The 126,628-nt window shown below is 45.4% G+C and overlaps 3 protein-coding genes across 11 annotated transcripts in view; 2 read left to right on the top strand and 1 right to left on the bottom strand.

Annotated features, from left to right (window-relative positions):
- The first annotated feature begins 64,280 nt into the window (after nucleotides 1–64,280).
- On the top strand, nucleotides 64,281–113,433 carry PLS3 (plastin 3). 9 transcript variants are annotated; one of them, XM_056491831.1, is made up of 16 exons: nucleotides 64,281–64,364; nucleotides 93,110–93,196; nucleotides 99,714–99,877; nucleotides 102,213–102,342; nucleotides 102,783–102,915; nucleotides 104,234–104,315; nucleotides 104,976–105,141; nucleotides 106,242–106,384; nucleotides 107,675–107,770; nucleotides 108,277–108,472; nucleotides 109,093–109,171; nucleotides 109,309–109,423; nucleotides 109,543–109,676; nucleotides 110,533–110,656; nucleotides 111,190–111,314; nucleotides 112,129–113,433. In XM_056491831.1, the coding sequence occupies exons 1-16, from the start codon at nucleotides 64,283–64,285 to the stop codon at nucleotides 112,259–112,261; spliced, it is 1,989 nt and encodes a 662-aa protein (XP_056347806.1). In that variant the 5' UTR covers nucleotides 64,281–64,282; the 3' UTR covers nucleotides 112,262–113,433. The 9 variants fall into 9 exon arrangements, with proteins under 9 accessions (XP_056347806.1, XP_056347814.1, XP_056347808.1 ...); XM_056491839.1 differs by lacking the exon at nucleotides 64,281–64,364 and adding an exon at nucleotides 66,401–66,450; XM_056491833.1 differs by lacking the exon at nucleotides 64,281–64,364 and adding an exon at nucleotides 67,016–67,090.
- Nucleotides 113,434–116,251: 2,818 nt separating this feature from the next.
- LOC130253302 (nyctalopin-like) lies at nucleotides 116,252–117,523 on the bottom strand. Its single transcript, XM_056491791.1, has one exon. It carries the CDS (start codon nucleotides 117,521–117,523, stop codon nucleotides 116,252–116,254), a length of 1,272 nt encoding a protein of 423 aa, XP_056347766.1.
- A 7,927-nt stretch (nucleotides 117,524–125,450) lies between these two features.
- The window catches only part of AGTR2 (angiotensin II receptor type 2), a 3,590-nt gene continuing 2,412 nt past the window's right edge, over nucleotides 125,451–126,628 (top strand). The window contains exon 1 of the mRNA XM_056491348.1: nucleotides 125,451–125,729. The gene's annotated coding sequence lies outside the window, so the exon portion shown is untranslated. The remainder of the gene's footprint in view (nucleotides 125,730–126,628) is intronic.

Raw genomic sequence — 126,628 nt, 5'->3', positions numbered from 1 at the left:
CCCAACACATACCTCTGTCCCTCACCATCACCTGCTTTCCTGGTGAGGTGGGCTTCCCCCAGCATTCTACCAGGGCCTGGAGAGGGGAAAATAACAGTGTTTTAAAGTGACTTTTTTCCCATTCATGCATGAGTCACACATTAGTGTGTGTGATTCATGTTCCTATACATGTAAGATTTTTGCCAGTTACTAAAGAAAGCTCAAACTGATATCTTTTATGGCACTGGTCTTCCCAGCAGCCCTCCAAGCAAGCACATAGAAATCACATGGACCCATCACAAATATCCTCATGGGCATGTGAGGGCTTCCCTCAAATCCATAGGTTTCTAAGTCTAACAGCAAGAAAAAGTAAGGTAGGCTGGAGGTGTTGGATTGCTGGCCATCCCAGAGCTATCCTGCTGAGAGGGTGGGTCCCTTCAGAAAGGATGTGACAGCAGGCAGTCTCCCTCCCTTAGGACTCAGAGGAATGTTGCACTGTGGCAAGGAGCACAAAACACCTCTGTTTAAGGTTAGGTTGTGTTAAAACAGGCTAAAGACAAGGATTTCAAAGTTAGGCAGTCTTTCCATCCCTAACTCACTGTGGTTTGAACCAAAAAACAAACAGTAATGTTTGTTAAGGACAGGCTTGTGGATCATGGTGGAATATTTTTTTTTCCAACTTGCCAGTTTTTAGCCTTTACTGTTACTAAAATATTTACTTTTTTATGCAACTTAAAAAAAAAATAGCATGACTTTAAAAGGCTTCTCTGTGATAGTTATACATCTAATAACTTATGAGCCTACCTGGAGTTAATTTTAATGCGTGGAATGTTTAAGGTAAGTATTTTCTGAAAGTTGATACTGTATACTTAAATTCAAAAATGTTTTCCACTAAAAAGCCCTGGGAAGAAAAGGGGATTTCTACTGACAAAAAGCTTTCTTAATTATGTACAGTGGTTCAGCAAATAAATGAATGGATATTTACTCATGGTACTTCTGAATCCTGCCTGATTCATTCTGCTCAAATACACTTGAACCACTTTTCCTTCTACCTTTTAATAATCTTTAGAACATGAGCCCTGAAAAAATCCTGACAAATGAAATAGGATGATTTTTATTTCATTCTTCTGCTGCATTGCAGACCTGCTGTTCCTCTTCTAGTTCTGAGGCTTTGCTTTTTCTACCCATACATTACCTTGATTTTTCACTCCAGATTGCTGCTAACTGTTTATCTCAGCCTTGTCTTGATGTTATACATATTTTCTCCCTGTTTACTTTGTAATACTACAAATTTACTTTATAATACCCAGAGAATACTGATTGCCAATCCATTCTTCCTATTTTAGGGCTGTATACTGAGACTTTTAGCTTTTTATGCATTTCTGACTTGCATGAAGCTTGATACAACATAAGAGGGACTGTAGCAGATTTATTTAAGAGAGTTCTACTTCTGCTCTTGCAGGACAACCATGAAGCATGTGATAAGGTATTTTCCCCAACAGTTATATCTGTGGCTGTCTCCTGCACATGGCAGGTTGACCAAAGGAACTGCATTGAGAAAAACACAAAGAAAAACATCCTGTGAAAAGGCAGGTCAGAAAGCCCAGGAATGACATGGTGAGCAAAGCCAGGGAGGAAAATCTGTCAGGGAATCTTAAGTAATCAGCTGGTCATGCAATGGCTGAATCATTGAGCCAGGCTGTCAAATGAGGTAGACTGGCACCATAACATCTAAGAAAAGGGCTGTAATATTGTATTCCCCTCTGTAATTAGCAAATTCTAGTTTGTGCATTAAGAAAGACAGGTGGTCAGCTGCTGATATTGCTCTATGAAAGACCTTCCCTGCTCTCTCCCAGCCTGACCTTTAAATACCTGGTGCTGCTGTTTTTCAAGACTTAAAATGTGTCTATAATTCACTTAGGACAGCTCCCTGGGCTTCACAGTAGCAATGTGACCCAAGTCAGACCTTCAACTGTTTCATGTGTTTTAACTACTATTTTTGTGTTGCTGGTGTGAAAATATAATTATTTTTACATCAGAAGACTGCAGGGAGCTATCAAAGCCACAGAGCTTTTGGAGAGTGCCTGCACCATGTTAGTTACTTTAGACCTACCACTAAAAGTAGTAGAAATGTCTCTTAAACTTTCAAACATAAATGGAAAAAATGAAATTAAATTGGATGCTAAGCAGAAAAACACTACATTTTACAGACTCCAAGGACTGCTCATAGTGATGTGCTGGGGAGGGGAGGGAACAGGTGTCTGAAAATATGATGCCCATTTTCTATGTATCAGGATGGATCTGGGTGTTCCAAACCCTCAGTGCCTTTGCAAAGTTCAGCTGGCTGGTCTTGCACTGACCTGGGCTTGTGGTGACAATCCCATGTGATATATTTAGAGGCAACCACAATTCTCCTGCCTGGCACCTTTCTCTCAATACAAGCAGTACAGCTAAAGGGTTATCCCATAAAAGTGGATTACAGCATCCCAAAACAGTAACTTCTAATGACTTTCATGATTTTAAGTCTGAAACACCTTGCCAAAGATGATGTGGAAGTTAAAAGCTGAATGGAATTGGGGAGAAAAAAGAACCACATATTTATTTTATTAATGAGAACATCAGGGATGTCAAAGGAAGAATTAAAATGTTTTTGTAAGGACATAATTTCTCAATTCTTTGATATAAATCAGTCTCTGATTCATGGGCATTAGGGAAATGACTTTGTTTTCAAGACAACTTATTTAGGACCTTCAGAATTTCCAGCACTGCCACTAGAAGCTGCTAATACTAATATGGGAGACAAATGTATTCCTTGTCAATCCCTTATTACAACTTTGACATCGCTGTATCCAATAAATAATTTAAAATTATAGAGCCTTGCAGCTGGACTAGAAACAGTACCGTAGAACATTCTCTTCTGCTCACACCCAGAATACGTCTTGTCTCCCCTCATTCTCTAGTATTGTATTCTCAGTATCCCACCTCCCTTTTAGCCTCTGCAGCTCTGGGCTCCCCCAGAGGAGGCAGCTCAGTTGTTCTGTAGGACACCAGGTGCATGGAGCTCCTCCAGCACAAATGCATTATTTAGATAATTCGGCTGCCAAAGTCTGCCAATGCCAACTAAGTGTTAAAAAATCGACATTTTCCTGTAATATAACAAAACCATGCATTTTCTCCAGTAGACAACGATGGCACATGCTTGGCACAAAGATGATGCCCCACATCCTCCCTCAGAAGCAAAGCGAGCAAAATGATATTTCTTAGCAGGGCAAAATGATACATCCTCTTGAAACCTTCCTCTTAGAAATGCCTGAACTATTTTTTAATTGACACTTCCTGTACTTTTAAGGAAAATAATCAGGCTGAAGTAAATACCTAGGATGGAAGAGGTGGGTGAAGGGTGCTGGTTCACCATCTCCTTCAATGTAAAGACTAAAGATCATTAAATCAAACAAGCAGATGCCAAGTTCAAAACAAACAAAAGAAGACACTTCTTCACACAGGGTATAGTTAAGCTGGTGAGCTTTTTGCTGTAGGCTAAAAGTGACTGGACAGTTTCATGGAAGGAAAAAACCCCTAACACTGGGAAATATTGTTTATAAAACTAGCACCTCTGGTTAAGGAATTAGGTGAGCTGCAAATCCCCCTGTTCACTCCACTCTCATCCACTTCCCAAGCCCGTTGCACTGGCTTCAGTCAGAGATGAGCTACTGTGGTGGATGGGCTTTGTCCTTGCATGATTGACCTGTTGTATACAGGGTTAAAATTTGGCCAAAGTACTCAGCTGAGATGGTAGGCAGAGCTACTGGTTAACAGGACCAGCAGACATGGTGCCCAAGGTACTAGATGAGTCTGCAGGACAGGAATTTTGCATTGACATAATCTTTAATTTTCTATTATGGGGAAAAAAAAATCAGTGAGTTGTCTTTATGAGGGTACTAAGCTGATAGTGCATATGTATTGTACCAGTCTGGTGAATGGTGAGTCACTATGTTCCTAAGGATTATGATAAATTGACTGGCCTGTTCACAAGTTCAAGGGCAACTTTTCTACCTTCAACTCAAAAGATCCTCATGCTAGTGAACTTTTTATTTCAATACAATACTTGACTTAAAGAAGGTGATCTTCTGTAAGATAGTTCTGTGCTTCCAAGATTGCAAGATAAGTGAGATGGAGCTCCTGTTTTGTTTCTGACCTCTTTATTGCAAATATACTCTATTTACATTTCCATCTCTAAAATAAACCACACATCTCTAAATACACACAGATGGAGATATGCATATGTGTACTTATAGGTAATTGTATCCAATTCAGTAGTGTAATATCATAGAACATTGTTCTCAAATTATTGTTCTCATATATTCTTCCCCCTGTTTGCAAATATATTTTGTAATTTTAAATAACTCTTCCCTGCTCGAATTTCTCCCCCAAAGCAGGAAACCAGAATTTCAGCAAAGCTTGCGCTCTTGGAATACCAAAAATAGTTTGCTCACAACAGTGGAAAGGGTGAAGGAAGTGAGAGGCCCTGCCAGTGGGCAAACAAAACACCAGCCCCAACAGCACAGTGTCTTTACATAGCTAGTCCTTTTTTTCCCTAATTTTTTTTTAGTAAAATGCATACAGTATTTATAGAATTAAAAACATTTCTATATAAGGGAACAGCAAGAAGCTGGTTCTGGTGGAATTCCTACACTAGCAAAGCAGCCCTTCCAAAGAGGCTGATGGCCCTGGGCAGAGCTCTGGGCAGGATATTTGTGAGGACACTTGATCTGCCAGCACCAAGAAAAGAGTAGTGAGAAAGACAGAGCAGATGGGTTAAAGAAGAGAGAGGAAAGAGAAAAAAAAAAAAAAAAAAAAAAGAGGTTATTTTAAAAATATACCAACTGAAAAAAAAGGAAGGGAAGAATAAAGGAGAAGGAAAAAAAATCAGAATTAAGTAATTATCCTGATAATTCTCACATGGAATTGCTGTACTAAAGGAAAGAATTTCCTTGCCTTTCCTACCACATCTTCAATATTTTTTGCTGCCTGATCTCTGCTGCTCTCAATAAGATGGTCTTCTTCACTTCAACCTCCAGCTAAGCTGGTCCACATGTACAGGAAGGCAGTGATGATCTGATGGAGGCAACTGGGAAGGAAAAAAGAGGAGGATGAAGTGCTAGGGAGCACTAGGTGTGAGAAGGAGACTGCTTCCAGCACCAAAACAGAGACAGACAGGCAGACACACACACACACGTGTGCACAAACATGTGAATGCAGACACACATCTTCAGTCCCTGTCCCCAGAGCTTCAGCCATCCTTCCTGAGAGGCCAGGGCCATCAGCTTGCTTTGTGCTGCTCTGCCACTTGCCTCTCAGCCTTGTTGCCCTCCTCACTGGCTGCAGCCACAGTGCCTGCCTGTTGGGCCCTGACAGCACACTTGGCTCCTGGGAAGAAGCATTCATACACCATGGCAGCTCGAGAGAAAAGTTGAAAAGGAATCAAAGCCATCTCTATTGAAATAAACATCTGCTCTGCATCCAGTATCGTGGCAACAGGGCTCACAAAATGCACGGGCAGCCCTCCAAGGGCTCCTGGCACATCACAGCTATCAGTACCTGCTGAAAACGGGCGGATGGAGCGGTCACGGCACAGTGGGGAGCACAGACAGGGACACTCAGAAGAGAAAACTTTGGTCAAAGCTAGAAATAACTTCATGGTTCCCTTGGAGGAATACAGCTCAGAAATGCCCCTGCAGTGATGCTGGCAGCTAGGAGGAAACAGTGGCACCACAGTCCCTTCCATGTGGCTGAGATGTGTGCTCATCACCCCAGCACACAGTTTCTTCCCAGCTGCCCCAGTGCAGGCAGAGGAAGAGAGCAGTGGGATGTGGCTGTGGAAAAACATTTGTCCCTGGAAACCATTCAGGGAGATGTGTGTTTGATGGTTCTCAGTTTATATTAGGTTCACTGAGGAGTGGTCAGAATAGGCAGAGACCCAATGCCTTTGACTCTACCTACGAGTTCTGCCTGGACAAGCTGGGGCACTAAATGCAATCCTCTCTTTTTCACTTTCCATTCCCATATCCCTGCAGAGGCACTGTGACACAATATTGAGATGAGTCCAAACAAGGCAGTGATAGTCACAGCCAGTTCATCCAACTGCTGCATTTCTCATGTATATCCTTTGCTTTTAGTGTCTTAGCAGGGGAAAGACCACAGCTTGGGTCATGGAGACTCACCTAAGCATCCAGTTGGAACTTAGTAATGATGGCAATAGGTCTTTTTAATGAGTGAATTGTGTGTGGTTGAGCCAGGAATCAATGTGAAGAGACAGTCTGATAATACCACTTTACTGAGCTTCTTAGAGCAGAAATGCAGGAACCTGATACTTTCCTGGGAGAGGGAACAGAGGTATCTTTGTCTCCAGTCCAATTTGCCTAAATTCCCCCCAGAGCACTAAGTGACAAACATGGCCTTCACTGAGAGCTTCAAAAGGAAATTGCTGTTTGCATAAAAGACATACTCAGTTGAGTTAGTTGTTAAAAGGGAGCTTGAACAAGAGGAGAGAATGGAACAAATCTCTTGGAAAAATGTCCAAAAGCCACCGGATTGTGGGAAATGAGACTCAACATCTGTGTCCCAGTTGGGCTGTCACTCACAAACAGCAAACACACAGCTTTGTGTGAACTGCTAGATGTCACAGATGGTGGCTCTTGGGTGAAAAAAATCAGGAGATGCTCAAGACTTCAGCAAGGACAGTAAGGAGAAGGGGGACAATCTGAGGCTGAGATGACGAGTTGAGAGCTTTGTCAGTTTTACAGCAAGACAGGGTAAAAGGATGGCAGAGAGGAAAAGAAAACACAGGGCTAGCAGAAAATCCTGCTAGGTTTTCATCTCTGTTTGAATATGTAAATAGGATGATCTGAAAATTTTCCTGGCTTCACAATTCTTGTTTCCAGGAAATGAACCCTCAAGCACTGCTGCAAACCAACCCAGCTGCCATCACAGCAGTGACTAGCCAGGGGGCAAAAGGGGTGATGATAAAGTGGCAGTTCTTAGTCCCAAACCTGCAATCAGACTGGCACAGGCAGGGCCTGGTAGGTAAAATAAAACTGGGCACGGGCCAGGGTTTCTCTGGTGAATGGATGAGATCAAGGCATCAGCATGGTAAGTGTGTGGATCTAAGTGTAGTGTGTTCAATGACAGAGGCTGCAGCAAGGAAGGGAAATTTCCACAACAGAGTCACTTTTCTGCCAGGTAAGAACAACCAAAGAGCAGATGACTCATGAGTACACATCTCCCCTGGCTGCTTTTGGAACTCTCCTCTATCTGGTCCGACTGCTACATACACATATCCCTTGTGCTGATGAGGAAGTCAGATGTAAACATATGGATCAAGGCCAGCAAGGCTACTGGTGAGACTGTAAATGCCATGATGGTGACAGAGTGACCTGTGTGCTAGAAGGCTGCATCTATAAAACAGGCAATGGCTGGTTAATCCTTCAGGTGTGCTAGTGCTTGGCCACCTTTGCATCCAGGAAAGTGGGTGTGTTTTTCATGGAAACATAAATAATCGTGAGACCTAGTTAAATACCACCCTCTACTACCAGACGTTGAACAGCAGACTCAGCCCAGGAAACTGTCACGACAAAGGTTAAAATAGGGGGAGGATATGAGTGAGAAAGGGATGAAGGGAAGAGGAAGCTTCAGACCCTATTACCTTTCACTGCTAACGAGCTGCTGAATGCTTGGGCCATTGGTTCCCCCTTGCTCAATGTGTGAATGAGGAACGATAGCAAAATAACCTACCAGAAAGCAGGGATCCATGGCCAGGAAATGTGTCAAGAGTGCACTCCAGAGCCTGATCTTCCTGCTGTGTTTGACGAGCCTGCCACAGGGCAAAACGTTTACTAGACTGACTGAGATACTGATGGGAGGCAGGGGATAAATGGGAAACAAAGAAGTCAGTGCAGCAGGGGAGAGATGACCTTTCGTAAGAGGGAAGTGAGGAAAGCTTGTTTGCGAGCTGCTGTCAGGAAGTCCTGTGACTAACCTTATTTCACACGCCGATTTATGGAGCAAAGTTGTATTTGTAGGAGGCAGGACAAAATGCATAACCAAACTGTGAAAAGGTGGGCTCACCCTTCCTTTGGAAGGTTACAGAGCTATGAAAGCTCTCCCGCTGTTAGAGCATCCCACCCACCAGAGAAAGGCTTTGCCTTTGCAGCAGACTGTTGCCTGGGGGCCCGGGAGCAGATTTTGTAACCTTAGGGAGGAAAACACCACAGCAAAGCTGTGTATTTTTGCAAAAAGAGCTGCTCTTTTTGCAATTCAGACAGAGCAATTTTGACATATAGTTTTGTACTATCCTCCTCGATTGCTCCTGTGCAGCACAACAGAGCATCTTTTCTCTTTCCATTTCCTCTGTCCTGCACCTGTCCTCTCCTCTTTGCACTCAAAGAAAAGCATTATTTTGGGTTTCTACAGCTTCAGTGACAAGTTATGGATCATATGTGGAAAGCAGAGAATGCATGTGAGTGTTCTCCCAAAGAATTTTCTACTTTCAATTCGTACTGTGATGTGGACAGAAGACCAGAAGTGATCTGGAAGTTTGTGCAAGTCAAACAGGATGGACATGAAGCATAGTGTCACTATAAAATAAATGTCTGTGCTCATGGCAGGGAAAGTTAAGGAGGATGCTGACAGATTTTCAAAAACATCAGGAGGAGAAGGAAGGCTCAAGGACAACAGCGCCAATGCAGAAAGCTTGTAACAAAATAATGCTTGACTTGGTTAAACATCAACTCACAGATAAGAGGAGTAAGCCTCCTGAAAGGGCTGGCACAAGCCAAAAGGATGAACTGTTTGGTTAGGCCATATAGGCACGTGTAGCAGAAGCAAACAAACCAGTGAAGTGACTTTTCACAAACAGGATAAGTAAGAGGAAAATGTTACAGTGCCAGGAGGTACTAGCCTGGGCAGGAGGGTCCTGTGAGCGGAAGGAGGTGCAAGTGGTGTCTCAGCTCTGTCACTGCTGTGTGCCTATGCTGCCTGCCCCTCTGACAAGGGGGTGCTGCCTGGCAGGGTGAGCCAGCATCCTCAAATACCCCCCTGCCCCACATCCAGCCACCAAGGAGAGAAAACCCTGCAAAATGCTCTTCCTCCCCTGCCAGCTCCTGAGGCAAGATGGGTAACCAATCTGCAGGTGTAAGGTCAAAAGGGCAAGTAACACACCCAGACTAGCCCAGCGTGGTGCCAGTCTGCAGAGGTTTGTGCTCCAGCTGATTCCCAGAGCTGCTCAGAGGCAGCAGCAAGCCCTGAAAAACAGGCCCAGCCACCAGATCTTGGCCTTATGCCCCTATGGATTAGGTAGGTCCCACCTGACCAGTTTATATCCTACATGCTTTCTCTGGCATGTCTTCCAGTGATGCAGTTTGATGATTTATGATTGCTTGGAGGGATGCATTGCTGGCTGCTGGCTGGCTTGTCCCAACCCAGTGAGCAGATTTTGAACTTCTTGCTATTGGCAAGTCGTACTGCCACAGGGATGGACACCCATCATGGCTGTGCTTGGAGCTGTAGTGCTTTTCTTCCACTTCTCCCTGGTGTGATGGGCAAAGGCAGTGGGAACCTGCTTTACTCTGCTGTATGGCTGTAGAGGGAGCAGGGACACAGCCAGCAGCAGGGGATGGCCCCTGGCAGAGATGCACACCATGACATTGTAATGCAGGAACTGTGGGTTTGCAGAGCACTGGGCTCCCTCATGCCAAGTCCCAGTGGCCTCTGTACCCATATCCCTCCCACCCCTTCTGCTCCTGGCACAGGACCTCGTCACATCCAGGTTACATGGAGCTCCTGCAGCCTTGTTTGTATGGTTGCCTTCACCTCCTGGCTAATTATAGCTGAGGCAGATTGGAGCCTCTCCTGGTGCCTCCCCATCTGGCACAGCATGTTTTGGTGAGCAGGTAAGGCCCTGGCAGGGCATCCTGCTTCCCACCCACCTCCCTGTTCCCACCATGGCTCTGCACAGCCCTGACCATTCTGTGGAGTCACATTGCAGCAGGGTCTGTGCAGAGCCTCACCTGCAGCTGCAGTGCTTCCCCTGGATTTCCCCAGCACTCTGCACAGGGGTTTCTGCAGGTGGTTTCTGTAGGTGCTTTGCTGTGCTTTGTGTGTAAGTGGATCCAATTTAACCCATACACTTCTGCTTTTAGGCCTAGCAACTTGCCTCCTTCCACCTGGCCATGCTGCTACTCCTGCAGCATGCAAGTACCTGAACTTTGGAGCAATTTATTCCAGCCTATCATTGCTGTGATTCTACATCAAAATGAAGCACCAGTGCTCTCATACACATATGCAAATATTCATGTGCATGGCCTGCAGACCCTTCTTTACATTTCCGTGATAAACTCCCTGATGTATCCTACAGCACAGCCTTTTGGTTTTGTCCCAGTTACTCTCCTGGCCTGGAATTTTTCCCCAGGAGGGACCTGAAGAGCAGGCCACAGCACACAAAGACCCCATGTGGTTTCTCTGTGGTCCAGCATAGGTGACCTTTTGTCCTGGACTGGTTTTTGAGAGCTGCCTCCATAGGTGTCTGGTGCAGACCTGGATGCACATCTCCCTGCCAGGGACAGAGGTGATGCTCAGCTGGCCCTTGGCTCAGTGCAAGCCCCTGGCACATGCCAGTGGGGAGGGCTACAGCTTCCTTCCCTGCACAGATCCCTGAAGCTCCCTGGGTGTTTTAGAGTGGGGGCCCTTGTGAGGAGCTCTATTTAACCTGCTCCTATTTTCTCACCCCAGTAAGATGGCAGGGATGAGGAGGTGGGTTGTCCCAGTTGCTGCCAAGGCAAGAGCTCAGCACCTCCCACCTGCCTCCAAGTTTATACTGTGTCTCCAACGTGGTAAGGGAAAATACAGTCTGGCAGCATGCCCATCCAACAATCTGCAGGGTGGAGGAGGATGAGGATCAGAGTCAAACTTACTGGGTCAGGTAAGGTGAAGATGGGAGCCTCACCCTCTGGGTCAGCCCCCATCCAGGAAGCCTCTGCCATGGACACCTGCTCTTCTCACTACAAAAGCCACTCTGAGGAGTGGTGCCATGTCCCTGCTAAGGTCTCATTCCCTGGAAATCCACTTTACATTGTCCCTCCACATTGCCCAAAAGCCTCCACTTTCCTCCACTTTGGAGGATAAAGGAGAAGAGGGAAGGCAAGCAACAACTGATGTCTCTTCCCAGCAGTAACTCTCGCCCCAGTTAGTGGGGAGGAGCAGCAAAACTGTGACCAGATCACTGAGAGGCAGTGAGCACCTGGTGAAGCAAGGCCTCTCCCTGGTTATTTGGTAGATTGGTATCACATAACACCTGCCAGCACCGCCTTTGAAGCCAATCTGTTTGTATGAAACAAAAATGAGATAAAATAACCAAGTCAACCAAGGTGTTTGAGCACAAAAAGGAAGCTCCAGTCAATTAGCTTCCCTCTGATGCCTGAAGTGGATGGGGTTTGGGGGTGGAGGAGTGATAAAACAGTAGATTAGCTGACTTTCATACATTTGCCAGTCTGGCCGGTTCCACAGGATTTCTGGCTGCTGACATCACAGTGCTCCTCCAGGGACCGGCCAACCTATGGTAGTTTTCAGGAAATGCCAAAGAGCTGGTCATTAGTGGTTTACTAATAGAATGTCACCCTTCCCCATCATCTCAGGCTTTCCAGCAGGGCCTGGGCACTCCACTCTGCCCTCTGCCCCAAGGGACTTTTCATGTACTTTACTACTTCAGGCTATCCTGGCAGACCAACCCCAAGCCCTTCCCTATTTATTTGTCCCATTGCACATTTATTTGTTCCTCTTGATCTGGCAAGAGCATAAGGCATGTTTGTATCGTGTTGACAGATGTTCCTCCAGGCACCAGCCCTGGATGTGCACAATCCCATGGCAAGGCAGTGGTACAGAGGTTACCTGCTGACCATAGACATGTGTAGCAGCAGAGATGGCTTCAACTGTGCCACCTGCTGCATGACCACAGCACCCATCTTCCCTACAGCAGAGTGTGGCACATTGTCAAATGTCCTAGAGTGGCTGGTCACAGGTCACAGGCTGCTTGGTCCTCCTTCCTAGAAAACACAGAGTCAGTTAAAGCAAAAACATCAGATTTTGTGTAAGTATCAGAGACTAGCTGTTCCCAGAGAGTAGGGGTCAAAGGTGACTGCAAGTGCACCCTCTGCAAAAGGGAACATGAGATTTGCTGCTGGCACTGGGTAACTATTGGGCAATACAGCCATGAACAGCTCTCACCCTTGAATTTGCTTTAAAAAAGAAATAAAATTCAATTTCAGGATATGGATGTGTATGCAGCTCCTGGTAGGTTCACAACAGCCCCAGCTGCTCCCTTCCCACCCTCGGGCTACATTTTACACCTTGATAAAAGCCCCTTCTGGTCACTCTGGGTGCTTCTCAGTGTTTGGGTCAAGGATTGTGCATCCACTGTGGAGAAGTAGGAAGAGCAGGAGGACTCTCACACAACAGCAGGAGGTTGGTGGGAGGCTGCAGTTCAGAGACATTCTCAGATGGAAGGTCCCTGTGCTCTGAGGAGTTCTTGAAGCTGTTAATCCCCCACGGGCAGACATCCCCCAGGTTATTCAAACGGCAGAGGGATGTGTACTCCAGCTAAGCCAGGCCAGAGCATTCGCCTGAGTGACCCTGGAACATGCCTGCACTCCCTGGAGCACACCTGCATCCCCCGAGCAGCCTTACACACCCATGTGCACACCTGCATCCCCCCGAGCAGCCTTGCACACCCATAAGCACACCTGCATCCCCCCAAGCAGCCTTGCACACCTGCACACCTGCATCCCCCCGAGCCTTGCACACCCATGTGCACACCTGCATCCCCTGAGCAGCCTTGCACACCTGCACACCTGCATCCCCCCGAGCCTTGCACACCCGTGAGCATACCTGCATCCCCCGAGCAGCCTTGCACACCTGCATCCCCCGAGCAGCCTTACACAGCTGCACACTCAGCCCTGGCTGCGCGGCTGTCGGTGGGGCCGCAGGGTGCCCGGCTCTGAATGGGGTGGGGGGCTAAGTGTGCACTTGGGGGGCCAGCACACGTGCAGGGGTGGCCAGGCGGGCACGGGAGGGTCCTGGATGAGCGCAGGGGATGCACAGCGCAGCCTGTGCTGGAGGGGATGGGCTGGGAAGGGATGAACGCCCCGGACAGAAGCTGCTTGCGGGAGCCTCCTGCCACCCAGCGTCGGCTCCAGCCAGCGCTGCTCGCCGGGGCTCCCCCGCCCGGGGCCAGCGGCGGCTCTGCAGCCAAACAGCTTTCGAAAAATCAGTGTAACAAAAGCAAAACCCAAATCAACATTCCCACCCCTCAGAAGAACGCCAGAAAATCAAACAAGCCCCCAAGACACGCTCTTCTTCCAAAACCTCTCAAAAACCGAATAAAAACCCGCGGCCACAGAAGCATCCCGAAGGCGTGCAGGACACAAGGTCCCCGCGGATGACACCGGCTCTGTCCCCCCACGCTGGCCGTGCGGTCCTGCTCTCGGGGCGGATGACAGCGTCACCCCCAGGCCCAGTGTCACCCCCAGGCCCAGTGTCACCCCCAGGCCTGGACGGTCGCACTCAGGTCATTGGTCACCTTCGCATTCAAATGTGACATTTCCCCTTGTGCAAAGCTGGTTTGATGGAGCTGCAGAGGACGGGGCGAGCGCTTCCCTCCGCTCCGGAGTAACTTCTGGACCTCCCGGCCACTTTCGGCGGACTTGGTGAAGTCCCAGCAGGATCCCACCCGGTACCTTCCCCTTCCCGGGGTCCGGGCAGGCTCCCGATCGCCCCGGGCCGGGCTTCCCGTCTGGAGCGGGCACGGAGCGGCGGAGCTCGGCTGGGGAACGAGGGGGCGACGGCAGCGGCCGGGCCGGGCGGGGCCAGTGCCGGTACCGGGAGAGCCGGGCCGGGCGGGGCCACCGCCGGTACCGGGAGAGCCGGGCCGGGCGGGGCCACCTCCGGTACCGGGAGAGCCGGGCCGGGCGGAGTCACCGCCGGTACGGGGAGAGCCGGGCCGGGCGGGGCCAGCGCCGGTACCGGGAGAGCCGGGCCGGGCGGGGCCAGCGCCGGTACCGGGAGAACCGGGCGGGGACGGGAGCGCGGGGCCGCCCCGAGCCGGGGGAAGCGGCTCCTCCGGGAGGAAGGGGACAGGGACGGCCGGCTGAGGGCGAGGGGGACCGGGAACGGGACCGGGAACGGGAGAGGGATCCCGGGAGGGGAGGAAAGCGAGCAGAAGAGGTAACGGGGGGTGGAGTCACTGCTGCTGCCCCGCAGCGCCGGGACCGTTTGTCCCTTTGTCCCTCTGTCCCTGTGTGTGAGGTTATGAAGGAGGAGGCTTGACAGTAATTTAAAGATTTTAGTAAAGTATGTAAAGTAAGGTGCTAAACACGGGGCACCAAATTGTGAGGTTATGAAGTTATGAACCTCAGGTGCTCTAGGCACCAACGTCTTCGGGTTATCTTAAATGAGGAATGTAGCTAATAGTTGCTAAAAGGTTATTTATTACAAAGCACATCAGTCTCAAAAGCAAAAAGAAAAGCAATGGCAGGGAAAGCAGAACAAGCAATGGCAAAAAGCACCAACTCCTGATACATACTCTTATATAGGATCTTCCCAACAAGCTAAGACACAAACTCGGACCACCACTCCTTAACCTACTAAAATCCTAGTTTCTTAACACACTAAGTTATGTATAAACTACACATACAACCTATCTTGTTCTATCTATATAAAAATATAAGCAATATTCTTATATAGCTCTGTTATGTCTAAACAGAGTCTACAACCAGGGTCCTGAGGCCTCTACTGAAAACATTAGCATATTTTTCAACCTTCTCTAAAACTCGCAATTTTACTTTAGTATCTAAACCTTTTACTTACTAAAAACATTAAGGCTCATATTAAAACTTATTGACTTACTTACATATCCTAAAACTTAAACTTACACCTCTGCCTTATGTGAAAGTGGCTTATCATACTTCAATCCATCCACAGGCTTTGATTCAATCCCTGCACTCTAATTCCTCCCTGAAAGATTCAAAAGCCCCCAACACACTAACTCAAATATCTTTGTCCCTGAGAGAGAAGATGTGCGCTAATACCTTTACAAACAGTTCGATGGGTGAAGGTAAGCGTGCTAACATCTTTGAAATGGGTCTTAATGTCTCTATTGACTTTGGGCAGCAGGTCCTCCCTTTATTCCAATAAAGCTGCAGCACTCCTCTGTCTCCTTTTCGGACACAAACCTTTGGCGTGTGGGGGTTAGTTTTGCTGACATCCCTTTTTCTATCGGTGCGTTTTTTGTTTGCCCCGCTCCGCTCCCGGCTCGGGGGTCACAGGGTGAGGAGGCACCGACGGGCTCCCCAGGGAAGCGCTGGAAGCTCCATCCCTGGGATGGATCAAGGGCAGGCTGGATGTGGCTTTGGGCACTCTGGTCTAGTGGAAGCGGTTTACCAAAATATTGGGCTAATACCGATACTCAGCTGTGACAGACAAAAGACTCTCCAACAATTTAAAGTTAGAAAGTGTGTGTTTATTCAGAGCTGGGCAGCAGCGTGAGATAATCCTCTAATACACACTGCAAAATCACAGGTGATCACAGAGTCTATTTATTGACAAAGGATTCAAACAAATAAATATTCATAATAACAGCCCCTCCCATCCCCCGCTTCCTATGGTAATTAGCTTGAATAGCTATTAAGCATGAGTGATTGACTTCTTAAATTAAGTCTGGGGTCGTTTTTGTGGGGAGGGGTCTTAAAAGGAGGAAGTAAGGCGAGACTTCCTCTCCCTGAATTCTCGACCTTTTCTATCAATGACAATACAAATGCTTTCTGGGGATAGTCCAGTTTTTCAAAGAATGGGTTTCTGGTTGCATTGTCTGTGTTTCTTTGGGTCTACTCACTAGTTTCGTCTTTTCCCATTGTAAGCACAGCTGAACAAACATAAGATGACAGACAATCAATTATTTAAGTTTCAGATAAGTACCTCAAACCCGGTTTTCTTTCTAACTTTTAATTATTTTTCAGCAAGATCTAGCTATCCATTTGCTTTTTAATAAATCCTAGTAAATAACTAACTTTGAACTAAAATCCTGATTTTTCTAAGATGAGTGTTTCAGGTGTCCTTGCCCATGGCAGGGGGACTGCAAGAAGGTGATCTTTAATGTTCCTTCCAACTCATACCATTCTGAGATTCAGTGATTTTGCACATGGGCCTCTTTTGCTGGAAGGACAATCCATTTGCAAGAACACAGTGAACCCGAAGTCCACACAGTACTGTACAAAAGAATTAACCTCTTTACTCTTCCATACCTTCTTACTCATCCTGGCTAATTTGGTTCTTCTTAATGTCAACCACAAACAATCCATATAATATTACAGGGCTGTTCCTCTTTCATTCCTCTGTTTTGAGCAAATAATGGCTCAGGTGTCTCTCACTGATATATTGCTGACTGAGGACCAGTCTCCCATACTGCTTAGAGAAGGAATTTCCCTTAGATACCCAACTTAACATGGAAAAAAAATCTATTTAAGGACCTTCAAGAGGATCAAGACATAAAAATAGATTCTACTTGTCAAACCCACAGTAATGGTATTAAAATGTAGGTTTATGATCCCTTCCTCAGTATTTCTTAATTAAGGCTGTAGACTAATTTTGACAGATAAATATGCAGCACCCAACAAGTACAGATCACATGGTAACAGATACAAGCATCCATCCATCCAATATTCCAACAATTGTGTCTCATTTTATTCAGATAACTGAGACCTGGATGTGGACATACAACCAGCTTCTGATTTTTGTTCCATCACTACCCTTTCTCTGAGTTGAGAGCAGTAGTGTCTTTGAGGCTTTTGTGAGTGTTCCTCAACCCATTTCAAGGCCACCACCTCACTCCTATTCCCTTTGCTCTGCTATGGAAGATTCCTTGCTAGTTTATTTATTTTTTTATTTTATTTTTATTTTTTTTTCCTGCAGCTCCTGAAGATCTCCAGGCACTGCTCATGGATTTCTGGGCAGTGCTGTGTCTGTGCTGTGATGGCTCTTGGGGACACCAGTGAGGAAATTGGAAAGCTGAGTGATCTAGTGCTAAATTGTGAATCATTGAACTAAGTACATTTATAAACAGTTTATTTTCAGTATAGTAAAAAAATTAATTGTTAAATATAGAACCACAAAAATTTGAATTCAGTTACATGTTTTTTCTGCTTTGTGTTTGAGCTGAAATTATAAGTTTAATGTATTGTAGAGTTTCAAAAATGGGGGATAAACACAAATCACTATGTACAGTTATCACTGTCCTGGCACTTGGAGCAGGGATTTTTTTTTAAATTTTTTTTTTCAACACTCCTGATTTCTGTGGACAGTGCAAAGCATCATTATCCCATTTCCACAGTGGTTGTGTATGCCCTGGGAATTCCTTTCACATTATCTAATTTCTGAGCTGTAAATCAACATTCTTTTATAATTTACAAATACTGTGAGATATTCTGAATGCTTGTGAGTCTTTTTCAATGTCTTTTACTATTTAGTGAGAAACTCTCTATGCTCACTTCAGTGTCATGGCATTTCAAGGTGGGATCACTGCTATTGCTTACAGGAAGTGAATGCTTTTGAGGATTGCAGTTTAGTAATTTTGGTTTCTTTTTCTGTGCCTGATGACACAGATTAAGGACATTCTAGAGAGGGTTTCCTTCCAGTGCTTGTGATGTGTCTGTTTAGAATATAAGTAATATATTAAAAAAGAAAGTTGGCATCTAAGCCATGTGCTGGAAAGATCCTTTCAGGAAGGGAATCCCATCTTAACTTTGGTCACACAGACAGAGAAGAACCTGCAGTAGATACATTAACCTTTGAAGTCAATTTTATCAGATTGGATAAAAAAAAAGGTTAGGAATGGTCGTTATCCATGTGATTGTTGAATCAGTCTGTACTGCATAAATAAATGTTATGTTAGTGACAGGAATTGCTGTGGTCTGTGTTTGTTTGGTGCAGCTTTGTCACCCTCTAGTGCTCATATCCAAAAAGTTGGTGAGCCTGCTGTTATCCTCAGTAAATCTTTAGCTGTATGGACTGGTTCAGGGCTTCTTAAAGAAGAATAACTTTTGTAAAAGAAGCTGATTGCTGGGTAGTGATTTGAAATTGCAGAAATGCAAGAAATTTTTAACTGAATATGGGATCTAAACTTGATTCTTAGGCTACACTTCTAATCCCTGAACCAGTATTTCATCAACATTTAACTTCTTGAATTGAGTTTCTGATACTTGATTTGCTAAGTACTGCAGAAACAATGAGATTTGCTGTGGTACCTCTTCTTTTTGTGAAACACCCAGGAAAGCTGGTTCTCTTCTCTATATAATATACTATAAATCTTGTATGATTTATAGTAGTTTTGATAACAGCTTTCCTTTGTTTAATTTAATTTAAGATGTTCAATTCCTTATTAGTTGCAGTGAACTTCAGGCTCTTCCCAAGCAAACAGAAAAATTGCAGTCATTTAGAGAATTAAGCATAAGAAGAAAAGATCTTCATATGCTGCCAGATGGTAAGATACTAATCTTCATTTATTTGATGTAAGAAATGAAGAAAGCTGTTAAAAAGAATGGATTCTTTGCTGTTGCTGTTGCTTCCCATCAGTCAGGACGTGGTTTCCAGCTGGTTGAGTTTAGCATTGGGAAGCAGGAGCTGCAGTGATTCTCCAAAACAGCTCTCAGAGAGGGGTCAGTGCTGAGACATTTTTTCTGCAACCTGCTGGTGGTGACAAACCTTCAGTTTTACCAGCCCTTTGCCTGCTTGGATCTTTGCTTCCATAGGTAGCTGGGAGAAGTGAGTGACTTGAACAGTGCATATATTGCTAAGAAAGTATTTTCAGGACAGGGCAGTTTCAATGGCAGTTAAGTAAATTAAAATCTGGGCAGGTGGTAAAAATAAACTAGCAGTTTATACAACATGAGCAGGACAAAGCAAAGTGACCCCATAGAGATCACTGTGCCAGCAGGAAAACCCCAAATGAGCAAATTTCTTGAGAACATGCAGAGCTTTTTGAATACACCAGATGAAATGCTGTAAAAGGAATAATTTGTTTCCAAGAGCTAATTCTTTAAGATTTTTGTTTTTTCAATATTTCACACCAGATGGATGCTCAAAGAGAAGGAAACCACCAAGGAGGAGAAGGCAATTGATGAACAAAGGCATGCTGCAAACACAAGGTGCTCCAATCACACCTGGGCCCATCTCTCTGTCTGGGCAGGTGACAAGTGAAGCCCAACCCAGGAGCAATTCTGTGGTTAATCTCCAGCCCAGCCAGAGTAACACATAAGTAAATGAGTTGATTTGTTAGGATGGGAGCCCTACAAAACTGATTGCAAAACCCTGTGTGTCACCAAGTTCAGGTTGTTTCACCAGCAAAGTGTTTCAGGCAAACTCGTTTTTCTGAAATAAACAATAATAAATAAAAAATAAATAAAACAACAGCTTGTATTTGTTCTGAAGTCTGCTCATTAAACATAAAATTAGAAATTCATGGAAGAAAGTCTTAGAAAAAACTGGGCCAGAGGGGGCCTCAGGAGGTGACTGTTCAGAGCGGAGAAAGATGTGATAGCAAGGGCTTGGAGAACAATGGGCCCCAACAAGACAGGGACCAAGGCTGCCTTTGCCACAGCTCCTCAGGTGCTGCACCTGCTCCTGCAGGCTCTCACTGGGACACACTCCCTCTGCACAGCACTTGTATATAGTTCTTGCATTTACAAAAATAAATGCTATTTCACCTTTCAAAAGTTTTCCACAAAGTGACAGAGGAAAACTTCAATAAAAATACAAAAGTCACATTTTCCTGTGCCTCCTAAAATAAAATGACATCAGTAATATCTGAATTATTTATTATGAGCATGATGTTGCTTTCTTTCCAGGTGTTTTCCTAACTTACCCAAGGCTATTTTTCTCACCCTGCAGAAGTTCCTGGCTGTAGCCACTCCCAGATGGCACACGCCAAGACTGAAACCCCAGGAGCTGCACAGGGAAGTGCTAACACCCAAAAAAGCCCAGAGTCACCAAAGATGTTGCCTTCTCCTTGGGGCATGGGTGCAGGCAGCCCCTTCCCTTCCCTTCCCCTTCCCCTTCCCCTTCCCCTTCCCCTTCCCCTTCCCCTTCCCCTTCCCCTTCCCCTTCCCCTTCCCCTTCCCCTTTCCCTTTCCCTTTCCCTTCCCTTCCCTTCATTCCCTCACTTGGAACAAAGCCCTAAAAATTACTTTAATGGTGAACACATACATCCCTTCCCATCTCTCAAGTCTCAAACATAATTCAAAAAGTCATTTTCAAAGGAAAATATTTCAAACTTTTTTTTTAATGTGTTATTGAGTGGAGAAAAGACCTAAACATTAGAACTTGAAAAAGGGAAAGCCATGAATGAAAAAGAAAAGGCATTTTGCAGTGAAGAACATGAACAATCTGCCATGTGTCACAGTGCTGGGATCAGTGACTCTGGTATGGGGTATCCACTTGCTACTGGAAAGTGTCTCTGAACCACAGCCCTCTGACAAGTCACCAACAATCTCTTTTTTGGAACCTTAGAAAAAGCTCTGGGTGAAGGACAAATAGTGGTGAATTTCATCATGCCTCCTCTAAATGGTAACAGTAAGGTGAGATGACATGGATTTTGTTTTTAAGGAAGTAGTTAAAAATCTTTCAGGAACACATTTTGTAAAGATATTCTTTTGTAAATCCCCACAGGAGCAGATTCAGTAAAACTATGCCAAGTCTGAAGCTTATAAAAGCAACAGGAAAAATACTATTCCATATGTGTGTGTGTCTGTACTCACCTGTGCATACAAATCCTGTGCACAGGCATATAAAAGATGGTGTCTGTAAAATTTTTATGTAGACAGTTCTTTGAGGTGATCAGAGATCATAAAATTCAGCAGATTTCTATATGACATTTGGGAGCAGCTGCATCTTCCTTATTCCTCCACCTCTTGAGCTGATACCTGGTGATCTACAGGGCTCACTCCACCACATGTGGCAGCTGCTCCTCTCTTGCAAACAGGAATAGTATTCCTCAATTTTCTGCCATTTTACTGTTGTTGTCCAAACCCTCATTAAAACAGTTATGTCCTACAAAAATAAACTCCTATTTTAGCATTCTTCAAAACTTGATTTATGATTACAGTGTTGCAAACTGATTACAAGGTTAACTGAATATAACCTAAGAAAATGTATATAAATAATGATGCAAGAATCCCATTAATTTATTCCAGAAAAGGATTTTTTATTTCATAATATTAAATGATTTATCTTTCCAAGGTCTCGCTAACATTCTTGTTCTGTGTAAGATTGACAAACACATTATTTGATTTGAAATAATATAGAAGAGAAAAGCCTTCCACCAATCTGATTCTCTATAAAGGCAGGAACAGTCATCAGGAAACTTGTCAATCTGAGCTCACATTGTTGTGAATGAGCTGTGAGATGGGAAAAGCTTTTTGATACAGGCACACAAGTGACTCAAACATCCATAAACCAACCCCACAGCAACCTGGAACAACTCCTATTCCAGCAAGCAAAGACTGGACCATACATTTTATTTATTTATTTATTTGTTGGTTTATTTATTTTTGGCTTGACATATCCTTACTGCCTATACTGAAGAGGGCACCAGGGCATGCCTGCAGGGAGCAGCTCCCAAACCACACACTGGGGTTCTTCACTCCTTACAGCTGGAAGTGCTGGATGGGAGAATGCACAAACACACAATGCACTTCCCAGCTCTGTGGGGCCAGCAGTTATTTGCTTTGCAAACCTTGTCCCTTCACTGCAGAAGTGCAGTTGTGCAGATGTTCCTCTCTTGACAAACACTGAACTTGGCAAACTGTTTTTGGCCAGATGTGTTCTTACTGTGTTTAACAACCCTTTGTTCTTTAGTCCTGATTCAGTCCCCTGAAGTTGCTTTTCCCTGTCTTTCTCCCTTCAGCCACCACCCTGGTCCTGCCCCTCTCTCTTGCCTGCTTGCCAGACCAGTCTCTGGGAGGTGACAAGCCTTGCATCACAGCTCTCCTCTGCAGCAAGAGGCTGAGCTCTGCTCCCTGTCCTGGGTTTTCCATCAGGGCAGTGGGAGGGACTGAGGCAAAAGGCAGCTCTGGCTAGAAAATGGTGCCCCTGTCAGCCTGTCCCTGTCAGACAGGCTCTGCTCAGCAGTGCCCTCAGGCAGGGCTCAGCAGCACAAATCACTGATGGCACAGCAGCAGCCTGAAGGGGAACCCTGTGTCACCCACCAGCTGGGGACCCAGGCTGCTTCCTGACTCTCTGTGCCTCCAAAATGCAGTATTGCCAGTGGATATTCTTTCCTTTAAGCCCCTGGACATCCATAGACACTGTGCTGTGATCTCCCTTGCTCACCTCTGTTCTAGAAGAGCCTCTGTGTCTCTCCTTGTGCACTGCCTGGAAGCTGATCCAGCCCTCTCATCACCTTTGCAGCTCTGCTGGTTCTGCCTGGGACAGCAGGGCTGGAGCAGACATGGTATTTGAGACAGATTTATAGGGAGGCTCTGCTTTGTTTTCTGTTCCTCTCCTAACAATTCCTAACATTCCAGCTGCTTTTTAACCCAGAATAGCCACTTGGAGTAGGAAATGGAAAGGCACTGTGCTATTGGTTTCATGCAACAAGTTTCCAGGGAACATTTTCTGCAGAAGCCAGTCTTGCAGCCCACATATTGGACTCCTAGGAAGGCTGGCTGCAAGAGGATGTGCCCAAGGGTCTGCTTCCCCAGCTAACATGACATTTGGTATTTTCTTAGCTTTTAATGGCATGTCTGGTTTGATGCTAAGAGCCACCTTTAATGAGCTTCACAGATGGGATAGAAGGCCAGTGTTCCCTCCAAATTTCTCTGTTTGTCGATTCTGGATGACTTTAGTGTCATATAACCAGTAGAAGAAGTGCATCAGGTTACTCCCCAGAATTTTGGGGCACTTGAGTTGCCAGATTAGCACAGGGCAGGGTCCCAAAGTGGTGCCCTTGGAGGAGCAGCAGGAGGGGCCTCAAGAAAAGCAGGTGTGGTTTGGAGCAGACCCATCAGTGAACTCCATCCTGGAACCAGAGCAGCAGCCAAGGAATCCCTCCCAGGGGCTGGAATTCTGTCCCACATTGAAGGGGGGTCCTGGTGCTGATGTTTGTCAGGTTGGCTGCAGAGCAGAGTCAGCAGGGCAGGAACTCGTGGCCCAGATTTGAAGGTGCAGAGGGAGGTGTCAGTGGGGCCTGCTGCTGGAGCAGCTGCAGGAATTGTTAGTTTTTAGGGTCCTTGGAGGCATTCAGACAGCCACAAACCACAGGCACGTATTAAACAGAAACCTGAGACCCAAACAGCATCTCAGGCACTGTAGTTTGTTCCCTCTGGAGCTGGGATAGGCTGGGATACAAGGAGAGCCTTTTCCAGGTAGCAGCCCAGCAGAATAGAGCCACAAGAGGCTGAGAAGAGACCAGAAAACCCCCAAGATGAAATGTGAGAGGTGGCCTAAACTGGGCTTCAGACAGCAAAGCAGCTGGAGAGGGGAAACAGGCTGGGGTAGGTCCAATGGTACTTTATCAAGTATCTCATTTCCAGGCATCTCATACAATTTCTGAACAAACCAGGGGCCTGCCTCAGCACAGTGCTGGGTGAGAAGGGGATGTAGGAAAGGGCTTCAAGCCCAAAGGATTTACCACCATTTCCATAGGAGCAGAGCAACAAACAGCACTTCCCCAGACAGCAGCAGGCAATCCCAGTCCCTCCAGCCCAGGTGTTGCCATGGGCAGGATGCCCCATTTCCAGGGCCAGCCCTGCCCCAAAACTGCATTATCTTTGTCAGAAACCAGTGCCCTGCAGTAGATACAGAATCTTTGTACCCTGGAAAAGGGATATTCTCTTCCAGAGCTCAGCTAATGGGCCTTGATCTTCCATGTGCCAGACAGCTCTTTGTTTCCCCATTGCAAGTTTTGTTTGCTGATGTGTTATTCCCACTGCTCATCTGGATCAACTCTGGACACTTTTGTAGGCAACATAACAGAAGGTGCTAACACATGGAGGCAAGAGGAACAGGAAAACCAGATTTGGAGAATCTTCAAGACCTGAAGTTTAGGATTTAGTGTTAAGCCATGTTCTAAAGCAGTTCCTTCCTAGTTGTGTCAGGTCTACTGCCAGCTCTTCTGATTACACTGGAAGTCCCAAGATGTTTAATGGTACAGTTAAAACCCCAGTTCCTGGAGGCAGGTCAAGAGGTGAAAAATCTCAACTTTCCTGCATTAAAAAGTCAATTTGCAATGCTGTGGCTATGCCATGAAACTGTGACCTCAGAGTAACTTAAAAGCTTGGGTATCAGATGCCAAAAAATCCAAGAATCTCAGCACCACTGCCAGCATTAGGAGACTTTTGTCCCTACACCCCCTGTTCCTGCAGCACTTTGTTGCACTGCAGAAACATCCTCAGCTTGCTGCAGAGACACATAGTCTGAGCAACAAGAGATTTGATCTTTCCATAGGTCATGACTGCAGAAGACACCAGGCTGAAATTTTTAACCCTTCCATTGCTGGGCTCCAGGAGGAAGGTGTCAGGGCATGGGCTCTCCACCTCATGCCATCAAGTGATCAAATGGCTCTGCCACTCTCCAGCCACCCATCCCTGGAGGCTGAGGATGTCTCTCACCCTCACCATGGATTGAGGAGGATTGGAGATGGAATGTGGTGACTGGCAGAAATCTCAAGGGAACCCACAACAGATTCCAAAGCAAAGCAAGGTGCTGAGGAGAGAGGGAGGGAAGGAGAGAGGCTGCTTTATGTTGTGAGTTATTTGCAGTTGGTAATGTCTGCCTCAGCTGCTCCAGGGAGAGAACTTCTGTCCTTCTTGCCAGGAGTGTTCATAACCCTGGTGGAGCCTGCTGTGTTACTGGCAGAGGCAGGAGCTGCACACATTTTATCCTCCCATTGACTGTCATTGGAGAGACAAGGGGCTGCCAGAGGGGTTTGGCAGGCACAGGCACAGGACCTGGGGCAGAGAGCTTCTCCCCTACTTCTGCTGGGAGCATCCAGCATCCTCTGCTCTCACCCTTTTTAGCTTCAGTTTTCCACCCAGGAGAGTTTGTGGCCATCTCTGCCTGGCTCTGAGGCAGCTTTATCCTCTGCTGAAATGGTTTTCCCCTCCCCTGAGTCCTCCAGGAGTGTCTGCTGGCAGGAGTCTATTCTCAGCCTGCATTTTGCTGAGCATTTGCAGTGGCCTCTTTCATGACAGTTCTCCAAGCCCTATTAAAAGCCCTTTTTCAAACCCACAAGTGGAAAATTTCCAGTCCCTTGACATCCCATTCTCAAAAGCCATATAGCTGCTTAAGTTGCCTTGCCCATGAGACATGAGACAGGCTATTGCTGTAGATGGACAGCCCTAATTTGGATTTTCCAGACCTTCATGCATCTCCCTACTCCCTTCAGGATCACACCATGGAGCACAGCTCTGGTGGGAGCACAACCAATCAAGGCAGCAATATTTAATACCAGCCCCTTTTTCACTCCCTAAGTCAGCCTTGCTAAGGGGGAACCTGCAGGAGCTCATGGATTTCACAAGTCCTCTGGGCCTGCAGAGCATGCATCCCAAATACAGATTTCCCCCCTTCCCTAGACCTGGCACAATAATTCTTCTGTGCATTTGCTTAAAGGATTTCACTGTCGACCAATCCAAGGTTTCTTTGCTGACCACAGTTAATTTTGGTATGCAGAAAATGCCTGGATAAGGACAGGGATGTAAGCTGCATTTTCAGTGTCTGTGAGCTGCCTGCTGCAGAGCAACAACAGACTAAACAGCTCTCACCAGCTGAGGCTCAGTTTCCATCATTACAGTTTCTGTAATATGAAAAATAACTTGTGAAAAACCTCACCTGAGGCAGGATTGAGCTGAAACATCTTTAGAGGTCTGGTCTATGAGTCTTGTGGGTTTTTGAGCCTGCAAAATGGACTGAAGCAAAGGAAGAAAATATGGTCTGACATGTGACCAGCCTTGGCTGTAGGATATGTGGCATTGCTCAGGGTTTTCTCCCTGCAGGAAAGATTGAGGCCAAGTATCTTTATTTGCATATTAGTGGTGATGGAAGTTGCTTGTGTGCAATGAAAAGAGAGCACAGTCCAAACAGCTAGAGACTGATTTACTGGTTTTTTGCATAAGCCCATAAATTGTCCAGAACTTGCTCTTTTTTTTCTGAGGAACTGCTGTCATTTGCAAAAAATGTGACTAATTCCTCCTCAACACCAGAAAGATGCAAGAGAGGCAGATTCTTCAGGGATCTCAGTTCTTAGAGAAGAAAACAGCCTTTTAAGACTTCACCAACTCTTCACCACAGGGAAAAAAACATCCATTTGTTTCTTTTGCTGATAGTGATGAGAAGGGGAAGGATCATTGGGAATGTGCCCTGCTTGGATCTTGGGATCTTGGCATCAAACAGCTGACAAGGGCTAGGAAAGGTGGAGAGGCTTCAAGAGGAAGGGAAAAAGAGACAAAACCCTGTTGGAGCTGCAGAGAATTGTGGTTTTTTTTTTTGTTTTTTTTTTTTTTTTTTTTTTCTTAAGGCACAAAGCTTGCCTCTGTTTTGTGTCTGTGCTCCCTAATCACCTCCTCCCAGGGTAGGAAACCCTGGCAGCAGAGAGGAAGCTGGTGAGACAGAGGCACTTGGCACCCCTCCATGGCCATGCAGTGCAGGAGGATGAATCTGAGTGTCAGCAAGCACCAAAGACCCCCTTGTTCCCAGGGTCTCCTCAGGCAGGGGATCCCCAGCCCTGCCCAGGCATTTGGATGACCCTGCAGCTTGTGCTGCAAGCCCTGCTAAGCAACCCCAGTGGGGGAAAAAAGGAGTAATTTGGGTTTTGGTTCTACAGCAATCCAGAAACACATTGACAGACCCAGGCACAGCTCCACCTGGGCTGATTCTGGAGATGCCCTGGATTTGACAATGGATCTAACACTGCATTTAGAAGCACTTTGATCCCTCCTGTTAAATGTGCCTGGTCACGGATCTATGATGCAAGGGAACATTACAGCAATTCTGAAGGGAAAAGAGACTTCTGTGTACTGCATGCAAGATGTTCTGGTATTTAGATCAGCCTTCATTAAAACAGACACTTATTGCAGAAGGTTGGAAACAGGATGATAACAGGATGCAGCCACAAACAGAATGAAAGTGTAGCAATTTCCACCTAGCACCTAGCTTTAATGCAAGGTTCTATATTCTATTTAGAGCCCCCAATCACATATTCCTATGTATGGTTGTCTTTGCTTGAAAATAGGCTAGGTATTTAGAAAAGTGCATTTTTATATTAATTGAAATTACAAGCTGGTTCCTTCCCTGCTGAGCTGCTCCCTTGCTAGGGCCAGCCAGGAAAAAATACTCAAAATGTCATGAATTGAGATCTGACTGGTTTGCTGGTGGGATAGGGCAGGATTTCACCAGGGAGCTGCACAAAGCCCAGGAACAGCCAAGGCAATTTCTCCTCTTTCTGAGCTGTCCTGCTACAACCTGTGTTAGCAGTGGTGTCAGCACAGGTCTGTGCACACAGACACAGCTGCTGCCACAATTCACCTCCTCTGAGCTCCCCTCCTGCTCCTTTGCTCTTGATCCATCCTTGTGAGTGCTGTGAGCACCCTCACCTCCTTCCTGGGCAGGGCAGTCCCTGCTGCAGCACGGTGCTTGCAGTGTCCTGACAAGGAGAATCAGCTCACAGCACAAAGGACAATGGCTTCTGCCCACCTGGGCTTGTCAGAACCATGCTCCACCAGTGTGACTGCTGCCACAGAGGGTTTACTGTGCTGGAGCCCAACTCCATCCTGGATCCCTGGGCAGAAAACCCTTCCATAAGTCTCCAGGTCAGCACTCTCTCCACCTCACCAGGTGTCTTTGGTGTATTTTTTTTTGCCAGGTTGCTGATTTATAGCTGGATAATTTCCTGCTCATCTGGGCTGCTGAGGATTTTGGCTGCCTCAGGGCCAGGGGCAGATCCTCTGTTATCTCAGCTGTGGGTGTCCTGCTCTGCTCAGCCACACACACTGGCAATTTCCAACCACGGAAATCTGGAGGGAGGTAGAGCCAAGAAAGAGCCTGGAGCTGCTAAAAACCAGTTCAGAGTTATTCACAATTCCTGGAGAGGTTTCCATCAGAGACAGGTGATGGAAGGGCTGTGGGAGGTTATTTCATCCTGGATTACACCAGGATTTGATAGCTCAAATAATCTGCCAACAAAACACTGCTTCTCCTTGAATGCCCTCATTTGGTGCTCTGGGTAGCAGCCATCACCTATGAATAAAATCCTTACAGAAGATAGCTTGAACCAGAAATGGGAAATTCTGAATTTCATTTCATTTTGATCACAAACATTTTCAGCTGTTCAGGTGAACTTTCCCCTTGCTCTTGAGGGGAACCAGAAATGTTTTAATGAAAATGATGTGTTTTGTCAAGAAGCTCTCACTGCTGGGAATAAAGGAAGTAAACATTTCTGTAGGGGTTATTTATTGCAAAGAAGTGTTCTGGCAAGATAGAGGATTTACTCTTTTTTCAGATTGCTTTGCATACATTAAATCAAGTCCCAGAATCATTCAACAATTTATGGGTTCCTTTCCACATCCTATCAGCCTCTGCAGGTGCCAGTGTAACAGGTCTCTCTTCCCAGAGCTGCTTTTGTCTGCATCCATCTGTCCTCTCCTTCCCAATAGCTGCTGGGAACTGTAAGCTGTAACTCTGGAACACAGTGAAAGAAAATCTTTAAAAGGTTTTCAAAGAGTAGTCAACAAATTATAGGAGTTAATGTGACCTGTTTGTTGGAGTCAGATGGGCTGAGAGATGCCCTGCTCAGAGGTGCTGCATCACTTTACAGCAGCAATGAATTTCATCCTGCCCAAACTTGGGTGAACATCATGAGAAGCCCAAAAGTGTCTCAAAAATGACTTGTGTTTCTGCCCACAGCCATGTAAGTGTTGCCTTTTCCCCAGTGCAGCCCCAAACACTCACTGATGAGTTCCTTGCACTGCCACACTGCAGGGGGGCCAAGTTTCATCTTCTTTTTGCCAGGTTGGGATTAATTGAGTGAGACAGTATTTCTTGTTGGACTCAGATGTCTATTAGTTCTTATCTATATTCCAGTCTCACAAATGGTGAGTTCTATAGCACTTCAAGCTAACAAACTAAAAATGGAGCTCTATCTCTCTCTCTACAAGGCCTTTTAAGGGTAAACAGTCCAATTAAGAAATACCATCTAAATTATTTTTACTTTTAACCCAATAACCAACCACCCATGGCCCACAATGAGGACTTTGCTATCCAATTATACAATAGCACCCAAACCTATGAGAAAAAGGTGAAGAGGAAGGATTAGCCTCCACCCTAAAACCTCTATCTTGCTTTATATGTATTACTATATTCTAAAACCTTAGACTCTAAGTTTTCTACCATCTGATATTACACATTTCTATTCAAATTACACACCCATAATCCTAATTCTGTCATTCAATTTTGGAAGCTTTCTCCATGGCCTCAGGTCAAAAGCAATGTTCTCCTGGGGGTCAGTGCCTGCCAGCACAGAAAGTCTAAAATTCCCAGTGACCAGGGTTCCAGCACAAGGGAAGGATGTGGGGGTACCACTTAAGGTGGAAAGTGAGTGGCACATCACATTTACAGCACCACAGCCCTGTCCCTGTGCCTGCTGCTCCCCAGGGTCACTTGGTACCTGATGCTGATGGAAAAGGAGCACATTCAGCTCCTGTGTCTCAGGACAGGTGAAGTGACACCTGAGGGGAGCCCATCCTTCATCCTGCCAGCAGCAGCTCTGCCAAGGACTATGCAATTGCACAGATGAGCAGCTCAAAGGGCACCTGCAGAACATATTTTGGGCCAGAGACTTTAATTTCAGACTGGGTTTTTACTCTGCATTCATTTGAGCCCTGCAAAAGCTGTGATGACTCTCTGGTTTTCTACTAGCACTTGTATTTTTTTTAAGACATTAAAATAGATCTGACCATAAGCCCAGATGTACAGACAACAAAAAATTTGCATGTGTCAGGGTTTCAGGAATAGATCTAATTTTCATGTCATTTTAAACCATATCTAAACAAAGATGTTTCTGAATATCAACTGGTCAGTGAAAGCTCTTTGGTTCAGTCCTGCTGAGTCAGATTAATCATCTTTACTAAGCTATAGAAATGGCTGATAAGTTTTTTCTCCCCCTCCCCCCTCCTTTTTTTTTTTTTTTTTTTTAAACTCAGCATTCCCAGAAATTGCTGGTTGCTTTTTAAAACAAGTGACAAAGTAAAACCCACACAATACAAGAGCACCAAAATACAGTTCCACGTGTTATTTTGCTCAATTTGCTTAAATCACATTAGCACTGTCCATGAATTCTACTCCCTGCCACAAAAGGTTACAACACCTCAGCTTTTTTTGTTTTTTCTGCAAGATGGGCTCCACCTCGAAACTGATTGTGCCCAGTGCTGCTCTTTGCTGGACTTTATGCTGCCTTAGCACAGAATGGTTTAACAAGTATGTGTTAAATGTTATCATAAGAGCTGAATTGTAAAGTGGTGAAATCATCTGAAAGCCCAACCGGCCTTAGAGGCACAGCACAGCCCATGGTCATTAGAGCAAGCTCAGTCACAAATATCCTCTTGATATTTGCCAAGAAAATCTGTTATTTTCCAGCAAACACAAAAAGCTGAAAGCAAAGGGTATTTTTCATCATTAGCTCCTGTCCTTTCTGTTGCATGTTCTCTGCTCCAACCAGGCAGTGCAGACTGAAAACTGCACAGAAGAATTAAAGCAAATCGCTTGGGAATATTTTTCAGGTTTTTAAAATAGAAATACCCATTAAGAGCAGAGACCTTCCAGCTTCTGCAGAGGTTCAGGATAAATAAACAGGCAGCAGGAGGAGTGCACTGGGTGCTGCAGTGCTTGGGTGACCTGCTTCTCCCCAGACTTCCCCTACCACTCTTTTCCCAGAGCCAGCTTTGCTGCTCAGTTTCATCTTGTCAGAAGTGCAATTCGCTGTGCAGGCAGGGCAAATAAAGGCCCTTGTGTGCAGCCAAATAATTTATAATGTCTTCTCAAATAGTTTTCTATCTTCAGCTGCCACTGTGTGCTATATTGGCAAATGCAATGCATTCATTCATGTTATCCTGATGAACATGTCAGCAGATTTGGGAAAGCATATTTGTTTCTTCTCTGCCAAAGCCAGCCCATGCATGCCTGTGTTTTCCTTTTGACACAGAAGTGTGGTTTGCTGGGATTTACCAGCAACTGAGCAGGATTTCGGTCCCCATTCAAACTCTGTCTATTTTTGGATCTAGAATTTAATGGTAACATTTGGTCAGCTTTGAATGCCTCATTTTAGCTGAGAAATTTCTTATGTTGTCAATAGGAATCTTCATTTCTTATGAATACCCCCCAAACCAATAGGCTTTACATTATACAGGTTGTATAATTTACTATGTATCAGAGTCTTAAGTTTTACAAGTGTAAAACTGTATCTCTGTATCAGGCTGCACAAACTGACTTCACATCTGTAACTATATCTTATATCTGTATCTATCTATATATAAATATATAAAGATACAGATGTATCTACATATAGATAGATATAGATGATATAGATGATATAGATATAGATGATATAGATATAGATGATATAGATATAGATATAGATATAGATATAGATATAGATATAGATATAGATATAGATATAGATATAGATATAGATGATATAGATATAGATATAGATATAGATACAGATATAGATATATCTGTAACTATATCTACTACTGCTAATTCAGGATAAAACCTGCAGCTCTCTGTATTGCACTGAGAGCTCTTCTCCTGCCCTCCCTGAGCCTGAATTGTCACCAGTGCAGTGAGAGCAAGAAAAGGTGTCTGCAGATGTGTCCTGGGGATGATCACCCAACAGCCCTGCTCCTCCTGCCCTGCACCAGCCCAAATCAGATCAGAATCTCACACTCCCAATATAACACCCAGACAGACATCTGCTGCTTTGTTCTGTAATATGATGCACCCAAGGGATCAATTAGGCGTTGTTTGGACACTAATTGCTTGGCAGCCCTGTTTGCCTTCAGATACCTTGTTACAGCAGTTGCTTGAGTTTATTTGTTTCATCTAATCCAGGGGAGGCAGATGGGTACCAGCCAGGTCTGCTCCCTGTAGCATCTGGGGCAGAAAATAATGCACAAACTGCAGGTCTCTGGGTACAAAACATTTCTCCTGGCTTGCCAAAGGCGTTTGGGATCCATGGAGCTCCAGCTTTTGGCATGGGAAATGCCAGACAGGGCTGGGTCCCTTGCCACAGGAAGGGAGTGTTGTTCAGGTGGAGATGAGAGACACCCTCAGAGCCCAAGGGGTGCAGCCAGCAGACAGACCTGAAAGAACCTAACGTGGCATGAACAATAAGGAAACCCTGCATGAGTGGAGATGCACAGTATTAACTACATCATTAGTGTGGAAACTTTGTTTAAAGCCAGCAAGTCTTCCTCTAAACAGGAAGAGTGGAAAGGCTGAAATGCCAAATTCCTGTAGGAGGGAATCTGTAACCTCCTAACTCTGTAGTTATCTCTGCCTGACCTGTACCATGCAAACTCTTGTTTTCCCAGAACATGGATCATCGTGTTTGAGGTTCCAGGGGCCAGAGCAATTTGGGCTTTCTGCTCTGCCTTGTGATCAACACAGAGTGGAGCAGGCTCAGGGTAGTGCTCCAGACAGTGTGTTCTTGCTGAACTCCCTGTCTCAAACAGGGTTATTAGGGATGGCTTTCCATTAAACCCAGGAGCCCAAAGACTTGGGGTCAAACAGGGGCTTCTGGGCAAGACCACATAAAGACCACAGCTTAAATTCTGGACCAGCAGCTCCTCTAGGGAAGCAGCTCTATCTATGTACAGCATCTCAAAGATTTTGGCTGTGCTGTGTGTGTCTCTATTAAATGTATGTGTTTAGATCCACTTATCCTTTTTCTGCTGCTGCAAACTACAAAATAAATTTTAGCTGACATGCTGCAGAAGCCAAACAGGAAAGGGTAAATTTCCTGAGGCAATTACTTCTAATCAGAGATTTATGCCAGCATCCTTGAGAATTATCTGAGATAATATTTTGAGGGACCGTAATGATCGGAACCGAGTTGCTCAGAATATTTTCCTCAGGGAAATCAAAGTGCCTCATAGCAACAGATGTACCACCACTAATGCCTCAAGCTTACTGACCCCCTGCTCCACCAAGACCTGCATCCAGCAACATCCACCTGGTAGAGAAAGGTACACTGGGTCAGCCCTTGGAAGCCAATTGCTGGAACTGAATGGCTTTAAGGAATTCAGGATAATAAATAAAAAAATCACAGAGGCTGTATGTTATGCTGGATCAGAGACAGTTGAAGCTGGTTTATAATATATACTATCAATTTCCAAATAATAATTCTTTTTTTTTGTCACTACTTTGGCTAAACAGTGAATAATTGGACAAAGTCCAAATACTGATCTAGAACATTACTTGCTTCTATTCAACAAACCAAAAAAGGTGTTTTGTTGGGAGACCATGACTGAATTATCCTGTTAACTTTTCTTGCAAAATCTTTTTGGCTGGCATTTGTTTTCAAAAAGGAAACTAAAGTAATTATTCTAAACAATAGATTTGCTAAACCTCATCTTAGTATAGGAGTTTGAGATTCAAATTTTGTTGCTGAACTTTCTGGCCAAGCCAGGCTTACTATTCTTGAACAAAACTATCACTTCCAGGTTTTTGTTGTGCTTTTTTTCCACTTGTGAATATGAAATTCTTCCACTTATCTGCACAGGAAAATACAAGCTTTTCCTTAGCTGGTAAAAATTTATTTTCTGTGTTTAATAGTATTTTCCAATTCTGCCATCAGGAAAGACAGAATCATAAAATGGTTTATGTTGGAGGAGACCTTAAAGCACCCCTAGTTGCAGTGCCCCTTCCATGGGTGGGAACAATTTCCACTGTCCCAGGCTGCTCCAGGTTCCATCCAGCCCAGCCTTGGACCCTTCCAGGGATGGGGCAGCCACAGCTGCTCTGGTGAGCAGATAGACCTGGCTGCAAGGGCAGAGCTCAGCTGGCACCCAGGCTCCCAGAGTAGTTTAATTAGTTAAGATTAAACAAACACAGCTCTGCTATGGGACTAGGTTTAGATGTTTCCAAGGCCAAGCCAGGCCCCCAGCACATATTCCTTGTTATTTTTTGTTTTTGTACATACGAGATTTCTTAGAGAATAGTCTCATCAAAGAGTTGTTAATGAAACTTCTGAGCCATAACATCCCAAAACTGCAGGAAATGCTGGAATGGTAAACAATAACTATTTTCATAAAAACAGGCTGTGTGTTTTGCTCTCCCTCTGTCATTGACTACACTCCTCACCTACAAGGTCTCTTAACAGCCTCTGTGATATTTTTTGTTTGACAAGCACAGCCAGAGATCTGCAAGAAAAGGCAAAAGCTGAGGATCAAGTGCCTGGGCTGTCCCAGCCCCAAAGCAGGGCTGGGTGCCTGTGCTTGCCAGGATGCCACCAGATCCTACAGGAGCATAACATGCAACATCAACAGCCTGGAAAGGAGCAGGGAATTGAGGGAGGAGCTAGGAAAGGAAAGTCAATACTAGCCTGTTCTGCTTTACAGTGAGGTGTCTGGGGATGCAAATGGGGAGCAGGTTTTATAACTGAGAGCCAGAGGTACTGCCTCAGTACACCCTGCCCTTTGCAGCTCCTCCTCCTTTGTGCCATCGCTGCCTGCAGGAAGGGATTGAGTGGGGAGCTCAGCTAAGGAGCTGCTGCTGAGCTCTGGAGTTCTGCCCCCTGTGAGGCTGGGGAGGCTGAGGAACTGCTGGTGAAAAGGGCTGACTGAAGGACTCTGTCCTGCACCTCTCATGGAGAGCATGGTGGGTGGGTCAGAAATGCTCCTGCAGGTCTCTGTGCTGCCTTGGCTCTGATGCAAAGCACCTCTCCTGGCTTGCAAATGGCATCTGGGAGAGGTGCAGCTCTATATAGAAGATGAAAGAACTGCTTTCAAAGAGGAAATGTGCAAATTAGAGCTGTAACTGGATTAGGCTGTGAGTACAACTTGTGTTTGGGTTATTTATGTCCCATGTGCTTGGTTCTGATCATACTCATTACAGCAAGCACAGCCCAGGATTGTTTAAACCTGGAGCCAGGGCAGCTGAACAGCAGCATCTGCCCTGTGGGGTCTTGTGGCTGCTGAGAGCAGGCTGGAGGGAGCTGGCAGTGTCTGTGGCTTTAGGCTTGCTTCTGAATCACACATGCTATTTCAGGAAGATCACAGAACAGAAAGACACAAAGAAGTCACACTTTGGGTTTTTTCCTGCTATTTTTAATGCTTCCTTGCCTGATGTGTTGTCCTGCCTCTTCATGTCTCTACCTTGCTCTGAGTGGAAGATCCACAGAGACTCCCAGAGCTTTTTCCTGGCACTGTTGCACAGAAAACAGATGGATATTGCTCTGACCTGCAGGTGCATGACAAGCCAGGCCCAGGCACAGACTGATACCTGTTCCTTCTTCCTCCAGAGCAGCTGCTGGGTGCATCTCAGCTGACAAGGATGGTGGAAGAGCAGCTGATCTTGTTTGGAGCCTGTCCCAAGAGCTGCTCTAAGCAGCAAGGGAAAATAACCAGTGGATTTGACCCACCCTCACTGAGGTGGACTCCTGTTAGGGGAGCTGAGTGTTTATGGGCATATGACCTTTATTTATCCAGATAAAAAATACTTGGACACATCTGGAAGCTTCTTAGATAGTGCAGATCTGTGGAGTAACTGTGTGCAGCTCAGCAAATGCAAGCTCCAGCTCATGGTGGTGCTTTGCTTGGCTGCTGATGTTGAACACACACAGCTTGCTACTGAGCCCTTTCATGGCCACATTGCCACAATCAGCACTTTGGTTTCTGTTTGTTCAGGAGCTGTGGGGAGGTCACTGAGCACTGCTGTGTGCTCACCACCTCCCAGGGTAAACTCCTTGCCCACTGCTTTAAATGAAGTGAGATTTGGATTGGGGAGATCATTTCCTTCTGTGGGGAAGCAATTTGCACAGTAAACAAAGAGGAGAGAGAATAGGTTTAGACTTAAGTGAAGACATGGAAACTATAGATTACTATTCTGCTGTCTTGCTGCTTGAAATAAGAGACTTTGGGGTTTTTTTAACATAGCAGATTCAAATGTAGGCTGTATTTGGATATTTACTGAAGTTCTGGGAGTACTGAACACCCAGAATATCCCAATGGTGTAAGACAGAATATTTCTGGGGTGAGGAGAGGACCAAGGTGCTCAGTCTTTTTTTAGAGAATTCTAACTTTTGGCTTGCTAATTTTTATAGCTAGAGTCTGGAAGCAGCTTCCTTTTCTGAGCTGACCTTGGAAAATGTGTTAGGAGTGTTTTCTGTTTCCATATCAGGAAATGTTATTTGCATCTTAGACTGCTTTGTTTTTTTTCCTCTTTAAAAAGAGCAGAAAAGAGCCTTTTCATGTGGCAACAAACTGCAAACTAAGAACTTTATTTCCTATTTTAAAACTAAACCACCATTTTTATATCTGAACTCTCTTTTTCACAGTGGAGACACTGTGTCCAATTGGTTCTGTGTTAACTGTTGTAATTTGGTTAATTTAAGTCTGTGTAATGCATGACACTAATATGCTCTTTGTGCCCTGGCCAGTGCACATACCAAGACTGAAAATGTTAAAATACTGGTGTATTTTTTCAGGACTGGTCCCTCGGTGCTCTGGGGGTATCTCAGGGATCAGTGGAAACAAGCCAATGCCTTTGGGCTGGCACCTGGAGTTTGGAGCCTGACCTGCCACATCAGCCATGGCAAGGAGAAGGAAAAGCTGTGGCTGTGGAGGAGGAGCAGTGGCAGGAGGGTTGCTGAGCCAGAAGCTCAAGCTGGTGGCTCCAGGGATGGCCATGGCTGTGACACACAGCTGAAAACACCTTGAGCCATATCCAGAGCCCCTTCAGCCACAGGAGCCCAGGGGATGCTGGCTGAGCTGAGCTGACAGTGTTCTGTGGATATCCCTGTGTGGGGGTGAAGAATAAACCACCAAGAGCTCCCTGTGCCTCACCCCAGCCCTGATGCTCCATGAGCTTCTGTGGGTGCTGGGCTAAAGTGGGACCATAGACCCTGGCTACCTTCTCCTGGTCCCACAGATGCCACTGTGAGGTCTGAACTGGCTCCAAGGCCAACCTGACAGCAGTCTTGTGTTTCTGGAGCACCATCATCCCATGTGCTTCAGAAAACCCAGTTTTAACAATCTGGATTCAGTAAAGGAGAATTGTATTAGCAAGATCTGAGACAGTCACCAGTTCCTGATGTGCTCTGTCTTTGCCAAGGCAGAGCAGATCCTGAAAATAATGTCACCACAAACTAATATGTTTTAATAGAGATTTTTTCAGATAATGTGGAGTGGTGAAGCAGCTCAGGGCTGTATGGCAAAAGCACAGGGCAACATTGAAAGAGGTGCTGCATCATTTTGCAAAAGAACATAAACTTTTTTCTCCTGCTTTTATAATTTCATCCCAAAATGGCTGTGTCACTATCATACAGGTTTTGGTCACCAGGCTCTAGGAACTCTGAATATGAAGAAAAAATTCAGCTGACAACCATCTTGGAAAGATGCTGGAATAATTTCTCTCTGTCTAGTAGACTAACCTACCAACCTCCCTGTGATGACCTGGCTCCTAAGAAGTCTTCTAGAGAAGAAAATCTGTCATCAGTGCTGCAGAATTCAGACAAGCACAGATCTTCCTTGCTCTTTGAGGCATATGAAGAAAAGTCTCTTTAATGTTAATAGTAATAAATTATTCAAGACTTACTGCTATTTAAAGCCAAATAGATGGCATCACTCACATCTGGGAATTCTACACATGGCTATATTCCAAGAAAAAATAAAAGATATGGGATGACACCTGTTGGAGGATAGACATGTGGGCTTGACATTCTCATTGAGCATCTCCTGCACTCAGCCTGCCACTGCTGATTGTACTGCAGCATATTTTGTAGAAGGCCAACAGCACTCTTTCTGTTGCTATTAATGGGATGGAAAAATTTACCTTGTTTCTATCTGAATGATTGCTTAGCTTCATTACTAGCTATTTTCACCTTAATTTCAATGTTACCATTTTAGGTCAATTTTAAAAAATGCTTGTTGCTGAAAATGCATCCTCACATAGGCAGACTGTGATGGAGCCACCCTCCTTTCTCCTCCTGGATAAACAGTCTGCCAGCTCCATGCTGTCATGCTGAAGGTATGTTTCTAGATTGCAAACAATTTTTGTGGCTCTCCCTTGAACTTCTTCCAAGCATTGAGCATCCTGGAATAAATTTACATCAGAATGGAAGGTGCTGAGTTTTGTTTGCCTGTTTTTCCCCCTTCCACTCCCTCAGCCAGCAAAGCCAATTTCTGCTTCACATGCACAAGTACCAGTCCTGCATGGACCTCAGGTCCAAGTTACCATGAATTATTTGTGTGAGAAAAGCTGCTGTCTGTTGTATGCCTAGCAGGGAACCATTTTGTTTTCTAAGGAGTTTCCATTGAAAAAGGGGAAGAGCATTTTAAAGCAGGACCTGAGGCTGACAGTGAGGTTTCAAGCTGTGCCAGCAGAAGGTCTGAGTTTGCATCAGTCTAGACAGTGGCCACCACATCTTGAGGGTGGCTGGGAAGTACCAGAGCCCTCAAACCAGAGCAGTCAGCAATGTGACTGGGTTTTGGTTGGTTTTTTTTCTTTTATTTTTGGTCCAATTACCCAAGAAAAAAATTTTGGAACAATGAAAATTACCAAGTCTAACAAATCACCTGCCTTGAGCACCATTTGCATTGCTGCCTAGGACAGGCAGATGTAAACTACAGACAGTTCTGGGTGTTTCCAACAGCTCATATTTTTGAGGGAAAGTGAAACTAGACAAGAGGCTGATAAGTTTTCAGAAAAAGGGCCCCACTTAGAAAATAATAATAATAATAATAATAATAATAATAATAATAACGTAGCTACTTGACAACATATTTTAAAGCTTTCCATCTTATTAGTCAGAAGATGGACTGGCATCTGCAGGATTAGTTAATATTGATCTTCCATTACTTTTAAATCTCATTTATTTTTAAACAAAAACCATGGAAATTACTTGCTTTGATAGTATGGTACCTTTCCTGTAGCCTTTTCACAGTAATCTCAATTTTTGATGATACTTCACTTTGGTTTTAGGAAGAATTCCAGTATGATAAGATTTCTTCCTTTGCACTGTTGAGCTTACAGAGATGAAACTTTGGGAATTCAGAAGTTTAAATTCAACCCTTGTCAGACTTGTTCATGAAGTAAATGAGGAGATTTTTCTTCAGAGAAAGTCTTTGTAGGGGCAGGAAACTGTGAGTGTGCAGTGATGGGCAGAGCTGTGAGTGACTGTAAATTCAAAGCTCACATTCATCTTGCTGTATAACAATGATTCCCCACCCCCTGCACTGTGAATTTGAGTTAATTTTTAAATGCAACCTGGATTTGTAAAAAAACCTTACTATCTGGCTGAATTTACAGCAGCAGAGCAGAATTTGGAAGGTTGCAAAATCTGATATGTAGGCAATGGAACTCTTTACCTCCTTCTTTCTCTGCCTTAAACCTTTTCTAAGTGAGGAGAAAAGTGTACAAAGACTTCTGCAAGGTAAAAAGTGTGATTCCAAAAATCTGGTAAGAATAGGAAGAACTGGAACACATTCATGACAGTAATCTAAACCAAGATAGAAAGTTTGTATTGCAAAGAGCATTTCTTACAATGCCCCATTTTTTTTGTTTTATTATTGATGGTTTCTGGCTGTTTCCAGTGATACAGGTGGATCTAGCAGCCACCACAGGATGTATTTTCTTTATCTCCTGGAGCACAACAACCTCCTTGATGGGAAATGCTCTTTACAGTAGACAGTATTCCAGCAACCAAGATTTATGACATGTCCATAAGAGAAATGTAAAAGAAGCTGGATGATGATGTGATATATACTGGAAATGTTTCCCTGATGTAAACTGGTGCTGCTTCACTGCTTCAAGCAAAGTTTTTCTCTTTTACAATAGACAAATACAGAATTATTTGTACTTCTATAATACCAAGAGCCTCTAGACCTGATGACATGGTTAAATTTTGCCCAACCAGCACTGAAACTCATCTTAAAAATAAAAAATGCCACACTAGATGGGCAAACTGCTAGTAAAATATGACACTTGGAGAAAATCTAGATGATTTGGTAACAGGTAAGGACTGTTCAAACTCGTCCAAGGTCTTAGTTCTGCCTTCACAGAGCAACTGTGAATATTGTACAATGAATCTGGGATTTTCATTTGACTGAAATCTCTCCTACAGCACAAATTGATGGTGGATGAGCAATTGACCTGACCTAGTGCTGCAAAATGTTCACTTGAGATGATGTGTTCAGCTACATGTCACCTTTTCTTGTCCCACTTGTGCAAACACTGGTGGGTGCAGGGCTTTGCCCACCATAATATTCACAGTGGCTGCTGCTCTGACAAATCAGGGCACTTGTGAGACAGAAGGGGCAATGGTTACTCCATGTCTCCCAGAATAAATGGGGTCAGACTGCTCCTGCTCCCTTCCCTTACCCACAGACAGGTCAGTCCAGCCACGCAGCAGCTCACAAACAACTCCCCATCTCAAGTATTCACAGCCCTTTCACTGAGCAGCTATGGGCAGCAAATGCATCAATAAAAAAGTACTTCTTCATTTGAAGATAACACAGGAAGAGAAAAGCTGGCTTTATGTGGTAAATTATTTTCATGAATCATTCAACCAGTCAAAGTGCATTTGCTGATAAAAGAGAACGGGAAGGGAGATGTGCTAGTGGCAGCAACGTGTTGTCAAGCCAAGATAAAATGAAAGCAAGAAGTAGGGCACTTTGCTGCCTTCTCTCCCTCCCCTGCATTAGTACTCAAGGAAGTTTAGACCATTTGAAAGCCTAAGAGCTTTGCACTCTGGCAGGAAACTCCAGAAATAAAAGAGAGGGCACTGTGTCATATGGCTCCTTCCTTGGGATTCTGGAGTGTGCACAAACACATCACTCCTGTTGTTGCACATTTCCATTGAGATGCTGCCCAAAGGCTCCATGGGGCTGCTCGTGCCATGTCAGGGCTGAACAGCATTTCTCCCCAAGGCCAGGGGGGCTGAGGGTGACCAGAGCATGACAGCTGTGCCCAGCAGCAGCTGGTGAGACCTGTCCCCTCTGCAGCTGTCAAGCAGCAGGACTGTGCAAACAGCAGCTAATTTCAAACCTGCCACAGAGAAATTTAGGAGCAGCTGGCGATTAAGAGGATGGAATTATCACAACAGGCTTCTTACTGCTCTGTGTGACATGATCAGCTGGGTGCAGCATGCTGCCCACCAGCTGAACTGGCCAGGGATGCTGCAGGGTTTTGATCCAGTGCTGGTCAAGATGTTGCTTCCATTTGGAAATGAAATATTAGCAAAACTTATTGAGCATCTGCAGGACAGCATGCCTGGCCTGTGAAGAAAACAGTGTGAAGAGCCAACAGTTTTACAGAAAAATTCCAGGCTTTTCTTTTCCCTCTTTTCACCTTTCACTTGAGCTGTAATATTTAGGATGATCACATAACTCAGGGGATGTTTCAGATAAGTCAGAAGGGACAATTCTGTGCGCATGGTACATCTCAATCTCAAAATAATCTCTGTGCATTCAATGTGCTGCACTTTCACCTTCCTTGTGACACTGTGTCATGGCTCATGATGCCAAGGGTGGTGGCAGCCAGACTGTGGGAGCATTAGGAATATGTAACTGAGGAATGTTGCCATTTTCATCACACTTTGGGCCATGTGTGTTGAGAAGGTGGATTTTGCTACACACAACACTGCACAGGGGAATGTGGGGGCAGAACTTGGCGTGGGACAGGAGCTCTCTGTGGCTGATAGCTGGATGTTTTTGTCCAGCTGAGCCTTCTTACCTGTTTTTTGAGCATAAGGGGTATTAAACTCATCTGTGAAGTGTTTGAGATGCACTGGGGAAATCCCCTTGATAAGATGAGAGGTCATTATTAAAATATTTTAAATTCCTCCAGTTTTCACTGACTGATTTCAGTGCCTGCTTTGCAACATACTGCAAAAAATGTTCATTATTACTTTTTTCTTCTCTTGGCTGCTGTGCTGCAGTCTTGTATCCTTGCTTTAATACTCTGTCCCTCATGCTCCAGTCTCCTTCACAGTTCACTGTTACCTACACAATGCATGGTTCACATAATCATACAGGTAATTTTTCCCAGATTATCCTTGTTTCTGGAGCCACTAGAACAAAATACTGCCTGGGAAAAGACCTCATCTCCTGGAGTTCTCATCCTGGCAATGGTAGGAACCTTCCCCAGCTCCTCTGCTGTGCTCTCAGTGCCCCACTCCCCGATGCTGCAGCTCCTGGTGCATATCAGCACATGCAACCTCAGCTGGGGGCTAATTTTGACTATTGGATGCATTTATGTCTGCCCAATATTCACTGTGTGCACATCAGGCTGCATTAATTCTTTATTTTGTGGGAGCTGCCTGTGTTTGCTGACTTTCCCTTCCAAGGAGATGAGAGTGGAAGCTCTGTGCCTCCTCACCAGAGCCAGCCTCGACCATGGCAGCTGTTTGTTATTCACACACCAGAGACCACAACTAACACTGCCTCTTATATACATTATTCAAGGCAGGGAGACAGCAATTGCATTAAACAGTGCATGATGAAACAGTTCAACAAAGGGCAGCTTTCCTCAAATGCATCTTAAAGGTCCTAGTGCTCTGCTGGGATGCCTGGGATTCTGAATTTACCGTATGCATTTCTTAGGGGAGACAGTGTTTTCCCAGCAAGGCACACGGATTGAAAGCACTTAAGAGCAACAAAACGAGGCCAGTTCACTTGATGACTGAATACAGGTTGCTCCTGTGAGAATCAGAAATAAAAAGCTGCTTTTGAAGCAGAATTGCAGCCAGAGGCAAGGGAAGGGACATCAACTCTGTGTCTACACAAGGCTGTCAGACTAACTGCTTCCAGGAGAAGGGCAGCAGCTCCTGGCTCATGCTTTTCATCAGCCCCATTTGGGGTCACCCCTGACCTTGCTGTACAGGACATGGTACCCAGCTGTGGGAGTCCAGGGTATTTCCCTGACTCCTTTGGAGCTGCAAAAACCCCCATGGCAGACCCCTGTGAGACCCCCAAATGGTGCCCAAGAGCTGCAGGGGCTGGATTTAGCTCCTTGGGAGAGTTTGCCAACACTGAGGGAAGAATCGCAAAACATAAAGGTTAGCAGAGTGTAAATTAGAATATTAGAATGTAGAATAAGTAAGTTTTTAGATTGTTTATATTAAGGGCCATGTGGTCAAGATGGAGGGACCTGGGTGTGGTGGGCTCCTTCTTCCTTCTTCTTCATGTCATCCATGTTGGGGAGGCATCCTGGAAACCACAGATTAGATGGGGAAAGAATTGGACATTGTAAAGAGGTTGCATGGCATTGGAAAGAGTCTGTAAACATTGTATAGGTAGTTTTAGGTATAAAAGATTTGGCACAGCCCGCCCGGGGGCAGTTCTGTGATGGTCGCTTTGCAGAGCAGACCTGTGTCGGGCTGACTGAAACCTTTCAGAAGATAAGATAAATAAATAGCTTTGCAACAACACAAGGTCATCTCAAGAAGCTTTCTTGCTAGAAACTCCAAAAGAAGCCAAACTCCTAACCACCTAAATGTCCTCTCTAAGGAGGTTTCACGCCTAGAGAGACCCTCAGAGTAAAACACCCAGCTAGAGGACTGGCTGCTCAGCTCCCTCCACCCGTGGCATCCCATTTCCCCAGCTGCCTTCCTGCACTGCTGGGGCTCCTTGCAGACAGATGGGGCCAGGGTGATCTGCCAGAGTAAGATTTAAACCTTGTTATGGTGCACTTGTTCTCCGTCAGAATTTAGGTGCCCAGCATGCTCCCTGCTTGGCCTCTGCTATCTCTGTAACCATTAGAATTAAAGGACCTCTGAGGGCGACAGCAAAGAAGAGAGCATTCAGCATGTAAGGCTAAGGAAGAAAGCTATGGCAGGACACCATCCAGACCTGCAAGTTATCTCTCTTTGCCTTTGAGAAAGCCCAAGGAAGGAAACACTTCTGAGCACGTGAAAACTTCTTGCCCCAAACTCACATTTCAGGAGAAGCTGCTGGCCTGAGCCACTTCCTTATCCTAAGCCTGAGGGTGGGGCTGCTGTGAAGAGGTTGGCTTGCACCAGAAACCAGGAGAGCCTGTGGAGCACCCTGACATCCTGCACCCTGACATCCAGCACCCTGATACCCAGCACCCCAACTCCAGCACTGCAACATCCAGCACCCCAACATTCATCACCCTGACATCCAGAACCCTGATATCCAGCACTAGAACATCCAGCACACCAACATCCAGCACCCTGACATCCAGCACTGCAACATCCAGCACCCTGACATCCATCACCTTGACATCCAGTATCCTGATATCCAGCATCCTGATATCCATCACCCTGATATCCAGCACGCTGACAGCACCCTGACATCCAGCATTCCAACATCCAGCACCATGATAACCAGCACTGCAACATCCAGCACCCGACATCCAGCACACTAAATCCAGCACCCCAATATCCAGCACCCCAAAATCCAGCACCCCGACATGCAGTATCCTGACATCCATCACCCTGATATCCAGCACCCCAATACCCAGCACCCCGACATGCAGCACCCCGACACCCAGAGCCCCCCGCTCGTGTCCGTGGGGAGCAGGGCACGCTGCCGCGGGTGATGGAGCCGATGTCCCGGGGTAAATGTGTCACAGCCAAGTGCTAGCACTGCCTGCAGGGACACGGCGTTCCAAGAGCCACCCCTGCTCTGCTATTTCCTTCAATTGACCCCACCAATTTCCCAGCTGGAAGCAGCTCCCTCACACCCACTCCTGACAAAGTTATCACTGACTTGAGGGCCATTAGCACCTGATTTTTTGCCCCTGAGCTTTCACAGCCCTGTAGCCGATCGAATCTGAGCAGGATGCGTTCTGCAGAGATTCTCCTGCCCTGAGCTGCCCCGGGCTCCTCTCTGCATGGCACTGCAGGGCTCATGAGCTGCATGGAAAAAATGTTCAGCTGCGGGAAGCAAGGATCTTTCAATAAGCATTGAAAAGCGTACAGTCAGACATTTAAGAGCAGCCCTGGCAGAAAAACAAAGTGAAACTCTGGGTGAGCTAATCCAAAAACAACAAAAGAAATTTTCCTTTGCCCCTCCTGGGTTAGAGCTCTGCCTTTCCATAACTCCAGCCTGTATTGCTGTGTCTCACACGCACCCAACTACTCCTGCCCAAAAAGGGGTCAGAAGAGAAACCAGCTCTGCTGCGGGAGCCCTGGTTTGCAGATTTTGTAGGAAAAAGTGGGGAGAAAAGATGGGATGGCATCCAGCACGGGCTGGGTGAGCCTGTGAAGGCAGTGCTGAGGCTTCTCTGCTCCCCACCTTGAACACCTCTGGCAATGTATGGGAACAGGCTGTGCAGGGAATGGGGGAAGGAAAGGCACTGGGGAACTGTAGTCAAGCTTAGTTTAGTCAGCTGAGCTTAGTTTAGTAACTTGTAATCATAACACATCATGAATGACACAGAGCACTGCCTCACAAACAGCTTGGCTTGTGCTCCCACCCCAGACTGGACAGGGTTTGGTCTCCTAAATATATGTGCTTGGTAAGGAAGAAAAGCTCACCTCCAGCCACCCTTTCACAGAGGCCTAAAAATGAAGATCCTAGTTGCATTTGGGGCATGAAAAGTGTTCCAGAGTAAGTCCCAGGAGGGCTGTGATGACTCCATCCCTAAGCATGGCTCCACAGTGGGACCCTGAGCCTGCACCCTTGGTCTGGGTGTTGCTCACATGCCTCCTATCACACCATGCAGGCACTTCCAGGCAAACTCTGCCTGATTTGGAAAGTTCCTGCCTGCCTGGAGGTTGTTATTTGCAGCAGCACTGGCTGCTGCAGAGAGCTGGATGTGAAAGGCAATGCCCCAGGGAGCATCCTTCCTCCAGACAGCTGCTGTCTGCTCCAGGCTGCACTCAACACATCTACACACAGGGAACAGCCTGTGTCTGGTGATACCTGCATGGAAATGCTCTGCTCCTCCTGCATTTAGGTGCCTGAATGCAGCAGTCAGAGCTGCCTTTGGGCTCACATAGTGACACACAGCTCATATAGTGACAACATTCCCAAGACAGGTCTCATTCCCTTCCCCATATGCCTGCATCCCCCTGCTCCCAGTTTAGCAGGTCATCTACAGCCTGCTGCCTGGAGCAGGCAGGATACAGGAGCACAGTCTGCTCTTCAGCTTATCTCTCAGTTGTGCAGCAAAGAACAAGGATTTTTTTTTTTTTTTTTTTTTTTTTTTTTTTTCAGTTTAGACAGACAAAATTCGCAAGAAATGCAGGATTAGGGAAACATTTTGCTGTCTGGCAAAATGAGAATGGTTGTGTTTGAGCAAATCTGAAGATTTAGAGAAAACAGACTGAGACTGACATATTTAACATCCTTTGCAATTTCACTTCTGATTTTGAAAAATGCTGACCATTTAAATCAAATTTTAAAAAAGCAAAGAATAATTATATATGAAAGAATAACTTTCCTGAAATATTTCAAGTCAGTGAAGGTGACTTTTTAGTTTCAAGAGCTTTGAAAGAGACAAATTCCTTTGCCCTTCACAGCAGCCAGTGTGACTTATGGCTGGGGAGCTGCAGCCAGAGCAGGATTTGTCTTTAGGACAGCCAGCAGCACAGCTGAACTCCACAGCCAGGAGTGCATGGAGCTTCTTGGCTCAACAGCACATCCATAACCAATGAAGGATTATTTCTGCATTAGTATGTGATGGCTATTATAGTATTTTCATCGTACATTTTTCCTTTACAGTCAGCAATGCTCACATATAAATGAAAGGAGATGGTGCTGTCCAGTGTCTCTGCACATTTATCTGCCTCTGCCCCTTCCCCAGCTTCTTTCATGGTCGTTATTTGTGAGTTATCTCCTTGTGCCATTTGGCAGCAGGGAAGGTTGCAGGGTTTCCCTGCTGGGTGGGACCATGTGTGGGCTCCTGCAAACCCCTTCCCTGGTGTCCTCGTGGCACATATCTCATGAACTAATACAAAAATAGTCAGCAGACAACTCTTATAGCACACTGGTCTCTTCTCAGAAAAATTCAAGACATGTTTGAGAGGAAAAGATCCTCCTGTAATCCTCCTCCCTTCACCAAAACTGCTCCTTTGAATGACTTCCTGAAACATCCATGTGGCTCCAGGGAAAGTTCCATAATTCTGAATTAGAAAAGCTTTGCTCTGCAATCAAGACTTCAAATATTGTCATTTAGCAGTCTTCTGAAATAGAGTATTGCAGTGTCTTTTGCTCTACTCACAATAGCAGTAATGTGAGGAAATCTCACCAGCACAGCTGGTCTAAATAGTGACGTGTACGAAATAAAACAGACTTCTTGGGCCTGGTACATACATCCTGCTGCTCTAGATGGTTTCTAAACACAGGACACAATGAGCATGAATTGACAACTCATAAACTATTGAAAAAGGATGCTGGGCTATTTCTGTATCCTGGAAGTGTGCACTGTCTGAAGAAAATGAGAAGGAATCATTTTAGTTTTGAGCTTGCATCTAGCAAAAAGATTTAGACAATTAAACACATTTAAAAATACCTTGAAGGTATTTTCTTTTCTTTTTCTGGAATACCTGCTTAGTAACAACTTAACCCTGTGTTAATGCAAACATACAAACAGTCCAAGCTCAGAAAGGCTCAGGGAGAAAAAGGAGAAAATTCATGGCTCTGAATCTGGGGGAGGGTTCATTCTCTGCTCTTTTTTCACCCTCTATGGACCCCCCTTTCCTGTGCAATGACTGTAGATGGCTACAGAGTCTGCACAGCCAGACTGTGTGTGCTCCAGGCCTGGACTTCTGCATGACCCATATGCATAACCCCTAGAAATTAGAACATTATACCCAGGGGATTAGCCCTGAGCCATTTCTGACAGGAGTTAATAAATGGCACAAGATCTGCTAAGGGACACAGGGTAACAGGCTCATTTGTCAGCCTGTCCAAAGCAGTTGTCTTCTTTGTCTTCAGGATATATTTCAGCATCTCAAATATTTTGCAAGCTGCTGGCCCAGGCAACTGTACTAAATTCTTGCAGACACCACTGTGGTGTCTTCACTTTGGGTCAAGAGGCCACATTAAAGCTGCCACACTGTAAACCTGGCACTGTGGCACACAATGAAGGGTTTTGTCCACATAAGCAAGAGATATTAATTGATCTACTGAAATCAACTGATCTGCTGATACATTGGATGCTGCAGATGGGAAATCAGCAATTTTTGTTTTAGAAAGATAGAGTCTATCAAGAAATAGAAGAGGTTGTGAAAGTCTCTGACAAGGGAGAAACCCTTGTTATAGTGGCCAAGTCCTGGTTAGATGATCATCTGCATCCAGATACCAGGATCAGCAAAACCAAAGAGAATATTGGAACAGCATTGAATAATACTTTTCTATGGAAGGATTCAAAAAGACAGCACAGTGGAAAAACATGCATTTCCTTGAGATGTGCCAAGAATAGGCTGTGCATATTCCTGGTGTGACTGTGTGCTGTGCCAAGCACGTGGTGTGGGTACCTGCCTCAGGCACAGAGAGTCTGCAGGCACAAGCCAGGGCACCTTCAATGATCAAATTGTCAGGAAGAGATTTCTCCATTCAGAGCAAGAGTTCAGTGAGTTTTTTCAACATTTTGCCTCTCACCAGAATATTCCTGGCAGCAAACTTGTTTATTTGGATATTTGTATAAGGTGAATCATAACAAAGGAATTACAGAGGCAGCTGAAACAGGCTGCTGCTCAGTCCTTGTTCTGCAGCTCATTTTCAGAGAATGTCACTGATTTACTGTGATTGACATCCAAAATCCTATGGATGAATCAGTCCTTTGCTTCCCAGGTACATGAGTTTGATTTTTCTGGCTATGCTGAGTAACAGGAAGATTATTATTTAAATGGAAACAGCAAAGAAAAGTAAAGAAAAGAAAGAAAAAGGGAGAGAGCACCATGACTGCTGTGAGACCTTCAGCACTGGCAGCACAAAAGTTGTGTGGCCTTTCTGCAGAGTATTGGTCCAAGCAGTGAGCTTTCCCTGCAGTGCTGTGGGAGACTTTTGCAGGGCTAGAGAGGAGAAGGCAGCACTCAGCAGCTCTCACCCCATCCCAGGGTGGTCCCTGCTGTGCTGTAGGACTGATGCTGGCTGCTGCTGATATTCTGAGCAGGTTCTTGGTACTGTGGCCTGCAGAGAGCTCATCAGTTTTGGTGCTGGTGCTATGAGGAGTGATGCTCCCCTGAATTTCTAGTCCAAAACTCAACCTGCATTTTCAGGAAGATCCACCTTAAACAGCACAGAGTGCACCCCTATTTATCTGCAGATGGGTATTGTTTGGGGATCAGATGCTTTGTTTACAACAGAAGCCAACTGGGTGGCAGTTCTTGGGTTGTGCCACAGGTTGTGCATGGATTGGATTTTGAGGGTCAGCTGTTCAGCAGTGCAGGGCTGGGGGAGTTCCCAGTGCTTGGGAGCTGCTCTGTGGGCTGTGCTCCCAGGGCTGCTGTGTCAGACAGGGGGTAGAGACACAAGCACTGCTCCTCTCTGTCACCTCACTGCCATGTGCAGGAGTTTGCCCTCCCATGGAATGGTGCTGCTGAAATGAAAAGATAATGGTTCAAGGAACTTCTGGCATTTAGCATACGGTAACATAAAATCTTATCAGGATCAAAAAGCCTATGATACAAAAAGCCATTATGAAGTTGTTTTTGAGGCTTGACTTCACTTGCCCTGCAGTGGATACAGTCCAAGGTAAAGTCCAAATTGAGACTAGCTGAGGGACACATTTTTCCTAATGCTGACACTGCTTTTCTAACACACCTGAAGCTTTGCTGTGGGGGTAGATGCTATCTCTGAGAGCTGCCAGTGCAGGGTTGGACACTTTCCTGAGTGCTCCCCAGCAGGCACCATGATCCTTAGGATGCATGGCTATCAGGGGTGATGGCCTGGGAAGTGAAAGAGAAAAAGCCTGTTTATAACAGGATTTGCTGTGCTGGAGCCCTGTACACTCTCATGCTTGCCCTTCTCATCCATACACTATGTAATCAACTCATAAATCTAAAACTGCTCTGCAAAACTCTTAATTAATAAAGATCCCTCTTAATTCAGTTGTTTACTTCATGCTTTAGCTGTTGAAAAAGTTATATCTTTTTTTTCCAGAGCAGGGGGCAAAGTACTGTACAATGAATTCCAAATGCTCCCACACAAGGGACCTGAAAAACAGTGCTACAAAGTCCACAGGCTGGGAGGTGTCCTGGCAGGGAGAAGGGAAGGAAAGGTGCCACACGTCACACCCTTTGTCCCTGCTGCACCACCGCCCTCGGGCTCAGCTGCCCCTTGCTTTGCAAGTGTTAAAGGGCAAGTCCCACAAAAACACTGGAAAGGAGATTAGTCCCCAGGTGTGTCTGGCACCATCCTGCCCTAAAAAGCATAGAAGCCAAAACCCCCAGGCTCACTTGCTTGGCACATCCTTGGCTCGTCCTGGTACCAAGAGCCTCTGAGCTTGCTCCATGGCAGAGGCTCTGCTTTCTCATCTCTGTCTCCAGCACTGGATAGTCCAAAAACTAGCCACAGGGGTTTATTGGGTATGAGCCCTTGCCAGATGCAAAGGTTAATGAACTCTGGCACCCACTGCTATTTGCAGGTGGGTGATTATATGTTCATAACAAATATGCCATCAGCTCAGGGCGGCCAGGAACCTGTTTCATCACGTGCACACTAGGGCACAGGTACAGGCTTGAGCTGCCTCCTTCTTCTTAAAATCTTTAATGATTTTTTTCTTCACCTGGATAGTCTCAGAGCTGCTGCCCATGAGTGGTTCTCACATCTCTCCTTCACAAAATGAGTCCACAAAGGCATTTGGGAAGAACAAAAAGTACTCAAGATTTTGACAACAACTACAGCTGAAAACCATGTTTGATTCAACATCTTCTGTTTTTCCCTTTATTTCACCTGAGGACCTCTGTAACTATTTGAATTTCCAGTGAAAGATTTTAAAATGCATTTTTTTTCCATTACAAGTAACCTTAAGTATAAGGGGAGTTAAATATAGAGTTAGGAAACACAGGAATGTTCAGGTTGAACGAAATGCTTCTGATTGCTCAAGATTAAATATTTTTCTCCTCCCTGTCTTGCTAACCCAGACATGTTCTCTTTCTGGTTTGTTTTGACCTCTGAGCTAACAAATGCTCTCCCCTCTGTGCCTGCTCAAGGGTACAGTAGGTGCACCTTTAGTACTGTTCTTGTTTTTCCCCCAGTGTTCTCATTTGCCTCAAGCTCTTTGAATTTCAAACCTTCTTCCTGCTTTCCAGCACATTTTCCCCCCAGCCAGCTGAGAATGGGCATGTTCAGCACTGTGATGGTGGAGACAGCCACTCTGAGCCCTGTGGGCAAGCTGGGCTGTGGCAGAGCAGGCTGATAGAGCTGCAGAAACATGACGGCTCCTCAACGCCAGCATTGAGATGTCTTTTAGGAGAAAAGAAAGACACTTATACTTTCCCTTCATGGCTTTTTTTTTTTTTTTTCCTTGTAAAAGAGCCAATCTGACCTTGGCAGGTCTTCTTGCACACCTCACCTTGGGCAGAGCCAAGGCCATGGACCTGCATTACCCTTTATACCTTTTTTGTGAGTACTGGCAGGGCAGTTGGGGTCACAGTCCTCCCTTATCATAAGTTCTATATCACCTACTAATTCCCTAGGTCAGAGAACCTATTCTGCCAGCCTGACTGGGTGGCAGCAGAGGAAGAGAGCCCATCCCCATCCCCACATGGAGGGTGAGCATGGGAGCAGCTCCAGCTCTCCTCTGCAGTGAGTGGCTGGCTGCCTTGCTGCACCATTTGCATGGTTGCCCAGTTGCATGGGTGTCCCTTGCCACATTGCAGATCACCTCTCACTCCTGAAAGCATCCTCACTTTGCAAGACAACAGGATTCAGAGGATTGCGTGCTCAGCAAAGCATTTTGGAGATACATTGTGACAGAATGAGGTTCCTTGCTTTGTGGTTCTCTTTCTGCCCTTTGATGGATTCCTGATACTGTTCACTATTTTAGGATGGGTGGTTATCACACTCTTAAAAGCCTCTCTCCAGATCATCAGGGACAGCCAAAAGTGGCAGCATAAAGACACAGACCAGCAGACTGGTGTGTGGAAGTTTCACATCTGCATAGGTGGCTTGTCTAATTCTTCCCTCATCTCAATCCCTTATCATGGATTATTGCCATCCCTGATCCTCCTGCCAATGCCTCCTTAGGGTACAGAAATGTCATGGAACAGTTTGACAAACCCATAAACACGGGCAGTTTTACAGGAGAGCTGGTGTATTATGCACACAGCAGATAATGGTGCTGCTAGGAGAGAGATAGCACAGGCAATAAAAAGCAAGCAGAGAGTGTTTGCCCAGCAGCTCGTGGACTCACAGCAGGCTGCTGGAGGAAGCAGGGAGCACCTCAGATCAACTAGTTCATGGTCAAGGCCAGAGAAGCAGTAAAGGAGATCCTGGGGAGGAGCTGCTGACAGCTGGGACCTTGCTGGGTACATCTGTGTTTGTGGTCCTCACAAACAACTGCAGCCTCTGGTCTCACCCATCCTGCTAAAACAATCTGACCACATGGGACTTCTCCCACTGCCTCTTTTCTTCCACACTGAGCACTGGGTTAGGAAAAGGGAAGAGAAGGCTGATGAAGGTTGTACAGATTATCCCCAGCTGAATCATAATTTTCATACAGCAAGTGAGGACATACTTGCATGAAGAAATAATTCTTTCAATAACAGCAATGAAAAATCAGTTTTGCATGCATGTGGGAGTGCAAGAGGGCTGAGAAGAGCAGCACTCCATACAACAGGTGATTCTGGCCACACCACAGGCCAGGGTCAGCCTACCAGCTGTTGTTCCAACAGTTGTGTCTTCCTAATCCCCTACCAGGTGTTAGCATTCCCTTGGCAGCCCAGAACTGCCAGCCATGGCTGCAGCTCCCCTTGGCCACAGCAGCTGGGGAAGGGTGGCCTCCAAGAATCTTTATTTTCGTGCTGATAAAGATCAAAGTTTTTCTCTCCAGGTTTCACAGCTGTTCCCTCTGTGGAGGAGGGCTCACTGGGGGACTGAGTGATCTGTCCTGGGGTGGAGGCAGTGGCCACATCCATAAAGCAGAGCTGCACATGATGCCAAGGGCAAATGGCAAAGGGCAGTTTGGGACAGAGGCACTGTCAGCTCCTGGCAAACCTGTGGCCAGAAGGAAAAGCTTCATTAAAGGCCACCCAGATCACAGAATATGTGTCACCCAGGGGCTTGTCTGCAGAAAACATGGATTTGCATTGCCATGACCTTTCACAGCCCATCACCTCCTGTGCCCCTCTGTGATGTCACTGCTGCCTCCTTAACCATGGTTCTGAGAACCCTCATGTGTGGATCAGCACCCACTGTGTTAGATGGCACATGTCCAGGGGACATGATCATTATTATCCCAAATTATCTAAATCCTCTGAATAAAGAGTGAAAGGTGGTGGGTAGACACTCAGTGGTGGATTCAAGGAGGTGGCACTGTTCATGAAGAGTTCAAATCTTTAAAAATCATGCAAAATATTGCAAGTCTTTACAAAAAATGTTGGGCTGTGCCAGGAAGAATATCCAGCCCAGAGGTTGTAAAGATTAAGAAGCTGGATGATGTTAGCCAGGGTGGAACTTGATAGGGGAAGAACTAATACTTCTGTTTTGTTCACTTGGAGATTATTATCATGATGAGAAGATGCCAGGGTCTCAAGCTGACATTTAAACCTGAGGAGCTGTGTATGCACCAGAAGGCAGCATGGATGTGGAAAAGCCTTCCTCCCAGCTGGGAATGTAAAACCTTTATAGGTTTGTTTGAATTGCAGGGCAAAGATTTTATTTATTTATATTTATTTATATTTATTTATTATTATATATTATATTTATATTTGTTTATTATTATATATTGTATTTATATTCTATATTTATTTATATATATTATATATATAATATTTATATTATTATATATTATATTTATTTATTTATATTTATTTTTATTTAGTGTATGCTGCACAGCACATCTTCCAGCTCCCAGATCTGTGAGGCTGGTCCCCAGTGAGGAAATTAGATTCTTTTTCCCAGTTACAGGATGGGAAAATCACAGTTTTGCTGGCAAAACAAAACAGGAAAAGGATAAGCTGTAGCTGGAGTGAAAATAAATAACTCATTTTGTATCAGCTTGAAGATTCTCAACACCTGCAGCCTCCTGTAAGTGTTTAATCTCACATTCAAAAATAAATGTCAAGTGACTGGAATTTGAAATACTGCACTTGAATCTGTGGTTAGGATTTGTATTCCCCAGGATTTGGGCTGATTTGCTGAGGTTGACCTGGCTCCACACTTTTTGTCACTCACCTGGAGCAGCCTCTCCCTGAAGGACTGACCCCATGGAAGGAACCCATACTGGAGCAGTTTTTGATGAACTGCAGCCCATCAGGACCTCTCACAATCTGTGATTTCCATTCTTTATAAAACAGCTTTCAAGATAATCCTTAAGTAGCTACAATAATACAGGAATTAAATCCACAGGGAGCACAGACCTTTACAATCACTAGTAAACAAGGTTTTTCAAGCTGCCTTCAAGCTGGCCTGCCAAAACCATTAGAGAGTATTGATGTCATCACCACCAAAAATGGTATGTTTTAGAAGATAAAGCAAATATGACAGAGAAAACTACCTCAGATCTTCTTCCAGTACCTATTTGATGGACCATAAGCATACAGTGATTGGAAAAAACCTCTTTTCTCAGATCAGGAGGGGATATTTAGAGGCTGAAAAATATTTTTGTGTGTTAATGCCTTTGGCAGTGCTTCATTCTCAAATTTCTTATGAGATACATGTGTGAACACAAAAACTAAGTCAATTGTAAAAGTGTTTGGGACAAAATCAAAACTAAAGCCAAATGCTGCTTGCTCTGCTTCTAGAAGAAAGCCTTTTATTCACAGCTGTCACAGCAGTTGATGTTGGTCTGGATGGAACATCAAAATATGAAAAGTGAGGACAGATAATGCTAAAACAACAATAGCAACAAAAAGCAGGAAGAGATCAAAACTCTTCCCACTGCCAAGTCAAAAATGAGATGAGATCTCTGTGGGACAGATATCTGTTACTTTGTCCATCAGAGGAGTGCCCTGCTCTCTCTGGGTTCTTGGTGCTGGCAGCTCTATCCCTGTTTTGTCTCCATGGAGCTCAGGAGGGGCTGAGCTTGGGATATCTGTAACTGCAGCCACCACCCTGCAGAGCAGCTCCTGGGGCTGCACATGGCCACCTCTCCTCAAGTGTGCCCTTGGACAAGCCTTGGACCATGTAGCCCTTGCCAAAAAGCTGCATTTCTACAGAAATAGAGCTTTGGGCTCTTCTGCTGGAGTGGCAGGGACACAAAAGAGGTCCCCCTAAACACTGAGGTGATAAAATGTCTGGGGCACAGGGTTTGAGGAATATCCTTGGCTTGGCAGGGCTGAGAGCAGGGGCCCACAGTGAGAACCAGTTTGTCCTTTCTCTACAGGTCAGCATGGCCAGGGCCTGGTCACTTCAGGTCTCCTCCACACACAGGAGTTGAGGGTCCCTCACTGCTCTCATCTGCCACTTTTAAAGACTGTCAGTGCCTGCTGCAGAAGCAGGAGGACATGGAATGCCCTTGCTTGAGGACAACACAGCCTGTTTTCTAATTCTGCCTATGCCCAGCCCACTAGAGAACCCTTTTTCCCCACAAGAGTATGATTTTCTTCTATGTTTAAGCCATGTCACAGCTATGAATTCCCTTTCTTGCAGCACACACCTATCAGCTCTAACAAAGGGAGCAAGAGGGGCTCCTGGGGGAAATCCCTGTCTGCAACTGATGCTGAGAAACACTTTTTATGAGCTGTTCACTGTCCTTTTCCAGTAAATTACTTTTTTTATAGAGCACATTGGTCAAAATCTGTGGACTGTTGTTGGGCTGGAATGTGAAATCCCAGGACAGTGTCCAGTTAAAAGTCCTGTGATGCAAATTATGTGAGTGCAGAAGATGAAGTTTGTGCTCACCCATCTCATTTGGCACAGATGTCCTTCAATGCTGTGAAAGCAAATATCCATCCAAAACACATTTTGTTATGAATTCTAATGTCCAAAAGAATGTTTAACTTTATGCAACTTTGTTGCTGAGCCCTCTCCCTCAGCCAGGATGAGGTACAATGCTGCTCAGGCCAAAGAAGATTTTTTGGGACACAGAAGCTTTCTGTGACCTCCTTTTCCAGACTGTCCCAAAGCTGCACACTCTTCAGAGGGGTTGAAGCACTCCCTGCAGGACCAGGCTTGCTTTCAGAGGTGGGAACTGCTTTTGAAGAAAGGTTTTATATCTTCTACAGTCATTGTCATCACAATAGTGCTGTTGGTTTGTCCTCATCTCCTCCTGCCTAGGAGACATTGAACATTAGCTACAGACTGCTGGCTGAAGTGGAGGCATATGGAAAAGACTTTCTGCACTACTGGAAATAAGTGTGGTAATGATTCCAGAATGCAGAGGAGAGGGAAATTGAGCTGGGCTCTTGACACATGAGGGCCAATCACTTTACAGCAAGGAAATACATTTTCTTGTTCTCTTTGAATAAAATACTCCTTGTTTTTAAAATGAAGCTTGCAGGAATTTTGATGCTGGTTAGTCATCAAAAGTGGTTGTTTAGTGGGTTACCAGCACACAGCCCAGTGCAAATGATTTCAGCAGCTGACAGTCACAGACTGCAGTGACCCAGCTATCTAATAACCTTGCCTAGAGTCAGGCACCAAGAGAAAAATTAATTTTAACACGTCTAGATCAGCAGAAACTAGAACAGCAGGAGCTAAGCAGAGGCAGTACAGTGGTGGGGTCAGGAGGGTGAAAGCATTGCTGCCAGCCAGAGGCAACGCTCCCTGTGCTGATGCCTGGAGGGCTGATCCATGTCCTGTGCCAGGGGATGGAGCTAAGCACCACTGATGGGGCTGGAAATGAGGTTAACTCCATTGCACACACAGCCTGTGGCTGCACTCTCTCTGCTTGGGATCCTGCACAGATGGATGGGAAAGGAGAGAAATCCCAGTGTGACCAGCACTGAAATTTGCTTTCCTACAACAAACAGGAATGACAATAGCAGGAGATAAGGCTGACTTGGAGAGGATAACTGGCCATATCCTACAGCAGTAGACATGAACCTGGACCACTCTAGACTGATTTTTGTTTGCCCTGTCTCTGTAATTCCTCATATTCTTCTTGTCTACCACAAGGAGTTACTTTGCTTTCTGCCCCATCCCACACACAATTACCACAAAAGTCACATTACTTTCAAGCAGTTTTCTCTTTCCTGCTGTGTTCTTGGCAATAAAGTTCAGGGAATGCAAAGCACAGATATGTAAATGTGGGCTAATGCACCAGCACCAGTCCATGCACCCACATATCCTGAGGCTGGTACCCACCAGAGACTTCTGATTTCAGCAGGATCTGCCCTGCTCCAGCAGCACCCAGCTACCTGGAGATGCAACTCAGGGCAAAGCAGCTTCCTTGGATCTGCTCAGAGCAGGGCACCTGGCCTGATCTCTGCTCTGCAGAGCACAGCAGAAGCAAAGCCTTGCAGTTGCTGGACTTGTTAAAGAAACTGCTCCACTGAGTTTGTCCCAGCCATTGGGTTTGATGTGTCCTGGGCCCAAGTGCAGCTACACAGGGTGTTTGGTTTGGCAGGTGTGGTGCAGCCTGGCCTCAGAGCTGGGAACAGCCACAGCCTGGGCTGTGAGACTGCAGAGCAACCTCTGTGTTGGCAGAGTGCAAGGCAGCAATGTCCCAGCTACACCTCCACACAGGGTCCTGCTGCTGTCACACACGGCACAGCTCCTGCACAAACACACTCATGGCTGGAGAGAGAGCTTTGCTTTTAAGGATAACCCTTTTATCCCCCCCTGAGTAAATATCCTTATCCAAAATCAGCATAAGAGAATTCTGGTGAGTCTTATCTTGTTCTGCAATTTTCCTGCCTTGCACAGTCACTAATAGTTCCCTATTTATTAGCACTGGCACACATCCACACCATCTCCCAAGCCCTGGGCTTGCAGGAATGTAGACAGCCCTGATTCACTTCCACTCACCATAGATTTTGGAAGCTGTGGGGTGACTGAGTTTTGTAGGAGCTGAAGGAACTTTGTGCGAGCATGAATAAAAGGAAGAAGGCAAAAGCTAGAGCAGCAAAACAATAAGAAAAATCAAGGAGAAAGTCCAGAGAACAAAATATTAATAAATATGTTATAGACTAGAAATTTAGATTAGTTAGAATCACAAAATAATTCAGGTTGTAAAAGACTTTTAAGATCATCAGCATTAATCCAGCTGTGCCAAGCCCACCAGTAAACCATGTCCCTCAGTGCCACATCTGCATCTTTTAAATCTCTCCAGGGACAGTGACTCAACCACTTTCCTGGGCAGCCTGTCTGAGTGCTCCACAACTCTTTTGGTGAAGATATGAACAAATCAGTAAGTATTAGGAACATAAGAAAAGGTGTCCTTGAGCAGAAGAATACTTCCCCAGTTATCAGGCACAGCCTCCAGCTCTGAGCCTGCAGCAGGTGAATATAATTCATTAGCTGCCCTGCAGTCTCTGTGTACCTCATTTTTACTTGAGTTAAGCCAAAGGAAGGCAGAGTGGAGAGATAAATGAAAGCAAGGCCATTGCTGCAAGCCCAGCTGGCACCAAGGTGCACCCAAGGCTCCTCCTTGGAGGCCCTGCACATGTCCCTGTCCATCCCACCCCAAGCTCTCTGGACCATACAGAATTGCCTGCATTAGCAGCCCTTGTGCTTCCTGCCTCCAGTTTTGCCCCAGTGCAAAACCAACTGCATGAAGTATTGTACCACATCTATCTTGCCAAACCACCAGGCTTTTCCCCCTTCAAACCCTCCCTAAAAACTTCATTCCAGGGTAATGTTGTCCAGCTCTGAGCACATTGCCAGGATTTAATAATAAGAAGCTGCATGCAGAACATCAGGCCCTGGAAATAACCAGGTTACAGCACACCAGAGTGTCACCAGAGATAAAAAATGAACAACTGTCAGCTACATGGCAGACTGTATTTTCCACAGTTTGCAGATAACTCTGCTTGGTTCTTCTGCTCAAAACTACTGTGTCTGACCTTCTGCATCTCATGTTCTCTGGAAACATTATTTTCTTTGTAAGCAGTTGCTTGTACCTTAGCTAGGAGAAAGAAAACATGGATAACTCTTGGGATCTGCTCTTGGTGGGTTGATAAATAAAGTAAAGAGACAAAATCACTTTTTCCTTGTCATGCTTTTTTTGGATTTTGGTCCACAATGGTGAAGGAGGGGCGTTCACCCTGTTGATATGAATTGCAAATAAAATCTTAAGTCACCCACTCTCCCATGTGCTTCAAAGGTCAGTGAGTCCTCTATAAGCTCAACCCAAAAAAAAACTGCACTTGAGGGCTGCACAAAGGCATCACATGTGTAACTCTGCCTTGCCACTGATGAGTTGGAACTGAAGAGCTCTTGTGAAGCTGCATGGGTGATCCCTGAAAAATTCTCCTTGACAAGAAGGAATGCAATTTTAAACAAATAAAACATATACTGCAGGATAGAGACAACATGAGACACTGGGCAACTCCTTCACCAAAGCAAGTGCAGATTAAATAGGAGGCAGTGGTGCTTTCACAACACAACCTAGAATCCCATGAGGTGATGTGATGTCTGGCAGCCAGGACAGTGAGAGGGAAGGCAGCCTGCCCACAGCCTGGCAGGCTGTTAACTTTGGTGGGCAAGCTGCACTCACATGGGGAGTCTCAGAGACTTCTATAGACTTTGATTATGGATTCCCTGCACTGCACAAACTTGATGGATAAACTTACTGATAGTTATCTCCCAAAAGTTGTTTTTAAGAAAAGAAGTTCCCAGAATTATTTGAGTAAATGTTTCTAGTGGGAGGTAAATTCAATTTTCTGTAGTTCAAAATATTATGCAGATTCCCATCTGCTTTCTTGCAATGGAAAAAAAAATAGTTCCAGATTATTAATCTATTCACAATACCACTCAGTTGTTCTCTTTGATTGATGACAAATGTTTTTGGCATTAATGTCCTAGTTCTTATATTCTGTTAATGTTGTGGGTAAGTATTTGTAGAAAACAAAACAAAAGTCTAGTTGAGAACAGATGCCTTAATTCTAATGGAAGAATTTCACACCAACTCCTTAAAGGCCTCTTCTGAACCCATATGAACCCCTACAGTGTGTTTTGCAGTTTCTCCCTCTCCCTGACACACTGTGCATCAGAGTAAAACGTTTTTAATTGCCCTGTCAAGCTTCCTTTCCCTCTTCCTGGTTGTCACCACCCCTCACTTATGGTCTGTGATGATCTTTATCTTAGGGCAGCTATCTCAGCCATGGATATTAGCACTGTTCAATACCCAGCCAAGAGAAATTATTTAGCTTTTATACAGTGGAAAAGCAGTACAGGAGAAGCATCACTAAGCTGCCAGATAAGAAGCTTACATTTCAACAGGCACAATAAAAATTCATTTCAGTTCTCTAGGCACAGAGTCACACTAACATTAACCTGGCAGTGGCAAAGTCTCTTAAGGGCCCATCCAGCTTCCACTGGAATCAGTAACAAAGTCATGCTGGATGCAGGGCCAACCCTCCATCTGCCTGGTGATTATAATGGCAATAAACAGCATTTATAGAAATCCATATCCTTACAAATTAAAAAAATCTAACAGGCAGTCTCCTTCCATTGTGGCTCTGTAGCCAGGGCATTTTCTAACACCTGTTAAATTCACTGTACTTTGCTGAAGAAGAGAATTAATGAAGCATTGTTTAAACAAGTCTTCAAAAAGTATGGCCTATTTCCTTCCTCCTAAGTTCCTATGTGCTAGTAGTTTATGAAGTCAGAGTCCTCTGTCTGCATATTTTCTACAAGAATATTGCACTATAACTTCACTTAAAAGTCATACTCAATAACATTAGTCCTGTTGTTAGTCACGTTGGAAATACCTGTCTCCTGTCTGGCCCTAAGTCCTCTCTTCTCATGGCACTTGTGGAAAGTCCCTCTGTGCAAATAATGCTCTCTGTCATTTTCTAAATAACAACCTTTTTGAAAGGGCTTTAAAAATGCCCCAAATACAATTTCAGGAACCAGACAACACCAAAATTCCAGATCCACCCTGTGCTTCAGTCTCTGTTTAAAATCTGCATGGGACATTTCTTAAAGGAGTGGTTTTCCCCTGTGACCTTTGGCAAAATTTCACCTTTCACCAGTTACAACACCTGTGGATGCAGTGAAATAAGAATCCAACTGCCTGCTGTCTTGAAAAAGTCTGTCCACTCTTTCACAAAGCCCTGAGAAAAGGAAACCAATATATGTTAGAGTGTTTTTAACCATAAATAATCACCCAAGAACGTGCAGTTGTGTGTTTATGCAAACAAGGGGTTCACTAGTTATGTGCAAATGAAACTCCACATTTTGACATCTTACTCAGAATATGATAATTACATTGAGTACATAATAAAAATATTAACCTGAGCTTGATGACTATATTGGAGCACTAAGCAGTGGTTGTAGCTGAATGAATGGATGTGTCTACTATAGCTCAACTTTCTTTGTGCAGGAAGACATGGGGAAATCCTAATAAAGAGGCAACTGGTACATGTTCAATATGTTTAATACTTCACTCCCTCATTTAGAGAACAAAGAGTTGCCTGTTTCACACTACTGGTTTGGACAAAAGCAGGGCATGGAAACGTGTAATCTGCATTTTCTGAATAGTCAAGATTCACAAAGATGATTTCATGTCTCCTGTTGTTTTATGTTGGCATGCTAGCAGAAGGGGAAAATAAGTAATCCAACATATAATTTTTTTGCTAAAATCCAGAATCAGAATCAGAAGTGCTCCCAGCTCTGTTGTGTCTGTAATGCAGTGTGAAGCATTGCTCTAATCTAAACACAGGGCTGCCACTACAGAGCGTAAAATTGAACTAATCTTTAAAAACGGTCTAAAATTACCACTCCTATCTCCCAGACCCAGCCTAATAAACTGATGAATATGTAAGAGTTTCTGATATCCAATGAGAAATCCAACTGTATAAAAAGAATAAAAGGATGATGGGAAGAGAGTCTGATTTTTCTCAGGAAGCTGCTCCTGCTAATGTGATGAGGAAACTCCCACTGTGAACCACGTTGCTTCCATCATGTGGGACAACTTTATGAGACTGTGTCATTTTGTAGCTTTGGAAAAACACTGCAAGATGAATTTTCCTGACAATTTTGACAACAAAATGTGTTTAACCTTATGTTATAATGATAAGACTGACAGCCTTTCTGTAAATAACTCATATAAAAATTCATAACATAGGACTGTGCAATTCAGATCCAGAGATGTGCACCTGTAACATGGCCAACACAGAGAACTAAATACTCATTGCAATCAATTTCACTGGGCAGTTCTAGCTAAATATGCCCTACATTTATTTAAGTTTGAAAGAGGAGAGAAAGAATGATCTAATGCTGTTATGTGCCTTATCTATTAATAGTCTGTTAGGTAACTGTCACCTTTTGGCAAGTTTAATTTTTCTGACATTAAACAGCAAAATATGAGATGTGCTTTTACATTGTACAAGAGCTAGCACCTTCCATTAGTGTTCCTGGTTGTTACATGAATTTATTACTTTGTGCTGTTCTCACCTACAGGCATGGGAATGCCTCATCTTTCTGGATTTTTTGTGCCTGAATGCATGTTTGCTTTTCTCCTAAAATCAGAAGAAGACATTAATATCTAAAGCCATGTTTTCTCCTGGTCCTGGTGGACATGCCAGCATCGGCCAAGAGTATGAAGTTTCCCATTTGGGAAAGCAACTTCCCGTTTTTCTGGCCCATGTCTGAAGTGCAGGTCTGGCCTCATCTCCTCCTCTGTGTTCACCTCCTTCTTCCCACAGCAGCTGTTTGCTTTTTCTTTCTCTGTTCAAGGCCTATTTGGATTAACTTCTGTTCCCCACCACTTTTACGCAAAAGCGTCCCTAAGGCCCTTGGTTTCCTGAACCCTTCTAGCAATTTTCGGTGTGAATATCTGTGTAGCAAATGTAGAAATTAGGACACTTATGAGGTCACCTATCCCAAATTGGGCAGCTGGAAGCTGCGTGGGTAAAGGCCATGGCAATGCTCTGTGTGCAGGAGCACAGAATAACAGGATGCAAGGGATAACAGGATGTAAGGGATAACAGGATGTAAGGGATAACAGGGTGCAAGGAATAACGGGGTACAGGGGATAACAGGGTGCAAGGGATAACAGGATGTAAGGGATAACAGGATACAAGGGATAACAGGGTGTAAGGGATAACGGGGTGTAAGGGATAACAGGATACAAGGGATAACAGGGGATAACGGAGTACAGGGGATAACGGGGTGCAAGGAATAACGGGGTACAGGGGATAACAGGGTGCAAAGGATAACAGAATGTAAGGGATAACAGGATACAAGGATAACGAGGTGCAAGGAATAACGGGGTACAGGCACCTGCACTGCCCTTACTGCTCGTGGGAGCCAGGCTCTGTGCCTGCCCCCGGCTCTGCTCTGTGGGGAGCTCCTCGCCCAATGTGCGCCAGTACCAGCTTTCCCTGGACATCCTCAGCATCACCCGCAGGGCTGTTCCTGGGGAGACAAGGGGAATTTGCGAGGGAAGCCCAGAGCTCCTCTGTCTGCGTGGCAGGGCTGAGGCAGCCAGCGCTGCCTGTGCACGGGAGACACAGTGTGAGCACAGAGGGAAGGGATGCCTTAGAGAAGAAAGGAGGCTTGCTCGGGGGAGAATTGCAGTCAGGAGAAGAATGAAGGATGCTTGCCGGGCAGCAGCGGGGAGGGATACACGCCGGCTGTGAGGGTGAACACACGCAGGACAAGAGCGCTGAAGCAGGGAGCGCAGCGGGGGAAGGCACGGCGGAGCAGCGGGGCCGGGGCGTGCCCGCCGGGAGCCGAGCCCTGCCCGGCGCTGAGTGGCGCGGCGGGCGCCCACTCGCAGCGCGGGGCGCGGTGATGCGCGGGCGGGCGGCCCAATGGGGCCGGGGCGGCGGGGCCTGGCGCCAGCGCGGGCAGCGGGCGGGGCGGCGCGGCGGGACGGCCGGAGCGGCGCGGACGGTGAGTGCTGCGGGGCTCCTCCGGCGCCGCTACAACTCGGGCAAAGTTGCGGGGCTCGCCCCGCCGCGGGATGTGCGATGTGCCGGCTCGGACGGAGCATCCCGCCCGCGGTGGGGCGGTGGCGGCGGCAGCGGCGGGGCGCCGAGCGCTCTACCGGGCCCGGCCCGGCCCTCGCTGCCGCCCGGGCGGGCTCCCGGGGCAGCGGGGCTGCGGGCCGGAGCCGTCGGTGCGGGCGGGACGCGGGGCCGTGCCCGCCGCTCCCGCTCCCCGCGGCGAGGAAAAGGCGCCGGTCCGACCCATCCCCTGCGGGACTCCAGCCCCGCGCTGAGCCGGGGGGATGCGCTGCCCGCGGGAGCCGAGCCCCGGCTGCGGCACATCTGGGGCTTTGTGCGAGCTGCTGGGAGCGGAGCCCGGCCGAGGGCGGGAGGTGCCGCTGCCCGCGGTGCGCTCCCGCAGAGCGGCACCGAAAAGGGGTTCGGTCTGTATTTCACTTTTATCTTTTGAGCACGGTAGCATTCCCAAAGCAGAGAGTGTGAGGAAATGAGAACGACTTCTCATCTAATTGAAGCGGGGTGAAATAAAGTGAAGTCGTGGGATAGCTGCGTGGGTTTATTTTTATACATCTCTAATTTGGACTGGGAGAGGAAGTGTCACCCTACTCCCCCTAACAATGGCTTCTTGTTGGGAGCCTGGGAAGGGAAGGAGAACAGGGAATTTTTCAGGACTTGAAGCTTCAAACTTTCCTTTACTGGGGCACTATAGTGCTGCCTGGAAGTGTTGTAATGGATTACATCAAGTCCCAGTGCTCAGAAAGGTAACAACTGCAGGCATGACTGTGCTCCAGTTATAAGTTTTTCTAAGCAGAAATAGTGATGTGGATGGGAACAGACCTCCAGCTAATGCTTCCTTGGGACAGGCTGCATGTGCCTGCTCTGTAAGAGCATCTGTACCTCCAAGCAGGGCATCACTTGGACTCGCTGATTTCTTTTCAGGGGAGCTGCTGGTACAGATCTGAGCAAATGCCATTGAATCAGCCTTTGAGGTTGTTATTGCTGTTACACAATTCCAGAGGAATGTGAGAGCTGGGCTTCCTGTTTTTGGTCAATCTGTAGAAGCGACTATAAAAGATAATAGATATCTCAAGTAAATTGCTTTTGCATGACAACTTGGAGCCATTGTTCAGCCAGTAACACTTGTGACTTCTCCAGTGAGCCTGGTAACCTGAGAAGCAAAACTCCTTAATGCTGGGAGACTTGTTCAGAGTAACTTTAAAGACAACAGCTGGAACCTGGATATAAAGAGGGAATAGTTACCGGGATCAGCATGTGCTAGTGCTGTGCATAATGATGTATAGAAATTCAATCTGTTTTGAAAAGAAATCTTGTGCAAAGAGGAGCTGCTGGTAGCTTGTGAGTGGAGAGCAGTGATTCAGGAGGATTAGTGGACACAAGGCAAGTCCCCTGGGTGCAATATCCTGCAGCTGATTTTGCCCTGGGCGTGTTTGATGGTCTTTTGTGGGGTGTGTGCACACACAGAGACTTAAAATTCCAGATCTGTTTGTTTGCATCTAAATAATTCTTGAAAAAAAAAAAAAAAAAGGTAATAAAATAATTTGTTAAATGAAACCTTTTCCAGGCGCTGTTGTTATCGTAGTTTGTTAATCTTGCCAACGGTTTAACAATTTGAGGATGTTGCTTAGTTGTAACCAAGCTCCTTTGAAGGAATTCTTTGCTTGTGAAAGGTGAATTACTCATTCTTTGTCTGAGTTAAGAGATCAGAATGTGATTATTAAACTCAGTTATTCAGTGCTAGATATAAAGAATTGTATTTAGTCAGGGTCTTTGTTCTCTTATCAGAGTTAATCTGATGAAGTTTCCCCTCCTGTAAAACACGCAAACTTCTCCCCAGATTAAGAATGCTCCAGACACCTATTTACCAGTTTTGGCTAGATGAGCTTTACGGTGGAGGGGGCTTGGGGGACTGATGACTTCATTAGGTACTTGGATAAATGCAGAGGAAGCCCTTCCCCTGGGGCTCCCTTACTGACTCCTCTGCTCGGGGTTTCAATTGTTGTGAGATTAAGACGGTGAGTGAAGGAATTGCAGCCTTGTTAAATGAGTGTGTGCAGAATTCACTCAAGCGGGATCTTCTAGTAACTCTTTCCTGTGTTTACTTGGCTTTCTAGTGCAGTGACTGAAATGGCTTTGGAGGAGCGGAAATACAACAGTTCTGGCTTTGGGGAAGCAGAGAGCTGCTCAGATTGATTGGGAGGGATGTTGGGGACAGTTAATTCAGTAGCTGTGCTTAAAACAGCTGCTGGTGATCTAAGAGGTCGGTGTGCCTTGTGAACCTCTTTATCTGCATGTTTTCTGTAGGAAAACTGCAAGTGCTCCACTCGGAGCTTCAGTATGGCAGTTGCATTTTTGACAATATAACAGTGCATTGAGAGAAGATAAATACTTTTCTTTTACACGATTGGCAGTGAGTTTAGGGAGGGTGTGCCCATCACAGATACTGTAACGCGCTTCTTTATCTAAGTAGATGATGCGATCAGTAGCTCATTTCACACCTGGGGTTATCTTGGTAGTGGTATTTTAAGTGGTGATAATTTATTTGGTGACGTGTCCCAACACACAGATAGTGTTCTTGGTAATCTATTTTACACAGCATATATAATGGGTGGTGAAACAGAAAGGGGCAGTGTTTTCAGCAGAGACAAAGACCAAGTAAGTTGTGCTTTATATCAGTATGAGGTATTTCTTGTTTGTGGTTGGGCTTTGTGTGGTTTTTTTAAGTTACCATGTTTTGCATCTCTTTGAGAGATGGGAGATGTGGACTGGAATTCTCTGGGGACATTTGTCCCTCTTTAGATACAGGCTCCTTAGCTTGATTTTCTTGCACGTGAATTGCCTGTGGCAGAGGAGGAAAAAGAGGAGGATGGAAAAGCATCAAGCCTGCTTGTATTATTCCAGCGCAGGTTTTGTACAGGTCCATCAGCGCCCTGCAAAGCACAGTCCTGGCTCTCTGATGGTGCTCACAAGGGCAGCTCTTGAGCTGCCACGTCGGGAGGCAGTTTAACCCTGTGCAGGGATGTGGTGATGCTTCTGATCATAAGCAGAGTGGAAAGCAAAGCAGGGAGATGCCAGCTGCTACAGTGCTGCTGTGGTTTGCAGAGCGTTGGAGAGATGGAATCTATGTGGCTGCTAGTTGGTTTTTATCACTGTATCACCCAGTAGCACTGAGCAGAAAAAGAAACATGGTTTAAGTTGATGTTTTGTTCAGCCTTTCAGTATTACTCTGCCTCCACATATATTAGAACAGTAATTCAGCATAAAAAAGCAGATTCTCATCTCTCCAGCCAGCTGTTTAAACATGTGACTGACAAGCTATCAACCTGCCTGGTGCAATAACAGGTATTAATTTTTAACTTTCTTTTAAGTTTCTTGTCAAATTGGGAATAGCCGTGGCATGATATGTTAATATTTATCAACCAATTGCTGGTCTTTGCATGCTCAGCGCTTTTTGGACTAAATACTACTGTGCATTTAGTAATCTGTGTACCTTTTTGGACATTGAGCTCATGAAGTAATTAGAGTTGCTGATTACATCAAAAAATCCAAACATGAATCCAGAAACCCCTACCAGCAGATGTGTGAAAGGTGGGTACTGAATTTTAAAAGTTTACCAAATAGCCTTAATATATACACAAAGCAAAACATTCCTGAATATCTTTTCTTTTCAAGCATGTTGCACAACTGAGACCAGGTCTTGTGATGAGAGTGATGCAAGTTTGAATTAAACCAGTATCTGTTGGGTTACTGTAACAAATGTCACAACATCACCTATCCGTGGCCCCCAAGCCTCTTGATAGGCATCTGTTGACATCCTTGCACATCATTCCTATTGGCACTTTGGGAATTGGATTATTGCACAAGCAGCAGTGGTTGTGTTTGTGGTGGGTAATGTCTTGGCAGAGCTCTGCCTGCAGCACTGCTGGCAGGGGAGGGCATGAAAGGACTGTTCCCCCTGTGACCCTCCCAGAGAGTTGCTCAGACTCTTACGCAGATTCAGCTATCCCTGCTTGCACCATTAAAGCTCTTTTCTAGCCCTGCTGCTCTTGCTGCTGCTGGGTAAGTAGGTGGGAGGTGTGAAAGCTGCAGGCAGTTGGGTGATGGTCCAACATCCCCACCCTGGGTGCTGTGGGTGGGAGAAGTGATGCTCAGGGGGCAGCCAGGAGGTCCCTGAGCAGCAGCAGCTCAGCTGACACTGACTGGGCTGCTGTAATCACTTTCAGCCATGTGACTGCTGGCCATGAATGAACTACTGTTGTGTCCTCTGCTCTGTACACAGGGGCTTGGGTGTGCCTGTGGGTGTACTGTCTCTCTTGGATTTACTGAATTAAAAATAGGTGTTTCTGGTGTGGTCTGTGCAGGGGGTAAGTATGAGGTGGGTGTGTTTAGACACAGCAGGATTAGTTCAGCTTCAGTCTTAGCAGCTGCCTGCTTTGTGCTCTTCAGTGCTGAAGTTGTAGGTGATGGCTCAAGCCTGTCCTGTCCTTGCTAGTGTTTCCTGCCCTGGATATCCTTCCTGCTTCTAGGTCAAGTTTCTCTGAAGTGGAGTCTTGGATAGCACCTTTCCATGTGTTGTGAGATCCACTTGGAGCACTGCAGAATGGTTGTGAAAAGTCTTCTGGTTTGTGCACATACTTCCCAGGTGAAGGGCTGAAGGTGTTGATTTCCTCTGCTCTACCTGGGTGGCATTGCCATGCTGTGCCATCAGCATGGGGTCAGAAATGCTGTCAGAAATCCTCCTTCCTCACTCACTGTGCTGCAGCCCCCAGTTCACCCATCTCCAGTGGCAAATGGCACTGGCACACCTGGGCTGGGTGTGCTGTGACACTGGGGACATGCTGCCTGGGGAGGGTGATGGAGGCTCACTCTTTTAACTGTTGGTTGAGGAGAGTATTTGATTATAGCAAAAAAATGGGACTTGTGTGTTTGTGGCTGCAGAGCCCAATTGGGGCAGCAGGCACTGCATTTGAGATTTCAGGTGTTTGGTGTGCTTCTGTGTGATCATGCCAGCCTTGTAAAGAGCAACCTGTACCAGCTAAACAAGGAAATGTGGTTATTTGATGGAGCTGAAGACAGAAGTCCCCACTTAATAGGGCAGGAGAGTGGGGTGGGAGGAGAGAACATGCACTAGCTAGTGCCATGCTGTTTGATCTGGAGGTGGTGGCATTGGAGGTGACAGAGCTCTTCCTGTGGTGGGCACACTGACATCAGTGCTGACCACGACTGACATCAGTGCTGGCCAGCAGCTGCCCTGGCATCAGGACTGTTGGCTTGGCTGCTCCACCTTCTCCCAGCAGTTCTGTTCCCATCAGGGGTGTGGACTTCCTTGGGCAGGGTGCTGAGCTGTGGTGGCCAGCCAGTCCACTCAGGTACTGTGGCATCTGCTGGTCTCCTGGGAATCTATAATCTGTTGGCTTTTTTTGGTAATAGATTTAAAATGCCAAAGATGATAAGCAAGTCCTGTCTGGCCTGCTTGGAAGAATTATATCACATGTGCTCCTCTAACAGCTAGGGTTTCCTCTCTGGGTTTGTGGGTTCATGGGCTACTTAAAGCTAATTTTGCACTGGGTTTGTGAGTGGCATGATGATGAAAAGGGAGCTTCCATGCCAGCAGAGATGGAGCTATCCACAGTCATTCTTTCCCTTTTGTTTGTTTTGCCAGCTGATTCCTGTTGGTTTGTCTCTACCTTTCAGCAGCTGAGCTGTGAGGGTGACCCTGCCCATGAAATTCAGCATCCCTGGCAGGTGGGCTGCTTGCCTTAGGTCCCCCTGCTTGTGTCCCCCTGTGCTGGCTGCTCTGCACTCTCCTGCATTCTGTGCTGCTGGGCAATGCACACATTCCTAGGGCAAACTGACTCCTCAGCAACATCCAGGCTGTCCCCATGGGCTGTGGTGGCCTGTGCACTACAAACATTTGGGGTTAGTATGGAAGAAATAAAATAATGATTGATATGACATGTCTGAGGATGTGGGGAGCAGGGTCACTGTCTGAAATGGGAAGCTCTGGTTAGGACTGCTGCAGATTGCTCATGTCAATCTGTATGGGCCATATGCTTCTAACAAGTCTCCTTGTCTCATTTCCTTCTCTGAAATGCTTACAGCTGTTTTTCCTGCTGCTTCAGTAGGTTTTTTGTTCCTGTAAAAAGAGTGACAGCTCACAGATGCTGCTGGGAGTCCCCACTGAATAGCTGGGAAGAGAGAGACTGTTACTGAGATCTTCAAGAGAAGACAAAGTGTAGTGTCTCTGTGGGAGGCCTGATTACTGATGTTATAAGTAAGCTTTTTTGTTTTTTCTTTTTAAACTTGACAATAGACTTAACTGTCTCATTCAGTGTTTCCTCATCACATACTGCCCTTAGTGATGTATGTTGAGAGGAGGTAGTTGATGAGGTCACTTATGTGTAGAGCAAGCAAGGATGAAGTTGTTGATGATCATGTGTTGAGGTGTTTGGGTTAAACTTCACGATGTTGCTCAGATGTTAGCTTTTTTTCTAAAGAAGTCTGTGACCAAAGTGATAGCAGTGCTTGAGGTTCATCATTGTTGGTCCTCCACTTGTCCCAGTGTACCATTCTGCCAGGAGAAGTAATTGCAGACTTCTGTGGTTGGGTTAATGATCCAGCCCTGGCTGGGTGAAGAAGGAGCTGTGGAGATGCTGATGCCTTTGCAAGTGTTTCACAGTTCATGGATGGGTGCTAAAAGGGCACCTGAAGACAGTGAGAGAAGCTATCTGTATCTGCTTTTAGACAAATACCCTGTGCATTGCAATGAATGTGGGACTAATATGGCAAAATAAATGGCTGTGTTGAGTTGGCTTGAATGCCAAGTTACAGGGTCTGTAACAAATAAAACCTAGTGGTATGTTATTTCTGAAGTCCCTGTAATCTTGGATTTGTTTAGGTGCTGAGAGTACAAAAAAGGCTCTGCTTTTAGCAGGTTGGTTGCCTGTTGGCCATAAGCCCTAAGTGAGCAAAACTTGCCTTCTTTTCCAGTCCTCTGCTTTGCCTTTTTTGGGTCCCAACTGCACAAAACAGTGAGGTGTCCCAATAGCTGTTGTACTAGTGTCTGAGACAGGAAACCTTGTATGGGATCCTGTGGTATGTCTATGGCTGGTGACTGTTTTCCTGCCTCATCCTCGCAAGGGTCTCACTGCTGTGCAAGGAGCCATGGCTTGGCTTTTCCCCTGTAAAAAATGTACTGGGGCTATACTCTCCTCAGCCCATGTTATAAATTATAAACTACTGTGGGAAGTGGAAAATGGAGTAATTCTGATTTGTGTTTTTTTACAGCACTGTTCTTTAGACCAAAATACACAGGATAAGTCTGGCCCTTCCCTCTATTCACTTTTCATAGCCTCCTTTGTTTTTAATTTATATATCTTTTTATTCTAAATTCCTCCCATCCCCAAAATAGAACAGACATCAGCCTGCAAGCAAAGATTGCCAGGCATTGGTCTTGTGGATTGTAGTGGCTTTTTGGCCTGGTTGGAGACTGAGCCCCACCCTATGTATGCTTGGATTAAAAATAGTCTTCCTTTTCATCAGTCTGAAAACTGTACACAACACGTCTGTGTCTTGGTTTCTGGGGTATTGGCAGCCACAGGAAGCCCTTCAGCTATAAAATGCCTCAAAAAATCTGCTTGGTGCTAATTAATCCAAAAATGCTAAGGTGACCACTGTTGGAAAGGTGTAGACCAGATGTCTGACTGCCAGCCATGTAGTTATCATAGATGTTGATCAAAGTTTAACTGTGAAGGGCCTGAAACAATTGTAAACTCCAGTCCACAGCCTGTGCATTAGGCTGGCACTTTAAAGCTCAGCTCAGGTGCTGCAGGGATGTCCAGGGCCAGGACACTGCCCCACAGCCTCCAGCTCAGTCCTGTCTGTCCACACCTGAGCTGCACTCCTTCCTCTCTGTATGAAACAGAAAAAGCATTGAGGGCAAGAGGCTGACTGGTATCTGGTGTGCTGATCTCACTCCCCCACTGCCTCTTGGAAAACCCAAGTTTCTTAGGCAAGTCTGAGTGGTTGACTGTGGCATGGCAGAGGGAAGATCTGATTGTCTCCTTGCCTTGGGCATCTGTTCTCTGCCTCAGAGAGTCAAGTGTTGACTTCTTGTGTTGTTCCATTTGTTTTCCACTGTCCTTGGCCATGCTTGGTGGGGCAGGGAGTCCTTTTCCAGGGTGGTAGGAAACGCTGGCAGGCTCTGGCTGCTCCATGGGGAAAGGCAGGATGCAGCTGAGCCAGGATCTGGCAGCAGGCAGTGCTGCCTGGCAATTCCTCCAGCTTAGCCACAGCCTTTGTGGTTGTTCAGGGCAGGGGTGGGGGTGAATGAGCAGGGGAGTGTGATGGGAGGAGGGCAGGGAGACTACCCAGTGCTGTTCCATGGCTGTTAATGACTGGTGTGCTCTCTGTGACCCTGGTGATCAAAGGTCTCTCTGTAATCAGAGAAAATGCTGCCTTCTCTCCAGTTTTTTGTAGACTCTGCCTTGGTCTGTTCTGTTTCTGGTAATTCTATTCTAGAGTAGACTGTAAAAAAAACTTTAGAATGTGAAATATTTTTCACATGTGAAGTATTGTCTCATAAAACCTTTGTAAACAATCATGAAACTGTCTGTAGAAGGACACTAGAAGGATTTTATTTCTCCCAAAGCCTAGGGATGAGCTTTCAGTTTTGTCTAACTCAGTTTTTTACTTTGAGAGTCAAGGGGCTATTTATTAATATCTCAAATTCTTAAAGTGGAAAAACTGACTTGTGCAGTTAGGTCTTTACTAAATACTTTTTTTTTTTTCCCTGGCTAGAGGAAACTGAATTTTTCTTGAAAATATGCTAGCCATGCTGTTTTAAAAGCTGTATATTTACAGGAACTTACACAAGGCAAAGTGAGTTGCTGCCTGCTGCAGGGTCAGGTCAAGACAAGGAAAAATCTGCAAAACACCAACATGGGCAAAAGCATAAAGGAGATCTGGTAATCTGGTAGATGAGACAGGCTGAGTAAGATCAGAAATGCTGCTGGTGTGTATCAGTGTTTCCCATACAGCTGCAGAATGGGGCTGTGGCTCAGACAGATCCTGTAGGTAATCCTGCCCCTAGCCTCTGTCCTGTTAGTGTATGATGGGGAGACTGTCTTGCTAGGAGGAAAATAGAAAGAATTGATTGCAGAGTTCCAGGGACATCCTCTTGGATTGCTACTGAAATTGTTGTCTTTTTGAGATGGTGGAAAAAGAAGCTTTAGAAAAATCCCCTTTGTTTTCTCTTGCTTTTTTTTTTTTTTTTCCCTGAAGGTTGACATATGAAAAGTATTTCTACACTAGAAAGCAAATAGGAAGGCATGTGATTCTGCATTATATTTGTGTGGCTGTTTTTTTGCCAATGTATTAATGATTAAATTAGGGGCTCTCCAGAGCTGAATGCACAAGATGTTTGAAATTCAGACTGAAGACCTTGGATAACAGAAGCTTGTATCCTGTCTGGATTAGATGGAAGGTGATGTGCAGTGGGCTGTTCCTGAAACAAGTTTGCACAGTCACCTGTGTGCCATTTCAATGTTCTTCCTGGCCTGTTGTAATATCTGAAAACTATAGCAGGAGTCCTTTTTTTCTATGTGCTTATTCCCTCAAAATACCTGTTTTGATCAGATTTGTGGTATTTTGAAGTTTATATTGATCTTTGCCTCACTGATGTTGCTGGTGCATGTGGTGCTGTCCCAGCCCTGGTAGCAGAAGCCCACGTACCAGGACTTCTGCTCCATAGATCCTGCTCAAAATAACAGGGAATTGGGGTTGCTGATCTGCCTCTTCCACTCTCTCTTCTGTACTACAAGGTAGCAGTGTCTTGCTCTACTTTCATAGGACTGAACTTGTTGCCTTTGCCTCTGCCCTGCTGGGAAGGTCAGGAACTGGAGGAGGTCCTGTGAGTTTTCAGTCTCTGTTTTTATGGAAGATCTCAGTGCAGCCCCTCTCAGCAGATGAAACTGCTGGGCAAGCACCAAAGTTCTCAGTCTGTCCAGTGCAGCACTAACCAAGTGGAAACTTGAATTCAAGCTACCCATCCCTGTAATTGGCATTCATATTTTGTGAAGCAGTGCTTCAGCTGGGTCTGAAAGATCATAAATTCTGGGTCCTTGTTTGTGCTGCCATCGCAATCTTGTGCTCCTTCCTGCTAATCAGCCAGGAAGGGTTTGTGCAGTGTTGTTTGGGTTTGGAACAGGGCTGTGGTTTTGAGATTCCAGGATGCTGAGTCTTGTCCCAGGGACTGGCTTGGATGCTCTCCTGCCTTGGAGCCTCTGCAGCAAGATGTTAGTGAGCAGGCTGATATTCCAGCCCATCCCTGTTTTCCTTGGGCTAAACCAGTGTTTGCCTTCTGCTATAACTGTTGAGCAGCTGCAGTGCTGTGGTGATATATACACATACATATTCTGCTATAAATCCTGTAGTTAAACATTTCCTTGACCCAGCAGAGAACAAGGTGCTTGTCTCCAGCTGGTCAGAGAAATAAAGGAAGTGAGCTCTAAAACAATATTGCAATTAAGCTGTTTTTTCCTGAATTTTGCACAAAATGTTTTGCCTCCAAGAATGGATTGTGAGGACTTTATTTTAGGGAATACATAGGGTGTTGTGGGTGTATGTAAAGTTACCCTGTTTTGATTGATATTGAGCAGGCATTCAGGGAGAAGGTTGGCCCTTGCTTTTAAGAACTGTTTTTGAGATAGCAGCTTCCTGAAGGTCAGTAGAGAACAAATGGAAATACATTTACAAAAGCATTCATGCTTCTGGTGCTCCTGGTACTAATAAGCAAGTGTCTAAATCCTCATTTTAATAGAGTTCACCTTTCCATAAGGAGAGAGGGAAAACTGGGCCTTCTGAAGACTGAAAATATTTTGAATAAGCAGCCTTCATGTCTGAGCTAAACTTTAGCCTGTTCCTTTCTGCACTATTTGGCTGAGGCTGGGACTGAGCTTTCCTTGGGGACATGGATGGGAGGTTCCTGTGCAGTCCTGCTCCTGCCCTTCTTTTGCCCACCCCTTTGTAATGTTCTCGTTGATCTGATTTCCAGCTGGGCTCTTGCCACTGTGTTATATAAACCAAATGCTCAAGCAAAGGCAGCCTCCTCAGAGTTCTTGCTGAAAACTTGAAAAACTTGAAACTTGAAAAATTGCTTCTGCCCAGCTAAGAAGCTCCTGGAAGTTATTGTAGCTGTGCTGACAGATGGTCATGGCAGTGCCCAGCCTGCATTAGTTAGATCCATCACTAGTGGCAATAACTTTTATTCCTCCCTTCCCTTCCTCCCCTTTCTCTAAGTAGTATATACACTTTTTCTGGGTTGTTTTAGTTGGTCCCTTTGCTCCCTGTGTTCTGAAGGTCTGTGTAAAAAGAGTTTTGAAAATCATGAAGTGGAGTAAAATTCTGCCCTGTACAGTCCTTGAAACCTGCTGTTATGCAAGAACCTTTACAACCAGTACCAATCAATAATTCACTTTAGCAATTAAAGCTCTGTGCATTGGTTTGATATCAACTTGGCACACAGCAAGGCATTGGACTTTCTTTAGTGCATTGCCCTTTCACGTGCAACACTCATGGCTGATATTCTTGCTCAGCATTTGGACCTCTTTGGTGTAATCCATGTTGAACCTTGTGGTGTCATTGCTCCCAGCTGTCTACCTGAGCCCCAAAGTCCCTTCATGCCTTCTGTCAAATACAATGCCTTGTTTGGCTTTATGTAGGATCTGTGGGTGTTTGGCTTTGTTTTGTTAATTTCTAGGATGAGGGTTTCTTTAATACTAATTCATAAAGCATTAAACTCAACAGCAACAGCAGACTAGAGAACTTAAGAAATCTGCTGTCAAAGCAAAGACTGGCTTCACAGCACAGTCTGCTACTAGTAGCTGTTTTTTATGGTCTGGAAAATGTGAGATGGCTCACTAATTAACAGTGTAATGAGCTGTGTGGTGAAGATTGTGCTCTAGGGACCTGAAGGCTATGGGTGACAACTTACAGTGTGTGTTGTGAGTGGTAATCCAGCTCTACCCCACCTTTCTGCATATTTGAAAAGAGTGCAGTAGTTGTGGGTGCCCCTGGAGTTACCCTGTCCAGTCTCCTACAGGAGACTTTCTGTTGGGGTCTGAGATAAAAAGAGCAGTTGGAGAGAAGCCAACAAGTGCAGGAGCTAAACCCCAGAAAAAGCTTCAATGTCCCTTGAGATGAGAGAGATTTTGGACTAGTTCAGCACAGATGAACTTGTAGGGCCCCTTGCACAATGTGATGAGCCACGTGCCCGTGGCAGGATGTACAGATGGGATACAAGTCCCCTCCTGGCTGGGCTGGGTGTGTGTGCTGGGCAGTACCTGAAACCTTTCTGAGAGTGGGAGCTCACCTGCAGATGCAGATGGGTCGTGTGGGACTGAGGAGCCACCCAGTGGCAGTCTCCCACAGCCTCCCACTGGCCAGGAGGGGTGCAGCAAACTGGTCTGCACAGTGGTCAGCAGGTGGCCAAATGTCCATTTGGTGGCTGGAGCAGGCTGGGACTGCAGAGGTGTAATCTCTTCTGCATATAGGTGGAAGGTATTAAGCAGTTCCTGACCTTTGGTTCTGCATAATTGCCACTCTTGCTACAGTCCACGGATCTATTTTTCAATAATTTTTCACATCTTTTTTACTGTTGTAGTTTCATTTTGAAGATTACACATATTTTATTTGTGATCTAATAGGGCACTCCTGTAGGTAAGTCCCTGGTGGTGTTTGGCATTAGAGAGAGCTCTTGTTTTCAGTTGAATTTTTTTTAAGTTGAAATGGGGTGCAGTGCTTGGCTTTGGTAGCAGTATTTATGTTTTAGTATTTAGAAAGTGAATCTTCTCAGGGTAGAAATCTGGCTCAAGTTGCTGAAAACTTTGCAAAGGTGTTGCTGCTGCTCAGGCTGCAAAGTATTTATCACTGATAGAAAGTTAAAAGGCTTATGACAGACTTGTATGAAAATATGAACCTCTTCTAACCAAATGTGTACTCCTGTAATTTGCATTGTGCAACCATTTGCATTACGATTGGTTTTTTGGTGCCTTTTAAAACTTTCTTTAGTGTATGTCAAAAGACCTTAGTTCAAAGAGCTACATTCCTATTAAATGGCAGCTTTTCCATATTAATACATTCCATGAGGATGCAGTCCACATGAATGCTGTATACTTCTCAATTGTAAATGTGTCTAAACTGAGTGTTGCCAAAACTGGATCAGAACGGTTTCCCTGTTCTGAAATATTGTGTGAACAGTCCCTTGTGTTCTGCAGTAGCAGTTCTAGTGTGAGATAGTGTTTCCTTGAGTAGTGGCTGAAGGTGGACAGTCACCTAGAGCATGTTCTCCAGGAGAGCAGAGGATTGCCTAAGTCATGTCAGGGAGGTTTGGGTGATGGACAGAGCTGGCAGCTGAGATGAAAGATGAAGAAGTATGTTTGTGCCTCCAAGACCCTCCTGCCAGACCCAGTGGCACTCTTTCTCCATTGGTCTGGTCTGTGGGGTGGCTGAGCTGGTTCTAACTGGGATGCTGTGCTAAGAGTGGGTCCTCTGCTCACTGCCTCATCTTCCTTGTGCTGATATCCCTTTGACCCCTCAGCCAGCCAGGATGGGAGGACTGACATGCTGAGGAGAAGGAAAGGGACAGGATGGCCTTTGGATGATGTCAGCCCTGCCTGGGTACAGTTTTAGTGTGTCAGGGCAGTTTCTTCCCATGCTTCAGTAACAGCCACCAGGCTTCATCTGATGCTGTTGTGTTTTCTTTGGGGTGTGATTGTTGCAAGGTGCACTTTGTGATTGGTTAGGTGAAGCTGCAAAAATGGCTTAAAAATATTCTCTACTCCAAGTTCCTTCCAGTGGCTTCTCCTTTGGCTCAAATATTTAGCAGAAGGGATGGGAAAGTTCCTCAGAACTGGTGATGCCCTGCTCAGGCTGCAGGACTGGCTGGAGAGATCCCAAAGGCACTGCAGACTCCTGCAGTGTTTTCAGTGTTGGTTTCTGCCCTGGGAAGTGCAGCTCATCTGGCAACTGCTTTTCCAGTGGATGTGCAGAAAGGATTTCCAGCTAATATCTTAATTTCTTTCTCCCTTTACAAAAAAAGCCCATCCAACTCTAGACTCCCTGTGGCCCATGATCTCCAGAGAATAACTTGTTCACTTTTTTTCCCACTTATCCTTTCCCCACACCCACCTTTTTTGTCTTTTCAATTTAATAAAGTGGGTGACTCAGTACTAAATATAAAGCCTCCTGCTTCCGGCATCATCGGCCTGTGGCTCATTTCCTGGAGCTGACATCAGTTGAAGCCTCCCAATTTCCTTATGAAATAGCAAGACATGAAATATCCTTTGCGTGGTGATCTGGGCATACTTGTGGACTTCTTTAGTGACTGCTTGGCTCCCTGATCTAAGCTGTGAATAATTAGCTGGTTAATTGCTAAGCTGAGCACTGGTGGAGCACAGGGTAAATCAGGCAATCAGGTAAATCAGATCTGTTTTGTACTGCAGAACCATACTCAAGTTTGCAGGCGTTTTTTAAATAAAGACCAACTTTCAGTCCCTGCATATGGAAGGTTTTTATTAAATAAGCATGAGCCTGACTAATGTCTTGCTTTCTTCCAGATGACAGGCTCGCTGACAGAGCAGCTCAGGAAGCTTTTAAGGGGGAAGTCTAGCAAAGATGGACCTGTTTTTTCTTTAAAAAGACTGATAAACTGGAGAGTTAAGGTCAAATGCTTGCTCCTCAGCTGTCACATCTTTCCATAGCTGTTTACATTGATGGGATATACACTGCCATTGGTTGGCACTGAGGGAGAAAGCAAAAAGTCCATAAACCCTCAATTTGTATCAAAAAGCACGGGTGAGAGCCGTTCTATCTGTTCATAATTTCATTAAAATCCTTACATTTAAAAGTGAATGTGGACAGAACTGGAGGAGGAGAACATATCTTGCACATATTAAATGGTCACTGATGTCAGTCCGAAATGGTGTGATGGCTGGGCCCTTTGTTGTCTAAAGCCCTGGCTCACAGAGCATGGTGTTTTTTCTCTGGTGAAGTAGACTATTGAAGTTACCTGGTGTTCTATTTCAGTTAGGTATTCTTTTGAACTTCTCCCAATTATCTTTTTTTTTTTTTTTTTTTTTTTTGTAAGAAGAGGGGATGTTCCTGAAAACACAAGATTTGCAGCACCAGAGCAGGCAGGGGCAGGAGACTGAGCCACTTTTGCTGCTCCTGAAGGCTTGCCAAGGTCTGCTGATGCTCTCTTGGCTCTGGGATCTCCCAAGGCTGCTGTGGCCCAGCCCTCTGGCCATGGAGGTTTCTCTAGCATGGAGATGCTGGAATGGACCAGCATGTCCTATACCCCTGTGGCTGGTTGACAGTGGAGCTGGCTGTATCCCAGCAAACAGATATTTTAGGCAGGAGCTAGAAGTGCCAGCAGTTAAAACCCATCCCAAAAATCACTGGGACAGATGTAGCATGCTGAGGAACTTGTTTATCACTGTGGATTTCGTAAGTTATCTCAAACAGCTTCCAACATTAGCATGGTATCTCTTGGCATTAGTGAGGAAAATACTACTTCTGGAGTGGGCTGGAGAATTGGTGTCCAGAAGCAGATGGTTGTCCTCTTCTGGACTCTGGGGAGAGCAGTGAGGCTGCACAGCCCTCTCTAGCCAAAGGCCAGCACACTGGATGAGCTCTGCTCCTCCCCCAGAACTTAACAAAGGGTCTGTTCTTGAGGGTCTGTGGTGGAAGACAAGATGACTGAATTTACCCTTTCTGCTCCCTTGTCACCTGGAAGGCAGAGCTACTGCTGAGTACCTTAGTGGCCTCCCAGTGAAACTTGGCAGCTGGAGCTGCAGAGGAGACGTGTCCCCTTGCGCAATGATGTGCTGGAGGAACCCTGCCAGCACTGGAAGTTCTCTCTGTGCACAAACCTACATCTCAATGTTCCATGCAGGGGACTGCATGTGTCACCTGAGCACCTCAGGAACCTTCTTCTTCCCTAAAAGGCTTTTTTTAAAGCGTGAAGAAGAGGAAAATACACTGGTGTACTGGCTCTACCAAAAAAAAATTCCTATTTTGGAAGAGTGTGGGGAGTGGTGTGAGACCAGGCGTGTCGAGGAAGTGCTGGGAGTGCCCGGGGAGCTGAGTGTTCAGTGCCTGCCATGGCCACACCCTGGCGTGCTGGGGCTCGGGACATGACGTGGGGATGAGTGGTGCTGGCACTGCCGAGCTGCTATTTTGGGTTTGACTGTAATTGCAGGTTGGACCGCCAGGACTGGATTTCGAGTATTCACAGAGCAGAGTGCTCTTAAAGCTCTGGAAAAACTGGCTGTCTGTGATCCTTTGCAAACGTAGAAGATGGGGGTTTCACGTGCACTGTGTGTGAATTGAGCTCCTTGTGGTGGAGCCACTGGGGGAGGACCTGTGCTAGCTGGTGATGGGGCAGGGATGTCCTTTCCCTGAGTGGTTATACCTGATAGCCCTGTGGGATGCTTTACCCTTACCTGAAAAAAGAAAAGGAAGTGAGCAGAGGTATGAAGACCATGGGCTGGTGACTTTTAGGCATCTGCCTCTGCAGTGCCAGTCTGCCACCAGCACACCTGCAGGTGCTGCCTTCTGTTCCAGCAACACAGATGACAGGGACAAGGAGAGGAGGCTTTTCTTTTCCACCCCAAAAGCAGACACTGCTTGTGCAATGGCTCTGCCACTGACAGAGTGTCACATCCTAGTTTGGGAGCTGGGCTCTGGCATGCTCTCCCCAGGACCTTCAAGCCCCAAAACCTTGCCAACCCTTACAGGATGAATTTATGCTGTGCAATGTGCTCATGTAGGGTGGAAAATGGAGACACTAAACTTCATGAGATGAGTTTCCCCATTTTGGTTGCATGCTTTCCCTCAGTCTTCACAGGCTGATGCAGTCCCTGATTTTGGTCAGAGCAGCCAGTTGGGCTCTGCACCCAGAGGCTGATGTGATGCTGAAGCTGGTTGCTGGTGCAAGTCAGAGCAGAGTTGAAGTTGCTCTTCCCTAAGCCCTGTCTGATGTGCACTCAGCCTGGTCTCTGTGCACTGCAGAAGTGTTTTTTCATTCCAGCTTCTTTCCTTTTAAGTTGCAGCTGCAGTTCTGGGCATAAAACCCTCTATTTTGGTTTCCATTATGTTTACCATCCTGAGGAAGCTGGCAGTCTGTGGGTTTGGGGCTAGGTTTTCTGTTTTGTTTTGTTTTTTGGGGTGTGTTTTATACCTCTTTTGAAACTTTACAGCTGGAAGCTAAATTTTCAGGTGATACCCAAGAAATGGTACCAGACAGTGACTCACTTTCCTGGGTGATGTAATTTTTAAAGAGAAACAACAAAAAAACCACCCAGTGACCATAATGACCATAATTTTTAGAACAGTCATGACTTCTTCAAATTTTTTACTAATTCAAATATTGTGTTTATTAATAAATGACATATTTTCCTTTTAGCTATGGAAATGCTCAAACATTATGGACTTAATAGAAACAGAAATCTCTGAAATATATGATTATAGTTTGGAAACCTGACTTAACCTTTCTGGTGATTGATTCTGCTCCTGTGCATTGCATTAGGAACACACAGTACATGGTGTTTCTATTGCTTCTGTCTTCCTGGCTAGCAGCAGATGTCTGTCCTTGTTTCATCTAGAGCAGACAAGGATTAATTGCTGAGGTAATGCAATATATTACAGTGTGGGCCAACTCTGAACTCTGAATTTTATTTAATCTAATCTATTCAGACCATTTAAATTTATTTTTTTTAAATGTCCATTTTTGAGGAACTATGAGGTGTAATAGCAGGGTGCAGACTAAGTCCAAATAGATCTGGATCCTTAGTATTCTGTGAGCTTCTGCTTGTTTTCAAAGACATCCATAAAATCAGTGCATAAAGCCAAATACAAGCTCTGCGTTGCTGTTTGGGCAGGCTGACAACTAGCAAATCAAAATGCATTTGTTTTAGAGTGAAGAGCAGTAGAGGGTTGTTGGGCTTTTGTTTTTGGTTTGGATGTGTGTTTTGTTTTTTATTAATTAAAAAAAAAATTAGTTTGCTTACCTAGAAGCTGTGTACCTTACTGCTCGCTGCTCCCAAGCAGTGACAGACCAGCGCTGCTGTTGGGGCCCGGCGCTCGCGGGATGCTCGGGCGCTGTCGCGACATGAGCGCATCCCTGGGAAGCGACCTCCCCTCTGGGCGGGGAGGAATGCTGGCTGCCCAGCTCCGGGCTGGGGGCGTGGGAGACGCTGCCGAGCTCGGGAATTGCGAGGGAGCGATCCTCCTTGCCGGGGAGGAGACAGGAGCGCAGGTAAGGAGCGCCGAGCTGTGAGCGGTGCCCGGGCTGGCTGCGAGCGCCAGGCATTGTCCTGCAGAGACTTGTTTTGCTTTGCTTTTCTCTGCAAAGAGTCTTGTGATTCCTGCTGCTGTAGTAGACGGGGGAAAACACAGGAGGGCAGAGCGAATTTCAGGTTTTGGTGTGTCTGGGTTTGGAGTTTATCGGTGCACCTGTGCAGGCAAGGCTCCGGCTGGGCATCACCCAGGTTCGGTGTTCCAGCAGCTCAGGGTGTGTCCTCCCAGAGCTCTGGGACACGGTCTTGTTCCATCTCAGTCTGCAGCAGGCTTGTACAAAGCAGAACTGCTTCAACTTGCATGTTAAAGTATTAAATAGTTAAACCTCTGCCTTGCAGAAAGTGCCAGGAGCTCTGAGTGCCTTTGGGACATGGCTGTAGGCTGCTGGCTGTGGTGGCACTGAACTTTTTGGGGTCTTTCTCCTGGAGAGGCTGGGCTCTGAATGCTGCCTTGCCACTCCAGCTGGAATGACATGAGGCATTACAGGCTGGCAGGATTTAGTTTCCTAACAGAGGAGTTTATCTTGCTGTGGTTTCTGGCTATCCCTGATGCTGGAAGCCAGTGTAGACCCTCTCTAAACACTTCAGTAGTTGCTACTAGCTTAAAGCACTTGTATACCAGTACTTATAAGTATTGAACTGAAATGCTGAATTTTTTGTGCCAAAAGCTTCACTTGTCTGCAAACCTGTAAAACACTTCTATGTCCAGCTTCTTCACATCCTAATTTTGTTTGTACTGAATGTATTGCTCTGAGGTTTTGCTAAGTTATGTTTTATTAAACTGATAATATACTTGCTGTTAGCCAAAAGTCCACAGCTAGAGGACTCTCACACCCTCCTGAAATTCAAAGTAGTGATGAGGTTGCATGCTGTTTAAAGTGCATATGTCTCTTTAACCACAACATCTGTCCTAGGGGTATTGGGCACTGGTGAAACAGAGGGAGGAGGAGGAGGCAAAGCAGCTTGAAGGGACCTAATGAGAAGTTAGTGCTCAGCTCCAGGAGTGCTTGATGCATTTTCCTAACATTGATGCTGGATGCATTTACCTGAGCTTGAAACCTGCTAAATAGAATGCATTTTGTGGAGGTTATTAATGCTTCTCCAAAATCCAGGAGTCACAAAGTAGAGCTTGTCTGACTGTCTTTGGCTCCCTATTGCTCCTCCCCATATTAAGTTAAATTATAGAGAAGTGTGGGGAACACCCTGCAGTTAGATTAAAATCGATTTCACTGTCATTGCAACCTCCTGGGAGGCAGAGCCAGCAGCTTTCCTTCACTTCTGGCCATTTCACATTAATTTTTTGAGACTCATGTTCCTGATTTTCCAGAGACTATATGGGATCTATACCATCTCTTCTACAGTGAATAAATAATGAATTTACAGAGATTTTTTCTACTTCATAAGCCATTGGTACAGCTATGCACTGACACTGATTTATTGTAGTCTAATGTTGCTTTCTTGCTCTGAAACAAATTAATTTGACTCCTTTCCCTTTTTTCCAAGTGCTTTCTAAACAAGATTACAGACAGCTGGAGAAGGATGGAAAATGTTTTTTCTTTTATCAGAAGCTTTTTCTAGCTAGAGATCTGTTACTGAAATTTGGGATTTAAGACACTTTTGAAACATAATTACGACACTTAGGGTATGTTTGTAGTTTCTAGTGTTTCGTTTCTTATTTAAGAAAATATTAATTGACACATTTCCCTGAATGTTTATCATCTGGGCAGCCAGAACTTCAGCCTTGGCTGTGCTCTTTCCGGACAGTTCTGTTTACCTTCAACTGATAAAACAGTTTGCAAACTGCTTGACCACAGCTGTATGTTCTAAAAGGCTGCACAGAACCCACCCTTCCAAAATTAATAGCTGGAACTCCCTATTGTCCAGCTTGCTGGGGATCAGCACCATCATGCCGGGTGTTTGGCTTGCAGGAGCTTGTTTGCTGCTGTTGAATAAGCAGTGACTGTACTGTGATTTAATTTAGGGATCTGGTTGATTCCCCCACCTGGGTGGAGGGGAGAATTTTAACACACTGAGTAATGCTTGTTGCTTTATCATGGCACACTGGAGATCAGTCCCTTTACCTGCCAGGAGTGCTACCTGAGAGCAGAGCTGGGGGGATGGAGAGCATTCTGGGCTGCGTGGGCTTTGCAGGGCTTTATCCACCTGCTCCTGAGCCAGGGTGCAGGCTCAGGTCTGCAGCCCACCTTGTAAGGAACTGGGCTCCTTTGGGGCTGAATATTGGGAAATCCAGAGATACATGCTTAAAGCACGTTGAGGGTAACCTGCAGGTCTCAGCAAGCAGTTCCCAGTGGCTTCTGGGGCAGAAAATTTGCACTGATTCAACCTTGTGAACCTTATTCCTCCTTTCTTATGCTGGCAGGGAGCCCACTGTCTTTTACACTACTGCTCTGAGAGTCCCCTCCTAAAATGAGGGATGGGATTCTGAGTTTTTGCAATTGGTGGTAAGAAATGGGTCCTTTCTTGGAGACATTTATGGTTAAGATACAGAATAAGCAGAAGGAAGTGCTAATGCTGCTCTTTTTTTAGGGAACTGCGCAAGAATTAAGAATTACTACCAACATAAGAATTTCCTGAGAGGCTTGCATGACTTTTCTGTGCCTGAGCCAGGAATTTAAATGAAGCCTTCTGAGTTTCAGTCCATTAGCTGACACCTGACCTCAGCCCCCCTCTCTTTTACCTTCTTGCTCTTAAGTTTAAATAATCACTGAATGTTATTTGCTTTTGCAAGTTCCAGGTGGATGAGTGTTCAGATCTTCCTTTCCTGGGACATCTTGAAAGGATCACCTGTTCCATGTTGCACTAGCTAGGTAATGAGAATATTGCTGTTCTTTCCACTGACATGAACAAAGTATTTCAAAAGTTAGTTAAGCTAATCTAGTGGGTTATGATTTCAAATATTCTCTAACCCTGGAGTAGCTGCTCTACTAAAACTGGAGGTCTGTCAAAATGCAATACTGAATAGGAGTATTTGTCAAAGAGGCTTTTAAGGATTGATTCATTGGTGCCTTGAGCAGTATTTTATCTGTTTCCTACTGTGCCCTGTAGATTATAAGTACTCTGTAGATATGTGTAATAGATTTTGAGCAAGGTGTGAGTGCTCTGGCTTTGAGCCTGCAGCATGATGGGTGTGTGAGTGCAATTGGTCTCCTCTGTGACCATCCATCCAATCCACTTGGCCCTGGTCTTCCATGACAGGAGCCTTCAAAGACTGTAAGGTCTGCAGAAAGCTTTCAGTGCTTCTCCCTTCCATTTGAGTCCCAAAGCAGTTCTGTGTTTCTTTTCAGCCTTCTTCTGGAAGATGAAAGTAACCAAGCATTCATCCACTCTGCTTCAAGATTGCATCTTACCGCTTAATGTGCATCAGTGGCAGCTCTGCTCAGATGATGGGGATGTGTTGGGGGAAATGTCATTAAGGGGCTGGGGAAGCTTTATTTTTCGCTTTCCATGGGAAACTGGAGTGGAAGCATTTTTGTTCTTCTGACTTGTGCTTCCCTCCAGCCTGTGGGCAATTTGGTATCACATGACCAAGCATCCTCAGCTGCTTGCTCTCTGTCTGTTTTCTCTCTGTGAGACAGAGGGATTAGTGTACTTGAATGCCTGTGAATTTCTGTTCATATCCCCAGTTCATATCCAGTATTGTGGGTGCTGCTTGGAGGACGTGGCTCTCCTGGGCTTTTATCAAGGGGCTGATTCCTATTTGATGCTGTGAGCAAGTTTGATGCTGATTTTGGGTTTTCTCTGGGTGCTGAATACAGTTCAGTTCTGTGTCAGGGTTCTGATCACGCTGATCATTATCCAGGCCTGACCACACCCCAAAGATCTTCCTTGGCTGTGCAGGGCTGTCAAAGGCATGTAAATGGGCTGATGGGTCAGCAGTTGCTTTTACTAAGGATTTAAGATGATTGAAGCTAGTGAATCTGGTTCTGTCAAGAAGGGAGAGAAAACACTTTGACCAGCATGCAAAAGGGGAAGGATCAGGTTGTCCAGGATTGTCAGTGGATGTCGGGGTAGTGGTTAAAGTCTGGGTGGAAGGCGTAGGAATAGTGATTTGCTGCATTTGTTCCCATACTACTGGAGTGGCCCTGTCTCTCTGCAGCTCAGATTCCTGCTGGGCATCTACCTCAGAAATATACCTGGCATCATTCTATGCAGGTCTAGCTAGAAGAAACTGAGCTTCTAACCTGGATTTGCTGGAGGAACATACTTGTCCAGAGGTGGATACTGCATTGAGACATGCCTCCAAATCCAGAGAGAACCTCTGGCAAGCTAAGAGCAGTGACTAACTCCAACATGTGTGTCTGCTCCTGATGGATTTGGCAGATTTTTCCCCTGCAGCAGTGGTGAGTTGTGCAACAACTGGAGCAAAGTTTCACAGTCCACTCCCAGGTGAACATAAGAACAGCAGGGAACTTGCCTTTCCCAGCATGACAGTGTCAGGAGACACTGTCTGAAAGAATATAAAGCAAAACCTGCTGATGGGACTTCTGCTGTTTTAGAGGTGCTTCAGAAACACCAGCTGGAGGTAGTCTCAGTATGGAATTGAGATGAAGTGACCTGAAGAGTGCCTGTGCAGTATCTGCAGTCCTGTGCCCTTTCCCTGTGATGCAGCTGCTGGGCTGCACAGCCAGCATGGATCAGTCAAAAGGTGTACTGTGCCTGTGGTGTACAGGTAGCTTCAGGGAGCTGGAGAGCTGGGTGGTGTAATGTGGTCAATTCAAATAGCCAGGCAAGCTTAAAGTAATTCAGAATTAAGATTGAGTTTATGTAGTTGGTCTTGGCCTGTTGAGGTGAGGTTTTTGGTGCTTTGCATGGGCAAGAAAAGCTGAATTAAGAGAGAAATAAAGCTAGATTTGGGTGATGGCTTTGCAGGTGTTAGAGTACAGTGTTCAGTAGTTAAAGCATTGCAAACCTGACAGCAGAGCTGTAGATTCACTGCTGTTGAGCCTGGGCTGTGTGGGGCTGGGAAAACTTTACTCAAGGGGAGATCCACAGATGAGAGATGCAGCTACTCAGCCAGTGTGGCACCACAAAGCAATGCCTCTGAAAGCTCTGTGTGCCCCTTTCCTGTCCCTGAGTGGACAGGAGCACCACAGTGTTGTGAGCACTAGAGCCACGATTGTGCAAACAGCAAACACCAAATTGATTTCAGAATCTGCATCATCATGCTGATGATAAGAGGTTAGACACTGACATTGTGGAGCCTAATCACTGCTCTGACCAGGATTACATCTGTCACCAAAGTGTGGTGAAGGTCTGGTTTCAGCCACTACCTCTGACCAGTGGCTGTCAGGTAATTGCCAATTAAAAGTTTATGTGCTTCCATCAGCTTGGTGTTTGCTAATAACCACATGCAAGGTGCAGGTGCTGTCTTGTAGGAATGCGATGAGCAAAACACTGTGGCGAGCATTTGACGAGCACACAAATGAGCAGGAGAGGATGGATTTTATGATAGGTTTTCATTTACAGGCCATCAATCCCTCAGCTTTCCTGCCTCCCTCCAAGGCACTGGAAGCTATTTGCCTCAGAGGACTCATCAGACCAAGTGTAATGTCCTCCTGTGGCTGTCAGGTTTGGGACTGCTGTCTGTAAAACCCTGAGGCTTTGCTGGGACTGGACCAGTAAAAGCAGCCATCAGAGCTGATGATGGAGATGGGAGTGGATGTATCTGTGCCTTTCCTGCCTGCAGACATTTCTTGAAGCAGCATGAGCCCAGGCCTGTGCCTGTGGAAGAGGTTTCCTGCAGAGTCAGGAGAGCTGAGCATCCTCTGCAGCTCCCAGTCACCTGGGAAGGGATGCAAAGAAAACTGGCACTTGTACCCTTGCCAGTGACTCTTCTCTCACTGTCATGAGGGTGGCTCTCTGGGCTGTGCTGGCACCTCTGGAACGTGCAGAGCCCTTTTGGGTGGTCACAGTGCTGCTGGCTGCTCTAGAAGGGGCTGGGGGTGCACACAGCCAGCCCACTGTGGTGCAGCTCCTGGCAGGGACAGGGAGGAAGAGGAGGATTAGGTGAGCCACAGGAAGCCTGGGCTGGATCCTGTGTCACTGAATCTCTGGTTTCCTCCAGGCTGGCCAGCAGCTGTCAGTGGCCAGGCCTGAGGGCCCTGGCACTTGCTGTGGCTGTGAGGGGACGGTCCCTGGCTGCCCATGGCTGATTCCAAGAGAAATGTGCTGCCTTAGTGGTCACTGGTCTGTGGGCTTTGAGTGTTTTTAATTAGCTAATGCTAACTGACTTGTCTTCTGATGTCAGGAGCTCTTGTCATGATAAGGGAGCAAAACCACAGGTTCCTCAGAAACAGGGAATACATACAGTGAGTCACTGCTCCAGAGCAGGTCTGGCTCACTTGTGCTGGATTTTTTTTCTTTAAATCGGGTGGAAATAGGACATACTAATACCTTTTTGCTGACACTTTAACATGTCTCTGCATTGGCCTGTTTGAGTAAACAAGTTGATACTGTTAATCAGTCATTGTAGAGATATTAAAGTAAGGCAGGCCTGGAAAGGATGAAGCACTCAGTTTTCAGAGTAACACAGAGCTGCTAAGAAAGTAAATTCTTCCATTTGGATCAGCAGCAAATTCCAGCTCTGTTTCTGTTGGAAATGTTCAAGTGGCTGTCAGGAAATATTTGGTTGTCATGTGCTTTCAACTTTGAATTAATCTGCCAACTTTCAAGACATACAAATATCTGAATATCCCCCCTTCATCAGTTTTCTACCAATCCTCTGTGTAGGATGCAGCTTCCAGGGCTTCCCCTCTTGGGGAAGAGTCTTGAGAACATTTTTCTCTGTGCTTAAGTGTTTTTAAGTTGCTGTCTGAGCAGTTAATCCACCCAAATATCCTGGTTAGCTTCTGGCACTTGTGCTGGAAGTGCTGAGTGCTCAGCAGAGGCATCCCTGCAGTGACAGCCCCTGCAGTGGCCTGTCCCCAGGTGGCTCACAGCTGTCAAAACACGCTGGGGCAGCTTTCCTTGACCTGCCCCTATTGCAGTTCTGCAAATAAACTAACCCAAATTCTGTGACTGCAGTGTGTTTAGAACCTGTAAAATTTGTTTGCACAGGAACTTTATCTAGCCTGTCTCAGGGAGGGAGTTGATACTCCAAATCCAGCAGCTCTGATCTGTATCTCAGGTAGTCTCAGAGGGCAGGAACAGGCTGCACCATCTGCCAGCCACACTGTTCTGGGCAGGTCAGTGCCTTTGTGCATCCAGGTGTTACAGAGCTGCCTGTGCTTTTCTCCTGTGGGCTGAGGATGGAGGCAGGATGAGGGATCTGGAGCAGTGATTGCTTCCTTGTACACTTTGTTCATCTGTGCATTGATCAATGGGCTGTCAGCCACCAGACTAAAACTTTTCTTTTGTTCTCTCTTCCCTCTGAGATGTTTAAATGCCTGTCATACCTGGCTGGAGCCTTCTTGCAGCAGCAGTGAGTGTGGCGTGAGCAGCGTGGTGTGTCCCCACAGGGCTCCCAGTGAGGCAGCTGATGTGTGATCCCTGTGCCAGGCTGATAAAAGGGCCTTTTATGTCCCACCAGACAAAGCCTCTTGTTTGAAAATGCAACTGAATGAAAAACACGCTTCTGAATGCCCTAGACTCAGCTATTAAAAACAAACAAACATAAAACCCCACACACAACAAGAAAAAGAAGAGGTTCCCCTGCCCCCCAGCCCAGTGTCCCAGTGATGGTATAATACCTCTTCATTGTAGAAAAGTTCTGTAGGATTGCTTTGGGAGCTTGTAACTTTGTGGCCCACTAACCTTTCCATGGGCTGGTTTGTTATAGCACCCTTTCCCTTCACAGACAGCCCTGACAAGGCCAGGTGTCTGCTTTTTCTCTGCTGGTCTGAATTCTTCCTTCCTCCTCTTAGCAGAGAAACAGAAGGAAGAGTGATATTATAAAAACTGAGAGGGAAACCTGTTTTATGGAATGAGCTGAACAGTCTAGGGACTAGTAGGAAAGATTTTTTTTAAGTCAAGACCCATGCAAACAACCGCAGGGCATATCCAGAGCATAATATTTCCCTGATAAAGTCAAACAGTGCAGCATTTCAGCTTATGGTGGTGTTTGCTGCTTCTTTTGGTGTTAAAGATGTTGGAGATAGTCAGCAGCAAATTAAATTCCAATTAAGTGGTTAAGCAATGATGCTTTGGGAAATCCCTTTTCAAGGGGAATCCTCATGGTTTGAAAACAAATTGGTGCAAATGAGAATTGGGAAGAAGGCAGAACTTGTGGAGGAGCTTTGGCTGAATTTTCAGTCTGTAGCTCAGCCTCTCCTGCCTGGCAGCTCATGCCAACTGCCTGTATAGCCAAAACTGGCTCTATTCTTGGTAGCATTCTCAAAGAGTTTTTGCTAGTTGTGAAATCCATCTCCTGTATCATGCAACAAGCTTGCTCAGAGCTGATTTTCTTGCTAAGCAACTCCTTTATCCCCAGGTTCTGGTGGCACTTGAGGCTCAACTGAGGCGCCCATGGGAGTGCTACAGGGGAGGGGCTGCTCCAGGAATGGAGATAGATCCCAGACTGGACACCAAGCAGGACAGTCAGTGCTGCACACAGCATTCCTGCATCTTGCAGGGACCTACATGGTAGCATTGAGCCTGACTTGTAATCTGTGAAACAGTAAAAAAGCTACTTTATTTTATTTTTTATTTTTATCTCTGTCAGTCGGATGCGTCTTTGCTGTGATTCCTCACCCTTCTTCATTTTTTCAACTTGAGCCCAATGAAGTTTGTTGTCTTGCTGTTGGTGGCTTTTACTGACTGTTCAACATCATCCTGTGCCTGCTAATGCTGTGAGGTGGGATCTGAAGCTTTCCTTCATGTCTTTGCAGTGATGCAACTTCTTGTTGACTTTCTCTGCTGCGAGCACCTGTCTGAGCTGCTTTCCCAGGCTGCCACACCTGCCCATCACTCCCATCTCTAACAACTTCATTCTTTCCAGACTGAGTGAAGTGTTACAGAAAATGAATATTTACAGCTACAGGCAAACTTGTGTTCTTAAGTTAGGGAGTGCTTGTGAAGGCAGCTGGGAGTCTCAGACAAAAGAGGGTTGCTAATCAGAGCACAGGCATTTGTTAAACTGAGTCTCTTGTTGCTTGAGCCTTGAGCCAGAGCCAGCCTGTTCAGGATCCTGCTTTCTGACAGTCTGTAAACCTCAATCCACCCCTCATCCTTTTGCTTACAAAGGAGGAGGCAGCTGTGCCTGTTCCCATAGGCAGAGGAGGAACCTTTTATTTCTCAACTTCAGGACTGTAGTGAACAATGTGGGAGCTGGAAAATCTCGGGATGCAAATCTCATTTGAAGTTGCACCAAGCCTGCCTAAATCCCCAGTACAGACCCTGAGCTAGAGCTAGCAGTGGTGGTAGAATGTGCTTATCAGTGCCTGTGCTTCTGTTCCTTGTTGCATCAATCACTGCTCTCTCATGGTCATGTCACCCAGAGTGCCACCAGGGCATCTGATGCCCTGTCACGAATGTCTGGATGGGGATGTGTGTAGGTGTCTGACTTTCTCCCATCCCTGTGGTGATACCTCCTGTCCAGGCTGCCTGGGTGGCACCTAATCAGCACTTGGAAAGGAGGATGATGGCAGATGGGTGGAGGAACTCTGTGCTTCATCCTCTCTGTTTCTTAAGCACCAAGCAGATCTGATCCAAGTGGAGTTTCTGTGAACTCGGGGTATCACTGTTTCTCGTGCCTGCTGTTCTGTGCTTGCTCATGGTTTCTACCATTCAGGGAAACAGTGGCCATGCAAACAGCCTGTTGCAGGTTTTTTGGGAGTCTGACTCTGGGGAAACAAGCAGGTGTTGATTCTAACATCTTTCTTGCAGGAGAGCAAACTATTTCCTTTTTGCAAACAGTACCAGGTATACTACTTCTTCATATCCCTTCATATACCCTCTTCACATACTGTTCAGAATCTCTTATTTGGATTTGGTAGCTGTGTGTTCTCCATTGACATTTTAATTCTGGATTCTGATTTTGTTCTAAGTTATGGGAAATCTCTGGAGATGTGAGTTGTGACCTGCAGCATACACTGACAGCAGGTACCTTGATGTGTGCAGAACAACATAGTCATAAAATAATATACAGAGCTAAATATTAACAAGGCTAATGGGCATTTTAACTTGTCAGAGGGTGTATTTCCCATCTCTGGGTTTGACACATCTGTTTTCTTAGTGGAAAGATAAACGTGGTTCCGGGAGCTGTGGTGACACTGGTGCTGATTGTTGCTATGCTGCTGTTCGAGGCTGTGTGCTGTTGAATGCAGTCTGGTCTCACACAGTATTCTTTTTCTCTCTTTAGGTACTCCCTTAATTCATGAGATGGCCAACACCATGCAAATCTCCAAAGATGAGCTGGAGGAACTCAAGGAGGCTTTTGCTAAAGTTGGTAAGTCACAGCGAGGGGGGCACCTCGCTCCTGTCTGCTGCACATTTGAATTGGATTTATCATCCCTGTGATGAGCAGCAATGCTAGCAGGATGTGAGCATTCTGCTGCTCTCATGATTGTCTCTGTGCCAAGGAGTCCCTTGGCAGCTTTGTTGCTTCTGGCTTTTCACTTTGGCCAAGGAGCACAAGGGCAGGGACACGGGCAGTCTGGCTGTCAGGGAGCACTGGTAGGCAGCCTTGTGGAGCTTTTGCTCCAGGGTGGGTTTTGTTGCTTCCTGATGGCAGAAGAAATATCCAAACAGGTACTGCATTGCTTGGGCCTTGGCAGCACTTCAGGGCTTGCACAGTGCTTGGTTCTGGTGGTGTTGGTTTGGCAGATTGGCTGAGCCATGTGCATGGTCAGTGTAGGTGCTGCTGTAGGTTTCTGGTTTGTGCCAGGTGCATTTTGGGGCTTGTGAGTAAAACTGAATTTGTTCACCTGGCCATCATGGAGTGACTTGTGGTGATGATCAATGCCTAGTGCTGAGCATACCTGCATTGCCCTCTGGTGGCTCCATCTCTGCTGCCCTCCCTCAGCCTGCCCTGCTCCAGGGGCTGCACAGCCTCCTCCAGGAGCTGCTTCTCCTGCCTCCCAGCTTTCCCCCTGCACTGGCATTGCAGAAGCCTCTGGCAGGCTGCTTCAGGAAGCTGAAATGGGCAAAAAACTGACATAATGGAAAAAATTGTTTTCTGTTGGTTTAGTTTCTTGATATGGCTTACTGAAGGATCAGAGACCCAGCAGGGAGGGGTGGGATGGAGCACCGCCCTGGGGACTGAGGTCAGTGTGTGCAGCTGGGGAGCCACACCCGGGCTGGCACTGGCCAGGATGGAGTTGCACAAGTGGTGAGAGCCAGCACTGGTTTCCTAACTGGACATGGGCATCACTTGAGCACTGGTTATTTATATAAAATTATAGTTGCCTCTTACCTGTGTTGGATGTTACCACCCTCTACAGCAGGGTGGCTGTGAAAACTCACTTGCTCAGAATTTCCAGTCTGCAAAGAGAAATGTGAATTTCAGAGGCAACTGATTCTCATGGAGCAGTATCCCCTGTTGGAACTTGAAGCAAGTTTCATATTAAGGAGTTCCCTCTCCTCTCTTGTTTTTCTCAAGACTTTTGCAGCAGGTAGAAGTGGGCTGCCACAGAGGGAGATGTTCCCTGGGAGTAAACATAGTGTTTCTCTCTGTCTAATGTGCCTCTTAGCACAGATCTCAATAAGGCTGGGATGTAGGCAGTCTGTTCTGTCCTTGGATGCATTTAAAATTATTAACCTCTCTGGAATGTTGTGGGTTTTTATCATTAGTGTGGCAGAAATTATCAAGGTTAGGTTGGAAACATGGAGAAATGCAAGTCAAATCCTGGTTTCTTGTAGGAAACCAGCTCACCCTGCTCAGGAAGTGGGTCCCTGTTTGGTTTTAAATCATAAAGGCAGTGTCACAACTTAAATATTAATGAGGAATGTGGTAATTATCCTGGACATACCCACAAATGAGATAGGATCTGCTAGTTCTTTTCAACTGTCTTGTTTTGTGTGCTTTGGGCATGGTAGAGCCTGCAAGCATGTGGGACACACCTGTCAGGAGTCTTTAATGCTCTCATTCCCTTTATTCTTGCCTAAAGGAGCCATGTTTGCCCTGGGATATAGAGCTGGTCACTGGCTGGATGACTGGCTTTCACTTCTAATAGCATCTCTAGTGATGTGAACAGAAGTTGGACTAAGACTGCTATGTAAAATGAAGCCTGTTTTTCATCTCCCAGCTATCTGGAAGATTTAGAATGCAGCTGAGAAGCATGGTTATAGCAAAACTCAGCTGGTTGGCTTCTAGGTTGTTATGAAGGAGATGTGGGGAGAAGGAAACGTTTCATAGGGTGATTTCTGCTCACCAAGATGTGCCCTGCTCCAAAATGCTTGGCTGGCTGGGCTTCCTGGAGACCTGCTTTAACTCCAGCACAGGGCAGGTTGCTGCTCTGGATGGATAGGTTGATGGGGCTTTAAAGGTGTGTGTTTGAGCAGCTTTTCTGTCTGCACCTGGACTGGATTGAGACATCTGGGGATGCTGGAACGCAGTGAGGTGTCTTAGTTAGTATGTGCTCTGTCACCACTGGCCTTCCATGCAGCTGATGTGCTGTTCTCTGATAGCCAGCAAAAGGCATGAGTCCACAGACATCCTAATGCTTATTAGAACAATCCACAGGTGAGAAACCACAGTTTATGTTATCACTAAAGCCAGCTATACCACAGACAAGCAGCTCCCACCATCCTACAAGCAGTTATTTGTCTTGTAACTGATCCAAGTGGTAAAGAGCAGTGGGGAGAAAAAAGCTTTGTAATGTTTGAAAACAGTAATTAGTGGGGCACTGGAACTGTCTAGGCTTTGAGTGACACACAGGTTAGTGGGAGAAGAGCAGGTTGCTCCAGATCTCATTGGGTCTCTGAATTTGTTCTGTGGAGCAGGTGCCTGTTTGTGTGTACTTGGCCAAAGAGGGGCACTTCAGAGGAGAGGCGTGCCAGAACAAAATCTGCTCTGTTTATTTGTCTTCATTCTCCCTCCCTCTAAGATAAGCACAGATAAGCATCTTTTCTGGAAACATGAAGTACTCAAAAATCATAACTGAGTGTTCAGCTCTACAAGGTGGTAAAACAATGCTCCGAAATGTTTGCTTAGGGCAAACGGGGATCTGTGATCCTGCTAGTGTGTCCTGCTGAGCATATGTCCTTAAAAGGAAACGTGTGGGTTACTTTCCCCTCTTGCATCCTGTTATTTAAGCTATTTTAAGTACTTGTCCTCGGGAGGAAGCTGAGCCAGAGCTGGAAGCAGCTTTTGGGATTCTCTGCGGCTTTGCTGCGCCACCTGCGCATGGCAGAGCCGGAGCCGCGCTGCCGTGACCTTCCCCAGGTTCAGCTGCTGGCTGCATGCATCTTTCAGGAGAAATAGGAAACTTCAGATGTGCTGTAGTTTCCTTTCCATCAGGCAGGCTATAATGAGTCCAGGCTGTAGCTTGTCTGTTAAAACAATTTTGCTTTCTTCCATTAGTAATTCTGGGCAGGCCGCCGAACGATTTCATTTGGGATAGCTTCTATTTTGACAGCCTCTTCAGCTGCTGAATACCATCTCAGATTTTGTTAGAGTTCTGTCTGAAGTCAGGGCCTGTTGCAGGACATCCAGCAAGGCACCATATGGTGGGCCTGCAGTGATGCTGGAAATAGTTTTGGAGCTGGCTGGAACTGCAAAGGTGGAGTATTTTGTTTTTTAAATGCTGCTTCTTTGTACATTTGATGCCAGAAGGGGAACAGAGGCAGTAGGAAGGTAAGCATCTGCCCTGTGGGATAGGGGTCTCAGGCCTATTTGTCATCTCAGGCTTGTTGACAAGTTAAGAACAGATCCATTTTCCATCTTACAGTCAATCACTAGTTGACTCTGCTACCAAGTCAGAACCACAGGCCAGCACCACTTTATAGTAAAACCAGCAGGCTTTAACACTCAGATCTGCCCTTCTGTGGCCAAGAAGCTAAAACTTGAAATGAGAGCATCTTCAGTGCAAAACTAGTAACTTGGTGTGTGTGGTCTTAGTTAAACTAACAGACCTGATTTACTTGTAATTCCCATTTCCAAGTGTCTGGCACATAGATGCCCTTCTACTCTGTCAAGTAAATCTGAGATTAATCTTTTTCCCAGAATACTATGGAAGAGTAACTTTTACACATGGGTATTTGGGATATTTTTAAGAGTTGCCAGAGGTTAGGTCCTAAGTCCTGAGAATCAAAGGTTTTGAGTAAATTGAGGTGTGTCCATCACACTTGATTTTGTACTATTTGTCTGAGCCTAATGCAGCCTTCTCTGATGGGCAGAATATTTCTTTGTGCCATGCTCCTGACCTATGTGAGCTCCCATGGGAGTGTGTATTTCAGATGGCTCTTTGTGTGGCAGAGTTCCAATTTTTTTTTTTTAAGTGAACAAAGTAAACTAAGCCCACCTGGAGGACTGGGGAGATGCTGATTGCAGGAGTGAATTAAACCATCAAACTGGGCAGATGTTGACCCAGCTTGGAGTAAATTCCTCATACCTACCCCCTTTCATGTGTAGCACCAAGGTTTCAGCATCCTTCTATCTGTGTGTCCCTTATTGGAGTTGGAGACTTTGGAGCTCAGTTTCCTGATGTCTCACCTAGGAGGCTTCTGCCTCATTAAATCCATATCAGGTTTTATCCTTTTTACAACTGAATAGGCTCAGACATAGCTCATGCAAGCCTGAATCAGAAACACTTCTGTATGCTTAACCTAGACACATCAAGAGGAAAACCTTTACCAAATCTGGATCAAAATTGGATCCCATTAAGGATACAATATATATTTTGAAATCTTATTTTTCTCTGTCCTTTGCCTGCTACTTACATCTACTCTAACATTTGGATAGATGCAAGACTTAGGTGGTGGATTGATTGGAAGAAGTGATGAACAGATGTTTTTGGATTTACCTGCTTAATTTGGCAGCATGCTGATGGATTGTGGCTGGTTCAGTCAGGCACAGGCGAAAACAAGGGAGTTGTCTGCAGGCTGAGGGTGCAAGCAAAGTTTTGGTTTAGGTTCATAGGCCCTGGAGATTAGGAAATCCCTTCTTGTCTTGCTTTCCTAATTGGCTGTAAGGAGGGGAAAAGATGCATATTGTAAAGTTAGATTCAGTAATAAAAATACTGTAATAGAAGAAGCTGTGATTTATCTAGAGGGGAAATAGTTTGCTCATGACATCTCAGGCTGGACTGTTAATAAATCTTGCCTTTGTAAGCTTGTATTATTTCAGAATAAAATTCTAAAATTGAGGGCCAGACAGCAGCCTATTGATATCATTAGTCATTGCCCCAAACCAGTTTATTTCCTCAGCACTATTGTAAACACTGACTTTTCATGAAGTAGTTTAATATATTTATTAATCCACTGGAACTGATGTTCTTCCTTAGTCTGAGACACAGAGACTAGGGTGTAGGAGGGAGTACAGGTTTGCTCTTGTTACTTTGGACATTTGCCACTGGGCAAAGTTTCACTTTCTTGCTAACTGATAAAAACAATTTAAAAATCCCCTATTCCCATATGGATCTGGAAAATGAGGAAGTTGGAGTGGTGGTGCAAATGTGCTGCTTGCTGGAACATTGCTGTGGAACAAAACCTAAAATCACAGAATCCTCATTAAAAGTAAATTGACCTCCACAATTTGGTTAGAAAAAACAACCCTGAACCTTACAGCTATCCTGATTGTTTTCTTTATTCTTGAAGGTATCTCCCTTTAAGCATAAATACTGACCCCAGTGGCTATGGTGAGATTCCACTTTGAAGAAAACCAAGTTTTGGGGCTGGTGTAGCTCTTCAGACACGAAATTAATTTCCCTGGGCTGTCTGTAGCACTTGCCTACAGCAAAGGCATTTTAGCATCCTATTACTGAACTAGTAACAGTGCAACATGCCCTGAGTGTCTGCCTCTCCAAAGATGGGTCATGCTTATGTCTTGAGCTATGAATCTGGGCTGTACAACTTCTTCAAATGCTCTGTCTCCTTGTGGACCCAATTGTGCTGAAATCTGGATGCCAGTTCTGCTGTGGGCAGCCCTGGTTAGCTTGGGGAAGGAGGCACCCAACCCCTGCCTGTCCATAGTGGCAGGAAAATCTCACTTGCCTGAAGAAAGTCTGGGGCTGCTGGATTTGCCATGTGTGGTCAGTAGATGTGATGATGTCCCCACAGAGGTTGGGATCTGTTATGTGCAAAGCTCCAGGTGACACTAGATTTCTTGTTTTCTTCCTCTCAGTCTAGTAGGCACTAGAGATAGTAGACACTATTTCACTAAACACATGGTGCTGCTGTGGCTTGGTGATACCCAGTGAAAGCAAATGTCCTTGCAGAGCATTCTTGGGCAGCAATGAAATACCTGGTTGCAATTTGCTGTCAGTGTTAAATGGAGAACATCATTGACAACATGACAGAAATGCAACTGCAGAGCTGACTTGGTGTTCTGAGTTCAGAAAATAAGAGGTGCTGTGTTTCATTACCCTGTATTTTTAACATGCAAGGGCTGTGGTATTTAGACATAAAAGGAGACATTCTGGAGATTGTTGATGAAAATGCAGATGTTCTGTTGTGAAACTTTAACACCAGGATTGTCACGTGTGCCCAGAGTCATTGTGGTCAGTCCTGCTTCAGCGCTGCTGTTGCCAGAGCTGGAGGGTTCCCATGGCTCGTGCTGGGACACTCTGAGGATGTGCTGTGTGTATTTACTGTGTGCCTTTGAACAATGTACTCCTTGGTATTTTTGGTGTGGCCATCCTGCTGTGTGCCCATGCCCTGCATGGGTTCAGCAGGTCCCCAGTGTGCAGGTTGCTCTCCATAAAACTCGTGGATGGGGGATCACGTTTTTGCCCCTCTGTTGGGGATCAGTTCTGTCAGCTACAGGCACATTTCTAAAACCTTCTGCTGCCTCTTCTCTTCCTCAGACCTCAACAGCAACGGGTTCATCTGTGACTACGAGTTGCATGAGCTGTTCAAGGAGGCCAGCCTGCCTCTCCCTGGGTACAAAGTGAGAGAGATCATCCAGAAGCTCATGATCGATGGCGACAAGAATAAAGATGGGAAGATCAGTTTTGAAGAGTTTGTCTATGTAAGTGATGTTTCTGAATTGCCAGCAGCCTGGGGGACCCCTTTTAGACAAAGCTAAGGGAGACTGTAGAAGAGGTTAAACCTGAGTTCTCAGCCATTTAACCCTAATCATAGTTTTCTTTTGACAAACTGATCAATTCTGAGGACTAGCCATCAGTTCTTTGTACAGGTATCTGTATATGATCATTCTGTTGTGCTGTTATTGACAGCCTTTAGATTTGGACAGAGGAGAAATACTGGTTGGGTTTTGAACCAAAACCAACCAAGCAAAAAGAATCCATGTGGTTTTCATATATGATAGCTTCATTGGAGGCCAAAATACTGTTTCAACATTAGGTGGCAACTAGAAAAAAGACTTGTAATGATCCAAGCTTAGAGTATTTACTGGAAGCTACTAAGTTTTTTTGAGCACACAGATGAGTGCTTGTTTCTCTGTTTAATGGGACTACAAGTATTTGATGGAGAATTGAAATGGCATTTCAAAACACATTTAGATTTGTGTTAGATGCTGATCTAGGAAAATTCAGATCTCTTGCCTTGAAAGGGAAGAACAAGAGTAAGGTGATAGGACAAGTTTAAGGATCAGTCTTTTTCAATAGAAATAGGCCAGAATTAAAAAAATTTATTTATTTTTACAAAAGCGCAAGATTTCTGAGATAATGGTTCAATGTACATTCTTCATCCTTTTGATGTTCTGATGACTGAATGCTGAAGGAGTAATTAAAATATGTGCAGTGCATTGAAGGAGCTGTTTTCATGTCAATTTGTTTTTTTAATATTTCTTAATTTGTCTTCACTTTCTGTTCCTTAATTGTTTTCAGACCCTCTGAACTTTTTGAGTTCGGAGTCAACTAGTAAGTTGGAGTTTGCAGTTTGTAAACACTTGCATGCTGGGTGCATGTTTCAGCTGTTGGTTTGAGCTGGTCCATAACTCTTAACTTTGCACTAGGAAGGAAGAAATAAATCTCTTCTGTTGCATTTGAAAGGTACCAAAGATTGAGTAAAGACAAAATGTCTTAGGGTGGCTGAGGTGCACATTAGCAGCAATGCTTAGCAGTATGATTTGTACAAACTGAACTCTTGCTGTTTTCTAACTGAGCATTTTTGCTGGAGTGTATGATACAAAGAATGACATGAGCTGACTTTACATTGGTTCCAAGTGACTTAGTGGTACCTCAGCATTAGAGCACATATTCTCAAGAAGATGTGCAATACCAGTAGTTAATGCAGGAAATTTTAAATAGATCTGAAACAAAATCCTTGTGGTTAAAGCCAACCGACCAGAAATCCTCCAACTTTTGGGCTCTCAGATCTTCAGTCAGCTTTACCTGATCAACCTCTGCATTCCATCAGGAGATGATTTAACTGCACTGTATCATCATCTTGAATTACAACCTTCCCTGTGTTTAAGGGGCAGGGAAGGTAGAGTGTGACAACCAGCAGCCAGGCCCTGGAGTGACACCTCTGCAGCCTGGTGTCCTCTCCTTTTAGCAGAAACATCTTGTCCTGATGTACAGTGCTGTTTCATTGTCTTTTTCTGGGAAGTGTTTAGAAAACCTTTACACATTTCATTTGTATTTTCAGCTTGGTTGAAACTAACTTAGTTCAGTTTTGAGGGAGCTACAGTAGGTTTTGCAGCCACTGAATGTGTTTTTTACTAATAGCTGCTCAGTTCAGTATGACCTTGAGGCCACTAACAGTGGCATCCAACCTGTGCAAATGGCATGTGCAGTTTTCCTGTGCTAAAGCATCTCTTCTGCCCTCCAGCAAGAGGGTGTTTTGCCAGTTAGCTGAAACCTGCTGTTGAGGAATTGGGAATCTTTACCTGGAGCACTCATTGTTACACTTTATTTCAGATTTGACTGTTATATGCTTAAAGTGAATTGTTTTTTGGGTTGTGGACAAAGTCTTTTGTGTAAACTAAAGTCACAGTCTCACAAGCATCTGGCTTACACAGAAAGGTTAGAATTGCACCACAGCTTTCTCAAGTTTGGCCCTGCAGGTCCTGCTGCATGTATTACCTGTGCTCAGACTGCAAAGGTTTCATGGGTTTTTCCTGTGGTATCTTGAAATCTACTTGTAAAGGTAAATATGCAAGGTACTTCATGCCTTATGCTCTGTTTCAATAGGCACTTGCAGTGTGGGGTGCAAAAACTGGGATGACTGCCCCATGTCCATGTCAGATTTAATATCACTACACCCTTGCTGGGCCCTTCACACTTGCTGATTTTACTGTGAAGTTTGCTTTAAAGCTGAGAAGAAATAGCTCTTTCTGTGATCCTTTTTGTTTTATGAAGACAATTTTTTCTTGTCTAATGGATGACTTTAAATTGTAGATTTTCCAGGAGGTGAAAAGCAGCGACATCGCTAAAACATTCCGCAGAGCCATTAACAGGAAGGAAGGGATCTGTGCCATTGGGGGCACCTCAGAGCTCTCCAGCGAGGGCACCCAGCACTCCTACTCAGGTACCACTCTGCTTCCCTCTCTTCTCTTGGGTTTTTGGAGGTCCTGTGCCAAAACCAGCCCATATCTACCACTGTGCTATGTGCTGTGCTCTAGTGCTCTGAGAGCTGAGTGAGCTCAGGTCAGGGTGAAGGCAGGACAGAATTTATATGCTGCAAATTTTGTAGTGTATGGGTTAAATGTGTTCTTATTTGCTTTGTTAACTGTGCTTGCTGATGAAGTCCTTGTGCCACACTTGAGTATGATAAAATTAAGTAACAAGTAAATAATAGGAATATTCTGATAGTTGTGAGAGTCTTCTTCCTTTAAACTTTGTGTGACTAGTCAAATGTGTGGTAATGAGAGTGGGGCTGTTATTTTCCTGGGCTACTGTACTCTGCTTCTTTTGGGAAAATCTTTGTTATGAAAAAACCTGTATTAAATTTACCATTGGTTATCTTAGAGGAAGAGAAATATGCCTTTGTAAACTGGATAAACAAAGCCCTGGAAAATGATATCGACTGTAAACACGTTATTCCAATGAACCCAAACACAGATGACCTGTTCAAAGCTGTGGGAGATGGGATTGTGCTATGGTAAGTCATGATGGCTCCTGAATGTAAAAAAAATAACCAAGCAAAAAAGTCAAGAATCAGCAAAATAACTTTCCCAAACTGTGGTTAGGGGGAATTTTCATCCCTTTCTAGGCTGGTTTTGTGACTGGTGTGTGTGCACAACGTTTTGCACATATAAAAAAAAAGCTCAGTCTCTCAGGCTTTCATTGCCATTGTGATGCCTCAGCTTTGGTGCCAGCTGATATTTTCATCCAGTGCTTTTGTTTGGGCTTGAGACAGAGTTTGCTGAGGGGGGGCAGGGAGTGCTTTGTGGGAGCAGGAGCTGTCCTGGTGCAAACTCAGCCTGGTGCTGGGTAGCTTGAGCGGGGCACATGTGATAAATAGACCATTCTCTTGGATGTTTAGGCAGGCAGTGTCCTCTCTGGGAATGTTAGTGACCTTATTATGCATTAACCCAAAAATGGATTTTCTGGGGATCTTCTTATTCTTTTTAGTAACTGCACTAAGTAAGTTAGGTGACTTATTCAGTTGCATTCTGAGAACAGAAGGCATCCAGGGCTGCTAAATACCAGCGACCTTCTGTGTGTGAGGTTTTTGTTGAGATTATGGGTTAGGTTCATTTGTTTTATTGTAAGTGAATTAAGTGGAGATCCAGTGGAGAACTAGATCAACCTGGAATTTCAGTAACTGTATCAATACACAAAGTAGGTTTAAGTGAGTTACCTTTAATTTCTTTTATTTTTAAACTTTAGCTCATGATACATATTTTTAGTTTATTTATTTCCCAAGTTTCAAGTAATTCATGGCTTTAGGCAAAGACTGAACTGAGTTGGAAGTAGTTCATAGTATAAAGTTTAAATTTGCTGTATTTTGTGTGGATTAAAATTTCATTGTGCTCACATGCTCTCCACTGAGCTCTCCAAGTGTTTGTTCTTTTTTGGGGCAGGTTTTCTTGCCAGCAGTAGTAATCCTTTACAATAGGAGGAAGTTTGTTGTCTTACTAGAATGTGCAGTGGATGTCAGCAGAGCAAGTGAGTCTTCACTAGTTCAGGGACTGCACTGTGAATAATTCATGTGCTTTTCTTGCTCCAGCAGCTGAGATCAGTAGTGGCTGGGAACATGTTTAAAGTTTCAGGCTTAGCTATTAGTTACAAATACATTCTTGATAATGTAAATATTAACTTCTGATTTATGCAATCTTAATTTTTATGAAAAAAATTACACAAAAACAAGCAGGCTAAAGGAAATGTGCTGTGGTGAGTATTGTCACAGTGCATTGAGTTTTGTTCAGATTAAATTCTAAATGTTGTTCAAATATCATTGGTTTTCTTCCTAACAGCAAAATGATCAATCTTTCTGTTCCTGACACAATTGATGAAAGAGCAATTAATAAGAAGAAACTCACACCATTCATAATTCAGGTATAAAGCATTTCTGTATTTTATTTTCTGAAATTCATATTAAGATAGGATTAATGAATGTAGCATGGTAGCTCAAGGCATTATTGTGGAATGTTGGAAAGGAGCAGGTTTTATAGCTTCTGTTTAATTATTAAATGCAGTTTTGTACCATGCATAATTGACAGTTCTGTGGGCATGGTTCAAAATGCTGAATTAATGACAAAATGGGTAAAGTGGCTGAAATGTGCACACGTGATATTGCTGTGGTGATTATGTACAGCACTGCCTTTTTAAAACAGTGTGGTTATTGGTGTTGGCTGTAAATCATTTCATACTAGGGCAGGTTGTTTTTGTGAGGATGCCTCTGTGTGTGTTTGTGTGTAAATTAGCACTTCTCTAGCCTTATTCTTGTTGATGCCACTAGATGCAACTAACTCAGAGGCTGAAACTAAATACCAGAGGCTGAAATTAAACCCTGGTGCCTAGTTCAGTTCTTATTGATTCAGCCTGCTGCCACCACAGCTCCCTTAAAACTTTAGCTGGAGAGTGACCAGGAGTGTTTCCTCTGAGCTGCTGCTGTTGGAGCAAGGACAAGGGGGAAGCCTCCACTGTGCTGGTGCTGGATGAAAGGCAAAGCAGCATCTCCCTGGACTGTGTCTGACTGGGCTTTGCTGTTTGCAGGAGAACCTGAACCTGGCCTTGAACTCTGCATCTGCCATTGGCTGTCATGTTGTCAATATTGGTGCAGAGGACTTGAGGGAAGGGAAGCCCCACCTGGTGCTTGGGCTGCTCTGGCAGATCATCAAGATCGGCTTGTTCGCTGACATCGAGCTCAGCAGGAATGAAGGTAAATTAAATTCTGGGTGATTTCTTCTGCAGCATGAACACAGCATGGCTTGTGCTGTCAGCCCCAGCCCTGCCACTGCCTCTTCCCTCCCTCCTCTCTGCTGGAGGAAGGATCATCAGGGCATGTGCCAAGCTGAATGCTCTCCAGCCTGGTTGTAGCTGTGCAGCAGGCTGATGCAGGTGGGTTGTGCCATCCTGGTGATGTGTATCAGCCTTGGAGAACTGGCTGAACACCAGCCTGTAAATCAAGGTGCAGCTTGGCTTGAGCCTGGCAGTGAATGAGCACATTGCTTGGTGTGATGCTCTAGGCTGCTCCAGCTGCAGGTTCCTAACAGTGTTGGGGTGTGGCAGAAGCTGCTTGGATCCTTTTAGGATTATAGACAACTGCATATCTTTCTCAAAAAATTTTTAAAAAGGGGGACTTCAGCTCTGAGGTAGTTATTTGGTTCTAAAATCTTCCTTGCCACTGTCAGTGGTGCAGCTCCAGGTCTTGCTTTGTCCTTGGTGGTGAGAGACTAATGCTGCAGTTCTCTCCTTGTGCTCACTCAGTCTTGCATGACAGCCTCCAAAATTTAAACTTTTCAAATAATCTGAAGAGCTCTGATATTCATGCATATGCTGTCAGAGCATCCAGATGTATGGAGGGGCTTCAGTGTCCTCTATTTAAGCTTCATAATATCATGAAGTGTTGACATTGTTTGGCTTAGATTGAAAATTCATGGCAAAGGAAGCACTGGCCAGCTGAAAGGGTGCTTATCTTGGCTCCTCTGGGTTTTTTTAACAGTGCTTATGAAACTGCTTGGAAGCATTTTTCATTGAGATAGAAGTGCATTTGCATTTAGCTTCCCGCCATCAGCTTAAAAGACTGCACATAAAGTCCAGAGAATTTTGTTATTCAAGAAAAGGGAAAGTATTTTTTTACACATTTTTCTAGATAATTTATACTCTTCTCTGTGTAACAACCAATTCAGGAATATTCTGCTAATACCCAGAATATTTTGACATAATGAGTAGTTGTTGTTGTACCCCCCTGAAATCTTGCTGCAGCTTGAATTCTGGCAGGCAGTTTTGACTCTTCCCTCACAATCTTTTTTCTTGTAGCACTTGCTGCCTTACTTCGTGATGGTGAAAATCTGGAGGACCTTATGAAGTTATCCCCAGAAGAGCTGCTCCTAAGATGGGCCAACTACCACCTGGAAAACGCAGGCTGGCACAAAATCAGTAACTTCAGCTCAGATATCAAGGTACCAAAGCTCTCCTGATTTGCAGTGCCTGGGAAAAGACTGGGAGCTGGACAGGGATGTGTTTGCATGTGTAAATGAGCCTTTCATCCCCAGGGAGGATCTTTCTTGACCCTAATATACCAAGTGGTCTTACCAGGAAGGTTTTGGATGTTATATTTGAGGTCCTGCAGTGCTATTCTCTCTTGCCATGAGATGAGCCCAGTGTTGGACTGTCTGTTTCCTCCAATGCTGCTGTTGTGTGTTTTAATCAGCTACAAACCTGACATTACTTGTATGTTTTCAAATGTCCTTAATCCATATTTTAATGGACATAACAGGGGAAAATGCTTACTGGAGAGTGAGACTTCTTCATACTCAAGGCAAGTGATGGCATTTCATCTAAAATGTTGTGGGCTGGAGAGAGGAATGGAAGCAAGACCTCTTATTCTTTACATTGGGTTTAGTAGGAATGGGGACTCTTAAATCTGATTTTTGCATGTGAATGAGGGCACTGGTGAGAAATGGAGGATGGTGACTCTGGGTTAGTGTGGGTCATCTGGACACTGGTCTCAGCAGTTTTCTGGAGCTTATTCACATGGCCAGCAGTTTCAAGTAGGAGAAAGAAGTTTGAGAAAGAGGAAAAAAAAAAAAACCAACAATAATTGAGGTGTATGGGGAGCACAGATCTCATCTCTTGTGTGCATGGTCACTCTTATTTCTAACTTCAAAATTACCAATAGTTTTGCTGACAGCTGTTGGCTTCTCTAGTGCATCCCCTAGGCTGCCATGATGTGCTGAGGTCCTCCTTAGTGCTGAGGACTAAAAGAACAGGTAGCTGATAAATAATCACTACAGCTATTGGCTCCTCCTGGTTTGTGACCATCACTGGCCTCCCTCCTCTAAGCTGTTCTAGCTAATGTGCAGGCACAAAAGAAAACATTCAGACATCTTTTAATCAGCTTTTGCTTGGAATTTGTCTTCACTGAGCTGTTTTCATCATTGTTGTGGCAGTAGGAATGGCTGCCTTGGGGGCCATGAGTGTGAGCAGCATGGGGTCATTGTCTCCTCCAGCCACTGCAGATGTGGCTGTGACACCAGGGCTTGTAGCAAACAGTCAAACAGAATAATTGTCATCTTAAATATTTCTAACCTTTTCCCTTTGTTTCCTTTCCTGCTGCCTGGATTTCTACCATTGTGCTCTCTTTTAAGCTTACAGATTTTGGCAATTCAGTAAAGGTACATAAGCCAGTTATGCACGGTGACTTGTTAAAAATGAGCTTGAAATGAATTGTTATGGTGTATTCATTTCAGGATTCCAGAGCCTATTTCCACCTCCTCAATCAAATTGCACCCAAAGGGCAGAAAGAAGGAGAGCCTCAGATTGATATTAACATGTCAGGTTTCAATGTAAGTATTCAGGCTGTTGTGTCCTCATCCTGTAGAATCCTGAGCTACCTGTACCCTATCATTGCCCCATGACATCTGGGTAACCTGGTATCTTAATTTCTAGAGTGTGGTCATGTGTCAGTGTCAGTGGCCATGTGCACACCTCAGGTTTGTGCTCAATGAGTGCTTGCTGCCAGCCTGGTCACTACCCTCCAATTAGCAGAGATGATTGAGAAATCCTTTGTGGGCTTGCTGCATTTGAACCACCAAGTTCCAAAAGCATTAAAGCTTGACAGCATGAGAGCTTGGAAAGCACCATGCTAAGAAGAATAGCAAGACAAGCCCTGACAGTGGCACAGCAGCAGGGGTTGGTGTGTGTGCCCCATCCCTTCGCTCAGTTAGTGACTGATGCCAAATGTGGACTTGGTGTCCAAATCTGGGCATTGCTGCAGGTGTGGTGAGGAGGTTCCCATGTGCTTTGTGGCCCAGTGTGCTCCATGACAGCTGCTGTGCATTGATCCCTGCAGGAGAAGGACGACCTGAGGCGGGCAGAGTACATGCTGCAGCAGGCGGATCGGCTCGGCTGCCGGCAGTTCGTCACTCCGGCTGACGTGGTCAGTGGCAACCCCAAACTGAACCTGGCCTTCGTTGCCAACCTGTTCAACAAGTACCCAGCACTTACCAAGCCTGAAAACCAGGACATTGACTGGACCCTTTTGGAAGGTGATGGTCCTATCAGTCACAAAATTAGCGCGGGGGATTATCTGAAGTAAACAGTTGTGTCACTGGAGGCTGTGCCCTGCAGAGGTAGCTCCCTTGAAGTAACACCCATGATTTGAGGCTTCAGTGCTGCAGTGGTTGTTTACTCATTTGGGGCAGATAAGAAGGGCACTTGGCACCATGTTCTGACTCTGTTGTGGAGCCTGTGTGCAGGCACATTGCCCATCACTCGCCATTGCTGGGGAATTTGGTTTTGCCATTTCCTGTGATGGGCAAGAAAACCTCAGAAATGCAGTGAGATGTTCATGGGAGCACTAATTATTGGCACAACTGGGCTGTGACAGCAGTTAGCTAACACCCATGTGAAAGACCTTTCTGCTCCTTTTCTCGCAGAAAGTGCAAAAGGCTCTTCTGAGGCCTGAGGAAATCAAAATGATGTCCAAGACTAGACAGCAGGGTCACCCTCTTCCTTTGAAAAAAATTATAGTAGAAAAAAAAATTCCTTCCATGCTCAAAACCTCTTGGTGAGCTCTGCTGCTCAAAGCTCCCTGCCTTGCTAGGTGGAAATCCCTGCTCAGCTCTGAACTTGCAGGGTTTGCAGTGAACCTGTTTCCATCCTGTAGGAGAGACGCGTGAGGAACGGACCTTCCGCAACTGGATGAACTCCCTTGGTGTGAACCCCCATGTAAATCACCTCTATGGGTAAGCTTTGGGCTCTTGGGACACCCTGCTTTTTTTTCTTCTTAGGGTTGTTGTTGAAGTTGCAACCACCTGTAAAGAATAGTAATTATTCATGATGTGACAAAGAGATTAGACTTAATCCATGTTTTCCACTGTAGTGATCTCCAAGATGCACTGGTAATACTACAATTATATGAAAAGATCAAAGTTCCTGTTGACTGGAATAAGGTTAACAAGCCTCCGTACCCCAAACTTGGAGCAAATATGAAAAAGGTAAACATGTCAAAAGACTTTTAAGGAAGTCATGGACACCAGAAATTCCTGTTTAAGGCTTCCAGTCAAGTGAGTGTGTTTGTGAGTGATTTTTCTGTTTAAACTCTTGCCCTGTGTAGCTGGAAAACTGTAACTATGCTGTAGACTTGGGAAAGCATCCAGCTAAATTCTCCCTGGTTGGCATCGGAGGGCAAGACCTGAATGATGGAAACCCAACACTGACACTGGCCTTGGTCTGGCAGTTGATGAGAAGGTAGGACCCCTCTCAAACACTTGAAACTTGTGAATGGAGTACAGAATTTGGGAAGTTTTTTCCGTAAGAACGTTGTAGCACCTGGAACGGGTCACCTAGAATGATTGTAAAAACTCTGTCCTTTGTGGGGTGTCTGAGACATACCTGGACAAAGCTGTGATAGGCCTGCACATGAGAGGCTGGAGCAGACACCTCTGGACAGGCTGTTGGTGGACCTGTGGTCATCCTGTGATAAAGATCACTTCTCTTTCACCTGCTCAAGTCTGGTCCACAAGTAGAAACCCTGAGCAGGAGTATTACATAACTTTTATGGTGATTTTTAATTGGAAATTGAGAGGGAAACATGCTGGAGCTGCTTCATAGCCCTCTTTTTTTGTGTTGGAAAGGGGGGAAAGAAGAAACTTAATAACAGATAAAGTTGATCATCCTGTTACCCAGTTCTGAAGAATTGTAAGATTATGCAAGTATATGTCTGGAAAAAAGGTGTGTGGTAGCTCCTAATTTGACATTAGAGGTCTGAATGCCAACTCCTGAGGTAATCCACACCTTTTAGGTAATGTGTTACCCTATGGAGCAAATGCTTAATGATCAAACAGTTTAACAAGTGTCCTGAGCCCAGGCAATTTTGTGAGCTCCTATTAAAGGACACAAAATGTTAGACTAAATGTTTTAGCAGAAATCACACTTCAGATAAGATACATGGTTGTTTCTTTTTGCTAAAGGAGTTAAAAAAAAAAAAAACCCAAACCCTGAGACTATGTAAGGACTTTCCAAGCTGCTGTGGCTCATGTTGCATCCTGGCTGCATGGCTTTGTCCTGGCTCTGTGCCTAATCTTGTTCTCTTTCTGGTTCTCAGGTACACACTGAATGTCCTCGAGGACCTGGGTGATGGTCAGAAAGCCAACGATGACATTATAGTCAGCTGGGTAAACCAGACCCTGAAAGAAGCTGGCAAGTCCACCTCCATCCAGAACTTCAAGGTGCAGGTTCCCTTCTTGCCTACAAAAGGAGACGAGTGCCCAAAATTTTTTTTCCTCAGGTGGAGGAACAGCAGGGGCATCTTAGAAAGGAATTTAAACAGAATAGGATTCAGTCTGTGCTGGTAACAGAGTGGCTTCAAGCTACAAGATAAGAGGCTGTTTAGGACTGCCCATAGTGGGGAATAGTGGCAGAGGAGGGAGGGAGGGTGGTCAGGATCTGGGGCAGAGAGGGGAGTTGAGATGCTGGAAAGCAAAGGGGCTGGAGCTGGTGTGCATTTGTAGGTGAGCATTGTTCAGCAGGGCAGAGCTGCACAATGATTACTACTTTGGATTTTCAGAGCACTTGCAGCAAATTGGAGTAATAGTATTGTCACCAAAGGTGAGGCAGCAGCTTGGTTTTCCCTCTGGTCCACCTGGGAATAGTCACTGCTGCTTTGAAAAGGCTCATTTAAAACTTTGCTGCTGAATTGAGGTGAGAATTATGCTTTAAGATTGGACACTCATCTTCACTTCTCTGTCCCTGTGTTCCCTAGGACAAGACTATCAGCACGAGCTTGGCAGTTGTGGATTTAATTGATGCCATCCAGCCTGGTTGTATCAACTATGACCTAGTAAAGACTGGTCAGCTATCTGAGGATGACAAACACAATAATGCTAAGTAAGTTTGCTCTCTCAAAAGCTGTTTTGCATTGAAAGGGTTCACACTCAATGTGCTGGCTTCAAGCTGCAGGTGTTTTGACCACACTTTATTGCTGTGGTTTTCAGTCTCTTAGCACTTTTCACACAGGCAGCACTTACTGAAATGGAGTTGCTTTCCTTGCCTGTGACACTGGAGGGAGCAGTTGGCTGAACTCTGCCTTGCTGAGAGAAATTCAGAGCAGCTCCAGCAGCTCTTACCAGTGATACTCTATTTCTCACCTCTTTGTTCAGATATTTGAAGTGCTCAGCTGGTGGCTCAGCGTTTTGAAATTGAACCCTTGTATGTCTTAATGTCTTGTTGAATCATCACAGATTGTCAAGTTTAAAGTATGCCTATTAAAACATGCCTTTGAAATGTGTGTTCTGTGACTGTTCTGCAATGGCAGAATGACGGTAAAGTTTCTGGCAGATGATAGTCTCACTTTGTTATTCATAAGGAGCAAACAGAAAAGGAAGTGTTACATGATTAATCCTTCATTATATATGCTATTAGCCCTAACAAATATTAATTAAGATTATTTTTAAACTGTTGGTAAAGTAAACTTGACATTCAAAGGTCAATTTGCACATTAAAAACGCTTTACTGTGGAAGAGGAAAATGGCAAAAGATGAGAAAAACTTGTAAAACAAAAGGATGTGGTGTGATTAAACTGTTCCACATCTTGAATCTCAATTACGAATAGGTGAAATTGTGTTGGATGGGGCAGGATTTGAGTTGTCATTTACTGGTAGCAGTCTCAGTGCTGACCACCTCATCTTTCCTTGGTGAATAGGTATGCTGTGTCCATGGCAAGAAGAATTGGTGCCAGAGTTTATGCTCTTCCAGAAGATCTCGTGGAGGTGAAGCCAAAGATGGTCATGACCGTGTTTGCCTGCTTGATGGGCAGAGGAATGAAGCGAGTATAAAAGGGATGATCCACATAAAGAAAAAAAAAACCAAAATGCAACAAAAACCCAACCTGCCACCCTGGGTGCATGAGTAGCAGATCAGCTGTGACCATGTTGAAATGCTGTTGGCCTTGGAACTGTTGAAGTTCAAAGGACTTTGTTTTGCTTTGCAAGACAAATTTATCAAAATTCTCAGGGGGAGGAGTTTTAACCAACAGACATGCTCTTTTCCCAAAGGAAAGTTTGACTTATCAAGAGCTCACAGAAATGCATTCATAGCAGACCTGCATCTTGCAATATTGCTCTGGAGCTGTTTTCACTCCATTATTTCAGATACTTGACGTGTGGTGTTTTACCCTTGAGGGCTATAAGGTGGTTGGTATGAGTTGTAATGGAAACAAATCTAATTTCTATCTGCAGTCCACTTTAATTTCTATAATACAGTCCAAGCACATTTTAGGTTTGACCACATCCTTAATTTTGCAAATAAAGCTACAGTACAAGTTGGGACCTGCAGGCCAGCTCACAATGCTAAATGAGAAATGTGTAATTAGGAAGATGTACTTCCTCTGGTATTCTTTGTACATGGTGCTTTTTTGTACATCTAACTATTTTGATTACTTTACAAATAAAGCATGGCAGTTTTTTCTCTTGCTGCTTATAAAAAGGGGTTTTTTTGTTTGTTTGTTTTTAAGGTTATACTACATATGATAATACCACCATCCTTGGACCTCTTGCAGTAACATATGATCATGTTGCTGATGGCATGGTTACACCTGAGAGTGGAAGTGAATGCATTTTTGTATGCATCTTGGTTCAGTTCTGTGCACCTAGAAAATAATTTTTACAAAAATCTGCATGAAAACTATAACTTTTTTATTTAAAATGCTGTTAGATACAAAACCATACTACATTGTGGAGAGGTTTTGTGCAGGGAAGAGGCAAATGGTATAAACAGCAGGGTTCAATAAAGTGAACAGCAAATGTGCTGGAATATAAAATTATTTTTACAGATAAATGGAAGGAAGCATTGTCGCCAAAGAAGGAAGATGCTGTATCCATAGGATTTAATATTCTCTTGCTTTGGCAAGCTGTTTGCTATATTTTGAGATCATATTGCTATTCCAAGCTATTCAAAGTGATGTAATATGGTGGCAAAGCATTAGTTGAAATAAAAACATTTAAATACATGCTTCTCTCCTTATTTGCACTGACCCTGCTTGGCAGCCTGTGTTCAGTTGCAGCTGGGGCTCTGGGCTGCAGTGCCACACACAATCTTTCTTCATCTCTAATGGCCTGATGTAAATCTCACAATAGGTACTGGTCCTTCAGAGCTTGTTGAGGGGTTGGTGCTGCTGGGAGCACAGCAGGGAAAGGTCCCTTAAAAGCAAAGTTTGTTTGAAGCAGTGGCTTCTGTACTGTTGTGCCTTCAGAGGTTAACGTTTGTATGAGGGCTAATTGAGTGAAAGGGACTTGATTTTTTTATGTGTAGGAGATGAAAAAAGGGCAGGTGATGAAAAGGAGGAATTTGACAGGGAGCTGAAGAGGGGCTGGGAGGAGATGAGCAGCAGCCCTGCCTGCTGCAGGGTGGGGGCATGGGCTGCAGGGGCACCAGGGAGTGCTCCCTGCTCTGAGTGTGGAGAGCCAGCAAACACCCCGGTGCTTCCCTGCGTGAAGCCTTGTGCAGAGCTGGCTGGAAACTTTCCACTGGTACCATTCTTTTCACAAGAAAAGTATGTTAACAAAGCTTCCCACAGGAAATTGCATGTTTTCACTCAAGATGGAGTGATGCACAGTAAGTGGAGTCACAGGCATCCCACTGAAACACTCTTCTGGTGATTTATGGCACTGGCTGGGGGTGTGGTGTAGTTAAGGTCAAAATTCTTGGACTTTGGATGTGGCCACGTGCATCTGTCTCCTGTCTTGCCTCTTTTGCATCCTGGTACCAGGGTAAAGAGGGAGACATGGGTGCTTTGACAATTACAGAATGGGAAAGCATCTCTTTGTGTTGGATGTATTTAAGAAAGAAAAGTTTGGGGTCCAAGCAAGGTGGACCTCACACTGAAGGTCCAGTGGAGGGGAATCAGGACAAGCTCAGTGCTTTCTCTCCAGTAAACACAACAAGCAAGTTTTCAAATAGTTTGTTTTGTCAAACACACCTAAAATTTTCAACAGGAGATGTAAACTTTAGGATATTTCCTTCAACTCTTTTGCTTTTCAGCATTAATATATGTATTATAAAGTATTTAAGTATTTATACTTTGTTTTGCTTCTTCAATTGTGTGCTTTTTGTTTCCAAGGTTTTTTTAGCAGTGTCAGCTTTGTTCATAATGATTTTTTTTTTAAACAGTTGGACTTGCTGCTGCCCTTATGGGTGCCTGTTGTCCTTATCCTTAATCTTAAGGTCCTCCTTCAAATGTCTTTGCAAAGCTCAAACTGCCTCCTCAGGGCCTGTATTTTCTGGCCTCTTGTATTCCTTGAAAGTTTCATTTTTTGTGGATTGAAAATGTAACCACGTGTTCTCCCTGAGCATGCTGTGTATAACTTTTTAAAATATTTCTATGACTTTTTATCATAGCACAGAGGAAGCAATTTGGTTGTGCTCCTGTTTCTGTTCAATGAGGTGATGGTGTAAAAGTGGAAGGAATGTTTTCTCACAGTGCTCAAAGAAGGTTCTTGTCCATATAAATTTTTTATCAATTTGTATTATTCAATGGAAAAAAAAATCTAATCCTTTAGGGACTTAAGAAATTGCTGAGGTGGACTTTGCTCGCTGTTTTTGCTTCTGCCTTTTTCTGTTGCAGCTTGATAGAGAGGCATGGAAAGGAAAAATCCAGCTGGAGTTTTTTTCCACTGCTTCTCAAAGTATGTGAAGCTGAGTAAAGTGAGGATGGTGAAACAGCACAAACAATGTAAGCAAAAATTTATATTGACTGTTAAATACTTTGCACAAACCTAATCACAAATATAAAAAGGGTGCAGCGTGTGTGGTTCTGTTGTGAAGCCCCACTTTGTCCTTTCCCTGGTATGACAGCAAAGGTTGTCTCTGCACTCTGCACTCCATGGCAGGTTTCCTTGTCAAATTGTGCTGGTTTGTGTGTTCTCAGCCCTAAACAAGGGTTCATTTCTCTCTTACCTCTTATCAGCTTGGGATAATTCCTCTAAGGACAGGGACAAATCTGGTCTGTCTGGCACACATTCCTTTGCTTCCTTCTGCAAGCACCCAGTAAACATTGGATAAGGGTTTTTAATATACCTACACAAATGGAAAATTCCATTTGGGAGGATGGAGAAGGCTGATCTTTGTCTCCCAGCAGCTGAAGGGAGGCAGACTGGAACTGTGCTGTGGCAGAGCTCCTTGACAGCCAGCAGGGAGACACAGCTTGTACAGACCATCACTGAGACAAATTACCACTTTGCCGGGGTAAGTGCAGAGCCATGTTAGCTGAGGTTCAGTGCTGTGAAGAGCAGCTGAGTGATAAAATGTTTTACAGGGTGGTGTTCTTGCCCCCACCTCCAACCCTGTCTTACATTCTAACAGCAGAGATCCCCATGTGCCTGCTGTGGGCAGGTACCACATGCTCACAGTGACACTGATGGACTGGGCCTTTTCTAAGGACTCAGATATGCTGGAGCACGTGCAATTTATTCCTATTTCAGCCATGCTCTAGATATGCCCAGTGTGGGCTGGGCACAGGAGGGCAGCCCCTCCCAGGGAGGTCACACCTGCTGTGCTCAGTTGGGAAATGGGGAGGACAGAGGGGAACATGCTTCCCACCCCCACATCACCAGCACATGCCCCAGCCCTGAACTTGCCAATGTGAGCATTACATTAAAGTTTGATATTAGCATTTCAGATGAGAGTATTGCCCATGAATGAAATAATTTATTCCTATATAACAAAATCCCTTTATTTCCATATAAAATCCACCTGTCGTGAAAACCATTGTTCATAAACAAATTGCAAGAAAATTAAATAAGTAGCCTCCATTTATAATCAAAACACCACTAAATGGTGCCCCATCCCCTGTCATGGTACCAGCTGTGGCAGGCAAGTGCCAGCAGCACGAGCAGGCCGGGCAGGCCGGGGGGCCGGGGGGCCACGCTGGTGTCAGCCACCCTGCACTTGTCCTCGCTGCCCGGCTGCAGCGGCGCCGTGCAGCGCCCCAGGGCCGCGGGCTGGGGCTCCCCGGCTGCTGTGGGGCTGGGGGGACGCGGGAAGGGGCAGCCCAGCCCCTCGATGGCCGCCCTGGGCGAGGCCCAGCGCCGCAGCCAGAGCGTGCTGCAGTCACAGCTCCAGGGGTTGTGCCACAGCAGCACGCGCTGCAGCCTGGCCAGGCCCGCGAACAGCCGCGCGGGCAGGGAGCTGAGGTTGTTCCTGCTCAGGTGCAGGAAGTGCAGCTTGGTCAGGTGTAAGAAAGCGGAGTCTGAGATCGAGGAGATCTGGTTGTTGTTCAAGTACAGGTTTCTCAAGTTGAGCAGCTGTCTGAAGGTGCAGTGGACAGCAGAGATTCTGTTGGCTTCGAGGTGCATGGTCTTGAGCTGGATCAATCCTTCAAAAAGCTGATTAGGCAAATCAGTGATGAAGTTATGTCCTAAATTTAACGTGCCCAACCTGAGAAGCTTTGTGAAGGCTCCATTTTGAATGATCCATATCCGATTCTTCCTGAGATTCAGATCGTGCAGGGTCCCCAGGTCCTTCAGGGAATCTCTGCCGATGGCTTCTATGTGGTTGCCCTCCAGGGACAGCCTCGAGAGGCTGGAGAGGTTCCTAAAGGCTTGTGGGACATACCTCATGTTATTGGAGGCTAAATCAAGCCTTTCTAAAGAAGCCAAGTGTGAAAATAGAAGTGGGTGGATTTCGAAGATATTGCAGTGGGACAAATCCAGGCTGATGAGGTTTAATAGTCCTCTGAAGGTGTTTGCGTGCAGGTAGGTGAGGCGTGAGTTCCTGCTGAGGTGCAGCTCTTGCAGCCTGATGAGAGCTTGGAAAGTTCCTGGGGTCAGGAAAGTCAGATTGTTCCCATCTAGCCAGAGGCTGTGAAGGAAAGTCAGATTTCTGAAGGCGTTGGTGTTGAGAGTCCGCAAATAATTGTTGGAGAGGTTTAGAGAGATGGTGGATGCTGCTATTTCTCCAGGCAGGGTTTCCAGTCCAGCTCTCTGGCAGAGTATGGTCTCTTCAGGTGTACATTTGCACATGCTTGGGCATGAATTGGAGACATTCAGACTCAGCCCAGCCTTTGCTGCACAAGTAAATATAAATATAACGAGAAAGAACATGACCAGCCACACATCAGCCACAGCATCTAAGACCTGCTGGATAGTAGAGAAGGAGGCAAGAAAAAGAACAGGTACCTTTTGGGCAGGTGAACCACGGGCATGGCAGGGTTGGTTGGACTGTGCCTTGATGGTGAAAATAAATCAGCTGGTTCCTCCCTCTGCAGCCCCGTGGGGATTAAGTGTTTAGGCACGTCAGAGCTGATTAAGCACTGCCCTGAGAGGCAGGGAGACCTCTCAGCCCAGCATCATGCTCTGATAGTGGGTTTTCCCACCTCCTGCCCTCTGCAAACAGCAGCAGGTGACAGACTTCCCCTGGCACCTGTCTGGGAGAGGCTCCTGCTCACAGGTTATCACCATTCTCAGAGTCTGCTTGGCAGTTGGCTCAAAAAAACTGTTCTGGGAGGAATTTTAGTGATTTTCTCCAGCTAGAGCTTCAGCAGAGGCAGTGGAAGATGACTCTGGCAGGCAGGTGTGAGGTGAGGGCTAACCCCAGAGTGGCTGCACACACTGACAGATGCCCTGGGCTCAGGCTCAGGGAAATGCAGCTGTGGCCAAGCCCTGAGCACAGCTTTGGTGATGGCTGTGACTCCTCTGCAGCAACATGGGAGTCTGCCAGGAGCTGTGCAAGCCTCATGTCTGACAGCTGGGAAAGCACAGGGGAGTGCTGTGTCATCAGCTGTGTGTCCTGGCAGTGCCTCTTCTGGGGATAAGCCCAGAAGAGTGGTGAAAGATGAACCCCCTGGAGCACACTGTTCTTCCCAGGGCACTGCCTGTCTCCAGCAGGTAGGAAGATGCACTGAGCAACTGAAGCTGGACTTGTGTCCTTAAAAATCTGTGTTCTTTCCCCTGTCCTGTTTTTTCTCCTATATCCACAGTGCACAAGGAAGTGCATTTGGGGGGCCTGAGTGATGAACTCAACAGCCAGGGATCAGCAACCTCCAGACTTAACATTTTGCTTATGATGACAGGAGGACCAGACCCAGGGCTTGCAGCTGATGTGTCATTAGGCCAGCCAGTGACACAATTGCTGCTCTTGTTTTTTGTCATTCTTTTAATTTTTCTCTTCTCTCTGCTGGAGTTCTCATGTATTCTGATGTGCTTGAAGCACCTTTTGTCAGCCCTCAGCTTTCCAGTGCATTTCCTTGCTCTTAATTTCTTGGTCTGTTTCAGCTTTTTGTTTTTTGTCATGTTTTACAGATTGGGTTTTCTTTCTCTCCCCTCTTCTGCCAGCTCTGTCCAGACAGTGGCTAAACCCCCAAATACATACTATGCCCAACAGTAAGTGTGACCTGGATGAGTTTGCAGCCCTGTTGTTTTCTCAGCAGAAGCAGATTATGTTTCCTGTGCTGTTAAATCACTATGTTGGCTTCAGCTAGTTGTGTTTTCTTCTTCAAGCTTTTTTTGAGCAGCAATCCCCTGAAGAGCAGCTTCTCCCTGGAAGCTTGGCCGGGATGATCATGTTGTGTAATGGTGACCATCTTCCAGCTGTAAACAACATCATTTGTTTAGTTAGACAGGCTTTGGTGCAGTGTTTCTGGGGGCCAAAATCTGGTTTCCACCAAGAGCAGCAGTGATGGAACTGTGCCCAGGGGCTGGTCCTGGGAGCCCCAGAGGAAGGTGGAAATGTGCACTGCTCATCCCATCCAGCTGATCGTGTCTGGGGTCAGGCTGAAGGTTTTGGTGGGTGAATCTTTGTTTTCTGTATTCCTGGCTCAGCTGGGACTGCTCCTTCGAGGACATCACCTTGGAGGGATGGGATTTCCATGGCTTCTCTTGCCTCCTGATGCAGCCCACCTAAGGAATATCCATCCCTCTGTGACTTTGTCAGTGCAGCCCTGTGAGGGAGACAGGTTTCTGCTGATCTCTGTGCAGGACAAGTGAGCTACACTGTGTGCTTGGGAATGCTCTTGCCTTTAGCTGAAGTTTGTAGCTCAGGCTGAAAAAGATGGATCTCTTACTCTGGTGTCCCTTTTATTCTACACAGGCTTTGTTTCTGGTAGTAACCTTTTATTCTACACAGGCTTTATTTCTGGTTGTAATTCCAGCAGTTCTAGCTCTTAGTTAAGCCCGGTGCTTTCTATAACTCTACTTGATTCCATCTTGGAAATTTTCAAACCAAAAGCATGCAGCTCTTGGAGCTCATTGCTGCCAGATGTTGCTTAACTGGACTAAAGCACTGTGGTGGAACAGGACCACAGAGCTGCAGAATGTTTCCTTGCTTTAGAGCCTAATAGGGTCAAGGAAACCCATATGTAACAAAGTGAGCAGATTTTTACACTTTGTCAGTTTTGGCAGTTCCAGTTTCTCCCTGTATAGATTCCCCAGAGCATGGAGGTGGGGTGGCAGCTGCCTTGCATTTTCTTGGCTGTGGCTGCCTGAGCTTACTGATGGCAGCCCTGGCTGCAGCTGCCCTTGGGTAGGAGCAATGCAGTGCTTTGGCAACACTCAGCACTGTGCAGAGCTGAACCTTTGCTGTGGGCTGGGTGCTGGTCCAAGAGCCTGGCCACAGCAATGCCCTGTGTGTGCTGCAGTGCCCAGTGCTCCTGTGCAAGGAGTGCTGAGCACTGCCTGCCCAGCTCCAGCTTCTGAGCATCCCTGCTGCAGTGATTGCCACACCAAGTGATTGCTGCAGAGACAAGGTAAGGACATGCTCCTTGAGAAGAACTGACACAGGAGTTTTCACCTACCTTTTAAACAAACTTTCCCTTTGTGGTCCATTCAAACATTAGCATCCTGCTCCTGGGTTCTCTTTTCCAGGCTCAGCTCTCTGCTCCACGTGCAGGGATTTTGATTGTCTCTCTCCATCTGCTTGGAGGGTTTCTGGAGTGCATCATGTTTTGGCTGAGGTGGCTCATCCACCCGGCTTTAATGGAAAAGCTGAACCACTGCAGGTCTTCTGTTAAAGTGTATTCCACCCACCACATGGCCATGGTGGTGTTTTTGTCTTTTTTTCAGTCACTGATTTATCTGACATCTGGGATTTACAGCCCAGCACGTCCCCTTCAGAAATTGTTTGTGGCTGATGTCAAGAGCCTTGCCTAATGCTGTAGATTTTAATGAGATGAATTTTCTTTAGAAGATTGAGGCAGCAGTCAAAACATCTACTTTGGGATGGTCTTGCTGGTCTAATAAGTTAAAAGAGCAAGGTTTGCTTTCTTTAAAATTTTTATTGGGAAAAGATGGAATGAGTAGAATCACTTAATAGGTTTGTTGGTTAAAAGATTGATTAAATAAGGTGGAATACACAAATGTCAAATAATCTGACACCCCCAAAGCTTTATCTAGCTGATGAACTCTCTTTTGTGTGTATCTCAGTATTCCTGGAACATAAGAGAAATTTCTAGTAAAAACACTTAAAAAGTGGGAAAGCTGTTTGCAGTGGTTATAGTTCAAAATAGCCAAGGGAGGAAGACTTTTATTTTTAAAAAATCTCTCAAAAGAGACCCTTTGGTGCTCTGTAACTCTGTAAAACTTTCCACAGAGCCCTAACTCTTCCTAAATATCACCTTGAGACCCTAAAAGGAAATGTGGAGCGATCTCACACATCCTTTAAATGCCAAGCTATATACAACAATATTAGTACAAATCAAGCAAAAGTTAGACAGGAGGGAACTCTCTCACACAAACTATGGGTACCAGTGTCTAGACTTCTGGTTTGAGAGAAGTGAGCAGGAGAAAATTACCTGTGATGATAAATCATGAAAGCTGAGTGAGGATCCCTGTGTTATCTCAGCTGTTAAATGCTGTGCTTTGCCATTGATGCTGCTCTGGCCTTGAAGGCTCTGTGCCTGTTTTTGGCAAGCCCTGGAGTCTGGTGGTTTTTCTGTGTTGGGGGCATGGCTGGGAGCTGTGCAGCACTCAGGAGGGGAGTCTGACCAGGTCCTGCTGCCTTCAGCCAGAGCAGCCATGCCCCAAGACCAGGCAGCAGTGCCAGGGTGTGTGGGCACTGCCTGCCTTTAATAGCAATGGGTGCAGCTTGTTTTCAAAATCACTTATGTGCTTGTTTTCTTTATTATTTTTAGTAGCTTGTAAAATGCTTACAGCCAATAATTTGAACAAACAATGTTATGGAGGATAACCTCAATCTTGGCAGTGCTATTAGCTGGACACAAACATCTCTCATAAAATAAGGCTTTGGATAAGATTTCTGCATGCTGGAGGTGGAAAGGGCATCCCTCTTCCCTCCCAAATGCCTCTGTCACACTCACTGAACTGCTCCAAAACTGACCTTTTCCAGCATAGAAGGTCTGTTCAATGGGACCAGATACTCTCAGAGTATCTGCTGGGCCCTGTCTGGGTGGCCCTTGTGGTCACTGAAGTGAAAAAGCAGCACTTTTTGTGTGCTGACCAAGGTCTTGCCTTTGAGAATGCTGGCAGTTCTCCCTCTTGACCAAAGCACCAGGTTTGCAGACACCCACTGCCAGAACTGATCCTGCTTCAGAGGCACAGGACAGTGCTGAGAGGCAGAACTGACCCAGCAAGAACCATGGATGGGAGTAGGACTCACTGCCTCAGCCTTCAAGGTCTCTGCTCACAACTGCTGCCTTCTCTGAGTCCCCAGGAAAGATGCAAGCAATCAGCTTTTTCTGAAGGAGTGCTCCGGGGCTGGGAAGGGTGAGCTAGATTCTCTAATCTTACTTGCAGGACTGAGCTATGAATCCCTAAAGACACCCTTAAACAAACAAATGCAGGAAGGAGGAGTGCTTAGAAAAGTTTATGGAATGCTGGGGGAGCCCAGCTGCAGGCAGGATGGTTTTGGAGATTGTACAGAAGGGCTGTTGTTTGGCACAACACACCCCAGAATCACAGAATGTTGGAAGGGACCCACAGGATCAGCAAGTCCAGCTCTTCCAGCCCATGCAGGGATCAAATCTGCAATCTTGGCTTTATTAGCACCATGCTCCATCCAACTGAGCTAATCCCAGGGTTTGGCATGATGAAAATCATCATTGTTGATGATGATCCATCCATGCCCTGGATCCCCAAATCCTGCTGGGACAGGGAGTCAGGGGACCCTGCTGCAAACCAAACCAAACACAGCCACAGTGATCTGTGCTGGGTTATGCATCCAGGGCAGCACATTTATAAAAGGTTTTTTTCCCCTCTTGCTTTCTCCAAAAGAAGCAAATCAAGCTCATGAATACAGTTTACATCTGGATCTGACATTACCTTGAGCCTTTGGCAGGCTGGCAAGGTTTAGCCTCAGGAGGTGTCTGTGACAGCCTGCTGGCACAGGCAGGCTGCTTGTTTGGGATACTCCATCCCTGACAGAGGCAGCACTGCCCTGCAAAATGCAACACCTAGGGCTTGGAGTGCATGGATCCTTTTCTTTTTATTTGTACAGTTGATCAGAAGGTGCTATTTGAATTGTGTGTGGTGTTGGTGCTTTGAGGTTGGTTTTTTTTGGTTGTGTTTTTTGTTTTGTTTTGTGTTTTGTTTTTGTTTTAGGGGGTTTTTTTCTTTATTTGTTTTTGGGTTTTTTTTGGTTTTTTGTTTTTAAACACTTCTGATGACCTTTTGACCTCTTTAGGTACACAGGCTTCAGGATAGAAAGACAAACTTAAGGGCTGTATGTGAGCCTGCAGAAAATTTCTTGCTCCTCTTGAACTGTGAATTTTTTAATTTGGGTGAAAGACATACTTAAAATCCTTCCCCAAATTCAGCCCAGAAACCTCAAGCTTGTACCAATTTAAAAACAAACAGGTCTTGTGTTGAGAACTTGCAGTTTTTGTAACTTTGCAGCCAGATGAGCAGTGAAAAGGCTCTGCCCTGTGCTGGGCTGTGTGCTGGGCTCTGCTGCAGCAGATCCATGTGCTGGGTTTACCAGCCTGGCTGTGGAAAACATCCCACAGGCTCAGGGAGCATTAACTCAGCTGCAGCATTACATGGCACAAGGTTGTTTTGTGCATGGACAACTTGGTCATCTCTTTCACAGCCATACAAGATGCTCAGAAATAGTGAGAGGAAGAAATAAATGGCGGGGGAAATAGAAGAGAGAGGGATTTGTACATTAGTGAGAGGAAGCTTTGCAGTGAGGACTTGGGATCAGATGCACTGAGCATTGGCAGGGCAAAGAATGGGAGCAGGATTTGTCAAAGGGCAGCCTGAGGGATGACCCCCATTGCACTGGGTGCATCAGGGCCATTTCTTGTCAGTTTTGTAGGCAAAACAGAATAAACACAGTCAGTATCTGTAAGGATCAAAATTTCTGTGGAAAGGAAATCTTTATATTTCAGCATAAACAGCTAGGGTTTGTTATTTTTGAAAAATAAACATTCTTGTACCCTTTTCCTTCACTGGGTGTTTGCTGAGGAATGGAGGAAAATCTTTTCCCAATTGTTTGTGTGCAACTAGCAGCAAGGACTCCTGGCTGAGGGTGTCCTAGCATGTCCTGTTACCAAAACAATTAATAAATATGGTTCAGAGTGAGTGCTGGCATCTCAGGTCACTCACCAGTGGGCCAGCAGTCCTGCAGACCCCAGGCAGGGCTGTGTACAGGGGAAATTGGTGGCAGAGGGTGCAGCTCTTCTCTTTGCAGGAGGACTCATGACTTTCTGCCTCTTCCAGTGTTTGCTCCAAGCACAGGCACTGAGTGCTTGCAGCCTGACAGTCCCGGCCACCATTGTGTCCTTGAGGCAGTGAATTGCTGCACTGTGGTAAACAGAAATGCTGTGTGCAATTCCCTTTCTTTAAATAACACAGTCTCCTTTCAGCACAGAAAATGCTAAGAACCAGACTTTGGATTATGAGGCAGATAAAGCTGCTGAGGACTCTTCTCTCTTCCTTGAGTGTAGCACTCACCTCCAGGGGATGGATGGATATGAGTTTGCTGATAAGATTTTTCAACACTCCCTGAAGCTTCTTCTGGTCAAACTCATAGCTGGGCTGTGGTGACACTGGTGAGACTGCTCTCCACAGCCTGCTCAGCCCTTGGCTCCCCTGAAGAGGCTGTTTGAAGGCTGTTTGCCTGTTCCATCTGCCCTCTGGCTCTCTCTGGTATGAACAGAGCTGGGGATGGCTGCTGTTGGTGTGTGCTGCACAGTCCTGATGGGATGGGATTGGGATGGGATGGGATGGGATGGGATGGGATGGGATGGGATGGGATGGGATGGGATGGGATGGGATGGGATGGGATGGGATGGGATGGGATGGGATGGGATGTGACACGTCACTGGCAGGGACTCCAGTGCTTAGTTTCTGTCTGGCTCATGGAGCCTTGCTGGGGAGCACAGCACGTGTGCCCTCAGTAGATGGGCAGTTGTTGGACAGGAGATCACTCTCAGGAATCAGGGCAAAATGTTTAAGCCTTTGGGTGCTTCCTTTGCCCTGTTCTCATCCTCTCCAGGGAGAGGAGGCTGGTGCCAGGCACAGCACATGATGCAAGGAAGGAGCAGATGTAAAAACTCTGTGTTGTGTGAATGGGAGTGGGCATGAGCTCATTTTGGTCATGTCCTGCCCCAGTGCAGCCTCAGAACCAAGCCTGCTCTCCTGACATGGATTTGTCCTGCTGACCTCCTCAGTCCCAGCAGTGTTCAGCTCTCTGCAAGGAATAGGGCAGTGGCTTTCCCATTTTATCTGGGAGATGGGATCAGCCCCCTTACACAGGCAATGCTGTTGTGGATGCAGTGATGTTCTGCACATTCTGTCTCTCTGTGTTCACATTATGGGCAGTTCTGCCAGGACTAATAGCCTATTTCATTCTCAAATGTGTTGTCAGTGCTAGGAGCCCATGGGCTGCATGGGAATCCCCCAGCCCTCAGAGATGGACAAATCCTTTCTGGAGGCTCCCACATGTTGTGTGTGCACGTGGAGGGCAGGAAGGGGCTGTGTGTGGGTGGATCCTCCTGGCCCAAGAGCTGCAGTAGAAAACCACAGAGATATTTGTTTGAATTTCCTTTTTCTTGCTTGCTTCATTTTTTTTCCCCCCCCACTTTTTTTTTTTTTGGCTGTCTTGTTACTCTCTCCTGATTTACTGCATGTGCTCACGTGGCCTTGGAAAGGGGGGTTCTCAAACTGTTTTGCTTCCAAAAGGAAAAGAAGCTGGCAGGCATTCTTATTTCAGTTCTTGAGTTATGTAGGTTAAAGCCTCCCAGTGGGAAAAGGGAGATATGAGAGAGCAGATTGCTGGTGGTGATACTCACAGAAGGAAAAGGGAAAAAGGAGCACAGAATTCTAGAGCTGCATCCAGACAAACGGGAGACTTGAGGTAAGTTTTCTATCTGCTTCAGGACATCATTTCCATGGATTGGATTCAATTTGTGCTGGAATGTCTTGTGCCTGCAGTGAGAGTAGGAATGAGGAGCTCAGAGCAGATCCTAAGTTGATGACCAGAGCGGGGGGGAGTGTGTTTGTCAATGTTCTCTGTAATGCAGTGATGCTGTGGTCCCTCTGCTAGCAGTCAGGGAGGTGGGTAATCTTTGTGACTGGTTCTGAGATTTCAGCTTCTGTGTGTTAAAGTGAAGGGCTCAGGACATGAAGGTGAAATGGGACTCCAGACCCTCTCTGAATGTTTTTGTTCCCAAACAAAAAAAAAGCTTTCATTGAGTTTAGGATCTATTTGAATACAGAACGTGGGTTTATGATCAACTATTTGTGACTTTAAATGCCAGCACTGCAGGAATTCCCCTGCTGAATTTTCATTGTTGAGACAATGTATTTAAAATTAAATTTTTGGCAGTATACCCAAAGTAGTATATTGCATATTTTGCATTATTATCAAATGATAAGCTGCTGTACATTAAACTGTTGATACAGAAAAATATGTTTGAAATGATCAGTTACCTTCTGTTAAATGAGAAATCATTGCCCAAATCTGTTGTCTTGGTGAAAATTTCTGTTATTTTAAGGGCTCCTTGAGAATTCTTAAATGCCTTTTGGTTCCACAAAAACTTAATTAAAAATTAATTGTCTCTTTCTAGTCTGTAAAAACAAACACTTGGGTATGATATCTTCTTCACTGACTTAGAAAGTCTTAAAGTTTGCAAAATGTCCTGCTCAGAGTGCAGACACAAGTTGTTGAAATGCAACAGACAGACATGCCAATCAGCTCTCTTATTTTAATTGCTTTATGGCTACATTTCCCCTCCTGAAATCCAGTCCTGATAT

Source organism: Oenanthe melanoleuca, chromosome 4A (genome assembly GCF_029582105.1).
Source record: "Oenanthe melanoleuca isolate GR-GAL-2019-014 chromosome 4A, OMel1.0, whole genome shotgun sequence".
Lineage (NCBI taxonomy): Eukaryota > Metazoa > Chordata > Aves > Passeriformes > Muscicapidae > Oenanthe > Oenanthe melanoleuca.
Note: the sequence above shows the minus strand (reverse complement) of the source record. Positions and strands in the feature narration are given on the sequence as shown.

What these genes read in the sequence shown, in the direction of transcription:
- PLS3 (XM_056491831.1), top strand. Translation starts at nt 64,283, where the DNA reads ATGGGGCCGGGGCGGCGGGGCCTGGCGCCAGCGCGGGCAGCGGGCGGG. An exon ending in TTAACATGTCAGGTTTCAAT is followed by an intron (nt 107,771 to 108,276) that starts GTAAGTATTCAG and finishes TGATCCCTGCAG; the next exon opens with GAGAAGGACGACCTGAGGCG. An exon ending in GTCTGGCAGTTGATGAGAAG is followed by an intron (nt 109,677 to 110,532) that starts GTAGGACCCCTC and finishes TCTGGTTCTCAG; the next exon opens with GTACACACTGAATGTCCTCG.
- LOC130253302 (XM_056491791.1), bottom strand. Translation starts at nt 117,523, where the DNA reads ATGTTCTTTCTCGTTATATTTATATTTACTTGTGCAGCAAAGGCTGGG.